This window comes from Scardinius erythrophthalmus, assembly GCF_964197995.2.
Source record: "Scardinius erythrophthalmus genome assembly, chromosome: 11".
Lineage (NCBI taxonomy): Eukaryota > Metazoa > Chordata > Actinopteri > Cypriniformes > Leuciscidae > Scardinius > Scardinius erythrophthalmus.
The window spans coordinates 2782211-2921795 of record NC_138231.1 but is presented as its reverse complement, the minus strand read 5'-3'; the positions used below and the strand labels follow the sequence as shown (position 1 = coordinate 2921795).

The 139585-nt window shown below is 40.1% G+C and overlaps 4 protein-coding genes across 6 annotated transcripts; 1 reads left to right on the top strand and 3 right to left on the bottom strand.

The window, feature by feature from the left end:
* The first annotated feature begins 3158 nt into the window (after nt 1-3158).
* LOC308699064 (GDP-L-fucose synthase-like) lies at nt 3159-13265 on the top strand. Of its 2 annotated transcripts, none has more exons than XM_081379640.1 (10): nt 3159-3311; nt 4195-4331; nt 6049-6163; nt 6264-6392; nt 7068-7141; nt 7399-7532; nt 7945-8076; nt 10619-10698; nt 10880-10979; nt 11074-13265. In XM_081379640.1, exons 1-10 carry the CDS (start codon nt 3309-3311, stop codon nt 11127-11129), a joined length of 960 nt encoding a protein of 319 aa, XP_081235766.1. In that variant the 5' UTR covers nt 3159-3308; the 3' UTR covers nt 11130-13265. The 2 variants fall into 2 exon arrangements, with proteins under 2 accessions (XP_081235766.1, XP_081235765.1); XM_081379639.1 differs by lacking the exon at nt 3159-3311 and adding an exon at nt 3392-3667.
* Nucleotides 13266-18325: 5060 nt separating this feature from the next.
* LOC308698333 (GDP-L-fucose synthase-like) lies at nt 18326-47430 on the bottom strand. Of its 2 annotated transcripts, none has more exons than XM_081378321.1 (10): nt 47399-47430; nt 38017-38153; nt 35392-35506; nt 35150-35278; nt 25315-25388; nt 24935-25068; nt 24391-24522; nt 23112-23191; nt 22812-22911; nt 18326-22717 (listed from the first exon to the last, which is right to left on the bottom strand). In XM_081378321.1, the coding sequence occupies exons 2-10, from the start codon at nt 38151-38153 to the stop codon at nt 22662-22664; spliced, it is 957 nt and encodes a 318-aa protein (XP_081234447.1). In that variant the 5' UTR covers nt 47399-47430; the 3' UTR covers nt 18326-22661. The 2 variants fall into 2 exon arrangements, with proteins under 2 accessions (XP_081234447.1, XP_081234446.1); XM_081378320.1 differs by lacking the exon at nt 47399-47430 and adding an exon at nt 38581-38712.
* A 3291-nt stretch (nt 47431-50721) lies between these two features.
* Nucleotides 50722-61209, bottom strand: LOC308698061 (GDP-L-fucose synthase-like). Its single transcript, XM_081377901.1, has 9 exons — nt 61048-61209; nt 57377-57491; nt 57159-57287; nt 53498-53571; nt 52187-52320; nt 51971-52102; nt 51773-51852; nt 51527-51626; nt 50722-51414 (listed from the first exon to the last, which is right to left on the bottom strand). The coding sequence occupies exons 2-9, from the start codon at nt 57422-57424 to the stop codon at nt 51359-51361; spliced, it is 753 nt and encodes a 250-aa protein (XP_081234027.1). The 5' UTR covers nt 57425-57491; nt 61048-61209; the 3' UTR covers nt 50722-51358.
* A 7524-nt stretch (nt 61210-68733) lies between these two features.
* LOC308699074 (GDP-L-fucose synthase-like) lies at nt 68734-82777 on the bottom strand. Its single transcript, XM_081379663.1, has 8 exons — nt 82666-82777; nt 82448-82576; nt 80838-80911; nt 69718-69851; nt 69502-69633; nt 69309-69388; nt 69063-69162; nt 68734-68950 (listed from the first exon to the last, which is right to left on the bottom strand). Exons 1-8 carry the CDS (start codon nt 82711-82713, stop codon nt 68895-68897), a joined length of 753 nt encoding a protein of 250 aa, XP_081235789.1. The 5' UTR covers nt 82714-82777; the 3' UTR covers nt 68734-68894.
* Nucleotides 82778-139585: the final 56808 nt, after the last annotated feature.

Genomic DNA, 139585 nt, shown 5'->3' with positions numbered 1-139585 from the left:
TCCCCGATGATTTCTGAATGTTTCTGAATAGATAAACCATCCGTCTTCACATGATAGTGACTGTCCTGCTTTGGTTTCTAGCGTGCATGTGTGTACCGAAAGTGTCCGTTTCTGTTTTTTAACTCGACTGACGTGTAGAACAGTCCGTCTGATTTTATATGATTAATTTATTTGTTATTTATTTGAATAAGGGGTTTGTAAGTATTGTACTGCCTTTTGAAATAGAAAACATCTGTCTTCACTGATCACATGCATTGGTGTGTGTGTGTGTGTGCGTGCGTGCGTGTGTGAGTGAGTTCATTAATCACATTCAGCACTAATTGTTTTATACACTATTGTGTACGTCTCACTGAAATGGTACAACACAAGTGCCCCTCATAGCGAACTACCTGCGATAAAGGTGAAGTGTGTGATTTATCAGCGAAAAATACATGATTTACACACTTTCTGAAGAAACTGCGAGCGCAGAACTCGCACACACTGAATCAGAAAGTGTTTAACATCCAGAATATTACATCCTTCGCCTTTACATTCTCACATATACAAACAAGTATCCAAACACCCTCATTTACACACACACACACACACACACACACTGATTTGGTTTGGTGCTTGTAATCATCTATATCACACTGCCAAACACACAATATTGATATTGATGTCCATTTCTGCCTCCAGGAGGCTATTGGTGAGAAACAAGTGAGACTACAGAGAGACAGACGGTAATGGAGGGAGAGATAAACAGGAGTGAATCTCATGAAGGAATGTCTGCGTCATATTTCACCACAAAATCAAAAAAACAAAATTGTGAGAAATTATGTCACAATATATACTGTATACAGTCGAACCAAAATGTATTCAGACACCTTCAACATTCCTCACATCATCACAGTTTATTCGCTATAATGTAGAAAATGGTAATAAAATATGAGCAGAACTCAGCTGATATTTGACTGGTTTTGTCCAATTAGATAATTAGATAATACCAGTTTAGCTCAACCAATCACCAAGCAATGCTTCATTGTGTTCAGTCTGTGTGTAAAAAGAGCATTAGCAATTAAAGAAAACACACTTCAGCAAAACATGATCAGCTCAAAGTGTCCGAATCATTTTTGCTCCCAAATGTTCAGTAGTAGTCTCTGTATGAAGAATGTTTGGGTATAATGTGTCACAGTTTACTTTATTTTGCTATTCTCACTTACTTAAATGAACTATAGTGTCCTGATCACACTAGTAAAAAAATATAAAAAATTAGATCTGGTGTCTGAATAATTTTTGGTTTGACTGTATATATATATATATATATATATATATATATATATATATATATATATATATATATATATATATATATATATATATATATATGTATATGCATACATATAAAATACTGGCCCTAAAAATAAACTTAATTTTCTTTATGCAAAATATTATTTCAAATAGTTTTGAGGTGAAATATGAGCAGGACGTGCTTTTGACAGACAAAGATGTCGGTATGTTTGGCTTCTCCACATTTCTGCACACACTGATCTGTCATGGTCACATGTTCACGTCCTCATCTGTACAGAACAATGTGTAAAAAATACAAATAAAAAGCTAAAACGAAAGAAAAGAAGATAACGAAATAGTAATTACTACTTCAGTATTTGACAGCAGGAGCATTTAATGTTCACGTTTAGGTTTGGATCTCAAAACTCATTCCGTTAGCAAAACTTAGATTTAAAATAATAATAATTATAAAAAGCAGATATGGTATGAAATTTGATTATACGTCTGAAATGAAATGTTGAAGGGAAGAAAATGCGGACCAGTGTGACCTGAGAGCAGCACACACACAAACACACAGGATTATGGGAGATGAATGCAGAGATGTTTCTCGTCACAGGTTTACTGTATTTATGAGTCGTGTTAATAAACCCCTCTCCCTCCTTTTGCTCTGAGGTCAAAGGTTACTCTGGACGTTACGGTTGAGCTGAACGTTGTTTATTAAACAGTTCAAAGCATTCATTGACTTGTGTGATCATTTCTGTGATGCTGTTTATACGCACACACTCACACTCTCTCAAACAAACACACACACACACACACACACACACACACACACTCTGTCTCTTTCACACACATTTTTACACACACACACTCACACTTACACAGACACACACACTCTCTCTCACACACACACTCACTCACATTCACACACACTCTTACACATACACTCTCATACAAAGACACATTCACACACACACTCTTACACAGACACACACACTCTCTCACACACTCACATTCACACACACACACACACACACACACATACACACTCTCATACAAAGACACATTCACACACACTCTTACACAGACACACACTCACATTCACACACACAGACACACTCACTCACACTTACAGACTCACACACTCTTACACAGACACATACTCTCACTCACACACACTTTCTCTCTCTCACACACACACAAACTCGAAAATAGAAAGCTTTTGCAACATTTATTGCAAAAATAATTTATTTGATCAATTTATTTAATCCTTGCGGAATAAAATTATTAATTTATTTAATCCCCCCCCCCCCCCCCAAAAAAAAAAAAATATATACTGACCCCAAAACTTAAAACTATATATATATATATATATACACACATATACATACATGCATATCGCATGCATTTGCTCTTGTCATGAAGAAGTCCATTCGTGTATTCTTATTTTAACTATATTCAAAATAACATTAACATATACAGTAACGTTACAGATGAGTGTGTAACAACTGTGAATATTGGTTGCAGGAAAGTAAATACGTAATACTTTGAATGTAATACTTTTACCTCCATTAATAATGTGTATCCTTGGAAATTGAAAAAAAAAGACATAATACGAATAGAAACAACATTAAATAAAGCATTACTGTTGATAAACAATAAAAATACACATAAATTCGGATAGAGGGTATACAAATACTAGGCTACAGTACAAAGTAATTATACATGTATTACAATGTACAAATTATATAATAATTTAAGATATTATAGACGTTACGGCTTGAAAGCCTTTGCCATGTTTCAAAATAAAGCAGCATTTCGTTCCTGAATTACAGTGAGATTGACAGCCACAAAACTCTAGAGTTTCAATGACGTCAAGGCTATGATGTGATTGGTTTGTAAGGCACACGTGATCCACGCGGACCTTTATGGTCCTCACATAAGATCTCTGTAGATAAATCAAGACTGCTCACTCGGATTACTATGAATGTGAAAAACTGCAACGCGGAATAAGTCGGAATAAAAGAGCAAATCGCCAAATGGTAAGTCATCCCGTCTTTGCAGTCGCAGTTAGAAGCTCCGCATCCTGTGAATCACGGTTAGAGCTGCGCATGCGCTCTGTGTATCGAACAAACCGGAAACGCTTTACCGGCTGAGCGACAGGAATGAGCACAGTGGATATTCTGGTTATTCCACATTCCAGAAAATATGAATTGATTTTGCAATTTGCATAAGCAAAATATCTGCCCGGGGGCGATGAAAATATGAAAAGCGAGTGAACTGATTTTCCTCGAAAAGGACTTTGACTACAGTGACGCCAGAGAGTTGGCCAATCATTAGTTATTAACAGAACTAACACACGACCAAACAGTTATTCATTCATTCATTCGATGTCACGGTATGCTCGTTTTAGACACTTTACAGCTGTTTAATCACAGAAAATGATCTTTCAATATTATCTGAGAGTGTATTAAGTAGCTTCATTGAGTGTTAAAGTGTGTACTGTGATTATGTTCATGCATTATCATTATAAAGCATGTTAGTCTGTGTTTTGTGGTCATGTGTTATTGACACCTCATCAGTAATAAAGGGCGTATAAGAGGTTAAAGGTTAAAATGATCCGATCATTTACTCTCCCTCGAGCCATCCTAGATGCATGTAACCTCCTTCTTTCAGTCTTACACAATCAGAGTTGTATTAAATATCCTGGCTTTTCCTAACACTTTCTTTAAAAAAGGGAGTAGAGTAACAAAGAAGTACCGCTCTATTACCATTAAACATTCCATGGAGAACTTGGTAATTTTTGGACTCTTCCATGATAGTATATTTCGTGAATATGTGCTTATTATAAGAACTTTTGAAGTATAGATAGATAGATAATTACAGTTTTTATCTATCATTAAACCTCGCCTCTCTCTCTTTCAGATGGACGGGCCGATGCGTGTGTTGGTGACGGGTGGCAGTGGACTGGTGGGACGAGCGATAGAGCGAGTGGTGAAAGAGGGTGAAGGGAGAGAAGGAGAAGAGTGGATATTCCTCTCATCCAAAGATGCCAATCTCATGTAAGAGACCCTGAACAAACACTCATGAGACGTCACACCAGTTAGACAACACAATCATTACAATATCATATCAGTAGGTGTATTATAACATACTTTTTAGAAGTAACTCAAATATTTAGTTGTAAATAAAAATACAAAAGTAGCCTAATCTGATTACGTAACTTGCATTACTTGGTATAAAAGGAGCATCCACCACAGACTGTCAAACAATTCAAAAATCACATTTCTCAATGCAAGATTGCAAAGGTCTTTCTCCAATTACCATATATAATATTGCGAAAAGATTCAGGGAATCCAGAGAAATCTCAGTACATGCAGGAAACCTCTGTTGAAATGTATGTGACCTTTGACCCCTCAGATGGCACTGAGACTGCATGAGAAACCGTCATGCTGCTGTGTTAAATATAGACACATTGGCTCGGAATACTTTGGAAAACCTTTGTCACTGAAAACATTCATTAATGAATGCAACTGGAATCTCTAGTTACGCAAGGAGAAAGATATACCTCTGTTGAACGCAGAGATGCAAGATTTAAACATCTGAAAGGCATTTTCTAAACGTCTATTTGACATCTGACAGGAAACGTCCTAGAGACGTATATTGCAGATGAGCAAACACTCAAAAAAATATGTCTTCCAGATGTAAACGCACATCAAATAGACGTCTCAGGTGCGTTAACTTTGTCCGAGTCAGTGTACCATCTCTTAAATCACGACACACTAATAAAACAGCAAGGTTTTTAACTCTGTGCTTCTAGAAAATGAAGAACAAAGAATGTACATCATGTGTGTTTTGCTTTTTTATGTTTTTAATTAATTTATTCAACTTTATCGTTACATATTAATCGTGTTTATCGTTACATTGCCTCTGGAAATCCGCCTTGCACCTTCCATTAACATTTTCAAATCAAAATTAAAAACGTATTTCTATTCCCTGGCATTTTAATATTATCATATTCCTGTTTCACTGTTTGTTTGGTTTTATGTTTTGTTTACTGTTTTATTATATTTATTTATTTACTATGTTCAGCACTTTGGATAGCTCTGCTATATTGAAATGTGCTTTATAAATAAAATGTACTTACTTACTGTTATGTCACAATGCGATCAGATTTTGTGCAGGCAAGTAGGCTAGCTTGCTAACTTGCTAACTCGTAAACATCGGGGCTTAAAGAAAATCCCGAGCTTCCCACGCAAACTCTGAATCAACATCCACCAGTGCTACAGTTTTCTATGTCATAATCATTTGTTAATAAACAAGTATTCGTTACTAGCTCATTGTTTCAGCCTTAAATTATTACGTTGTTTAAATGAATACATTTTTCGCTAACTGTGATTTTGTATATGTACATTTCTGAAATACAGTTTCCACTGATAACAGATCACTGTAAATTGTAATGTGGGCTCACGATGTGTATTGTGAAAAGCGCTATAAAAATAAATGTGAATTGAATCATATTAACGACATTGTTCATGTGTGTTCAACTCGCAAATACGATCTTTCCGACATGACCTAAACTCACATAATGGAGCTATACGCGAAGCTTGAGTTAGCCAAGCCCATGCTTATTTGCATATTGCAGTGTTCATGAATTTGAACATTTGCCACTAATGGTAAATCGCAATGATATTTATACTGCCAATATCTACATTTATTATTGCTGCTTATTGTCCATTTCGTGTCTTATGATAACTGTATTTACATGTGCCGTTTCAGGAGCGCTGAAGAGACGAGATCAGTTTTCCAGAAGCATCGTCCGACACACGTCATTCATTTGGCCGCCATGGTGGGCGGGCTCTTCAGAAACATGAGACAGAACCTGGACTTCTGGGTAATTATAACATTGGACATAATAAAAGCTTGCAAATATCACTGTTGAATAAGTGAACTGTACATTGACTGTCTTTGCTTCTTTTTCTTTTTTTTTTTAGAGGAATAATGTATTTATCAATGACAACGTGCTGCAGACGGCTCATGAGTTCGGGGTGGTGAAGGTCGTTTCTTGCCTGTCCACGTGTATATTCCCAGATAAAACCACCTACCCGATAGATGAGACCATGGTACACACACACACACACACACACACACACACACACACACACACACACACACACACACACACACACACACACACACACACACACACACACACACACACACACACACACACACACTCATTCTTGTACATCTATCTTTATGAGGACATTCATTGACACAATGCAATCTCTAGCCGCTTACCCTAACCTTACCCATCACAACTAAGTGCCTAACCCGAACCCTGACCCTAAACTGACCCTTGACCTCATTATAACCTTATCCCTAAAACCAAGTCTTGACCCTCAAACACTTTAAAGGCTCTCAGAGACTGAGGACCGGCCAACATGTCCTCACTGTACTCTCTCTGTCCTCACTCCAATGGGCTAAAACTCAAACTGCTCCTCACAAAGATAGTTGTACACACACACACACACACACACACACACACACGCATTTTAATTGGCAGATGTTGGGATGGTTTGTATTTAGCATTCTTTTAAAGGCTTATAACATGATACATTTTCCTTCTATGATTCATTGTCGTATGATCCAGTGGGTCAAGTTTATTTTCCACAAGATCATCCACTCCAATTGTGTTATGATTTGAGGGAGATGATGATTAGACACGTTTTGTTTGGTATTATCCTATATTTATTGTCATCTATACAGACGTGTTTCTCTCTCTCGCTCTGTTTCAGATCCACAACGGTCCGCCACATGAGTCTAATTTCGGTTACGCCTACGCCAAACGCATGATTGATGTCCACAACAGGTCAGTGTCAAAGTTCATTGGTCATGAGCTTTATTTAAATCATCATAAATTAAATGCAGCACAATAAACACCATGTATAATAAATATTTAGCTATTTAAATTATTTTTATGACAATAATGACAATTTGTGAGGAATGTGTGTGATTGTCATGAAAATAATGTTAAAATATATTTATTATTATGAGATTTGGGGGTGAAGTGTTTGTTTATAGCTTTCATAGATGTAAGAAATAACTCATTGTGTGTTTGTCCATTAGGGCGTGTTTTCAGCAGTACGGTTTACGATACACAGCTGTCATCCCTACCAATGTTTTTGGACCACATGACAACTTCAACATTGAGGATGGTCACGTGCTTCCAGGATTGATCCACAAGACATACCTGGCAAAGAGTGAGACGCGTTTAACTTTCCACAATAATCCAGAGCATAGAAAAATGAAGTCAAAATATCCCAGAAATGGCTTTTGACATTGAGTCTGAGCTGTAGTGATCCTGAGATAAAGCACAGCTGTCAATCATGACTCACACCCGTTTTTATAGCATTAAATAACTAACTAAAACCAAACTTACTGGAAAAACAAACACTTGAGCATACGCAAGTGTGATGAGTAGTACCCAAATTTACCGAAGTCATCTTTAAGGTATAATTTATTTATTTACTTATTTGGCTCGCGTCCCATTTATACTGACGCAAAATGTTTTGGCTTCACTTTTCTGTGTGAGACACACTTGATCTAGAGCCTCATTCAAGCAGAGTTCTGTTCACATGTTAAACGTGTTTCGTGTGTGTGTGTGTTTTGTAGAGGAAGGTAAACCTCTGCAGGTCTGGGGTTCAGGTCGTCCTCTACGGCAGTTCATCTACTCTCTGGATCTGGCTCGTCTGTTTGTGTGGGTTTTGAGGGATTATGACGAGGTGGAGCCCATCATTCTGTCAGGTACGGTACTCGACTCGTGTTTGACACAGTGTTCCCGCAGTTCCTTACAAATTCAGTTTGGTCAAATTTAAGATTAAATAACATCTCTGGTGCTCTTCAGTCACATTATGATTTTCTGTTTTAAAATGTTAAAAATCACAGCTTCATCGGAATGGTATGAAACTTGGTGACTTATGGCATTTGGAATGTGAACACACACAAAAACTTGATTCGAGTAGGCTAAGTGGGCGTAAAATAAAAAGTCACATGTGTGGTCTTCGGTCAAAAATGACCGACCATAGGAAATGAATGGGAAATCGACAAAAACACAAAAATTCTGAGAATTTGCGACAGATATCCGTCATCCCTACCAAAGTTTTCAGAGAATTTTTGTGTGTACAATCTACAAATTGGCCCGATGCAGAAAAAAAGTGCTCAGCAATGAATGAGGTGAAACTCTAAAACATCAAGGGCCCTATTTTAACGATCTGAAACGCAAGTATCAAACGCGAAACGCAAGTAACTTTGTGGGCGGGTCTCGGGCGCTGTTGCTATTATAGCGGCGGGATAAATGACTCTTGCACCCGGCGCAGATCTAAAATGTGTTGGTCTGAAGTCGCTTCATTACTCATAGGTGTGGTTTGGGCGTAACGTGAAATAAACCAATCAGAGCGTCATCTCACATTCCCTTTAAGAGCAGGCGTGCTTGTTCCATGGCGGATTGCTATTATAACGGCGGATTTGCCAGGAGCGGTTCACAGCCGAGGAGACCGACGTTCTCGTCAGGGCCGTAAAACACAGAGAAGTGACATTGGGGATGGAGAAACACACCCAGATTAGCTTCGGTTAAACAGGCGTATGATCATTTGGGTAAATGTGTAAGCTAGATTTATGCCTATTTTTTCACATCTTCATGGACACAACAATGATTTCCCTCGTGTGGTAATATTTTTCCTTGTAATAATGTAGCCTATGATTTGCAAAAATGGAACTGCTGCGTCTGTGTATATGTGAGAAGCAAAGTGTGTGCGCTTAGACGAGGTTTCTCCTGGTCAGTGGCGGAATTGTTTTCTGAAACTGCAAAATAGCACCAGGGAACGTTTGCGCCGGAACACGCCTCCTCTTTTCGCTGAACCGCCCCCGGGAGCGCAAGTTCACTCCCTAATTTACAGACGTGCGTCTGTGGAGGGAAAAGTCCGCTGTGTGTCGGGTGCAAAATAGGAATGACACATGCGTCGTGTACAAAGTCAATTGCGCTGGGTGCGAGATAGGGGCCTTAGAGTGCAAAACAGACACTCCCACTCACCACTTACTAACAATAGCCTTAAAAAATCTATTTTCACCATGTTTTTTGGAGTAATAGGACCTATACCTCCGGATAGGAATGATATATCAACAAATCCCTCTGTAAAAGCCTTCAGAATATAGTTAAGGATAAGGTTGGTGCTTGTAGGTGCTACTGATGTGGATATATCTGACTCTGAGTATGAGAAAAAACTCATTTTGAGAAAACGGCCTTTAAAGTTTTATATTGTATAATTTCATACATTTCTATTGAAACCCCCAACCTACAAACAAAATATATATTCAGTTCACTAATATCAGTAGTGTATAAAATGTAAAATTTCTTGAAATATCGTGATATTGAACTTTGTATATCCGCCATTGTCACCGCATGTTAATGAACTCTCACACGCAAAGAAAATGACAGCGCAGGCTACGCAGAACACGCTAATCAAACAGCCGTTGCATTTTAACATGCAGCATTGGACAATCTATCAGAGTAACAAATCAACAATTTTTGTTTTGTTTTATTGTAAGCACTCAACAATCTGGGGGTGGGTGGACATGTAAATGACTGAACTCGTATCGAACCGTGACCCAAACACCGAGGTACTCACCGAACCCTGACTTCAGTGTACCGTTACACCCCTGGTGTCTATTGATTAAAACATATCTTTAGGACCTTTTAAACTTGCTGTTAACTTGTTTGCAATTTGAATGTGTACACCAGCCTGTTTAACCTTCACGTTGTGTTCGTGGTCATTTTGATCCGGAGAAGATTTTCTTTTCCCCGAAAATACTAGTTAATGTTATCGCATTGCATTGAAACTTTACAATTTTCGGCCATTTTTGACCGGGAACACCACAAGTATAAGCTTGTGCCATTTTGTACAAATAAAAGTTTTTCAAAACAAAATTCCTTGTGAAACATTACAGTAGACTAGTGTGATCAACAGTTTTTTCCATTTAATATTTCCAAAATTATTCATAAATAATGCTTTTTTTACTCAAAAAATGAGGTGCCTACTCTCAGATAAATGAAGCCAACAATTAATCAGATGCAAATAGAAATATAAAACCAGTCCTGATTGAAAGAGAACAAGTTGACAAAAAGATTGAATCTAATATTGGGTGATAATATAGCATAACAAGTGATTTATAAGCTATTTTTTGTAGGCCGGTCATTTTTGACCGGGAACATCACAAGTGTTTATAAGGTTTCGAACACAACATAAGGGTTAATTAAGTCAATTTGTTTATCTTTGTCTTTCTTTCCTAGTTGGAGAGGAGGATGAGTTGTCCATAAAGGACGCTGTGGACGCTGTGGTTGAAGCAATGGGGTTCAAAGGTGACGTGATTGTATCCTTTCACACACAATTACTGTGAAAATCTTCAGTTTTTACAATCTCTGTTCTGTGGAGCACAAAAGACTTTACAGATTGATGTTGAGCTTCAAAATGCATCATAAAAGAAGTCCTTGAATGACAGTTTTTTATTTTGGTGTGAACAAATCCTTTAACCCTTAACTAACCGCTCTCAGTATGACACTAGTAAAGCAGACGGTCAATTCAAGAAAACCGCCAGTAACGCCAAACTACGCAAATACCTGCCAGACTTCAAGTTCACACCGTTCAAAGCAGGTGATCAATCTTCACTTCTCGCTTCAGCAATTACTAAATGTTCTTCTATAGTAGTCAAAAGAACAGTCATTAAAAGTGCTTTTATTTTTTCCAGCTATGAAGGAGACGTGTGACTGGTTTATGGCCAATTATGACATCGCCCGTAAATGAAGATCTTCACATCTCATTGGATGAAGTTCTGGATTTCATAGTAGCTTTCATTGGCCAAGGAGGGCATCTGACTGAAGTGTAAAACAACCAATCACAGTTAGTTTTGTTCAGCATCACGTTTAGGGACGTGAAAAATTAAAGTCGATGTTCCTACAATTACAGACTAGCTTGTAAAACTCTTAGGTATATTTTAAAGAGTCTATGCTGGAAACTTCTCATACTTTTGAAAACCCAGCATTTAGTTGATCATAAGCGCTTATTGTTACAGTTGTAAACACTTCGGCTTTCTGAACTGGTTCGTTAAGAAACATGACGCACATCTGGTGTCTGGTAGAATCCAAAGCAATCAGATGATGGCAGTGTTTCCAGTTTTGTGTGACATGTGCATCAGACATTCAGCCAACGGTCTGTCTGAAACTAGGACTAGCTGTAGGGAGTTAAATGCTGGAAACCAATGACTGATCAAACACCTTGAACAACCCTTAATCATTTTAACACTGCTTTTGTAGCTCTCTTTTCATGTTTATTTAAAGTTTTTCTTAAAGACATAAATTTTACAGCTCTGCAATTACTAAAACTGCAAAATACTGTTTTCAAATGCATTTATTAAATGCATGGACTACTTCCCTTCCCCTATGGAAGCTTTTTCTGCCACAGAATAAAAAAAAAGGTAATTGTGACTTTTTTTCTCTCACAATGTGTGATACAAAGTCACAATTGAGTGATACAAAGTCACAATTGAGTGATACAAAGTCACAATTGAGTGATGCAAAGTCACAATTGAGTGATACAGTCACAATTGAGTGATACAAAGTCACAATTGAGTGATACAAAGTCACAATTGAGTGATACAAAGTCACAATTGAGTGATACAGTCACAATTGAGTGATACAAAGTCACAATTGAGTGATACAAAGTCACAATTGAGTGATACAGTCACAATTGAGTGATACAAAGTCACAATTGAGTGATACAAAGTCACAATTGAGTGATACAAAGTCACAATTGAGTGATACAAAGTCACAATTGAGTGATGCGGTCACAATTGAGTGATGCAAAGTCACAATTGAGTGATACAAAGTCACAATTGAGTGATGCGGTCACAATTGAGTGATGCAAAGTCACAATTGAGTGATACAAAGTCACAATTGAGTGATGCGGTCACAATTGAGTGATACAGTCACAATTGAGTGATGCAAAGTCACAATTGAGTGATGCAAAGTCACAATTGAGTGATGCGGTCACAATTGAGTGATACAGTCACAATTGAGTGATGCAAAGTCACAATTGAGTGATGCAAAGTCACAATTGAGTGATACAAAGTCACAATTGAGTGATGCGGTCACAATTGAGTGATACAAAGTCACAATTGAGTGATGCAAAGTCACAATTGAGTGATGCAAAGTCACAATTGAGTGATGCAAAGTCACAATTGAGTGATGCAAAGTCACAATTGAGTGATGCAAAGTCACAATTGAGTGATACAAAGTCACAATTGAGTGATACAAAGTCACAATTGAGTGATACAAAGTCACAATTGAGTGATGCAAAGTCACAATTGTGTGATACAAAGTCACAATTGAGTGATGCAAAGTCACAATTGAGTGATACAAAGTCACAATTGAGTGATGTAAAAGTCACATTTGAGTGATATAAACACTCAATTGCGCAATATAAACTCACAATTGCGTGTTAAAAAGTCACAATTCTGACTTTTTTTTCCTCCAAGTTATTTTCCATCTATTTATATTTTAATAAATAAACTTATTTTAATTAAAGGAGATTACTCGGGAATCTTTCACATCTTGGCAAATGATCGGCCAAACTTGGAAAATGACAACCGAAGTACAGAGAGTTGTTCATTTAATAATGATAATAATAATATGATAAAATAGTCACAATATGATTTTGGGCTTTAATCGTGCATCCCTACATTCATTAATAACAATCATGGAGCTCTTTGGATTAATCTTTTTCATCTTTTGTCTCTGGATGATCCTGGTTTTATGCTGAACATTTTCCTCTGTTCTTACTGGTCTATCAGGGTATGTTCTATGTTTATTTTCTAATGTACTGTAATAATGCCAAATAATGATGTGTAATGTGCTTTTCTATATAAAGGATTTTTTGATTGTTTTAAGGGTTCCCAGTCATGGTGAGGCCGTATTAACATTAAGTGACATCCGGTCTTCATTGGCATGTGCCGCAGAAACACTGACACGACACTAACACTGTGCCACTGAACGTTTGTGATACCAGTGCTGTTGTATGTTGTTTATTACAGAAAGTCACAAACTGCCCATTCTAGGAAAGACGAAATAAATCTATCACGGGTCACTACGAATAATGCATTAACCATTATGGCAATAACGTCACACATGTTGCTGTAAACCTTTATATTTGCATGATTCTGCAAATCTGAATCATTATATATCATTTGTGGATTTTTAAACATTTCTAGCTTTAAGATGTGCAGACAAATCCACACATAAGTGGACTCCACCCCACTGTCTTCTTAAGCCAATCAGATAACAGCCATTTGCGCTGACCAATCAATCACAATTTGCTTTACAATCAGGGTGGTCTTGCCCTGAAATAACTTTGCTCATTCATCTGCATTGGCTCAGATAGGAAGTATAAGGCCCATAAAATTGGTTCAGTAAAAGATGTTTAAAATGTGGCTTTCGTTGTGTATCAAGCCACAGTATTAGATTTTATGCGCCTTTGAAAATGCCAGAGAAACAGCGCTTTACATCTCTGTTATGGAAGCGTCACGTTATTCAGGATAGAGCAGAAAAGCATCATTAAGTAGCTGTGTGCTGACAAAACATCAGATTGATTGTGCTCCCAACAATATATTTGCATTGTTTGAAGGGTAGGGTTAGGAGAGGGGTAGGTATGGACGTTGAAAAAAAGCCTCAAACCACATGAATATGATGCTGGTAGCACAATCTGATAGGGAGCACAAATCATTATACAAAACACTTGATACAAACCCAAATAAGCAGCCTCTTAGAGAGTGAATCACCCTGGTTTTCTACAACATGAATATGATGTGCACTCGTCACCATGTGCTCTCATCTCCACATACTGAGCCGAAGACAACAAAAAAAATGGCAAAAATAATCACAGCTAAGTACAATAACATGATTATACAAATAAATTGGGGTGACAATATAGACATGAAAGCAATAATTACAATAAAGATTAAATAAGATTTTTAGAAGTCAAAATAAATCTCTCCCATTCAAATACAATGCAAAAGGGAAGAGGAGACAGAACAGAAAATCATGTTGGCTCATGACATCAACAATTAAAGGAGAAAGCACTCATTTCCATCAGTCATCATAGGCCTACTATGATATTAGACTACATAGCCTATAATAATAATAAAAAAAAGAATTTCAAACCTGAACCAAAAATATTTTTATTTTCAAAGATCAACAGTCTGTCATTAGTCTTTAGTCTGACACAAAAAAACTACAATAAAATCATGAACTGAAATGTCATTGTGAAAAAAAACCCAAAAAACAATGACTGTTGTAACAGTGTGTAAATCAGACCCTTCAGGTTATAGTCTAATGCTAATAAACTTTATGCCAAAATTATTATAACAACTAAGTTGTCGGTCATTAATTAAGAGCACTAAATAATTGTGTAGATGATTTGCTTTGTGTAACCCGACATCAGATATTAGGCCGAAGTATTTTTTTTGCACACAGTCCCGCGATGATAATGAAATTAGCTTATCAATGCATATCTGCGGTATCTTTGTAGAACTTCAAAAAAAGAAACAAAAAAGATGCTGCACATAATGAGCAGCACGACTCAACCTCCACGGACAGTTTATGTTTTATCAGACAATAACTACTCAAAATTTTCCTTAAGTATAATTTTCGGGACAATTAGGGCCGGATTCGGGACAACAGCTTAGATTTCGGGACGTCTGGTCACCCTAGACGTGTCTCAATTTACAGATGTCTACCCTAGTGAAAAAAAACCTATACCAAAATGTATTTAAAATGCATTTATTTCATACTAAGTGTATACAAATCCATTACCATATTTACGAGATGGTCCTCAATGCAGTACAAAAGATCCGGGGGGAGGAGTCGGATCCAGATCCAACTCCTCCCACCTTACATACCTAAACCTACCCAACTCCACCCCCTGATCCCTAGACCCACCCCTAAACCTACCAATCTCCACCCCTTAGAGATCCGACTCCTCCCCTCGGATCTTTTGTACTGCATTGAGGTGCTACTGATATTTACTGACAAATCGCTTGAGACTTAGCCTACTGATATAAATATTATAATTAAACTTTTTTTTGGAGCACTTCATTATTGCACAATGCACATTTATTAATATTAAGCCTAAAATGTGTTTAAATATCACTATTAGTATGATCTCTGTATAGTATCAGCCTTTAAAATGCAAGATATTTAAAGTGTCCCTAATGTATACTTGCAATAGCTCAATCAAATATACTTATATCTTCAGTTGAACTTCATCACTATTTCTGGACAACTAAAGTACACTTAGTACAAAATTAGTTCCAATTTAGCAGACTTAGTATACCAAACGTGCAATTGCATGGTTTTTATTATAAGTACATAAATGTGTAAATGTATTTGTAGTAATACTTAGCATAAAATAAATGTATTTCAAATACATTTTAGTATATTTATTTTTCACTAGGGTACACAGGAACACACGAGCGGGATCTTTTTTTTTTTTTTATACATTTATTTAAACTTCAAACCATACAAAACACAAAGACATACCAAATAACAAACGATCATTTCACATTACACCTTCTTACAAAAAAATCTGAGAAGGAATTAATCCTCCCTAACTAAAACGCAGTAAGCAACAGATATCTAAACAAAAAGGTTTGACCCTATCAGCTATAATGTATGTAAATTAATAAGCACATAAAACAAGAACTCAACCAAGGAAATATAACTAAAAAATAAATAAGCAAACTTAAGAACAATTCAAATTCCCTAACATAGGGGTTTATATCAACTGACATTCTGATATAAGTGAAAAGAAGTTAATAGCAGACTGGACTGTAGGCTATACATTTTCTTTAAGGATTTACAAAATAAAGAAAAGTCATTTTTTAATGCATTCACATTTGGAAGAGATTTTGTGAAACGACATTTGTGGATATAGAATTTAACAAACAGTAATATTATTTATCAAATATTCAACTTTTTTATTCTTCATTAAAAGTCCATATTTGATCCCATTCCAGGAAAAAAAAATCCATTTGAATAGACTTTAAAATCAGCCAGTTATGTATTTCCATCCACAAATTATGTACAATCTACAGGAGCGGGATCTGCTACCAAGCCTGGGCAACAACAACTCTGCTAATGCTAACTCTGAGGGTAAGGCACTGTCTATGGGGTAAGGCCACTTGTTTTACAAGCACGCCCTCTAATGGTCACACTCCCAAATAACATTATTCTGAGTTCAGGCTGCTACTCCACATGTGAAGTCTCTCAGACACCGTCCATAAACTCTGGTGTAATTCCACTGGTCTACTGTACAGCATTTGAAGGTACAGAACTAGCTTAGCTGGTTCGAGTGATGGCAACACATCAACATCTTGCAAGGGAGTGTTCAACAACACAGATGTTTCAACAGGGGGTATGTCTGTTCCTCATCTGGAGTGAGTTTCCCTTACAGTCACATAACTCGTGCTCAACTACAATAGTATGATACATTGTTGAAGAAATCAACTAGCGAGTCAAGTCATGACTATTTCCAGAAACCATATTGTCGCAAATTGGTTGTTGAAACACGTTGGTTAATGTCACGCAGGTGGTGGAGTAATAACTACTGTTAATGAATCTGGTTGAGATCGATTTAATGCTAGATGTTTTGCTATAAATGTATGGACATGCATCTGAGGACTATTTCTCATTTTTCTCAGTTATTTAGCTTTATTTCCAGATTAATTCATAAGCTCGTTCTTACACGAGCTCGTTCACACATTCGCACTCTCCAACAACTGCGCTTTAAATCTATGAACAAACTAAAAGACATAAATTACATTTGTATTATAAATAAAATATATAGATTGCACTAAAAGTCAGCTTGCATATTTTGCGCAAGATAGGATTTATTCAGTCCACATGTTCTGCAAACAAGAAACTCTGCTTCCAATTACAGGTCGAGAGCTTTATAACTGCGATGCTGTTTGTGAATGTAGACATCTGTTTTCTGTCTAATTATCCCCATATTAATAATTATAATCCTCATACTTAGGAGTGTTGTCACATTAGCTGTGTTGTCGATCAACTTAACCACTTAATTCAATTTTAAAGGGGTACTATACCTATTTTTTACAGTCTATGTATTGGATTTTCTCGGCGACGTCATCACTGCTTGCGCACGCATCCAGGAGGCAAAAAGACCCGCGGTTTTCGTACTGGAGTAAAGGGTTTAGGCTAGTAGCATAGTGGTGGTGTTGTCGCCAAGTCAAAATGCCATGGAGTTGTTGCGTAATTTATTTACATGCAGGCCTATCTGTTGTGTTTTATCTGCTCATTTAAATTATACATGTTGCAAGTAATTCCAAATCTAGGCAAATGGAAGAGTGGGACAGAAGGAGGAAGTTGTATATATTCTTTCTATTCATAATTTGACGAGCTGCACATGACCACATAGCACGTAGTTGTATGCATCAAGGGATTTGTACGCTCTAATCATTTCTCTTGTATACACACTTAGTGTCTGAATAAGATAAATTATATATATCAGGCCATACAATTGCCGGCCACTTCTTGTCATCCACAATCCAAAGATCGTCATGTATTGCGTAGGGATCCGGCCAGATCTCACCATTGCTGAGAGTAAGTTTTTTAATATAATTGCCACGGTCGGAGGTACTAAGGCTTCCCACATAATCCAACGTCAAATCTTTGATTTACAGTAAAGTAACGTTATATGTGTGCAATCATGAAATGTTTCAGGTCGTGAAGTAACGTAAACAAGGTTAACTTATATAAAAGCAAATTCGGGCTCTATAGATGCTGCACTGCTAACATTGGCTATTACATTACTAACGTAGTCTAACATGATAATTCATACATGCATCACAGTATGTCTGGATTTCGATTCGTCAACAGTTGGACGTTTTACATAATGTTATATTAATATGAAACACAAACAAACAGATCCAACTCTGAAATTTCAGTTTATTATTGAGTCAACAAGAAATTACAAACAATGCGAAATCCACGTTAATTACAATGTTCTTTTACAAAACTCGGCATAACAGATAGCGTTTTTTTGCCTCCTGGATGCGTGCGCATCCGGTATTGTTTGTATACAAGAAACCCATGTATGCTTATTCACTTTTTCAACTTTAGTTAGTCTGTAATGCTGCTGTTTGAGCATAAAAAAAGATCTGCAAGGTTACAAAACTCAAAGTCTTCTCCAAAGGGAGATATTTTATTTAACTGAATCACCTATTTAACAACTATAACAAATGGCTCGTTTGGACTACAACACATTTTTTTCCAGGCTTTATGAAGTCATAATGTTACTTCAATTAAATAATCTCCGCCCACGGTATACGCAAAAAATGTGTGCGGCCTGGAGAGTTGCCAACCGTTCTGTACAACTGACAACAGCGGGAAATGTAAAAATGACTACCTCCGAGCGGCCGGTGTGGTGAAGTATCCGGTCACTCTATATTAAATAGGCACTATCTGTATAAACAAACAACATATTTGAGATTAAAACAACTACATTCTCGACTGAAAACCTCTTAAAACTACATTTCGTGACCAAGCGTGCCGCACAAGCCCTGAAAAGTGAAGCCAAAACGTCTCGATCGCCCCCCGGTGACTGGTCCTAGTATAGGTCATAAGCCCCGCCTCCCCATGTTATTCAACGGGACGCGAGACCAACTAAACAATTAAATTACACTTGAAATATCTTTTTTCCAAAGGTGGTTTCTTTCATTTGCTGTCGTTTTTATCACGCTGATGTAAGTTCTAGTATCTGTTTCAAAAATAAGTTGGTTTTTAGTTAGTTACGTGATGCGGGGGTGTAACGTCATGATTGACAGCTGTGATTGACAGATTCTCCGAGCGAAGACATTTTTTTCGGGATCTTCGGAGGACTGAGGAGATTGTATTTACTTTATTTTAACAAGCCTCTTGTCGTACTGCAATCAATTTTTTAAAAAGTGTGCAGAATGCACTTTCCCTGCGAGGGTGAGGGCGGAGCGTTGATTTCGCGGCTTTACTTCCTGCTCACTACTGCGCAGGTCTGGTCCCGAAATCGCTACTGCGCAGACTCAAGTTCCAATATGTCAGCGCCATATCGGGACTCTGGCGGCTTCAGTTCTCATCAATGGAAGAGAGCGAAGGGGCGTCGTCCATCTTTTTTTACAGTCTATGTTCGTGACACAATAACAGTAGTATTTTTTAAATTTTGCAGTCTTTCTCCTGCTATTGACGCAACTTGAGATTTTAAATATTAGCTATAGAATATACACAATTTACATATACAATATACAATTTAATTTAATCTTACCCTGCATATAGCCACGGGATTTAGCATTCTACATAAAGCTACCACATAATAACACTAAAACAGCTCACGTTAGCTACAAGTTATCGCAAGAACAGATTTAGATCAGGCATACTACTGGCATACTAATGGAGTCCTATGCCCGGACGGACCCATCACTATAGAGTGACCGGATACTTCACCACACCGGCGAAAAAGAAAAGAGCACAAAATATACATACTTGTATTGCTATTGCTTGAATGCAGTATTTGAGTTCAATATTTTATATTTTCTTTATTAGCTGTTTTTTTATGTATTGTTTTGCACTGGAAAGAAAGTTAACTATAATGGAAGTATAATTATATAAAGATTTGCACTACACTTCCTTAAAATGTTGTCTAATTAAATTAAAAATATTATTTTTTGCACTGGAAAGAACATTCTAGAAGTCTAATTCTATTGAATAAGTTCGCACTTACGTTTATATCCCAGCCACCACACTAGCCATTATTATTAATGGAAGGAGACGTATGTGTGTTTTCCAAGCATTAATGGTAAGGAACGACCCTTATTATACTTGTGAGCGGCACATATGAGGTGTTTCTGGGTGTTTCTCCCTCATTTCTGCTTCGAGGTCTTGATTGTGGCATTTATTTGAGGTTTAGAATCCATTATTCCTGTAATTATTTTGTCTTTTATGAATTTAATAAAGAACTCGGTCTCGTATTCTGTCCAAACACCGCGTCATCTACGTCAGGTGACCTGCAAATGCGCAAAACTGTTTCCATTGCAGTTTTGCGCAATATTTCTTTCTCGAATTGCCTGAAAAACAGCCTCATGCGAGCGTATAAACTTTTTTGCGATAAATGGGAGTTTTTGAGAAAATTAGGGTAGAGTAGGGGAAAACGCCCCCCTGGGGTAAAACGCCCCCCACCTGTTTTTCCCAAAATAACCACTAAAAGTAGTCAATATACATTTTTACTGTTGCTATGCACTACGTTGAAAACGGGGATATACAAATCTCTATGGAGAAGCTGACACCAGCGACATATTTGAAGAGAAGAGGATTACAGGGTAAATGCTATAATTTTCAGATATTAGTAAACAAGTGTTTAAGAGAATATTGTTCTTCATGATATCACAGTGATGTATGATAGATGAATAGTGAAGTCTGTAGTTTGAGATCATATGTTATTTATAAGAAATATAATTATATTATTATTATTATTTTTTTTTTAAGTCATAGCTTGTGGGGTAAAACGCCCCCTACGCTGAGGGGTAAAACGCCCCCTCTGGGGTCATAGTTTCTCTCTATCATAATTACTATAATAAAATATTTCTGTCAATCAAATCCTTTGTTTTACACTTAATGCAGTATAACTAGGTGGTAAAATCAAAATATTTGAACAAAACATGAAAAAATTACCTCAAGTGAGCATTTACTAGCTAGCTTGTTAGCAAAGTTAGCTCACTGATGGAAGGTAGTTAAATTTGGCTATTTTGGACATTGCTGAAATAAATATGAATATATATACATATTTTTACATTACTTGCCTTTTACTTTTAGAGATTAAAAACTATTGTCTGTTATTTTGCTGTTGATCTATGAAGCAAACTGGTTTGTAAGAAAGGGGGCATTTTACTCCACCGCTGGGGCAAAACGCCCCCTTTGTACAGAAATATTTTCAGTCAAAATGCTAATTAATTAAGAAGGCTGAGCAATTTTAATATTTGGTGAATAACTCCTGCCATAGTCACTCAAAACCGGGATGGCAATTCAAGTCACATTTATGTTTTGTTTCACTGTAATGCCACATTTTCCTTAAGGGGGGGCGTTTTCCCCCACTCTACCCTACGTGTGTCCATTAAGCGTATTTTCAATTCGCAATTTCAATTTGAAAGGTATTGGAAACGCGGCTAGGTGTTATTGCTGTCAAAGAGACCACCCCGTTTCCAAAACTCATTTGTTTGGCCTTCCGGAGGCTGATGAACTTAAGAAAGGTTCAAATTTATTTGAAACGCTGTTCGTGAACATTATAACCCCAACGTTTATCTGTGCGCTGCACATTCTATGGAGAACAGCTTCCAGAAACTAAAAGAGTACAAAGCAGCTACGCACAAAAGCTTCTCCTGAAACGGTGTCGTTCTCACTTTGTCAGGACAATCTGTTGTTTGTGGATCATAAATTGTATTGTAAAATTGGAACTGTTAATAGAAAACGCAACTACAAATAATACGTTTTATGTTGTTGCTATTATGTAAACAAAGGGCAAAGCCGTTTGCCTCCGCTCGCTTGCTAGCCAACATTAGTGTTGATGTAGTTTTTACTGTAGCTTTTGTAAGGCAAGGCAAGGCAAATTTATTTGTATAGCGCATTTCATACACAGCAGCAATACAATGCGCTTCACACAAAAATGTAAAATAATTTGTAAGCTATCGAGTTTGTAAGACTGTTCACCGATCTTTAGAAAAATTAACCATTGTTTTGGGATCAATTACTGTTTATATAACCATCGTTTTCCTACAAGTATCATGATTAAACAGTGTATTACCATGTTTATAAAATGTAGAACTTCATTCGTCCCAAAGGAAAGCATATTTACACTGTCTGAGTCGTTCCCTATCCCCTATATAGTGCACCATGTGCCGCCGCTTCAGCGTCTATTTATAATGTAGGGGGCGGAGCTTCAGATTCTAGAACATTTGATTGGACAGGAAATCTGATGAAGCGCTGACGTGCAGAGTGATGTCATCAAAATCATTGATCCTTATTGGCAGTAGTGAAAGACTAAGTTTCAAATGTTTATATCTTCTTAATATGAATTTTGTCATTGTTTTGGAGTTCACTAGCTTATAGACATTAGTAAGGCTAACATATTCATACTAAAATCCATTTCATGATTTCATGGGGACTTCAATAAATGCATTTGAAAATGCCACTTTCCAGCACTGAAAAGTTCAAACTCCCCACAGCCAATGAGATGTGAAGATCTTCATTTACGGGCGATGTCATAATTGGCCATAAACCAGTCACACGTCTCCTTCATAGCTGGAAAAAATAAAAGCACTTTTAATGACTGTTCTTTTGACTACTATAGAAGAATATTTAGTAATTGCTGAAGCGAGAAGTGAAGATTGATCACCTGCTTTGAACGGTGTGAACTTGAAGTCTGGCAGATATTTGCGTAGTTTGGCGTTACTGGCGGTTTTCTTGAATTGACCGTCTGCTTTACTAGTGTCATACTGAGAGCGGTTAGTTAAGGTTTGTGTATAAAAGGTAGTTCACGTCATTCAAGGACTACTTTTATGATGCTTTTTGAAGCTCAACAGTTAAGAAAAATCTGCAAATTACCTTATTTTGTGTTCCACAGAACAAAGATTAAGGTTCTGTAAAAATAATTCTTCATGAGCATTGAGAAGAGTAATTGTGTGTGAAAGGATACGATCACGTCACCTTTGAAACCCATTGCTTCAACAACAGCGTTCGCAGAGTCCTTTATGGACAACTCATCCTCCTCTCCAACTAAAGAAACAGAGAAAGATAAACAAATGAGATAACTCAGATTCATTTAGATTCAGATTTATTTCCTTCATGTGACATTCTGTGTTAATTCCCTTCATGTTTAGGCTAATCAGTTCACATTTACTCGCCTTTTTGAAGTATTATTATTATGCCATATCACGATTACTGTTTTCCATCCCCAAAATGAAGACATTTAAAAATTATAATTAATAGTTTTGTTACACTATTATAGATCTTGTTTAAGATTTTTTTTAAATCTTAAAAGGATAGTTCACCAAAAAATGTAAATTCTTCCATTAATTACTCACCCTCATGTCGTTCCAAACCTGTAAGACTTCAGTTCATCTTCAGAACATAAATGAAGATCTTTTTGATGAAATCTGAGAGATTTCCGTCCCTTCCATTGACAGCTACGCAACTACCACTTTGACGCTTCAAAAAGGTAAAGAGATCGTGAAATTAATCCGTGTGAATTGAGTGGTTTAGTCCAAATTTTCTGAGAGACATGATCGCATTATATGATGAACAGATTGAATTGAATCTTTTATTCACATATAAACATTAATCAGCGAACATAAACAGAAGCTCAACCAAACCTGCTTAATGAACAAACCTTTTGCTGAAGCTCAAACGTGCTGCGTAACACGAGACTGAACCTCATTGGTTCCTGAGAAGCTCAAAAGTGATGCGTAACACGAGAATGAACTTTATTGGTTCTTGCTGAAGCTCAAACATGATGCGTAACACGAGAATGAACCTCATTGGTTCTTGCTGAAGCTCAAACATGATGCGTAACACGAGAATGAACCTCACATCTCGCACATCAAGCGAAAACGAACATGCTTGAGCTTTCGTTTACCATAACTGATGAGTGAGTTGATGGATGTTTATATGAGGATAAAAGCCTAAATTCAATGTTCATAATATAAAGCGATCGTGTCTCTTCAGAAAATTTTCAACCACTCATATGGATTATTTTTATGATCTCTTTATGAACCTTTTGCAGCGTCAAAGTGGTAGTTGCGTTGCTGTCAATGGAGGGACAGAAATCTCTCTGATTTCATCAAAAATATCTTCATTTATGTTCCGAAGATGAACGAAAGTCTTACGGGTTTGGAACGACATAAGGGCAGGTAATTAATGGAAGAATATTCATTCTTGAGTGAACTAACTCACTAAATTTGACACCGGTCGAGTACCTGACAGAATGATGGGCTCCACCTCGTCATAATCCCTCAAAACCCACACAAACAGACGAGCCAGATCCAGAGAGTAGATGAACTGCCGTAGAGGACGACCTGAACCCCAGACCTGCAGAGGTTTACCTTCCTCTACAAAACACACAAACACACGAAACACGTTTAACATGTGAACAGAACTCTGCTTGAATGAGGCTCTAGATCAAGTGTGTCACACACAGAAAAGTGAAGCCAAAACATTTTGCGTCAGTATAAATGGGACGCGAGCCAAATAAGTAAATAAATAAATTATACCTTAAAGATGACTTCTGTAATTTTGGGTACTACTCATCACACTTGCGTATGCTCAAGTGTTTGTTTTTCCAGTAAGTTTGGTTTTAGTTAATTATTTGATGCTATAAAAACGGGTGTGAGTCATGATTGACAGCTGTGCTTTATCTCAGGATCACTACAGCTCAGACTCAATGTCAAAAGCCATTTCTGGGATATTTTGACTTCATTTTTCTATGCTCTGGATTTTTGCGGAAAGTTAAACGCGTCTCACTCTTTGCCAGGTATGTCTTGTGGATCAATCCTGGAAGCACGTGACCGTCCTCAATGTTGAAGTTGTCATGTGGTCCAAAAACATTGGTAGGGATGACGGCTGTGTATCTCCGACCGTACTTCTCAAAGCACGACCTAATGGTAAAACACACAATGATTTGTTTCTTTCAACAACTATTTCGACCCCAAATCAAATAATGATGCATTTATTTTGACATTATTTTCATGACAATCACACACATTCATCACAAATTCTCATCACTGTCATAAAAATAATAATTCATTATATACATCGAAAAGACTTTTTTTCAAAATGTGACAGACATGCTTTCATGTGATACACCCAAGAAAATCTCATAACCAATGAACTTTGACACTGACCGGTTGTGGACATCAATCATGCGTTTGGCGTAGGCATAACCAAAATTAGACTCATGTGGCGGACCGTTGTGGACCTGAAACAGAGCGAGAGAGAAACAATAAATATGGGACAGTACCAAACAAAAAGTGTCTAATCATCATCTCCTCTTGTAGATAAACTTGGAGCCCCTCCCAAGCTCTACAGCGCCCCACAGTTTTCCAATGTAAATCTGTGGTGACAAATGGAACTGCAGTGCGCTTTAATTGAGAGCCTTTGGGGAATGTGGGGCAGTCTGAAGCTCCAGACCAAGACTATATCAATCCGCAGAGGTGGGTAGAGTACCCAAAAACTGTACTCAAGTAAAAGTACAAGTACTTATAGAAATATTTACTCAAAGTAAAAGTAAAAGTAATAATCTTAATAGTTACTTGAGTAAGAGTAAAAAAGTATCCAATGAAAAAACTACTCAAGTAGTGAGTAACTAGTTACTTCGGATCATATAGGCCTATATATATATATATAAGTTATTTTATATAGCGCCTTTCTCAAACCCAAGGTCGCTTTACATAGTAGGAAGGCAAGGAAACACAACAACAACAACCAAAACAACATATATATATATATACATATATATATACACACACATATATATATATATATATATATATATATATATATATATATATATATATATATATATATATATATATATATATATATGAAGACTTCATGATGCAAAAGCCTCTGAGTGCCATCTGAAATTTTCTTCTAAAACAATCATTTGTATCAAGCTCGTATATTTAAGGTTAGTAATTTCACTTTAATGACAATTAATAGGTAGGCTACTTTTCATTGCCATTTAAGTGTGAACATAAACATACAAGCTTGATAAAAATGCTCTTTTAGAAGAAAATTTCAGATGGTACTTAGAGGCTTTTGCCTCTGAAGTCGTAGGCTATATATAAAATGATATATTTAGATTTTGTTTATTTAAATGACTATTATTATCAGCTATCTTTGCAACAAAAACAGAAGAGAGACATAAGCATTATTTCTGCCATCTGTATAGCTCGAAAATCATTGCCTGTCCTCTGGTTTGTAGAATATTAACTTATACAACTACATTTGGATTATTATAAAATTTCGAAATAAAATGAATCTGCAGTGTTGCATTCAAATTTATTTACAGAGAAGAGTTAAAAACTCTTCACATGTGCTCGCGCTCATGACTGCTACTCAGGGGCGGAGTGGCAATCGGGAGAGTCGGGACTTTTCCCGGTGGGCCGGTAGTGTTTTGAGGCCGCGGAGGGCCGGTCTGATAATAGTTATACATTGCGAGTTATTTTAGCAACACCGTCTGGCGGCCTGATGTGCGGCCGCTTCTCGCTGGTCAAACTGTGCAGACTCTCTGCTCAACACAGTATATAAAAGTGCTCAACCCGTTCGGCAGGTCCAACCATGTCTATAGGATTTTCAAAAACATAGGGGGATCAGTGAGCGGCCCCTCCCAAAATCGGGTCGGCCTTTGATGTAAAAAGCCGCCGAACACCTCTTTTTCCTCGTCACGTCTTGGAAGTCTAACGTCCGTGAGAGTGAGTTAAATGATGGAAAGGCAAAAAAGAAAACTGAAAGGTGGCGCTGAGCATGGGCGGCTCTAGGGAGGGGCTAGCAGGTGCTTCAGCACCCCCAAGAAAGACCAAAGCACCCCCAAAAATAATTTCTGGAAGCAATTAGGCTATATTCAGGCTGTAGGCTATTCTATGGAAGCCCTGAACCGCATTTTGAAGCAAAAAGAAAACTTATCTTGTTATTTCGAGATATTAAGACGTTATTTCAACATAATATCTCGTTATTTCGACATAATAAGTCGTTATTTCGACATAATAAGGGGGCATTCTAATCTGCATTAAGCTAGCCTACATTAAGCGTTCTTAGGCCTAATGGTTTTCTATGGGAGGAAATTGCTGTAATTAAACGTTGCGTTCATATTCTGGGCTCATCTGATTTTTAGTACATAGCATTTTTATGATTTTAGTATCATAATGATTAATAAATGCACGCACAATTATCCGTGAACTTGATTTGAACAAACGCCTTTCAACTTGTGCAAAATTCAGAATTAAATGAATGTGCAGCAATTTGCACAAATAGAGAGTCTGTAGGCCTACTGGTGTAGCCATTAAATAAGCACATTTAGTTTCATATTTGTTAAAATATTATAATGTTATTTCTTTTCCATTTATGTTTATTTATGAAAAGTGAACAGCACAAGTAAGATATGATGCGCTATATATCGAGAGACTTGGAGTGGGTGGGTCAGACAGACATGATTTTGACCATTTCATTCAGTTTTGTTTTGTAGAAAACCTTTCATTAAAGTGAATTTCGTTTTGTATAAATTGTATCTTAATTTTAATCTTTTTTTATCAACCAAATGCCTGGATTTAATAATAAGCAAATATAACAAACAGACAATATAGCCTAATCATGGAGGCGCCCGCGCGGTCAATTGCATTGCACGTTAACTGAGCGCATCTCATCCGAACTAAGTTAACGAAACTCAGTGTATGCCTCACACAGACATGAGAAACACATCAAATACACAAAGCTTGAAATAACTTTAAACGAAATAATTCAAAACGAAAAGAAAAAGGCTACTCTCTGATTACGTAATCATGCATTTCTCTCTATATAGGCGCGTTCACTATATATGGCGATCGTCAACTTAAATCTTTGCAGCCGACACCCGACACTGTCAGAAAACACTAATTTATTACTAAAAATCAATGCACTCATTACCGGATTTACAAATGCACATCTTGCTTGTTGCACGCACATAAATGTCGAAATAACGAAATATTATGTTGAAATAACCTTATTAGTAGGCTAATAATAGCCTACATCTTTTAGAATATTTGATTGAATGCTGAATGTTGCGCTTGTTCAATTTAATAAAATTAAAACTTTAATTGTGATCATTAAAATTATTGAATATTAAATATTTAGTGGCCAAGCACAAGCGTTAAAAAATCTGGCTCTGAGAAGGTCAGACTCAAAAGGAAAAAAATTATGGAGGAAGAGGCAGTGAAATGCTCCAAAATAACAGACATGTTCCGGGCATCAACAAGCAAAGATACTACAGGTGAAATAAACTGAAGCACATGTTGTCAAAGCTAGGCACAGATGGGAATTAGCACCAGCTATGCAGCCAGCCAGCCAAAAGCTTGTGTAATTTGAAAGTAGCTGTGGTAAATATGAGACAAATAAAAAGTTTACTATTGAGTGACTATCTACTAGTGGCAGATTTCCTAGTTTTAAAACGAGTAACCTCCCTTGGCTGCTGCTGCTATGTTAAGTGTATACAGGTTAACACTAGCAGAAGCTAACGAGCAAGGTGTCGTGTCACCGTGAAAATGCCATGGACCCTTTTCAACAGGGTGATGATGACACGTTTTAACGGTCATCATCCGCATAAATCCTGGAAAGTTTTTTTTTATATTTTCAATTTAAAAAAATATGTATTTACATTTATAACACTATTTTATATTATATTACCTTTAATAAAATTACAAAAAACGAGTTAATGCTGCTGTGAGGGTTTCTAATGCTGCGTCTGTGGGAGTGATGACAAAGTGATGTATATTTCTCTCTTCTGAGTTCTTCTGACTGCCGTTATCCATCTCTCGCAATTTTTTTACTCTTTTAGAAAGTTGTGAAAAAACTATAGAGGAACAAAAAAAAATCTATTTAATATTCTCTCATTCACTGCTATATTTTTTATCAAAGGTTTTTTTTTTTTTTTTTTTTTTTTTTTTTTTACCACCGAGGGCCGGTGGTCTACGAAATTTCCCGGTAGATTTTTTGGTCCCACTCCGCCCCTGCTGCTACTGAACATCTGAACACACACAAAAAAAAAAAAAAAAAAAAAAAAGTACATCGACGGTTCTTCTTCTGACTGTTCTCCAAAATATAATCAAATGTATATTTCTGCAAGCATGTTTAAACTGGTTAACTGTCAACGGCAGGCAAAGGCATTCGTTTTCAAGTCGAGTTCGCACGCCACTGCGCAACAATACACACAAACTACCGCGGGATGGCGGGTGTTCATTAACTGTGAACAATGGTAGCTTTATTTAATGTAAATTAATTTATACGTCCAAAAAACGGGTAATGTCATACTTTCTAGTATCGTGGCGTAGTAATCTGTTTGGTTGTAAAATGTAGGCTTACCTGAGTGAAATGAAATCGAATAGCCTATAGACCTTATGTAGCTCCGCCCCTTTTCAGCGCTGCGCTCATTGTCTTTTGACTTCCGGTCTGTATTTTCACAGCGTTTTGCGTGTTTATTAATGAACGGCTCGTTTTAAAATCTTCCCGGTCGATTTACATTTGTTAAGTCATCTGCTTTAAACATTACAGTCCTCATGATAACTTTCGTTAACTTTACATTAAGTAAATCCACTTAAAAAGCTAATTACTCCTGGACAGAAATGCCATATAAATATACAGAGCGACCGCAAAACGGAAGTTAAAAGACAATTTTCCAAAGATGGCGGCGCCCTTGTTTCTCTGGTGCATAAGGTCTATATCGTCCTGTGGAATCATTCATTCACAGACAGCTTACGAAGATGTTCAACTAATAAAGATCTTCATCGCTGGCAAAAAGTTGATGCATTTGAAGATTTGCTCTCACTTGACTGTAGCTAGTAGCTACTGTAGGTCCACTGCCACTTCATCTAACGCTCTTGATGTGCTTAAATCTTTCTGTTACGACTCCGAGTCGAGTGTGAATTGAAAGGGCTTCAGATGATTCAGTGCGTGCAGGAACTGAACAGATCATTCAAACTGATTCGCGAACCGATTTAGACAGATCTGCCAACTTGTTTGATGAAGTCTTTGAACAGAATCGACTCAAAAGAGTCATTCATTTGTGAATTGTGAAATGGATTTGAGCGATGCTCAAGTCCATTCATTTCTGGACTTGAGCATCGCTCAAGTCCAGAAAAACGATACAGCGCGCCTGGAATAAACTACGCATTTAACAACACATATTGCATTAAAATAAAGTAACGAGAGGAACGTCGCCCAATGTAACGAAGTAAAAGTACAGTTTTTTCATTAGAAATGTACTCGAGTAAAAGTAATAAGTACCCACATTCAAATCTACTCTTAAAAGTACAATTTTTCTAAAAAAGTACTCAAGTAAATGTACTTCGTTACTACCCACCTCTGTCAATCCGCTTCAGTTATGTCAATATTCTGCATCAGGTCAGTAACTAGTTGGCATGTCTGTTCTTCGAATCAAATTACTGAAAGTTTAAACGTGCTGATGTTAATAGCCTTTATATAGTTCTGTTGTGTTTGCTTTATGTTTGTTCTGAGAATAGAAATACAAAGTTCTGTAATGAAACTCTAGATAGTGCAGGCTAATATGTCCTTAACTCAAACTCTTGCAATCACATCATTATCTAAATGGCACAGCTGATTGGTTCCTGCTGTATCAGTAGCCAATGAGCTCGCTGTTCAAACTTCAAATACTTGGTTAGTGTTTGGCTCAGCAGTGCAGCGCTCTTTCAGAAACCCTACACCTTCCCCAGCTCCACCTGTATAGATCAGCAACGGGTAATTCATGTAATGAATTTGTGTAATGTTTCATCACCGGACTCGCGCTCAGATTCATATGGTAAAATCGACGTCATTGTTACTGTCTTTACAGCTCAATCACTGAGCTAAAGGAAGCCTCTGGACAGAGCTGACGTTCAGTTATGGTAATGAGCGTGTAGCTTCCTACAGGCACTGTACGCGGTAGACCAATCACAACAGACGGGGCCGTTTGGCCAATCAGAGCAGGGCAGCTTTCGGAAAGGATAGATTTAGAGAGACTGATTCATCCGAGTCATTTGAGAATCATTGAAAAATGTGGTGATGTGCAATGTATATTATGAGAAAATGAAACCGTGTTTTGACTTTTGATGCATGTAAACCTGTTGTAGGAGACCTCAAAAACAACATTAGGAGCCTTTAAAAAAGCATAATATGGGCACTTAAAGCAATACTAAGATAGCATTCTATGAGTGTGTCATGTGCAGGGCCGGAGTGGGGCCACTTTTCAGCCCTGGAGTTCAGGCCCAAGACCGGCCCACTTTTTCCATGGTGGAATTCCAAATTAGCACTTTTTCCAATTTGGATAAATGAAGCAACAGTTCAGCTGAATGAATGAATGAATGAATGAATGAATGAATGAGGCATTTATATAGCGCTTTCATATGTACTACTGTACACCCAAAGCGCTTTACAATCATATCAGGGGTCTCTCCTCAACCACCACCAGTGTGCAGCATCCACTTGGATGATATTACTATTGCTATTACTATTGTGTAGTTTGTATTAATACTATAGTTCAAGAAATAATGTAAAGGTTAAATAATAATTCACTTAGACATTATAAGAAGCAATTGCGACTTTATATCACACAATTCTGACTATATCTTGCAATTCTAAATTTCTGACTTTAAAAAGAAGCAATTGCAACTTTATTTCACGCAGTTCTGACTTTATATCTTGCAATTTCTGACTATAAAAAGCAATTGCGACTTTAATTCACACAATTCTGACTTTATAACACGCAATTGCGACTTTATATCTCACAATTTTGACCATCTCGCAATGCTGACTTTATAACACGCAATTGCAACTTTATTTCAGGCAATTCTGACTTTATATCTCGCAATTCTGACTTTATAACACGCAAGCGACTTAATATCACGCAATTCTGACCATCTCGCAAAGCTAACTTTATAACACGCAATTGCAACTTTATTTCAGGCAATTCTGACTTTATATCTCGCAATTCTGACTTTATAACACGCAATTGAGACTTTATTTCACGCAATTCTGATGTATTCCGAGATGTAAACTCGCAATTGTGAGATAAAAAGTCGCAATTATCTTTTAAAATGTTTTATTCTGTGGCGGAAACAAGCTTCCATACCTCCTGGCCTCTTCCTCCCATCCATCCTCCCTGACGCGTACCGTTACGGTAGGGCCGGCCCAGCTATCGGTAGGCGCCGGCGATGCCAGCCTACCTAAAAACGTTTTGGAAAAGACTGGCTGTGGACCCAACCAACTCTGTAGTAGGGGAGGGGAGAACTCCCTCACATGGTACAACCCATGCAGAGACTGCGCGCTGCAGTATCAGAAGGCGGAACGTGTAATGTTACTAACGTGACATTGAAATGTGAAGAAAAAAAAAATAAAATCCTCGACCGGCCCAAAAGTGAAGCGGCCCACCGGGAATTCTCCCGATTCTCCCGATTACCCAATCCGGGCCTGGTCATGTGTACTTAAAGGGGTCATGAACTGGATTGTTTTATTATTTTATAATGTTGCCTGGGGTGCCCTTATAATGTTAGTATGATTTTTATATCAAAAATTGTCATAATTTATAAATAAAAGCCATTTTTCCAAGCCTGATTTCAGCCTCAGGTTTGAACGCTCCGTTTTAAGGGGCGTGTCTGCTGTGAGACTGCAGTGCAAACGCCGACTGCTGTGATTGGCTGACATGCTTGCATATGAAATAGCTAGTATTACATGAACTCTCTCGAAAACTTTTACTACGTTTTTACTATTACAGCTATCGAGATTAACAAATCGTGAAAAGAATCGTTTAAAGCATTATATGTAAATCTATTCCATCACATGAAAGGTTGCAGCATGATGAGCACTGAGCGGATGACAGACAGTCTGTTGATCGCGTGAATAAAGATCTTATCATTGCAATGCAATTTTTGCACTCTCACAAATGCTTACACCAAATCACAATGCAAACACGATGTGAATACACAGTAAGAGCTTCGTTGTGTAGTGTAACAGTGTCATTATTTCATCACGAGTTTGGTAAGTGTCCAGATAAGCCCTCGCGGCTCGCGCTGTGCTGTTTGATTGACAGCTTGGGCGAATGGAAATGGATCGTTCTTTGATCGCTTTCTGTATATAATTTAATAACAGTTTAAAAAAGATTATTTTCATAATACTACGAGAAATTATGTGAAGTTGATCGTTTAGTCACTGATGCATTAATAGTATTGAACGATTTTAAGAGAAAGATATCTGAACTTGAATAATTACACATCAGAAATCACTGATCGCAGATCAGGCATTAGAATACACATGGTTTACTTACATGTTGCTGGCAGATCCGTCGGGAAATTGTGATTGACTGATTTAATAAAGTTTAACCATGCTGGAGTCCGAAGGAAGCTTATGCAGACTGTCTTCTTCCACAAACAGGCACGCACAATATTTAGTAAACAGCATGTTTATTGCTTGGAAGTAGCTCGATCCGGTTTAGCAATCATCATGTCATCCTATGTTATTTAGCATGTTTGGGTGAATCGGTGGGCGGGGCTAAACAGGCCGTGTTGAAGTAGGCGTTGATCTTCTTTTGTGGAGGCGGTGTTTTATCCTCTTTGACGTCATAGATCCCCACTTTGAAAAAGGAGTCGTTTGCTGAGCCTGATGTCTATAAAAGCTTTTATTGGACTAACAAGGTAGTTTTCAGTTCTGAAACTTACAGGATATTATTATAGTATGATGATCTCTTATATGTCAAAAGCTCAAGGAAAATTTGATTTCTCAGTTCATCACCCCTTTAAGACCTGACAATCCACATTAGAGCGCCACCCGCAGGCTGAATAACACAAAGACTTCTGCCAAAAGTGTGTCTTATAAAGCTTACAAAATGTTTATCATAAACTGCCGCAAAGACCCAGAATCTGCCCTACCTAAATTTACGCTACTGAACTTGACCCACTGGATTCTAACGATTCAGCAGAGGAAGTCTGAGTTAGTTTTCATATGACAATGAATCATAGAAGGAAAATTGATCATGTTATAAGCCCTAAAAAGAAATGCTAAATATAAACCATCCCAACATCTGCCAATTTAAGTTGCATTCTGAAAAAAAAGGTGCAAATCTGTCTTGGTACCCTTTTGAAAGGTATACCTTTGTACCTAAAGAGTGCATATTAGTACCTCAAAGGTACATATTGGTACAAAACAATTACATATTGGTAAATGGTACATATTATAACCTTTTTTAAAGGGAACTATTATGGCCCTTTTCACAAGATGTAATATAAATCTCTGGTGTCCCCAGAATGTGTCTGTAAAATTTCAGCTCAAAATACTGATAATATATTATTATAGCTTGTCCAAATTGTCCCTCTTTGGGTGAGAGCAAAAACACGCCGTTTTCGTGTGTGTCTCTTTAAATGCAAATTACATCCCAAACAACTTTTTAGCTAAACCTGCTTTTTATTGACCCTTGCTTACAAAGCAGTCTGGTGTCAAATGATTAGTGCAGACATGAACGATTTTAGGTAACTTGAGGGGCACATTCCCATCATAAACAAATTTAATCCACTGCGTCTTCAGTGGCTCAGTTGCCGGGAGTAAATGCTCACTCTTACATCCAACAACAACACACCTGGCTTTCTTAATAGGAAACTGAGACATTTTTCGTATCACTATAGCTGCTCCAGCGGGTAGAAAATGGCGGATTGTGTACAGCCCACTGTGGGCGGGTCTATGCTAATAGGGCAGTCGTGGGTGGGGCCTAGGAGTTTTGTGACATCACAAAAGGTAGAAACTGCAAACGCATTGTTTTGAGACACTGCTTATGATTTATGGGGATTAAAGGAGTGGGTGGATTTTTACCATTATAGGGTGGTTGTGTACACACTGCTGAATTTTGAAAACACTCAAGTAAATTTTGCTTAATAGGTCCCCCTTAAAGGGTGGCAGTGACCACTTTTGTAACGTTTATTCAAAGAGAGTGTGTGTGAGAGAGTTTACCATGGTCTCATCTATTGGGTAGGTGGTTTTATCTGGGAATATACACGTGGACAGGCAAGAAACAACCTTCACCACCCCAAACTCATGAGCCGTCTGCAGCACGTTGTCATTGACAAATACATTATTCCTCTGAAAACAAGAAACAAATACAGTCAATGTACAGTTCACTTATTCAACAGTGATATTTACAAGCTTTTATTACATATTTCCAATGTTATTTAATTATAATTATTAATAATTACCCAGAAGTCCAGGTTCTGTCTCATATTTTTGTAGAGCCCGCCCACCATGGCGGCCAAATGAATGACGTGTGTCGGACGATGCTTCTGGAAGACTGATCTCGTCTCTTCAGGGCTCCTGAAACAGCACATGTACTGTAAATACATTACAAATATACAATAAGCAATCAAATAAAAACTTTCTAAAATCCAGAGAAACATAAATTAATTTATACACTGGCAGTATGGCAATTTTTCTATTTCGTGAATGCCACAATATATAAATAACCATGGACGTGACTAACTCAAGTTTCATGCGTAGGGATGTGTGATATGACGATATGAATTGTGTATAGATAAAGATTATGCTAGATTGTTAAAAGGGGGGTGAAATGCTATTTCATGCATACTGAGTTTTTTACACTGTTGAAGAGTTGGATTCCCATGCTAAACATGGACAAAGTTTCAAAAATTAAATTGTATGTTTGAAGGAGTATTTCTGTGCCAAAAATTGTCCTTCCGGTTTGTCACAAGTTTCGGAAAGTTTTTTTCGAGTATGGGTATGTGTGACGTCAGATGTAACGGAATTTCCTTATATGGGTCCTAAGGGCACTTCTCCGGTAAGATCGCTGGCGCGCGCGCACTCGTAGACCAGAGAAAGAGAGCGAAAGCAGTTCGCCATCAAAGCGCCCTGCCCGGCTTTTGGGAAGCCAATGTCACCAAAGAAGTGTGTTTTTGGTTGCCAGGGCAAGACAACCCTGAACAGATTCCCAAAGAACCCGGCGTTAAGGCACCAGTGGATGGAGTTTGTTTTTCCTGAGCATAAACGGAGGTGTAGACTGTTTGTTCCCTGCATTTCGACGATGATTGTTTTATAAACAAAGCCCAGATCGACGGATTTGCAGATCGTCTAATGCTTAAGGATCGAGCAGTCACAATGATAAAGGTTCGGTGAGTAAAACTGCTTCTTTTGTCTCTGTGTGTTGTTACTAGCTCGGCGCGTTAGCACAGCTTTAGCTTCGCCCACACGGCCCGCCTCCAGCCGCTCGTTTTTTTCCGGAAAGACTCGGTACATCCTATCTTCTTGTTATAAATATAATAAAACTAAAGACTTTTTGGAGATATGAAGGATGCAATACTACTCTATAGGTACTCAAGATTAACAGGAGATTGAGTGAAAATGAGCATTTCACCCCCCCTTTAATATAGCTATCCACGCAGTGCAAAACTGCTTAAAGTTTTTACACAAAAAGAGTAATTAAGAATGTAAAAGACAAACGAGAAAGTAAAGCATGGGTGTTAAAGAGTTCTGGGTGTGCTCTGATACCAATCTTTCATTTGAAAGTCACATTTCTAGCACCTGTAAAACAGCATTTTTCCATCTTAAAAATAAATCTAAATTATGACATAAACTCTCAAATACAATTGCAGAAAAGTTATTTCATAAGCTCAAGGCTAGAATATTGGATTACTGGGTGGTTGCCCTGCACGCTTAATAAACAAACTACAGCTGGTCCAAAACGCAGCAGCTCGAGTTCTTACCAGAACCAGGAAGTATGACCATATTAGCCCAGTTCTGTCAAAACTGCATTGGCTCCCTATTAAACATCTTACACATTTTAAAATCTTGCTGATTACTTACAAAGCACTAAATGGTTTAGCTCCCTAGTACTAGAGCGAGCTCTTAACACATTATAGTCCTTCACGTCTATTGCGATCTCAAAATTCTGGCCAGTTGATAATAATACCTAGAATATCAAAATCAACTGTGTGCGGTAGATCCTTTTTCTATTTAGCACCTAAACTCTGGAACAGTCTTCCTAACTTCGTTCGGGAAGCAGACACACTCTGTCAGTTTAAAACTAGACTAAACACATCTTTTTAACCTGGCTTACACATAACACATTAACTGATTTGAGTAATAGAAATTGATAAATGATTGTTAGACTGCATAAATCAGGTCAACCGGAACTAGGAACACTTACTACAACACCCGATGTACTTGTTACATCGTAAGAAGAATGGCATCCACGCTAATATTAGTCTCCCTGTTTATCCTGAGGTTACCTTAGTCATCCATATCCAGGCCGTATCCAGACCAGATGGTGGACCTGTGCCTAGATATGACAACAACGCAGCCCTGAATGTCAGCAGAGACCGTGTCAACTAGACAATCCCTTTTGAAGATCTCGTTGACACGACAGCCATCGACACAGATCCTGAACAAAGACCGCAAGAACCAAGTCCTCTGTACAGACCTATGACCAACTTCGTCTCCATACTGGCGTGATGAATCTGATCTTCAAGCAAATGGATCTGGATTAAATATTTGAATGCTCCCGGTCCACAATCTGACTTCTGACCTGTAATCAGTGGTCTAGTCTACTCACAAGGAAAGGCCAAAGATTTCCATCCAAGGATTTCCGGTGGGGGGGGGGGGGGTATACTCATACAGTATATACAGTATACTCACTACAAAAAACTAGACTACACCACTGCCTGTAATGCTGCCTGAATCATAATCATACTCTGTTCGTTCGTTGGTCAGAGGAAATCTGGCCCCCCAACTGAGAAAGTATGTCATAATATATGATATGATTGTGTTGTCTAACTGGTGTGACATCTGAGTGTTTGTTCAGGATCTCTTACATGAGATTGGCATCTTTGGATGAGAGGAATATCCACTCTTCTCCTTCTCTCCCTTCACCCTCTTTCACCACTCGCTCTATCGCTCGTCCCACCAGTCCACTGCCACCCGTCACCAACACACGCATCGGCCCGTCCATCTGAAAGAGAGAGAGAGAGAGAGAGAGAGAGAGAAGGATTGAAGAACACTTCAGGGGTTAACTAATGTGTAAAAACAGGAACTACTGTAAATAATCAAGTATCTAGTATCAAGTATTTGAAGAAAAATTCCAGCAGGACCACAACAAATCTCATGCAGTATCTATGTTACACATCTATGTAGTCTTTTAAGTGTGTTCAGAGATAATGACCAAGACAAAGACACAAGTGCGGATAGATGGATAGTTCCCGAGGCGAGAGGACGCTGGCACTGTCTGTTGCCGCTTCTCCCTTAAGAAAACGTCTTTGTGTATTATTTTTTGCACTCTAGAACCTACTTTCTACAAAGTCACTATCTGCTATCTACCAGGTAGTTTTTTCAAATTTTTCTGAATGGATTATATGGATGTTTGGATTTTTGTATCATACCTGTTGTTGCTGGCAATCTTCTTCATACAATGCCGGCCTGTTCCTGAGCCGTTGCATCAGAGTTTTTACTACTGTTTACTGGCCCTGTGGTCTTGATATCACTCATCGACACCAGCATCAAGATCGTCTTAACGGACAACACTTCACTGCCAAGTTAGCCCTCGTTGGACAAGGTAACATCTCCCCGGCTTAGCGAGCAGCCACTTAGCGAGCAGTTTAACACACAGTCTCTCACAAATAAATCTTGTCTTATACACAGCCACATATTGGACAGGAATATTGATATCATGTGTCTTACTGAGACCTGGCATCAGCCAGAGGGATGTTTTGCATTAAATGAAGCATGTCCTCCTGGTTATCAATACTTGGAGAAAGCCCGCCACTCCGGTCTCGGTGGTGACCTAGCAGTACTACACCGCAGTGACTTAAAACTCACCCCGCTGTCTCTGCCCGAACTCTCCACTTTTGAATGCCTTGCTTTCAGATGTAAACCACCTTTCACTATGACTATTCTTCTCATTTACCAGCCTCCTAAGCAAAATCCAGCTTTTATCTCAGAGAAAAAGGAATTTCTCACTTCACTCTGTACCACATCTGCAAACATTGTTATACTTGGAGATTTGAACATTCACGTTGACACCCCCTTCTGTCATCCAGCAGTTGATTTTTTACAGCTATTGGACGTTCTAAATCTCAAACAGCATGTTGACGTCCCAACACACAACAGAGGACATACATTTGACCTGGTCATTACTGACTCTGCCCCCATTGAAAATCTGCTGGTATATGATCTCGGAGTGTCCGATCACAAAGTCATCTCAATGGAGGTGAACTTTTCTCATTACATCAAACCAAAACGTCAAATCCATTTCAGAAACATAAAAAATATCAACCCAGACACTTTGGCTTTGGACCTCCTGCAAATCCCATCAGCAAATTTCACATCAGTAAATAAATCCGTGGATTTTTATAACGGCACCCTGAGCAGTATTTTGGACCTCCACGCACCTGTAAAAACACGAATAGTCACTTTCTCACGTACATCTCCCTGGTTCACTCCAGAACTACGGAAAATGAAAACAGCAGGGCGTGTACTTGAGCGGCGTGTTTCAAAAACTGGACTTACTGTTCACAAAATAGCCTATCAAGAACATCAAAAGGCCTACTCAATGTCAAAAATTGAGGGAAAAATCTAGTAAAAAGTAAAAATCAGGGAAACTCCAAGCAGCTTTTCTCTACCATAAATCATCTCACCAAGCCACAAACTATTTCACACAATGACACATCAGAAGAGAAATGCAACAGCCTCATCACTTTCTTCAGGAAAAAAGTTGAGACCATCCACTCTCTCCTCTCCAGCACCCCTGCTCTGTCCGTCCCCACTGCCGACCCACAGCCTGGGACTTTCCAGCCTCTCTGTTGTTTTTCTGAAGTTGAGGACATCATCGGCAGGATGAAAGCTTCCACCTGTACGCTGGATCCTTTTCCTACAGCCCTGGTGAAAACACACATCAGCTCTCTTAGTCCTTAATAACCAAAGTCATTAACCATTCTCTACGCACTGGTCATGTTGTCACTGCTGTTATCAAACCCCTTATAAAAAAAAACACTTCAGACCCTGAAGTTCTTGCAAACTACAGGCCTATTTCCAACCTTCCATTCCTGTCCAAAGTTTTAAAAAAAAGTTGTTGCTGCCCATCTTCAGGATCATCTAAATTCAAATTTCCTTTCTGAAAAATTTCAGTCTGGTTTCCGTTCCGCCCACAGTTCCGAAACAGCCCTGATCAGGGTCACAAATGACCTGACACCGGCACACCATCGCTCCTCATCCTACTGGATCTATCTGCAGCTTTTGACACGGTTGATCACAATATCCTCCTTCAGCGCCTCCATCATACTATCCGACTCTCTGACACTGCTTTGAGCTGGTTCCAGTCCTACCTGTCTGGAAGAACAGAGTATATTTCCTTGGGAGGTGTAAAGTCTCAGACGCATACAGTCACTTGCGGTGTCCCTCAAGGGTCGGTTCTCGGCCCGATTCTGTTCACCATCTATACTCTTCCCCTTGGCCATATCATCGACAGGCATGGAATATCATTTCATTGCTATGCCGATGACACTCAGCTATATATAAAAGCCAACCTCAACCCATCTACAGCCACTCTGTCATCACTGAGCTCCTGCCTTGAGGAGATTGAGGCATGAATGAAGGCAAACGTCCTACTGCTAAATAGCTCCAAAACAGAAGCTATTTTAGTTGGTACACCACACCAGGTCCAGTCATCACCCATAACCCACATCACTTTCTCTGGTCAAAACATTCCACTATCATCGACAGTCACCAACCTGGGCGTAAGATTTGATGCTCAACTCACATTTGACGCCCACATAAAACATCAGTGTAAGACCTCCTTCTATCACCTCAGGAACATTGCTAAACTCCGTCCCACACTTGGTCTGTCAGATGCTGAAAAACTTGTCCATGCTTTTGTATCCTCCAGGCTGGACTACTGCAACGCTCTCCTCTTTGGGATTCCTGGCAAAAGCCTTCAAAAACTACAATACATTCAGAACAGTGCTGCAAGGATCCTAATGAGGATAAGAAAATATGACCATATCACTCCCATCCTTCACTCACTCCACTGGCTTCCTGTCTCATACAGGATTAACTATAAAATCACCCTACTTACCCATCAATGCATCCACGGCAACGCCTACTTAAAGGGTTACTTCAGGATTTAGCATTAAGCTTTGTATTAGTAGAAAACCTGTAATATTTTCGAATTACCATGCTTTCCCCCCTCATATCCCCCTGAGAGGAGAGATTTATGTATTTTTTGTTTGGAAAAAATCCTCCGATGACGCAAAAATCGTCATTTTGCGTCATCGGAGGATTTTCTGTCCAGAGGCTAAAGACTACAGCCAGTAGATGGCGTTGTTCCGCATGTTTTCAGCCCGCCCATAGAGGGTGGGATCTCACTCACAGAATGTACACAGTATCAGCCGTCTTTCTTTGGAAGCTAAGCTAGCAGGCTCTTGTTCTGTGAAGAAAGCTGAATAATAGGAGAAAGCTGAGTAAGTAGGGGTTACCATCTTCCTTTTCCCGGACTTGTCCGGCGGGCGAGACTGTTAAAAATGTCCGGGATTCGGCTTTTGCGTTCTGCGGTCGCCATTCATTGTTTACATGCACACCTCTCGTTTCAATCTAACTGAATTAATTCCGATCGGTGAATCTGACTGTAGTGTTTACATGAACGCTAAACAAGTGATCGGTTGATGTGCGTTTTAACATTGCTAAGAAAATTCCCGCTCCTCCGTGAGAGATGCGAGACCCGGCGCGTCTCAGTAATGAAGCCACCGGCCTCGCGCCGTTCTCCCGCGGCCGTCAGCCTCGTCCTGCTCGCCCCAGTAAACATGATGAATGGCGACTGTAGAACGCAAAAGCCGAATCCCGGACATTTTGGGTCTCTAAATCCCTGGCAAACTCATCACTTACTTAGGCTAGCCTTGTTGTTTTCAACTGTGCTCTCTAACCGGTAGGCGTGGCCTCCTAAGGCAGCGAAGCAAGTGCATTCTGGGAGTTGTTGTCTTTCATCCACATAAGCCAAAAATACATTTTCTGGCTTTTCTCAGTCTAGAAAGCTCCAAATTAAAAAATTTCTCCACATTTCTTCTACTTAAATGACCTTTTTTAAATACACATTCATCTTCCCAGAGGTGAAGTATCCCTTTAAAGGAACTACTCACAACACAAAACTCTTCATGCAACCTCTGTTCTGGAAACAAAGCCCTTCTTCACCCACCGATCAAGACTTCTGCTCAGCCGCACCGCATCTTTGGAATTCCCTTCCAGAAAACCTAAGGGCTCCTCAAGCCATAGACTCTTTTAAGAAAGGACTAAAAACCTATATTTTTAAGCAAGCATTTTTTACTTTTTGCGAACTTTTTTTTTCTTCCCGGTTTTTAACTTTGTTTATACTCTGTAGCACTTTGGGATTGTTTTTAACTGTGCTTTACAAATAAAATATATTATTATTATTATTACAAGTGATGGTTGACCAATAGTGGGGAACCAAAGTAGAAAAAGAGCAGAAACAACCACATCTGTAGTTGTAGTAATTCTCTTTCAGCAGTGCAGTGACACACCTTTTATTATATGAGTGCACTATTTGGATTCAGTGTCTTTTAGCTGTTTTTTCACAGCTAACTGGTATTCCAGTCTCAAACTGAAGTTTCAGTTTCCAGCTCATTTCACCGTCGGCCATCTTTGAAACGCCTCTCGGGCACGCAAGTGCAGCTCCTAATGTTTTTCATGTTACGAGTTTGACAGTATATTGTATGATTCTTTGGCTAGCAGTTGTGGAAAAAAACATAACGAGAAAGACTACATGTCGCCTATGTGACGTCACCCCATAACACATTTTCCCTTCACTTGTCAAATCACGGTGCTAATGCTGCGATAATCTGTGGAGACAGATTGAGATGCCTGTGTGTTTTGTACCCAAATGTCACCATTCAAACCAAATGGGCTGTTCTTTCTTCAGATTCCCGTCTGATGTAAAAACTAGTTGTAGTCCACAAAGTGCTCTCACACAAAGTCTAACCGTATCAAACTTCTACCCGCTAAATTATAGCATTCTTCACACGAAAAATTATATTAAAAATTCACAGACAACATATGTTCACATTCATGGCAAAATTCAAACGAGACCAGAAAATAATTATTTTCTCACATTCACTTGCATTGACGATTTTTCAACCTAGAGGTCCAGCGGGGTTAGCGGAAGGGCGGGACTTACCAGCTCTATTGAGCATTGCACTTTTCTCTATTCAAAACAATTTGAGTGACGCATCTTGTGTTATTCTATAGTCTTTGCTAACGTTCTGGCAAGGTTCTCTCAAAGTAATGAGCAAACGTTCTTTCAGTAACATTAATAGAACGTCAGCAAGTTCCTAAATGTGCATGAAACAACAAAACAAGCACTTATGCTTTCATTATCAAGTTATTAACTGTATTATTGAACAAGCTCTTCTCAATACATTTGTTATTGTACAAACTGCTTATGATTATGCTTTTTTGGCATTTTAGAGTTTTCAAATCTTGTAAGTTATGTCCAATGAAGATTAAGAAAAATGTATGCATCACAAGATAAAACTAAATTGTAGTAAACTACTACTGATGTATATTATTTTGTCTGTTATTTACATTTTATTTATTTTTTTGTTATTCACATCATCAGATGACATTTATTAATAATATATTCATAACTTCACATCATTAATGTGTTAAATGTATAAAACTCGGTAGTCTTGGACAGCCACCTTGACCCAGAAAGACTATTTTCACTACAGCTGAGCAGTAAAAAGCACATATCTTGCCTTTAGCCCTTTAACCCTTCCATGGGACTAATCTGATACATTACATTTCCTAATCCATCCCATAAAAGCACAACAGTATTTTATCTTAGTAAAAGATCGTATTTTTGTCTCCACAGCTCACAACGAACTACTACACTGCTGAAACCGGTAAAGCAAGTTTATCCACTGACACTCTGGCACAGGCGGTTGGAAAATAAGTTGGAAGTATCTAATCACACCAGATTTCAGGCTTTGTTAAACAAAGCTCAAAATACTGAACGACCTCGAACACACAACCATAAGGCCGGCGACACACTGGCTGGTGGCGTGAACATGTCGTTTCTGTTGCGTGTCACCTGTGTGGTGTTTTCCATGCCTTTGCACACCAGAAACGTGTCTGACACGGCGCTGCTTATGGCAAGCTGTTTTAACTTTTATTCATTTCCAGGATATGAATTGTTGATATCTGTAATTATATTTTTGATATCAACAATTAAATTTTTGGATATCAAAAATGTAATTGTTGATATCAACAGTTGAATTCTTGATATCAAAAATGTAATTGTTGATATCAGTAATTATATTTTCACTAGTGAAATGTCACCATAGGCTGCCATTCAAAATCAATTGTTGATATCAAGAATTGATTTCTTACTAGTAGAAATATCATTTTTGATATCAATAATTCAATTGTCACTAGTTGAAATATCTATTCTTGATATCAACAATTAATTTTTTTACTAGTACAATTTTTAATTTTTGATATCTGAAAATGGCTTTCTGATATCAATATTATTTCAGATATCTAAAATGGCTTTCTTACTAGTGACAATCACATTCATGATATCAGAAATTAACATTGTCACTAGTGCAAATGGAATTATTGATATCAAGAATGAACATTGTTACTAGTAGCAATTCAATTGTTGATAGGCCAATCAAGAATAGACATTTCAACTAGTGACAACTGAATTCTTGATATCAAAAATAAAGTTTTTTACTAGTAAGAATTGTATTTCTGATATGTGAAACTGGAATTTCAAATCAATTCTTGATATCAACAATGGATTTTGAATGGCAGCCTATGGTGACATTTCACTAGTGAAAATACAATTACAGATATCAAGAATTATAGTTTTTACTAGTTGAAATTCAATTGTTGATATCAAGAATTTCATTTGAACTAGTGAAAATTATGGCAAGCCGTTTTAGCTTAAATTGTACCAAGCGTTACTCGTCGTAATTGCATTTTTACTAGTAAGAATTCAATTAGAGAGCTCTACAATTCAATTATTACTAGTAAGAATTACAATTACAGAGCTCTCTAATTCAATTATTACTAGTAAGAATTACAATTACAGAGCTCTCTAATTCAATTATTACTAGTAAGAATTACAATTACAGAGCTCTCTAATTCAGTTCTTACTAGTAACAATTCCAATTAGAACTCTACAAATGAATTTTTACTAGTCATATGTCTCCATTGACTTCCATTCATTTTTAATTACAGAGCTCTACAATTGAATTGTTACTAGTAAGAATTACAATTAGAGAGCTCTACAATTGAATTGTTACTAGTAAGAATTACAATTAGAGAGCTCTCTAATTCAAATATTACTTGTAACAATTACAATTAGAGAGCTCTCTAATTAAATTCTTACTAGTAAGAATGCAATTAGAGAGCTCTCTAATTGAATTTTTACTAGTAAAAATACAAATTAAAGATATGTATAATTGCAGAGCTCTGTAATTGAATTAAAGAGCTCTGCAATTGCATTCTTACTAGTAACAACTGAATTAGAGAGCTCTCTAATTGTAATTGTTACAAGTAATATTTGAATTAGAGAGCTCTCTAATTGTAATTCTTACTAGTAACAATTCAATTGTAGAGCTCTCTAATTGCAATTGTTACTAGTAATAATAGGATTAGAGAGCTCTCTATTTAAATTGTTACTAGTAAAAATTGAATTAAAGAGCTCTGCAATTGCATTCTTACTAGTAACAATTCAATTGTAGAGCTCTCTAATTGTAATTCTTACTAGTCACAATTCAATTTTACAGCTCCGTAATTAAAAATGAATGGAAGTCAATGGAGACATATGACTAAAAATTCATTTGTAGAGCTCTCTAATTGGAATTGTTACTAGTAATAATTGAATTAGAAAGCTCTGTAATTGTAATTCTTACTAGTAATAATTGAATTAGAGAGCTCTGTAATTGTAATTCTTACTAATAATTGAATTAGAGAGCTCTCTAATTGTAATTGCTACTAGTAAGAATTGAATTGTAGAGCTCTCTAATTGAATTCTTACTAGTAAAAATGCAATTATGATGAGTAACGCTGGGTACAATTTAAGCTAAAACGGCTTGCCATAGAAAATGTAATCGTGGATATCAAGAATTAGCATTGTTACTGGAAATGTAATTTCTGATATCAATAACTATCATTTGAACTAGTGAAAATTGAATTGTTGATATCAAGGATTCATATCCTGGAAATGAATAAAAGTTAATACGGCTTGCCATACGCTGCTGCTGCTGCTGCTGCTAGGTAACATCCGATAAGCCTCATTGGTGATTTAGGCCGGCGACACACTGCCTGCGTGGCGTGACCGTGTCAGCAACACATATGATAATGTGATGAGCCTCATTTGTGATATTCGACATGTGGGGAGAGAGTTGTGGACGGCCAATACTTCATGTTAAATATATAGCAGCAAAGACAACGTCGGCAGTATACGGCAAAATAGGCTACAGAACATTTCGTTCTGTATTGACAGACAGGTGCAATATTTAAAAATCGTTCATTATTATTATTTTTTTTATTACATTTATATCTGTATTTTGACTTTCGAACATCAAAATGTAATTTATTAATATGTATTCGTGTCAAAATGACATATAAACATCTTTTCCTATTCTATTTTGCCTGGAAACGCTTCCGTGAATAATAGGCGTTGGTTCTGTTTCTAGCATGCACGCGTTTCCGTGTCGACTCGCAGGCAGTGTGCAAGCTCGAACCTGTTAACGTGGGAGCCGAAATAAAAACGGACACGTCACTCAGCCAGTGTGTAGCCGGCCTAACGATGAATCAATGACACGCTGTGAAACTCCACAAACAGAAACTGATCACAGTCTAAACTAATTCAAAATTGAACATACACGTGATGCATTCCTTGTAAAGTTAACCCATTACTGCTTGAGGTATTATCAGTATGACCAAAAAACACAATCAGTAAACAAATACAGATCTTAAATGCCTTATAATACTTTTTATCAATACATAAAATTATAATATAGACTTAATGTTTAACACTCAATGAATGTGAAAAACTTCTTTTGAGCTTGAAAAAATAAATCATTTTCTACAGCTTAAACAACTGCTAATCGAACAAACCCTCACATCTGATGAATCGTGTATTAGATTGTGTATTAATTCTGTTAATAACTAATAAATTACCTGCTCTCTGGCTGTCGCTCTGTTAGTTCTGAAGAAATGGTATAAAAACGTATCGAGCTTATTAGTTTGTGTATACACACACCTACCAGGGGCGGAGCCATGTCATAGTGAACATTCAGGGCTTAGCCCAAATGTAGTTTGTCCATGGACTGACTTAAAAGGAACCCCCACCCCGTAAGACAACGTACGTTTTTAAGGTTAAATGCATCAATCTGATGCACTTTGAGCCTCAAAAATAAGAGTTTCAACCCATGTACAGTGTGCAAACTGAACATTAAAGAGGGCTCAAACATCTTTTTACTTGTGATATAGAGTCTCTGTCTACACTGGTGTTTTAGGATGCCAAAGAATTATATTAATACCCAAGTAATATCCAAACAGCCGATTGTAAAACAAATGTACTGTAAAATAAATGAAAATGAATCATTCATAAGTATATTTTACTTTAAACTACTGTATATGGAAATCACAGTTCTTTTGTGGACAAATTCATGACCGACCTCAAGTTTCTGTCCCTGGACAAACACTTCTGCTTTTATATTGTAATTTGCCCTTTTAGTAAAAAAAACAAACATACAAACTGTTTTATGACATTAAGATATAAACATTATTTAGTAAGCCTCTGTCTGATCCATCATAGAAGCCAATTTCTTTTTAACACCCACCAGGCGACAAATGCGAGAGAAAACATTCACTCTGGCGAATTGAGATATACCTATAGTCTTTGGGTAAACTCTAGACTACAAAATGGTAATTAAAAGCTTTTCAATCCACACAGCACCACCCTGAAAAGATTTAACACGCACTAACACTGTAGAAGTCACTTTTAGATGTTTTCTCTCCCAATGCGTTTAAGTTTTTTCATTACAAATACCATATTTAGGTATATTCTTAATAATGTTTTTGTTATTATAGAAACCATAAAACCATGTTAATGAGGAGCATGTTTTTGCCTGTGCCCTGATCTTACAGTTAAACTCTGGATTCTGTCCAAGAACCCTTAATGCGGTCAAGTGAGGTCTATGCAAAATGAAAGAAGTCTTCTGATATGCAAAAAAAAAACAAGCTGTGGCTGCATGACAGGGGTTAGGGATGAAAAGCAGTGGTTGTTGTTCATGTACAGGAAACTCAAGGCACTGCAGAATCAGTGTCTCTTACCACAGTAAATGTTGTGCTATCAGTTAACATTACCTTTAGCCTGACGTCGTCATACTCAGATTCCAGTCAGAATGTGAGTCTCTGCTCCATTGGGCTGTGATTATGAGGCGTGTTTCAACCGAACCAGGAAGGAAAATGCCTCTGCACTCAATTGGATAGACCTACAACCAATCAGAGCAACGGAGTAAGTGACGTATGTTCTTCATTCATGTTTCCGATCGACAAATGCCTTGATCGCGGTTCTCTGTTCCTCTTTTAAAATCAATGCGCTGTCGATATCTTCTATAACAGACGCGATGGCGGAATCTGCACAACAAAGTTCGGGAGGAGCTCATTCAAATAATCAATCCAATCAACTTGTCATCAAACAATTACCATGTCTGCCCAATCAGCATGAGAGGAAGCATATATTTATTCACTCTGTCAACTCACCCAACATTCCTTGAGTTTCCAGCATCCCTCCACTCACTCTCGGCTTGTTCTTCCACAGCCAGGAATACAGGGGGAGTACTCTGGGTTCAGGCTGAATACCGATCCTGGAGCCTCTCCTCGGACAGCACGCCAAATATGCATTTATTCTATCTGACTTATTTGAAAGTGTGAAATCTCAATTCTCCAGTGGCAGCCATCTTTGTTGTAAACGAATTCAACCCAAGCGCTCTTTGGTGGCGTGGATGATTACGTTACTGTTGATCATCTGTCCATCATCGTATAAAGCCTGCCCTGACAATTTGATTGGTCCGAGCTCCACAATGGATCAAGTCCCATAGACAGTAAAAGAAATGGACACAGCGACCCCATTGGATTCAGAAGTGAAGTCAATTAGAAGCCTGATGGCTGAGCGACTGCGCAGACTCACACTGAGCTTGATGACATAGATGTGACGTGAGCAACCCGTCTGTCTTCTAGTAGCGGTGCCAAGAGAAATCTGAATTATTCCCTTCCGAATCTTGCAGAGACGGAGAGCGTGAGGAGGAGCTGTCCATGAGCTGGAGCAGGAGACACTTTTGCTAGGTATTCTGATTAATTATTTTGTCATTTTGCCTCCACGTCCCCCCGATCGCCCGCGAGCTTCTCCTCCTGTCCATACGGTAATCTCTCTACTGTGCGACAGAGAGTCGCATGGTTATGACGCAATCGTTAGCCTATTTTTACAAAAACTGCTTCTACGGGGCCATAACGTAAGATACAAGGTAATGGAGCTTTTTATACATTTTCGTGTTTCTTTAGAAATAAACCATGGAGTCTTTAAACGCCTCAGATGTAAAGTTATTCGCTGTCAAAGTGACGCCAAAATGAATGGGAGTCAATGGAATGCTAACAGCAGGTGATGGTCCGCTAATCAATGGCGGCGCCCGGGGAAGCTTCGGTTTCCGGCTGATGGATTACCCCCTTGTCAAGTCCAGACCGAACTTCCCGACCTAAAAGTGTTGTGGGCGGGGCTAAGTTCGGCTGGCATCCAGGCCACACATTACCTTATTTTGTCATTGCAAACTGTCATGACCTGTCTTATATCAGCCAGGAGGCAGAAAGAGGAAGGAGTTTAATGTGATCATTCAAGCGCAAGAAGACGCGAAAGAGAACTGAACACATCCAAAGCGCGCACAAAATGCAGCCTCTCAGATAGTGGGCAAATAATGAATTTAGTTCTCTTTCGCGTTGTCTTGTATTTGAAATGACAAATATACTCAAAATCACGTCAAGCTATCCTCGTAAACACAGTATAGGTTTGGTTACAGTATATGGGCTGGATTTACCTCATAATGTATAGTCTTAAAGTGACAGCAGCCTAATAATCCTGCTGCAATCTGTGTCATTAATGTTAACCAAAGAACAAAAGAAAAGGAAAATTACTCACTTTACCAAACTGGAATCAAAACTGGGAATAGGTAAGAATTATAATTGCTAAAATTCTAATGAGACCAACCCTATTCGCTTAATGACGATAAATTAATAACAAAAACAAAGAAAATGAAAAGACACAAAAGTGTGGTCGCTAAAATTTTTTTATTATTTTTTAAATGTATTTTAGAGTCTCCTGCTTTATATTTGTAAATCTAACTTCGCTTCATGACTTGGATTTGGATGAAAGTATCTTGAACTTTTCCACAAGAAAAATGTATAATGCTGCTGGGAATGAAATGAAAACTGCTGATTTTCTAGACATGTATGAATTTGGGAACCTTAAAATATTCAAAAAATTCTGTATATAAAAAAAGACATTAAACAACATAATTTAAAATTTGAGTATTATAGAAATTCACAGTACAGATCATTAGACACAACAAACCCAGAACATACATAAAATATACAACAACGGCTCTACTGTTAATTTCAACATTATATAATGTACAGTAGGCCTACCCAGAGAGAGGGTTTCGTGTATAGTTCACCAAGTTTCCGGAAGGCCACAGAGCCCTGCAGTGTTTAGCTTCAACCCTAATTAAACACGCCTGATCCAGCTAATCAAGTTCTTCAGGATTACTAGAAACGTCCAGGCAGGTGTTTTAAGAAAAAAAGATATGTACCTGAAATGTTTCCAAATACAGTATTTTAAGTGTGTGTGTGACTGACAGACAGATTAATAAAAATGCCAAAAGAAACTGAAGAAAATGTAGAGCAGCAAACACAGCCCACAAAAAAAATCTAAACAAAACACTTTGAATAAATATGAAAAGCGCCCTGGAAGTGTTTACTGATTTCATTTTTGTGAAAATGAATGGTTGTTTGAAAGGTGTTTGATAAATCATTGGTTTCCAGCATTAAGATGCCCCCCCCACCACCAATGAGATGTGAAGATCTTCATTTACGGATGATGTCATAATTGGCCGCTAACCAATCGCACGTCTCCTTGACGGCTGTAAAAGAAAAGCACTTATAAAGGTTCTTGTTCTTGTTTTGGTCTCTACTTTTGACTACTATTGAAATAACATTTAGTAATTGCTGAAGCGAGAAGTGAAGATTGATCACCTGCTTTGAACGGTGTGAACTTGAAGTCTGGCAGGTATTTGCGTAGTTTGGCGTTACTGGCGGTTTTCTTGATCTGGCCGTCTGATTTACTAGTGTCATACTGAGAGCGGTTAGTTAAGGGTTAAAGGGTTTAAAGCTCAACAGCTCAAGAACAAAATATCTTATTTTGAGTTCCACAGAACAAAGATAGCAGTTCTGTCAGCTGTAAAAAATAACTGCAGACAATGTTTATATGTGAAAGGATACAATCACTTCACCTTTAAACCCAAACCCTTCAACCACAGCGTCCACAGCGTCCTTTATGGTCAACTCATCCTCCTCTCCGACTAGAGAGAAGAAACAAAGGCAAAGGAAATCAAGAGAGACATGATCTTGATATCGGATCAGCCATTGAGCTCTGATGAAGCAATCTAACATGTGTGATGTCAAACACGGGTCGAGTACCTGACGCAATGATGGGCTCCACCTCGTCATACTCCCTCAAAACCCACACAAACAGACGAGCCAGATCCACAGAATAGATGAACTGACGCAGGGCGCGACCTGAACCCCAGACCTGCAGAGGTTTACCTTCCTCTACAAAACACACACACGCAAGTTTACCAACATGTGGGACACTCTGAATGTGACTGTGACTTGAGAAAGTTAAACATGTCTCACTCTTTGCCAGGTACGTCTTGTGTACCAACCCCGGCATCACGTGGCAGTCCTCAATGTTGAAGTTGTCATGTGGTCCAAATATGTTGGTAGGGATAACAGCTGTGTATCGCAGACCGTACTGCTGAAAACACGCCCTAATGGACACGGAAACACACACACACACACTTAAAATACTGTATTTGGAAACATTTCATGTTAGCACATGTCAGACTCCAGTCCTGGAGGGCCACTGTCCTGCAGAGTTTAAAACACCAGCACCAAAACTCCTGCCTGGAAGATTCTAGTAATCCTGAAGAACTTGATTAGCTAGATCAGGCTTGTACATTATATAATGTTAAAAATAACAATAGAGCCAAAACTATTAAAATCAACTGCTATATATTTTCAGATATAATAACCAACACTCAAATAACAACTTTGTTGTATACAATCGTTTAAATTGCGAATAAGCAATATTTTGTTATATAAACCTTCTAATGATACAGTTATTGTTAAACCCCTGTTGCAAATCAGGTTTATTGGCAAGATTTACAGACTTTCAGCTGTTTGCAATGAACAAATCAAACAAGTACTTGAAATAGCTCAACACAACAAATGTTTCAAGTGGTTTCCCCAAATTCAACTGAAAATGCAACTTGTAATGACTTCTGCAGTCTCAAAAGTATTCATTATTCAGTCAGTGTATGTACACTGCCCAGCCAAAAAACAAAACAAAAAAAAGTCGCTGTTTGGACTTAGAGAGTCTATGAGAACAGCAAGGTCTTGCTTTTACTGAAATCAAAGTCAATGACCCGTGAGTCATGAATACGATTTATTTATTTGTTTCATAAATCAAAATTTCATAATAGACATGTGATCTGAGATACACCCATTCAAGAACCAATCTGTCTACTTAAAACACATTTTTAGTGAAAAGGATGAGGATGAAAGAGGAAGGGAGGAGATGGCTGGATGACAGGATTTTGTTTGAATAAGAAATTAATGTATGTAATCCAAATTTTATGATGTACTGTTTGTAGGTGAAGAATGAGACATGGACATGAGATGACTGCAACAGCAGGATCATGCTTTTATGATATCGAAGTCATTGACAAACCTCCGGGGGAAACTTTTGTGGTCATGATGTGACCTCATCATGACCTCATCATGACCTCATCGCCACTCTCACTGTAAACAAACAGCCTAAGACCCGATGGGTTTAAAAGTAGGCTTTTTTTCTTTTCATAAATCAAAATTTCATAATAGACATGTGATCTGAGATACACCCATTCAAGAACCAATTAAGTTTGACACTAAGAGATCAAATCTCACCTGTTGTGGACATCAATCATGCGTTTGGCGTAGGCATAACCGTAATTAGACTCATGTGGGGCACCGTTGTGCATCTGACAGAGACAGAAAGAGAGAAATACGTCTGTAGAAGTTACTGAAACACAATTAATGCAAACAGACTCATGAAACCAATCAGACACTGGCTTAAATCACTCACATTCATGCTTTTTTAATCAGTATTTCTCACCATGATGGGACGGGACAAACACCCAACAGGTATTTCTGACATATACATTTTGGCGCAAATATTATATAAATAAATTCAATTAATGCTTTCGAGTTTCTGACATCAAAAACCCAAAGGTCGTTTTTACAGTTTAGTCTTTATTTACTGTGGAGGAAATTTGAGTTGAATTAATGAATATCACAATATCAAGAAGAACATCTTGTGATGTTTTTTCAAAGGAGAACGTACCCAACATCTGCTTATTAAAGTGTTGTCATGGTTGGGTGACTAATGAAAACGCAGGAGGAAGGAGTAAACGACAAAAGCAGTTTTTAAAGGTGCAGTATGTGATATTAACAGCTAGCGGTTGAACTGGATACTGCAGGCCACATTTACTCACTCGAGGACATGCAACAGGAGCATGCGCAATCCACAATGGAAGGCGGGGAGACTCACGTAGTTGATTTATCCATGTTTTAATATGCTCCCATTTTTAGATGGATGCCAAGGCTTTTTAGGTTGGGTAGAATCTGCAATCTCTGACCCAGTTCATTTGCTGGCTTTCATGGCTGCAATACGCTGTGTTTTCTGCTAACTGGCAATCCAGGTTGTCAAAATACTATTGAGTAAAATAACTGGCTGTAGAAGTGTTTTTCAGAGCAATGAGTGTGTGAACTTAGCATGTAAATCTCTGCAAACATAATATGGTATTTGTATGCTTTAGTACAGTCAAAAAATAACATGCAGCACCTTCTGAATCACAACATAACACTCAAAGTAAAATAGTGCTGAACTTAATTACAAAAATAAACATTATTGACTGATGCATGAAAATGTATTGAAATTTTAAATGAAATGTATAAATATGAATATATGTATAAATATAATATATATATATATATATATATATACAGTGAGGAAAATAAGTATTTGAACACCCTGCTATTTTGCAAGTTCTCCCACTTGAAATTGTCATCGTAGGTGCATGTCCACTGTGAGAGACATAATCTAAAAAAAGCAGCTTGGTGAAAAAAGGTCCACTGCTGGAGCAATCATTAGAAAATGGAAGAAGCTAAACATGACTGTCAATCTCCCTCGGACTGGGGCTCCATGCAAGATCTCACCTCGTGGGGTCTCAATGATCCCAAGAAAGTGAGAAATCAGCCCAGAACTACACGGGAGGAGCTGGTCAATGACCTGAAGAGAGCTGGGACCACCGTTTCCAAGGTTACTGTTGGTAATACACTAAGACGTCATGGTTTGAAAATCATGCATGGCACGGAAGGTTCCCCTGCTTAAACCAGCACATGTCAAGGCCCGTCTTAAGTTGGCCAATGACCATATGGATGATCCAGAGGAGTCATGGGAGAAAGTCATGTGGTCAGATGAGACCAAAATAGAACTTTTTGGTCATAATTCCACTAAACGTGTTTGGAGGAAGAAGAATGATGAGTACCATCCCAAGAACACCATCCCTACTGTGAAGCATGGGGGTGGTAGCATCATGCTTTGGGGGTGTTTTTCTGCACATGGGACAGGGCGACTGCACTGTATTAAGGAGAGGATGACCGGGGCCGTGTATTGCGAGATTTTGGGGAACAACCTCCTTCCCTCAGTTAGAGCATTGAATATGGGTCGAGGCTGGGTCTTCCAACATGACAATGACCCGAAGCACACAGCCAGGATAACCAAGGAGTGGCTCTGTAAGAAGCATATCAAGGTTCTGGCGTGGCCTAGCCAGTCTCCAGACCTAAACCCAATAGAGAATCTTTGGAGGGAGCTCAAACTCCGTGTTTCTCAGCGACAGCCCAGAAACCTGACTGATCTAGAGAAGATCTGTGTGGAGGAGTGGGCCAAAATCCCTCCTGCAGTGTGTGCAAACCTGGTGAAAAACTACAGGAAACATTTGACCTCTGTAATTGCAAACAAAGGCTACTGTACCAAATATTAACATTGATTTTCTCAGGTGTTCAAATACTTATTTGCAGCTGTATCATAAAAAATAAATAGTTAAAAAATCATACATTGTGATTTCTGGATTTTTTAGATTATGTCTCTCACAGTGGACATGCACCTACGATGACAATTTCAAACCCCTCAATGATTTCTAAGTGGGAGAACTTGCAAAATAGCAGGGTGTTCAAATACTTATTTTCCTCACTGTATGTATATATACTGTATATATGACAGCAGCCATATCACCCTGTAGCCCAAGACTGGTTGCCCACTGAAGCTAAGCAGGGCTGAGCCTGGTTAGTACCTGGATGGGAGACCTCCTGAGAAAAACCAGGTTGCTGCTGGAAGAGGTGTTAGTGAGGCCAGCAGGGGGTGCTCACCCTCTGGTCTGTGTGGGTCCTAACGCCCCAGTGTAGTGACGGGGACACTATACTGTCAAAGAGCACCGTCCTTCGGATGAGACGTAAAACCGAGGTCCTGACTCTCTGTGGTCATTAAAAATCCCATGGCATTTCTCGTAAAGAGTAGGGGTGTTACCCCGGTGTCCTGGCCACATTCCACACATTGGCCCTTACCAATCATGGCCTCCTAATAATCCCCTTGCATTGAATTGGCTCTATCACTCTCTCTCCTCTCTCCACCTATAGCTGGTGTGTGGTGAGCGCACTGGCGCCGTTGTTCTGTGGCTGCCGTCGCATCATCCAAGTGGATGCTGCACACTGGTGGCGGTTGAGGAGAGACCCCTGATATGATTGTAAAGCACTTTGGGTGTACAGTAGTACATATGAAAGCGCTATATAAATGCCTCATTCTATTCTTCTATTCTATATATATATATATATATATATATATATATATATATATATATATATTTATTAATTAAAACATTACAGGACAAATGTGTGTGTGTGTTTATTAATATACCCTAGAAACATGTCATGTAAATTTAATAAGTAACACTTCACAATAAGCTACCATTTAAACTAACTTTCTTGAACTAACAATATGAAATATTTTTACATTGTTTATTGTTATTTGTAAAAAAAAATAAAAAAATTAATTCATGTTAGTTACTTTAGTGCATTAATCAAACATAAGTTTTGTAAATGTATTTGTAGTAAATTATTGAAATTAACACGGCCTAACAATAAACAATACTTCTACAGCATTTATTAATCAAAGTAAATGGCACTGACAACCTGTCCATCATCTTTAAATATCAACACTATAAGACCAGGCCTGGTTCCAGAATCAAATCACTGAGGGTGATTCTAGTAAAGCGCAGGTGTAACATGTAAACAGCGCTTTAAATAGTTGCCACTTTACATGGCTTGCTAGCTTTGACGTTAACCTAGATGGATGTATGATTTTATATCGGCGCATATAAAGTGTTTGTGCGGAGTGTGGAAGGAACAACACACTGGTTCAACCCCTAGTTACAAGTGTGTGTGTGTGTGTGTGTGTGTGTGTGTGTGTGTGTGTGTGTGTGTGTGTGTGTGTGTGTGTGTGTGAATTTACCATGGTCTCATCTATCGGGTAGGGGGTTTTATCTGGAAAAACACACGTAGACAGACAAGAAACAACCTTCACCACCCCGAACTCCTGAGACATGTACAGCACATTGTCATTGATGTGCACATTATCTCTCTGAAAACAACAAAACAATACAGTCAGTGTACAGTTCAATTATCCAACAGTGATATTTCCAACCGTATACTACTTAATGTTATAATTACCCAGAAGTCCAGGTTCTGTCTCATGTTTCTGTAAAGCCCGCCCACCATGGCGGCCAAATGAATGACGTGTGTCGGACGATGCTTCTGGAAAACTGATCTCGTCTCTTCAGCGCTCCTGAAATGGCACATGTAAATACAGTTATCGTGCAATTGACACAAATGAAAACTCTTACATTTGAGCATTTAAAACATCAACAGGACAAGCCAGTTTCCACCATATCTTTATGTACACAATATTAATCTTTTACATTGTAATCTTTTTATTTGTAATAATTGGCTAGTTTGTGTGCTGCTGTGCTGTGTGTGTGTAATAAGCAGACTATAGGCGCACATTACTAACACGCTCTTTAAATAACAAAACAAATACTGCTCCACTTTAGACCAGGTTTTTGTTGGTCAATGGCTCAGTCTATTAGCCTGGGAAAACCCAGACTACTTCTCTTCAGGAGCCCATTCAAACCAAGCGGCAACATTCTGATCTGAAAAATGAAGCCTACCCGGAAGTGCGAAAAACTGCAATACATCTAAAATCCGCTAGGGCGAGGTCCCAAAAGGGAGCAAATGTCCATAGCCCCCATGTTAAAATGTCCGTTTTCACAGCATAAATTCATGTTTTTACAAGTTGGTCCCATGGACTTTTATTGTATTTTTCGATAGGTTCCGAGTGCCTGACAACTGTGAGGGGGGTGAATTTTTTTCTAACTCGTTAGTTTAGATCGTATTTAGTTAAAAAATATATGACAATAAGGGCGTGGTTAACTTTGATTGACAGCTTGATTGACAGCTGACAAGGCAGCGCCACGGAGAATGACAACATAAGAAGCGCCATTTTTTAATACAGTTGACATATAATACTACTGTTTCTGTATCATGAAATGTAGTTTTAAGAGTTTTTCAGGCGAGAATGTAGTTGTTTAAAGCTCAAATCTGTGGTTTATTTAAAGATTTATGAAAATTTTATCCAGTTGATCCAGCGATGACCGGGCGCTCGGCGCGATGTACCCCGCCTGGAGCAGTCTTTCATCGGCTTGACGTTCTAAGGTTTGCCGCCAATGCCGCGGACTCTGGCGTCTCTGTAGTGGTTAAACAGGAGATATAATTCATCTTGTGTATATCTAATGGGCGATTTTTGGTCTTGTGAATCTATATTTTTTTTCCCTGGGCAATCGTTTTGGCTGAGGGGAAGTTTCATAACTTTATAAGCTATTTAACTTCACGATGTATGGTTAAACTCGCGCTGACTTTGTATGTTTGAATGAATTGTTTGCTTTATTTGTATAGCTTCTTATACTATATTTACTTAGGCTATACTTTTATAATGGCTAACATTGATAAAACTGAAATTTAACAAAAAGAGACTGGGTTGAGTTTTGTCATTTTAATACAACGAAGATGATATGTTGTTTACTGCAAAATCTGTTGTTTAGTACAAATGCATATTGCCTGGACCATAAAATGTTTAATATTTTTATATTATATTTAAAATAAAAAGAGGCAGGTTTGTGTTTTATATATATATATATATATATATATATATATATATATATATATATATATATATATATATATATATATATATAATTTTTTTTTTTTTTTTTTTTTCATAAATAGGCAAACGTTATGAGCAATTGAATGTAATCAATATGCGTTGCCTGAACCACATTTGTGTGGCTATAATGTTTAAGATTTCTTTAAATGAAAACGAAAAGAGTTAGTATGGTGTTTTATAACATATTTCGTTGCCTGAAATATACACAAAGATGACCGGAGTAGCATGCGAGCTGAGTGAAGGTGGGCGGGGTGACGCGCGCTGCGTTAGAAGGTGGGCGGGGTTAGGATTTCCCAAGATTTTCCAAGATGGCGCCGCCCATACCCCCCATAAACGGCTTCAAACCCGTTCTTCAGAAAGTTTATGGGTGACGTCACAGACGCTTTGTCCATATTTTTTACAGTAGGCGTTTCTCAATGTCAAGGAAGGATCCTCGGAAGCCAGAATTTCGAGGATGCTACGTCATCGACATCCGTCGAAGGACTGTTCCAATGTCAAGGATCCTCGGAATTTCCACCAAGGACTCAGTCCTTCGTTCGAAAAATATCCCATACACAGGAAAGGATGCATATGTGTAGCCTTCGCGCTCTTCGCGCTCTCAAATCACCCACAATCCTATGCGCGCAGCTTTGCTATCTTGTTCAAAAAATTAAAAATGTTGGACGTTAACGGACTAACGCTGAGTCGGAGCGTTAACGGGTCATATGCTTTCAAATGTAAATATATTTATGTTACCAAACATTTGTTTTAAAAAAATAATTACATGTTATGGGTCAAATTGACCTGCACTGTTTAAACACACTTGACAGTCAAATAATCAATATGATTAAAAAGGAGTTTATTGATTTAAAAACGATTATATTGCCTGAGTGAACAGAACTGCGTCCATAGCAACGCTCTGTTTTTCATTTTCACTGACGTTATGACGCACTGACGTGCACTTGCTAGCCTGTTCCAAAGCCGTTGAAAAACCATAGACAGTAGAATGCTAAAGAGGAGCCTCGCCTAGCCTCTGAAGGAAGTGACTTGGAAGGACCAGTCCTGCCAAGGAAGCAGTGTTGCCAACTATTTTCAAAGGAAATTAGCTAACGCCTCCCCTAAAAGTAGCTAAATGTCGCTAGATGACGTAATACGTCAATTAGCATATTTATGACGTCATCGCGGCGTACTTGCGTTCTGCCTGCCTAATGTTTTTTCTCATTAAAATCATGCTCACATACTGTATTTTAATATAATATAATATAATATAATATAATATAATATAATATAGGCTATAGCCGAATGTCCAATAAAGCTGTTCTCATTTCCTTTTTTTTTTTTTTTTGTCAGACAATAGAACGAGTAGCTATTGAATGACTGTTTTTTTTATATGTGTAAAATTATCTGAATTGAGAGAGTTCGGGAACTGGGTGAACTAAAGCACTGTGATAGTGAGTAATACAAGTAATAAGCACAAGAAAAGAAAGGAAAATAAAATGGTCAAACTAAATTCTTTAACTATAAAACAAAAGATAAGTGATAAGTCCGTCCGTGGAAACAACACTGCTCATTCACGTCTGTTAGCTGCCGTTCTGCAGCTGCTGCCCTCAGCCATTCACAGAACAGGGAAGACGCAGAGAGAGGTGTGTGACGGCAAGGAGAAAGCAAATCTTGCGCTCGCAGGACTCATGCTGGCAACATTTGGAGGTTACTGAGGTTTGTTCAAAAAGTAGCTAGATTAGTCATTAGTCGCTAGTCGCTTTTTTGAAAAATTGTCGCTGACGGGGTCTGAAAAGTCGCTAAAAATAGCGACAAAGGCGCTAAGTTGGCAACACTGCAAGGAAGTATCCTTGACATTGAGAAACAGCTAGTCTATGATTCAAACTCATTACTGTGCCGCTGAAATCGCGGCACCAATCAGAAACGTTTGGGGAGGGATTTACATGATGACGACAGCGCAGCGACGCTGAAGGAGTTCTCACGCAGTGAAAAATACATTGCGGAGCAGAGAGGAGACTGACAACACGCTGACAGACAGGACAGAGCAGGCTACTTTTCGGTTACGTTTGATATTAAACATATTAAACAAAGTCTCAGCTTACAAATTTGGTAATTTTTTTAAAGAAATTTAAACAATAAATACCGTTTTGTTGCTCTTTAATGTGCCGTGACAGATCGCTGTGTAGAGCATCAGTTAAAGCTGTTCTTGTGAACCGATAATCTCTTCCTTCTAGTTAATTTATAGCCTCAAATAAACATGAACAAACTTAAGGAATGTTGTTTTAACCACGGAAAGGCGTCATTACACTCCGTTTTTCAAGTTCAAATCCTCCTATGTTAATCTACTCTCCTGACTGCTTTGTCGGACAAAATGGCGGATGGCGAAATATGATTGGTCAGATCACCTGTCAATCAAGCTGAGCTACGTCGGTTGGTGACGCCCCTTTGGAAATGATTCGTCTACATAGCTTCCCCAGACCCTTCACTCAGTTTCAACTGAGAAGGGTCTGGTTTTAACCAGGCTACCAGTCTATTTCAGTTGCCTCAAAATAGCTGAGCACACACCTCGTTCTCAGACCAGCGGCCCATGGGCGCATAAATAGGCGCAAATGCATTTGCTGAGGACATGAACAGCTCGCAGTACGTCACGTCTAGAACATCATGGCTTGCAATTGCTGAATGCAATAATTGGAGGAAAATGTTTTGGTCCTGAGACTTCCAAAGAAGATATATGTTTTTTTTTTTAAATATATAGACCACTTCTTATAAAAAAAACGTGTATAATAAAAAACTTTGCCTATCCTACCTTTAAATGGTTGCATGAGAAGTACAAAGAATTTTAATACTTTCGCTTCTTTGCTTTCCCTAATCCCTTACTCTGTTACATATGCACAGCATGTTTAGTTTTAAAAGACTTTCTCTACACTCTGATCTTCACAAACTTCATATGTTAGATACACTACTTTGAATTTTATTATAATCTATTGATCTATAAGATTTATATTTATTTTTTGCTATTACAATTTAATATTGACTTGATTCATTTGTTGTCTATATAAGTTGACATTTTATTTAATACAATTTGTTATTCCTTATTCAAAATTTGATCTCTGACATAATCATTGCTCATCTGCCTGGATCTCACTGCATCATGTTGTGATGTCTGATGAGGGTTTTCTTACACAAGATTGGCATCTTTGGATGAGAGGAATATCCACTCTTCTCCTTCTCTCGCTTCACCCTCTTTCACCACTCGCTCTATCGCTCGTCCCACCAGTCCACTGCCACCCGTCACCAACACACGCATCGGCCCGTCCATCTGAAAGAGAGAGAGAGAGAGAGAGAGAGAGAGAGAGAGAGAAGGATTGAAGAACACTTCAGGGGTTAACTAATGTGTAAAAACAGGAACTACTGTAAATAATAAAATATCTAGTATCAAGTATTTGAAGAAAAATTCCAGTAAGACCACAACAAATCTCTTGCAGTCTATGTTAACACATCTATGTAGTCTTCTAAGTGTGTTCAGAGATAATGACCAAGACAAAGACTACAAGTGATGGTTGACCAATAGTGGGGAACTAAATGAATTCCTTAGTGCAGTGACACATCTTTTATTATACGAGTGCTCTATTTGGATTCAGTGTCTTTTAGCTGTTTTTTCCCAGCTAACTGGTATTCCAGTCTCAAACTGAAGTTTCAGTTTCCAGCTCATTTCACTCGGCGGCCATCTTTGAAACGCCTCTCGGGCACGCAAATGCAGCTCCTATCTCTTTGAATCGGAAAACATCAAATTCTCCAAAACTGTTCGCCATGCTTAGGATAAAATTTCATAGTTGAAATCACCAATAAAATCTTACAACAACTGTCTTCAAATTTTGTTTCTAAACGCTCGAATCATGACAGAAAACCACATTTTTCAGGCTGAATTAAGCTAATGCGCATGCACAGTTGAAGTGCGAGTCAGACTATTTCTATAGGAACCAGAGCTTCTAACGGCAGCTACAGTGACTTTACCAATCGGCGATTGGCTCTAACTTAGAAGGCGGGACCATATTGAGCGTTGCACTTTTCCCCATTCAAAACAATTTGAGTGACGTGTCCGTCTGGTGTTATTCTATAGTCTTTGCTAACGTTCTGGCAAGGTTCTCTCAAAGTAATGAGCAAACGTTCTTTCAGTAACATTAATTATTACTGGGGGGATATTAATACCCAAGTAAAATACATAAATAGCCAAAGCTATAACATTCATGATGTAACATGTGGCACTGCCAATAAAGCACCTAAAAGCTGTCACAAAGAACCGGCAAAAGTAATTATTATGAATATATAAAATATAGCGAGGAGACATTTTAATTGTTTATTAATAAACAAGTGTTTTCTGTGCCAGTATCGGCTGCAAAGATGAAGTTAAAGATGCTGACTCGCGATCTTCGTAGTAGTGAACGCGCCAGAGAGAAATGCACATTTCATATGGACTAGTTTTGTTTCGTTTTGAATTGTTCTGTTTAAAAGTAGAGATTTCAAGCTTTCTGTAGACAATAGATATATTTCTCAGGTCTGTGAGGCAAGTATGCTGAGTTTCGGTTCATTTATTAGACAAGCTCCAGTTCATGCGCTGGCGCCTCCATGTCGTGATTATCTATTTCTGCTATATTTATTATATCTATATTAATAATTTCTTATTTATTAAATCCAGGTAATTGGTTGATGAAACATTGATTAAAATGAACATACAATTAATACAAAACGAAATTCACTTTAAAGAAAGGCTTTGTGCTTTCTGTTTGAGGTCTCTGTGAAAGTTTTAAAGCAGTCTTTTAGTGCCGCTTTCAGAGCGCTCACGTCTGTAACCGAGAACTGACACTTCCGTAACATTGTTTTTTCCTCATAAATGTGAACACGAAAGGAGAGCCAACCCTTCTTCATTCGGTGGGTAGAATTACTTTTTGTTTGCAGTGCACAGTGTAATTCACAGAATGAATCAAATATATTTTGCCACCTAAAAGTAAAAAAAAAATTGTCACGTCCGTAACGCATGTGTATTTCCCTCATATTAAACATAAAGTGCATGTGTAGACTTATATTTTTCTAATGTCTGGACTCCTTTTTTAAGGAAGTATGGATATATAAACAGAAGTTTCAATATATTGGTATTAAATGCATTTTCTGAGAATTTATATTTCAAGTGTTTTCTACTGCAAATGCCACGTCCATAATGCTGAAATTGCCCAATTTCAAATAATTTATCCTCAACTAGTTTTGTGGTGTAGGTCTACGTATTTTATAATGTTAACTTCATTATAAAATCAGATCTGATCAGATCGCATTAGATCTGGACGGGAAGGATAACTCTGGGAGTTGAAAGGGGTGTGTCGCGATTTTCACACCGCGACACAGGTTCGTGGATATGAGTATAGCGTGTCGTGGAAAAAACAATGACTAACAAAACAGCATCAGGCACAAGAAACATTCAAAGTCAATTTGTATTAAAGAGAAGTTTTATTCTTTTTAAGAGGTTTGTTCACAAAAAAATACCACGACAGCTATATACCTCGTGATAGTAACAAGACCTTCTCACACAGAAAACAGATGGCCTTCTTATACTTTCCTTCTTCAAAGTCCTCCTCTTCTGTAATTTTCCACCCCCCCCCCCCCCCTGTAAACCAGGTCTAACTGGAAAAAGAGATACAGTGGTCACTGGTCTTTCTAACCCACCCCACTAGCCCCACCCGGTCGTTTCTTGTTCTCCCACCTGTGAGGCCGAAACCAGATAACCCCTCTGCCTTTTGTAAAACATTGCCCCCCCCCCCCCCCCCCCCCATTAAAAGAAAACCCACGCAATGTTTAAGGAAATAAATAGGGAAAAAGTACAACTATTAATTTTTCCATAACAAGCGATTTTGGTTTTATATCGCGTATCATTACAGCCCTAGATACATTACATTTCCTAATACACCCCATAAAAGCACAACAGTATTTTTGTAAGTGGTTTATATTATCTCAGTAAAAGCACCTATACACTGCTGAAACCGGTAAAGCAAGTTTATCCCTGACACTCTGGCACAGGCGGTTGTAAAATAAGTGACCAAATTTGACCAAAAAACACAATAATATACAGTAAAAAAATACACATCTTAAATGCCTTATAATACTTTTCATCAATGAAAGTCAATACATAAAATTATAATACAGACTTAATGTTTAACACTCAATGAATGTGAAGAACTTCTTTTGAGCTTAAAAAATAAATCATTTTCTACAGCTTAAACAACTGCTAATCGAACAAACCCTCACATCTGATGAATCGTGTATTAGATTATGTATTAATTCTCTTAATAAATAATAAATTACCTGCTCTCTGGCTGTCGCTCTGTGAGTTCTGAAGAAATGGTAAAAAACGTATATCCAGCTTATTGGTTTAAGTACTTAAGTACACATACTGACCTCCCTGGGGCCCCAAGCAAAACTCTGTTTAGGGTCCCTCCTACCTGACCCATGTAAACCATTTGCATTTGCCACACAATCACACCTGACACACCCCAGTGCTCCCACTACAATCCTCCCTCCTTTAACTAGTACTAATGAAAATGTAATTCCTGATATCAGAAATAGACATTGTTACTAGAAAAAGTACATTCTTAATATCAAGAATTCACATCTTAAATTGTATAAATTTAATTATTGATATCAAAAATGCATCCTGTGAATGAATAAAGCTAAATGCATGTCACTGTGTTTTAAATGATAAAAGCAATAATTGATTGTTATTATTTACTGAGGGCGGTGCATCCATACTGACCAGTATGTCCAGCCAATCAACATTTTAAATGCAATGTCAATACATTGCTTTCCATCTTGCTTTATTGCAGAGTTGTAACTAAACTGACTTGGAGATAATCGTTGTCTTGTTTTAAAAGTATCCTATAATGTGTGCCTACAATGAGGAGTGCCATCACACCCATATTGTACTGGTCAGTGTTCCCCACAGATGTTTTGCTGGAAAGGGCTTGTTTCATTTCGTGCACGTGCATTTTAGCGCAGTTGAACGCATGTTAACGAAATTCCACACAGTCACACAACAGAAAGAATGTGTTGAGTCTCGCATGCATTCAGTGTTGGGAAGGTTACTCTGGAAATGTTATTGCTCACTGTTATTAGTTACCCATTATAAATGTGGTTTGGATTATTTTATTTGGATAACTTTATCAATGCAAAGCAATTTCGTTTTAAGTTGATTAGTAACTAATTGAATTAAACATTTTACCTCAGTAATACAACTAAATACAAGTACATTAATTTTGCAATTTAATAACAGAAATTTCATTTTACGTAACTATTTACTCCTCAACCGTGCATACATTTTGTTCTAAAATAGATATTGATCAAATTCTTGAAATAAATTACCCCCTCAATGTTGTTTAATTAGTTTTGTTTTTAACATTCATTTTATCACTGGGGGAAAACATATCTTTTTAATGTAATCTGTACAAGTAGTTCAAACTAATATCATTTATAATGCAATCATATCTGACATATACTGTAAAGCTTCATTGTTAAACGCTTCAATTGCAATTCTGCTTCCTTTAATTCAAATTCGAATTGTAATTCTAGATCCTGTTTTTGACATCAATTCAAATTCAGTTCAAATTCAAGAATTGAATTGGAATTAAGGAGTCATTCTCAATTCAATTCTGAATTGTGCACAAGCCTGCAATGCACATCAACTTAACTTTACTGTTCTTTGCTGACATCAAACTTGGAAAGGAGAGAACACATGTCTGCCTGATTGCTGTTCCCACAATTCACTCTATTCGTGACTAGAAGGATAGTTTGGTTTAATTTTCTCATTGATGTTGTAAACTTTGATTGACGCTTTGAGGCAGGGCCTTGAGTAATTTGCGGGGCGTAGTGTGTGTATAGGGCTGATCGGCTCTGGGGCCACATGTAGTTTGTCCATGGACTGACTTAAAAGGAACCCCCACCCCACCCCACCCTGTAAGAAAATGTTGTACATTTTTAAGGTTAAATGCATCAATCTGGTGCACTTTGAGCCTCAAGATAAAGAGTTCCAACCCATGTACAGTGTGCAAACTGAACAAAGAAAAAGCATTGACTTGCACCTGGACATTAAAGAGGGCTCAAACATCTTTTTAGTTGTGATATAGAGTCTCAGTCTACTGTAAGACGTGATTTCCCTGCTATTAGAGACAAAAGACCTTAAAGAAAGAGCACAGGACATTGTCTTGCCAAGGGATGGGTACCGAAACCCGGTATTAAACGGGCCCCGGGGCTGAATTTTGAAAGACCACTGTATCAATAAGCTCGGACTTTATCGGTTCTGATGTCTGATTGGAAAAAATAAGAAAATACATGTTATTATTAGAGAGAGAGAGAGAGAGTGTGTGCCATCTCACGCGGTGCCACAGCGCGCACAGCACGACAGTCCTGCTTAATGAGTGACAACCGAGGACAGAACTAAACATTCAAACGTAGCCTGGTTACACTTTATATCTGTGATATTAGTCTGATTTTATTTTAGATTTCGGCTTCCAAAGATTATAAAAAGAATATACTGAGGTAAAAAACTAACTATAGCTGCATTCTGTCTAGCAACTTCCTTCCCTTTGCAGCAGTAGGCCTACGCTGTCATTTCTCCCTAAAACTCAAACTTGACGACAGAATCAGCACAATCGATGATTGTTGTAAAATGCAGTCTAGCTACAGTTGCTAAATTGTGGGACGCGTTTAATAATAAAAAGGGCTATTAAAAGCACAAAAATCTGCGCAAGAGATGCTGTTCCCAAAGCGGCGCGTGCTCCGAAACAGACCGGAACGAGACAAATTCTAAAAAATATGTCAAAATGACTGGCTTGGAGACTCACTTAAACACAGTTTATGTCTTAAATGGGTGTAGTTATGGAAATAGTTAGGAGAAAATATGGTGCATCAGTAGCCTATTAGATCTGCACTTGATCTTAAAGGGGAAGCAGTCTAATAAACATGTTGACGATTACGCCATTACTGCGAATCAAACAACAAAAGGCAAAAAGAAAATCACTCACAGCTCTTGAATGAACAGCTTCAGCTTTAAGAAGTATTAATCTATCTAGAAACTATGCATTGTTATTTTACATTAGATTTCTTTTTAGACCATACCTGAACAGTAATGTTGGTAGACCTTCCTGAAATTAAAGCACTGTGTAAGCCTATATAATGTGTATCTTTGTTTATTGTTTATATATTGTTTATCTTTGTAAAAATATATATTTATATATAGAACCGATAAGAATACTGTTACCCTCTCCCACCTCCTCCCTTCCTTTCCCCCTGATTCATGTCACTAAAAGTTCACTAAGAAGATCTACATACTACATATTATGTATCTTTTGAATCTATTGTTGTTTCCCTTTTATGTTTGTATCATTTTAAATGTATCAGTGCGATTGGTAAAATGACTCACTTTACCTTATTGGAATCGAAACTGGGAATCGGTAAGAATTAGAATTGCTAAAATAAATTAGCTAAATTATGATAAATTAATAACAAAAACAAAGAAAATGAAAAGATACAAAAGTGTGGTTGCTAAAATTTTAAATTATTTTTTAAATGTGTTTTAGTGTGTCCTGCTTTTTCTTCATTTATATGTGTAAATCTAACTTCGCTTCATGACTTGGATTTGGATAAAAGTATCTTGAAATTTTCCACAAGGAAAATGTATAATGCTGCTGGGAATGAAATGAAAATGGCTGATTTTCTAGACGTGTATGAATTTGGGAACCTTAAAATATTCAAAAAATTCTGTATATAAAAAAAGACATTAAACAACATAATTTAAAATATGAATGTATTATAGCAATTCACAGTACAGATCATTAGACAACAAACCCAGAACATACCCTGATTGACAAATTAGTAAAAAAATGTTTTGATAAATCGTTGGTTTCCAGCATTAAGATGCCCCCCCCCACCACCAATGAGATGTGAAGATCTTCATTTACGGATGATGTCATAATTGGCCGCTAACCAATCGCACGTCTCCTTGACGGCTGTAAAAGAAAAGCACTTATAAAGGTTCTTGTTCTTGTTTTGGTCTCTGCTTTTTACTACTATTGAAATAACATTTAGTAATTGCTGAAGCGAGAAGTGAAGATTGATCACCTGCTTTGAACGGTGTGAACTTGAAGTCTGGCAGGTATTTGCGTAGTTTGGCGTTACTGGCGGTTTTCTTGATCTGGCCGTCTGATTTACTAGTGTCATACTGAGAGCGGTTAGTTAAGGGTTAAAGGGTTTAAAGCTCAACAGCTCAAGAACAAAATATCTTATTTTGAGTTCCACAGAACAAAGATAGCAGTTCTGTCAGCTGTAAAAAATAACTGCAGACAATGTTTATATGTGAAAGGATACAATCACTTCACCTTTAAATCCAAACCCTTCAACCACAGCGTCCACAGCGTCCTTTATGGTCAACTCATCCTCCTCTCCGACTAGAGAGAAGAAACAAAGGCAAATCAAGAGAGACATGATCTTGATATCGGATCAGCCATTGAGCTCTGATGAAGCAATCTAACATGTGTGATGTCAAACACGGGTCGAGTACCTGACGCAATGATGGGCTCCACCTCGTCATACTCCCTCAAAACCCACACAAACAGACGAGCCAGATCCACAGAATAGATGAACTGACGCAGGGCGCGACCTGAACCCCAGACCTGCAGAGGTTTACCTTCCTCTACAAAACACACACACGCAAGTTTACCAACATGTGGGACACTCTGAATGTGACTGTGGCTTGAGAAAGTTAAACATGTCTCACTCTTTGCCAGGTACGTCTTGTGTACCAACCCCGGCATCACGTGGCAGTCCTCAATGTTGAAGTTGTCATGTGGTCCAAATATGTTGGTAGGGATAACAGCTGTGTATCGCAGACCGTACTGCTGAAAACACGCCCTAATGGACAAACACACACACACACACACACACACACACTTAAAATACTGTATTTGGAAACATTTCAGGTACATATCCATTTTTCTTAGGGAAAAAAAATTATGAATTATGAATTAATTATCATTAGCACATGTCAAACTCCAGTCCTGGAGGGCCACTGTCCTGCAGAGTTTAAAACACCAGCACCAAAACTCCTGCCTGGAAGATTCTAGTAATCCTGAAGAACTTGATTAGCTGGATAGGCGTGTTTAATTAGGTTGAAGCTAAACACTGCACGGCTGTGAGGCCTTCCAGAAACTTAGTAAACTATACACGAAACCCTCTCTCTGGGTAGGCCTACTGTACATTATATAATGTTAAAATTAACAATAGAGCCAAAACTATTCAAACCAACTGCTATATATTTTCAATAAGGAATAATTGACGACAGGCCGAAAATAATGCACACCCGAGGTGGTAATGCGGTCACGACGCGAAGCGGAGTTTTCTTTTTTTTCTTATATTAAAAGCTTATTTTTCTAATAATTCAACGGCCTGAAGTCAATTATTCCGCTTATACTACAGTTACCACACCTCGAAAAATTGTTCAGGTTATGTATTTCAAGACGTTTGTAAAGTTTTGTCATTAAAACTCTCTTGTATGTAGGACTAATTTCTTACCCAATGCCTCCGTTGCTAATTCCAAAACGTCACTTTAGAGTTAGTAACGGAGGTTTGAGCCACTGATAGCAGACTAATGCTGGGACACACGACTAGCTGACACATTCTCTGACTGAGTTCATCGCAGCAGATTTTAAACACCGACTTTGAACACAGACTGAACGCGTTGAACACGCGTTTGGGCATGATCAGTCATACATCAAATTGCTACATTCATAACCGGCCTTAAAGTGTGTCCTCGGCTCGGCTTTATGCAGTTATTAGAGAGAGATGTTGCAATAATGAGACAAAAGCATGTGCGTCAATATTATTATTCACTTATTAATTCAATTCGTTTTAATTAATTCGTTCATTCTTTTTTTTCTATTATTGACAGATGACAGACTAGCCAAATAAATAAAAAAAATAAAAAAAACCTTTTAACAAGTAAGGCCTATCAATAATTATTTATTTGTTATATTATCTGCAATAATAATCCGTGCTGCAGGACTATCCATTTATTTAGCCTATATTCAGTTTAATTTTCTATTGATTATAGATAGGAATGTACTTTATTTATTAAATTTAAACTGCATGTTTCCATTGATTGTGAAGCTAGACATTGAAAATTGCAGATCAAGCGCATGGGGCTAAATGCTTTTTCTTGTTATGAATTGTATCCTATTTTCCGTTATTACCGTTAACTACGCGAAGTGATATGGAACTGTAATGCGGTCAAGACCTGCCTGGAACTACTTTAGCTGTGCGTTTCCCTGAAAATAATGCACACCTTAGAACGTTCGTCAACCAATCAGATTCAAGCATTCAACGGCCCTGTAGTATAAAATATAATAACCAGAGAATGTCTAATATGGCGAGAAGTTTCACTCTCAGTAAACTTCCGGCTTCTGAACTGGTTGCAGTTCCTCTCTGATTCCACATGAGGGCGCTCACAGGACGAGTGCAGAATGAATGGAGGTCTATGGCGCTATACCAATAAAAATCCACTTTTCTCAGGATATAATTTTTTGTCTAGTAATTTGAATGTTGTATTCGAAAGGAGATGCAAATAAATTACACACTGCTGGGTGTTAGATTTTTTTGAGTCACTTATTTGCTTTAAAAAGTCTTTTAAAGTGTCAATGACGTCATTCACATGTACGACCAGAAATACTGCTTCACGGCAATCCTTCAGTCACTTTGGTGCGTTCGTGCTGTGCACTTTCTTTTCACTCGAGGCATCGACAACACAGCTGACACAGGCAAACACACGTGCTAGAAGAGTTTTTGTTTTGTTTGTTTCTGGTCCCGCTGCGGATGACACGATGCCATCAAGCGGTATCTCTGGTCGTAATCAGTCCTTAACTGACCAATCAGCGTTCATTAGCAGAATGCTAGCGTGTTATGGGCAACAACAACTCAACCTGTAAGAAATCAAAAGGACATAAGTACTCGTTCATTCAACTTTCGACCTAAAACCCATGTTGAACTTGCAAAATCTACAATCAGATCTGAGATTTCTCAACGGCAATCGGGTGAAAGAGACAAATTTAGCCGTCTAGCCCCATTGACTCCCATTCATTTTGCACTCATGGCGATCGCCCCCAGTGGAACTCTGGTGGAACTACAACCAAAATTCGGTACAATAGAGCTTAATAGGGAGTGGGCAGGCTCTCCGTAGACGGGCTCTGTAATAACTCACACTCACATAACAACTTTGTTGTATACAATCGTTTAAATTGCGCATAAGCAATATTTTGTTATATAAACCTTCTAATGATACAGTTATTGTTAAACCCCTGTTGCAAATCAGGTTTATTGGCAAGATTTACAGACTTTCAGCTGTTTGCAATGAACAAATCAAACAAGTACTTGAAATAGCTCAACACAACAAATGTTTCAAGTGGTTTCCCCAAATTCAACTGAAAATGCAACTTGTAATGACTTCTGCAGTCTCAAAAGTATTCATTATTCAGTCAGTGTATATACACTGCCCGGCCAAAAAAAAGAAGTCGCTGTTTGGATTTAAAAAGGCAAATTCTTAAGAGTCTAAACAATACATGTAGGAAGACACATCATGGCCATATTTCAGGATGACAGTGTCAAGATTCATCAGGCTCAAATTGTGAAAGAATGGTTGGGATTGTTGGCATAAGTGGAATTGCATTGGCATGATTTAAGTCATACTTATCTGACCGTTATCAGTTTAGCAGTAAATGAAGAGATGTCTTACGGATCACTAGTTCAGTAAGGCTCAGTACTAGGACCTTTTATTTTCACCCTGTACATGCTAGGCTACCCTTGGGAGATATCATTAGGAAGCATGGCGTGAGATTTCACTGTTTAACTGAGCTGGCCAATGACATCACTGTTTTCTCTAGAGCTGCTGCATAGATAAATGAACTAGTCAAGTTATGTCAAGTCACCTTCATTTATACAGCGCTTTTAACAATATGAATTGTTTTACAGCAGCTTTACAATGATAATAGGAAATTACAGTAACAGAGATTGTTTTGGCTTTACAGCAGCTCTAGGATAAAGTTATTGTCCTGCTAAAGTTATGTTTTGATTGATTGATTCACTTCCGCTGCGAAGATCATTAGTTATTAACATGGCTGCTAACCAAGCGGCAACATTCTGATCTGAAAAAATGAAGCCTACCCGGAAGTTCGAAAAGCTGCAATACATCGAAAATCCGCTAGAGGCAGGTCCCAAAAGGGAGCAAATGTCCATAGCCCCCATGTTAAAATGTCCGTTTTCACAGCATAAATTCATGATTTTACAGGTTGGTCCCATGGACTTTTATTGTATTTTTTGATAGCTTCTGAGTGCCTGACAACTGTGAGGGGGGTGATTTTTTTTCTTACTCGTTAGTTTAGATCATATTTAGTTATAAAATATATGACAATAAGGGCGTGGTTAACTTTGATTGACAGCTTGATTGACAGTTGACAAGGCAGCGCCACGGAGAATGACAACATAAGAAGCGCCATTTTTTAATACAGTTGACATATAATACTACTGTTTCTGTATCATAAAATGTAGTTTTAAGAGTTTTTCAGGCGAGAATGTAGTTGTTTAAAGCTCAAATCTGTGGTTTATTTAAAGATTTATGAAAATTGTATCCAGTTGATCCAGCGATGACCGGGCGCTCGGCGCGATGTACCCCGCCTGGAGCAGTCTTTCATCGGCTTGACGTTCTGAGGTTTGCCGCCAATGCCGCGGACTCTGGCGTCTCTGTAGTGGTTAAACATGAGATATAATTCGTCTTGTGTATATCTAACGGGTGATTTTTGGTCTTGTGAATCTATATTTTTTTTCCCTGGGCAATCGTTTTGGCTGAGGGGAAGTTTCATAACTTTATAAGCTATTTAACTGTACCGATGTATGGTTAGACTCGCGCTGATTTTGTATGTTTGGGTGAATTGTTTGCTTTATTTGTATAGCTTCTTATACCTTTTACTTATACTTTTATAATGGCTAACATTGATAAAACTGAAATTTAACAAAAAGAGACTGGGTTGAGTTTTTGTCATTTTAAATTTTAATACAACGAAGATGATCTGTAATGTTGTTTACTGCAAAATCTGTTGTTTAGTACAAATGCACATATTGCCTGGGCCATAAAATGTTTAATATTTTTATATTATATTTAAAATGAAAAGAGGCAGGTTTGTGTTTTATATATATTTTTTTCATAAATAGGCAAACGTTATGTGCAGTGAATATAATCAGTATGCGTTGCCTGAACCACATTTGTGTGGCTATAATGTTTAAGATTTCTTTAAATGAAAACGAAAAGAGTTAGTATGGTGTTTTATAACATATTTCGTTGCCTAAAATATACAGAGATAACCGGAGTAGCAGAGCGAGCTGAGTGACGCGCGCTGCGTCCTTTACCCATATATGGATTGGCCAGAAGGTGGGCGGGGTTAGGATTTCCCAAGATGGCGGCGCCCATTCCCCCCATAAACGGCTTCAACCCGTTCTTCAGAAAGTCTATGGGTAACGTCACAGACGCTTTGTCCATATTTTTTACAGTCTATGCTGCTAACACGACACCGTTCTAACAGAAAACCCTCACCGTGCTCCGGCCGTCCATCCGCACAACAACAGTGCCTGGCGGCTCGAGAACGCACTCCCGGAAATAGGTTCCAGGATGCAAACGATTATCAGTTATCTCTGTGCAAACCTCAAAAACACGCACATGCGCATCTCGTGTTCAGTCTATAGGGATGCGCGTATATATGTGCGCTGGCGTGTAGACCTTCTTTACAAATCAACCCTCATCAAATTACTTTTCTGGCCTTAAAAATGTATAAGAATTATTTATCGCGTCCGCGTAGCCACGAGAACCGGAATCATCCTGACAACGTTTTATCTGTACAGACTCTCTTCCCTTTTCCTGTTGCGGCTGACCTCTAGGCGGTCGTAACAATCATAAGTGATTACAATAATTATCATAACTCTCTCTCTCTATATATATATATATATGAAAACATATTCATCAGTTTCACAACACACGTGTGCTCCAAATACTCGCAACACAACCAAGGACAGAAACGCGCTGCAAATAGCATAGACCACAACGGAAATGTATGCGGAAAATATGCGTTATATATCTGTGTGTGAGGCTACGTCTACATTAATCCGGATACATTTGAAAACGGCGTTTTCGTTTATAAACGCTCTCCGTCCACACTAGCGTTTTCAAGCGTTTTCGGACGTTTCAGTGTGGATGAGAAACTTTTGAAACACGCCTGAAAACGCTAAATTCACCTTTACTGCGCATGTGTAAAACCCCACAAACGCTCACTGATATGATTCAGATGGAAAAATAAATAATAAAATTATCGCGCAATTCTTCTGACAGGATAATTTTATTTAGTAAAATATCTCACCATTCACTGATGCGTCCAGGTCGCACGCAGACACCATATGTTTGGTCTAAAACGCGACTGTTCTCGTGTATTACCGCAGGACAGCAAATGTGAGTACATTCTGTCATCTTTGCAGGACTGTGATATGAAGAGTGTGCAATGTAGAATATTTTTAGCAACAGTGTGAAAGTGAATAGCACATAACAGGCACAATACTGGTATAAACGTGAATACCTATTGGTACAATATGCGTCACATGACTAAAATTACGTCATCGTTTTTAAATCTCTCCGGTTTCACAGTCCACACTACAACGCAAAAACGGCGTTTTCAAATGTATACGCTTTGGAGTGCGTTTTCAAAAAGCTTCGTTTTCATTAATAAAAACGCCGTCTCAGTGTGGACGGAAGGCCAAAACGGAGAGAAAAAGATGCGTTTTCAAACGAAAACGTATTAGTGTGGACATGGCCTGAGTGTCTCAACTTTAAAACGTTGGACCCTAATTACCCAACATTCTTAAGAAACTTTATGAACATTTAAACATAAACATGAAAAAAAATGTAGTGTAACTGATGTATAGATTAATACATTTCCCTCATGTTCTTTTTCTCTATCTTATTTATTTTAGTTTTCAGCTCATTGTTCTTTTCTCATTTGTATTCTGATGACATTGAACATATATTGTTAATACATTTTGTATCTTGTATACAAGTTGTATGTCATAAAAATGTAATCTCTGTATATTTTGCAACTGCTGAGGTATAAGACTGTGAAAATACGTAATTACAAAGACTACAAACCCAGAAGGCGCACATGCGACGTATAAAAAGATAAGTTATCTCTCGCCATTGACTTCCATACATATTTTTTTCCGAAGTAAGGTGGTCCCATGAGCCTGAAGTGGAGGGGCGGGACTTAGGCTCTCTATTGGCACTCTCTGCTTATTTCCGGTTTCTGGACTGGCTGCAGTAACACGTCTCTGTCCATGCGGGGGCGCTCACAGGCGAGTGCAGAATGAATGGAGGTCTATGGCGAAAAACCCTCAAAATCCACTTTTCTCAGGATTAAATTTTTTGTCTAGTAATTTGAATGTTGTATTCGAAAGGAGATGCAAAGAAATTACACATTGCTGGGTGTTAGATTTTTTAGAGTCACTTATTTGGTTTAAAAAGTCTTTTAAAATGTCAATGACGTCAGAATGCTGATGTCATTAGCAGAATGCTAGCGTGTTATGGGCAACAACAACTCAACCTGTAAGAAATCGAAAAGAAATAAGTACTCGTTCATTCAACTTTCGACCTATAACCCATGTTGAACTTGCAAAACCTACAATAAAATCTGAGATTTCTCAACGGTAATTGGGTGAAAGAGACACATTTAGCCGTCTAGCCCCATAGACTCCCATTCAGTCTGCACTCGCCCGCGATCACCTCCAGTGGAATTCTAATGGAACTGCAACCAACCATCTATACAATGGGGCTAATAGGAAGTGCCAAGGCTCTCCGTAGACGGGCTCTGGCTGTAAGCAGCATAGATATATATTAAGGCTAGATGTCTTAAGGCGGAGTCACATCACCAGCGGCCATCTTAGGACAGGGCTCTGTGAATTAAGGTGAGTGAGCAGCACGCACACAAATCCTCTTATCTCGCTGAAATCTGGACGGATTTACAAACGGTTTGGTTTCTTACAAACCCCCCCCCCCCCCCCACCCCCACACACCACACACCACACACACACACACACACACACACAGAGAAATGAACTGGTAAGACTGAAACAGCAAATTTTGCCCCAAACTATATAAAAATGATATAATCATAATAACTCCAAAACTATAGCAAGGAGAGTCAAAAGGTAGGTATCGTTTGAAAGAACTCTTTTTAAATTTTTTGAAAATATAAATTACATTACATTTGGACATTGTCCCGCCAAGAAACGGTGGATAAAAGACAATATATATATATAATTTTTATTATGATTTTGCATATCTTTCATATTTGTCATGGAATAACTAAGGAAGGAAATAAGGTAGGAGGAAAATTCTTTTTTAGTGAAGTCCCCCTACATGTTAGCTGAGAAATTTTAGAAAAAATTTTAGAAAAAAGAGAAATTCTATGTATCAGCAAATAACTCAGCAATACTTAAGAGTTTTTCAAAGTGGATACATTCACTGTAAAGTTCAGACTCTAAGCTTTCAAATGACATCAACTTTGTGTTTATCAAGGCAAGATTTTTGAAAAATATGGTAATAAATATTTTCGCAGCTAGGTGGCGCCTGCTGGCGGTACACTTGGTTTTAGAGGGATTACTCAGCACTCGTTAGGAATTAATACATTTAATTAGATGCTTTAAAAAGCTGAGATTCTAAGCTTTAAAATGATATATAATTTGTGTTGTTCCATTCAGTGGTTGATTAGTAATAAATTGTTTTCTTTCCGAATGGGAATAAATCAAATAAATAAATAAAAAAGCTATAGGCCGCCTATGGGCGGTTATAGGACATGACACAAATTAATAAATTTTGAAGCCACTAGGTGGCGCTCTTCTCACTTGAAATATTTTTTTTTTTAGGCCTGCACTCTAATTTGATGTGAAATGTTGCATTTATTGAAAAATAAAATAAAATAAAAATATATATATATATTAATTCTAATGGAAAAAATAGCTCATAAAAATTACATAATTAATGCAAAGTATCATAAAAAATTCTAAAAATTCTATATAATAATCAGAAAACATTATAGAACAAAACAATATTTGAATGGTTATCCTAGGACAAAGTTAAGTACAATTTTAAGGCTTCGCCCGTTTTCGGGCGGGAGGAAGCTAAGTGTGACCCAATTATGAAGAAGCCCAGAGGGTTAAACATTTTGAACATAATTATTCATATGTATGCAGTATAATAGCTACATCTCTGACGTTTATAACAAACCAAACCGTTTGAAAATCGGTAGAAAATTGAGCAAGTTATGGTTATTTAAAAGTACATGCACCATGTTATGAGTGAGCGAGCACTGTCGTAAGATGGCCGCCGTGTGCGGATGTCGAGCTCCATTGGCCAGCAGCGCGGACGAGACATCTAGCCTTTATATGATATCTATGGTAAGCAGGTCCCAGCCAGGTTCGTGTTACGTACTGGCTCAAGGAAGACGAAGGCAGATAAATATAAACGTTTTTGTTTAATCAAAAACTCACTGGATACAAGATACTCAGGATACAGGCGAGACATCAAGCCACATAACACAAACAATACCGGACACTGAATTGAAAACAAGCAGGGACTAAATACACAGGGGTGATGAACATAAATGACAGGCAGCTGTGAGGAAGGTGATCAGTGTCCATGGAAACAGATGGGTGGCGGGAAACAGAACAAGGAAACAGGAAACAGAAGAATACAAACTAAAAGTCCATGACAATAAAGCCAAAACCGTGACAGTTCGTCAATTATTTGGTTCCCCTGGAAACATTTCCGTTGTGGTCTGTGTTATTTGCTGCGTGTTTCTGTACTTGGTTGTGTTGCGAGTATTTGGAGCACACGTGTGTTGTGAAACTGATGAAGATATTTTCTTAATTTGTGGGTGGGTTTTTTTCTATTTGCATGTGGGTTTTTTTTTTTATATTTGCATTTTTTTTTTCTATGTGCATGTGCTTTTTTTCTATTTGCATGTGTTTTTTTTCTATTTGCATTTTTTTATTTGCATGTGCTTTTATATTATATAAGCAATGATATATATATATATATATAAAAAAATCGTATTTGAACAATGGCTGAATTAAAACAGTGACTTACTGCCACCTACTGGCTGTTTTAGTTTCATGGTAAAATGTTAAATCTCATTAAATGATTTATGCACTTGTAATTGCAGTGTAAATGCATTCATGCCTCCTCTGCATTAAACATTCTGTGTAAATATACCTAATGCCACTTCAGAGTCAGCTTCTGTATGTCCCACATCTACAGTGCAAAGACTTGTTGACTGGTAACAGCCCTATAGTGCATTATCATTCCTCTAACAGAATTTATTGATTAAATTTAAAGTCTACCTGTAGGCAATAATTTTAGCCCTTAAAACTCTCATTTGATCACCAAAATTATATATTTAAACGTTTTTTTCCTAGAAAAAATATCTTCATGCTTTAAAATAACTTGAATGTAACTCTACACTCTTGCCTAATATAGTATGTGCGTTTCTACGAATATTCAAATGAGCCCCGCCTCCACTCATTCACATCAGCTCAGATCCACTCGTTGACGATCACGTTGATCTGATTGGTTACAAGGTACTTTGTGACGTCAGATATCACTCCTTAATGGAACAGTTTGTTTCTGTCGCTGTCAATGTTGTTTTTGGAAGTTACCTTAAAAAATGCAGTTGCCTCAAATCTGAGGGGGCTCTACAGGTGCTGTCTACAATGTATGCTGGAGATGTTTATTTCACTTGCATGAGCACTTGACTTGTTTTGTTTGATTGAATAGGCCTAATTCCAGTTGATGATTTGGCCTATAAGACGTCTGATTATTCAGTATCTAAGTGCAGCATCTTTGAAATATGCGCTATATTTTTTAACATTTGAACTTTAGTGACGATGCAAGACTTGAAATTGAATATTGTGCTTTTGGTTTCTGTAGGTGAAGGTCAGGTAAACTTGTCCCACAGGTGACATCTTGTGGCCAGAATATGTAATTAAGTGAGATTTTTTTTAGTTTCCAGTGACTGAATTACATTACATGCTGCTCCAGTGTCTAATTTAAATTCATTGTCTGTCTTGTTTGCATATCAGTGGTTCCAACAAAGAAATCACCTTGTTCATCACTTTGCAAAGTGGTTTATTTTTTTTTTTTTGGTCAATTCATTTTATTCACTTCTCACTCTGTGAACTGAAATGTGTTGTACACTTTATTGGCTTCTTCAGAATCTGCTAAATGCAGCAAATAACGGCGCGCTTGTTCCTTTGGATTAAAAAGCATTTGGTTAACAGAAAAGACATTATTTTCCAACATCCTACATTTTTTATGGCCTTTGTACTGTATTGATCTGTCTACTTAAAACACATTTTTAGTGAAAAGGATGAGGATGAAAGAGGAAGGGAGGAGATGGCTGGATGACAGGATTTTGTTTGAATAAGAAATTAATGTATGTAATCCAAATTTTATGATGTACTGTTTGTAGGTGAAGAATGAGACATGGACATGAGATGACTGCAACAGCAGGATCATGCTTTTATGATATCGAAGTCATTGGCAAACCTCCGGGGGAAACTTTTGTGGTCATGATGTGACCTCATCATGACCTCATCATGACCTCATCGCCACTCTCACTGTAAACAAACAGCCTAAGACCCGATGGGTTTAAAAGTAGGCTTTTTTTCTTTTCATAAATCAAAATTTCATAATAGACATGTGATCTGAGATACACCCATTCAAGAACCAATTAAGTTTGACACTAAGAGATCAAATCTCACCTGTTGTGGACATCAATCATGCGTTTGGCGTAGGCATAACCGTAATTAGACTCATGTGGGGCACCGTTGTGCATCTGACAGAGACAGAAAGAGAGAAATACGTCTGTAGAAGTTACTGAAACACAATTAATGCAAACAGACTCATGAAACCAATCAGACACTGGCTTAAATCACTCACATTCATGCTTTTTTAATCAGTATTTCTCACCATGATGGGACGGGACAAACACCCAACAGGTATTTCTGACATATACATTTTGGCGCAAATATTATATAAATAAATTCAATTAATGCTTTCGAGTTTCTGACATCAAAAACCCAAAGGTCGTTTTTACAGTTTAGTCTTTATTTACTGTGGAGGAAATTTGAGTTGAATTAATGAATATCACAATATCAAGAAGAACATCTTGTGATGTTTTTTCAAAGGAGAACGTACCCAACATCTGCTTATTAAAGTGTTGTCATGGTTGGGTGACTAATGAAAACGCAGGAGGAAGGAGTAAACGACAAAAGCAGTTTTTAAAGGTGCAGTATGTGATATTAACAGCTAGCGGTTGAACTGGATACTGCAGGCCACATTTACTCACTCGAGGACATGCAACAGGAGCATGCGCAATCCACAATGGAAGGCGGGGAGACTCACGTAGTTGATTTATCCATGTTTTAATATGCTCCCATTTTTAGATGGATGCCAAGGCTTTTTAGGTTGGGTAGAATCTGCAATCTCTGACCCAGTTCATTTGCTGGCTTTCATGGCTGCAATACGCTGTGTTTTCTGCTAACTGGCAATCCAGGTTGTCAAAATACTATTGAGTAAAATAACTGGCTGTAGAAGTGTTTTTCAGAGCAATGAGTGTGTGAACTTAGCATGTAAATCTCTGCAAACATAATATGGTATTTTTATGCTTTAGTACAGTCAAAAAATAACATGCAGCACCTTCTGAATCACAACATAACACTCAAAGTAAAATAGTGCTGAACTTAATTACAAAAATAAACATTATTGACTGATGCATGAAAATGTATTGAACTTTTAAATGAAATGTATAAATATGAATATATATATATATATATATATATATATATATATATATACACACACACACACACACACATTTGTCCTGTAATGTCTTAATTAAAAAAAATATTATAATAATAATAATAATATATATATATATATTATATATATATATTAATTAAAACATTACAGGACAAATGTGTGTGTGTGTGTGTGTGTGTGTGTGTGTGTGTGTGTGTGTGTGTGTGTTATTAATATACCCTAGAAACATGTCATGTAAATTTAATAAGAAACACTTCACAATAAGCTACCATTTAAACTAACTTTCATGACTTAACAATATGAAATATTTTTACAGCGTTTATTGGTATTTGTAAAAAAAAAAAAAAAAATCATTGACGTTAGTTACTTTAGTGCATTAATCAAACTTAAGTTTTGTAAATATATTTAAATGTAAATTTTGTATATCGGCGCATATAAAGTGTTTGTGCGGAGTGTGGAAGGAACAACCCGTGTGTGTGTGTGTGTGTGTGTGTGTGTGTGTGTGTGTGTGTGTGTGTGTGTGTGTGTGTGTGTGTGTGTGTGAATTTACCATGGTCTCATCTATCGGGTAGGGGGTTTTATCTGGAAAAACACACGTAGACAGACAAGAAACAACCTTCACCACCCCGAACTCCTGAGACATGTACAGCACATTGTCATTGATGTGCACATTATCTCTCTGAAAACAACAAAACAATACAGTCAGTGTACAGTTCAATTATCCAACAGTGATATTTCCAACCGTATACTACTTAATGTTATAATTACCCAGAAGTCCAGGTTCTGTCTCATGTTTCTGTAAAGCCCGCCCACCATGGCGGCCAAATGAATGACGTGTGTCGGACGATGCTTCTGGAAAACTGATCTCGTCTCTTCAGCGCTCCTGAAACGGCACATGTAAATACAGTTATCGTGCAATTGACACAAATGAAAACTCTTATATTTGAGCTCATTCTTTGTATGGATTCCATTCATCAACTAATATGACGCTTGTAAACACTTAGAAAGAACTAAATTAAATAGAACAATTAAATAGAAGCTGATTAGGTTAAGTGATTAGGGAATATTGCACAGTTTTCTATAACTTGAGCTTAGAATATAAAGTACATGTTATACAGTATGACTGTGATGATTTGATATTGTATTGATTATTGGTGTATGCAAAATATTTCTTATTTGAATCTATTAAATTTTATTATGTTTATGAATGTCTTTTATTCATTTTTCCTTATTAATCTTTTCCTTAAGAATTCTGTTACATGATTTTTCCTGTACATGTTATTGATATCTCTGGGTGTATTTTCCTTCAGAATTGTTTGATGTGCCTTGGTATCAAAGATCATCTGTTCTCATCTCTACAGACATGACATAATGCAAGATCTGCTATATTCTCTTAAAAGTGTTAAAACCATAAAGTCTCCAAAAGGGTCTGGCGGCAGACTTGAACTTTCACTCTTGACGTCACTAGCAATCGCCACCTGCATTCTCTGCTGACCAATTAAGAATTACTTCCAACCGAATTAAGCAATCATTGCCATTTGTATACATATATATTTGTTGTCAATATAGAATTATACATTATGTTTAAACTTTAAATCGCTGATATGCAATTTCTGTCAGGACCACAATCATCAAATACGATTGACAATTAGCATACAGTTTGGACTGGTGGTATGGTTCTGTTCTGGGCAAGAACTCCCTGCGTATCCATGCAGTCTAGCATCAATAAACCCCCTTAGGGTAAACTGAACACAACCAATGAGAATGTATTGCAGAGATCATTAAGTCAAGATTTTAAAGTACAACATAATTTGAGAATTTATTCTGATTCAAGGGGAATCAGAATGCAATACTGACTGGAGACAGGTGGAGCTGGGGAGGGAGGAGGGTAATCGCTCCGGAGAAATGCTATTCACCTTATTCCGCCCCGCCCACTTTTACTTCTGTCCAGTATTTCCGTTGTAAACCAACTTCCGGTTTAGCGGACCCTCATTCAATTTCGAGGAGAACTGCAGAGAAGTCTCACTGATAAAATGTCACATAAGATAAGCTAATTTGTGCCAAATGTGCTATGTACGTGTGTACCAACAGCACAGCAATGCACTGTTTCTCGGGGTGATTTTTAAACGACTTTTAGGTGTTTATATGACCCGTCTGGCTATCTGATCGCAGCCCGGCCAATGTGTAGTGTTTAGCCTACATTAGCCACAAACATCTAATGTTGTAATGGTCTCACTACAGGACACATACACATGCTATACCTTGTTTGAAAGCTATGGTCCTCTAGAATTCAGTCGCTGGATTTATTTTACAGCCATTACTTGTGTTAGAGATCAAACCATAAGAAATTGCAGCTAGCAGTTAGCTAAGCTAACGTTACCCTCTTGTTCATCTAGTTGAGGCTCTATTTTCTTTCTACATCAGTTCGTGGCTATTTTTTTCTCATCTGTTGGCTATACACTGCAAATGTATCTGGTGATTAAGCAAACAAACTGTGGTGTAATAATGTTTCAAACTTTACATGTAGTAACGTTAGTGTTTGTGCCCATCTTCATAACTAAGTAATAGCTATTAGAAAGACACAGCTATTAAATAATTTGATTGTGGCATTGTTTCAAAAGCTTCAAGTGAAATGTACTTTAGTACGTTGCAGCAGTTGTTAATAACCATAGGCCAACGCATTTGGCTATATAATATTATAGTCTATCTACTTATATCAAGACAGATAACAGATTGGACCAGGGCAAACAAAGCGCCAATTAGCTAAACCAGGAAGTGAGATTACGCGGATGGCGCCACCCAGTGCTACTTCCGGAATAAGGTGAATAGCTGTTGATAATACCGAAGGAGCTTATATATGTTTACAGTGATAGGCGTGGTATTCCTATAGGCAGACGTGTATCAGCTGAGAGTCACTGATGCGAGCTAGACTAACGTGACCTGCCAGAACTGACGCTACGCTTGATAATTAAAAGTTATACTAAAAGTTATATTTACACACTGCTGCTCTTTTTGTTCAGACGCTATTTATTATGGTTGTGGAATCTAGTAAACCATGACAGTTACTATCTTAAATATATATTTTTACGTTTGTGACGTAATACAGTTACATTGTTCTGTTCTCCTTTTCCTCCTTTAGGATTGATCCTGGACTTAATGCAAAGCCAGAGAAGAGACCTGGGGCATGTTCAAGTTCAAAACGGTGCGCAACGTTTTGCTACGGTTTCCGGGTTGAACGTCATGTTTGAACATCAAGAAACTTTGCTGCCGTACCATGGGTCCAGCAGGCGTAATGATATGACGCAGCGCCTGAAAATAGTCCCCAGCTCGGTAGAGTACGGTTTCGGTACGGCTGCACAGTTTCTTGATTATTACGCGGGAATGAGAGTATAGTTCCTAGCCATATCAGCCTAGAAAATCGCAACTTTTCATTTTCCGTCGCTCTTAGTACACGATGTAACTACAGAAGAGTCAAGTTTTAAATAGGAAAAATATCGAAACTCTTTGGTCATTTTTTTGAGATAGATGCTAATGGTCTTGTCTGATTCAATGATCTATGCTAAGCTATGCTAAAAGTGCTACCGCCACACCCGGAGATCGGCTGAAAGGATTCGAAAACGGTAAAACTGTTTAACTCTGGGGGAGTTGTAAAATAAAAAAAAGTGGAGTATCCCTTTAAAATAGCATTTGAATAACATGCGCAACACGCCACTGACTTTAGACGAGGTTTTTCCTGGTCTGTGGCGGAATTGTTTTCTGAAACTGCAAAATAGCACCAGGGAACGTTTGCGCCGGAACACGCCTCATCTTTTCCCTGAACCGCCCCCGGGAGCGCAAGTTCATTCCCTATTTACAGTTCATTCCCTAATTTACCGACGTGCGTCTGTGGAGGGAAAAGTCTGCTGTGCGTGGGTGAAAAATAGGAACGATACTTGCGTCGGTGTACAAATTCAATTGCGCTGGGTGCAAGATAGGGCCCTTTGAGTGCTCTGATGGCGCACCTTACCAGCTGTTAACAGCTTTTTTGTTTGCTCAAAAACCAAAACAAAAAAGACAGAGAAAAGAGAAGAGCAAAAAAACTGCTCACGCTGCTGTGCTGTGACACCCGGACCGGGAAGGAGAGGTCCAGAAAGGCTCATTTGAAGTCCCACTCTCTGTGCAGAAGCATCGAAGTGCTTGGCTCCGCTGAAGTGCAATCACACCAGCTGCTTGTTATATACCCGCGCTGCGAGGCTGCACAGCTGATGCAAATGATTGCACGCCAATGTACATTGGCTTGTTTTAGTTTCACTCGAAGTAGATTGGCCTCTCTAGCGAGATTCCTATTCGTCGGTCACGACGTACGTCATAGTAACCGACTGACAGGGAACCGATAACAGAATGAGCATCACCGAACATTCATCCAACATTGGACAACACCAGACAAAGAACATAAGAAACACTTGGGTTAGGTATAAATTCACTCAAGGGGAGATTGGCAAACAAGACACACCTGGGAGCAATCATGAACTAATCAATAAGAAAAATTACAAAGCACTACAAAACTTGGCACAGAACAGGAAATAACATAAAAGTCCATACAAGACAGGAATCATGACAAATAGCCTACAAAGAATTTTAATATTTTCCCTTCTTTACTTTCCCTAGTCCCTTACTGTCAGGCCCGGAGTGGGTAATCGGGAGAATCGGGAGAATTCCCGGTGGGCCGCTTCACTTGTGGGCCGGTCGAGGAAAAGTTTTTTTTTTTTTCACATTTCAATGTCACGTTAGTTACATAGGCTACACACGTTTCGCATTCTGACACCGCAGCGCGCAGCCTCTGCATGGGTTGTACCATGTGAGGGAGTTCTCCCCTCCCCTCCTATAGAGTTGGTTGGGTCCATAGTCCGTCTTTTCCAAAACGTTTTCTCAGGTAGGCTACCGCGGCACCGCCGGCGCCTACCGATAGCTGGGCCGGCCCTGCAGTAACGGAACACGTCAGGGAGGATGGATGGGAGAAAGAGGCCAGGAGGTATGGAAGCTTTGTTTCCGCCACAGAATATAAATTCAGAATTGTGTGAAATAAAGTCGCAATTGCTTCTTATAAAGTCAGAATTGCAAGATATAAAGTCAGAACTGCGTGAAATAAAGTCGCAATTGCTTATAAAGTCAGAATTGTGTGATATAAAGTCAGAATTGTGTGATATAAAGTCGCCATTGTGTGTTATAAAGTCAGAATTGCGAGATATAAAGTCTGAATTGTGTGAAATAAAGTCGCAATTGCTTCTTATAAAGTCAGAATTGCTATATATAACGTCAGAACTGCGTGAAATATAGTTGCAGTTGCTTATAAAGTCAGAACTGCGTGAAATATAGTTGCAGTTGCTTATAAAGTCAGAACTGCAAGATATAGAGTCAGAATTGTGATATGAAGTCGCGTTATAAAGTCAGAATTGTGTGAAATAAAGTCGCAATTGCTTATAAAGTCTAAGTGAATTATTATTTAACCTTTACATTATTTGTTATTAATACAAACTACACAATAGTAAGAGCTGAACTTGCTTCATTTATCCAGAAAAAGTGCTAATTTGGAATTCCACCATGGAAAAAGTGGGCCGGTCTTGGGCCTGAAACTCCCGGGCTGAAAAGTGGCCCCACTCCGGCCCTGCTTACTGTTACATATGCACAGCATGTTTAGTTATAAAAGACTTTCTAAAAAGGCTTCTTCTCTTTTTCCTGTCCTTGCATTCTGCAGATATCTTACTTTTTCTACACTGATCTTCACAAACTTCTTATGTTAGATACACCACTTGAATGTTGTTATAATCTATTGATCTATAAGATTTATTTTAATATCTTGCTATTACAATTTAATATTGACTTGATTCATTTGTCTTTTTGACATTTTATTTAATAAAATTTGTTATTCCTTATTCAAAATTTGATCTCTGACATAATCATTGCTCATCTGCCTGGATCTCACTGCATCATGTTGTGATGTCTGATGAGGGTTTTCTTACACAAGATTGGCATCTTTGGATGAGAGGAATATCCACTCTTCTCCTTCTCTCGCTTCACCCTCTTTCACCACTCGCTCTATCGCTCGTCCCACCAGTCCACTGCCACCCGTCACCAACACACGCATCGGCCCGTCCATCTGAAAGAGAGAGAAATTAAGTTTGATGAACACTTCAGGGGTTAACAAATGTGTAAATACATCAGATATCCATTGATGTACTATAGTAGCACAGTCTTTTTATACGGGTTTATATGATCTCAGTACTAACACATCTTTTTTCTCTTCCTCTTCAGCTCACAATGAACTACATGCAGAGAAAACCTGTCTGAGCACATGTAAACATGCCAATCTATTGGCAGAGGGCAGGGCATGATGTCACACTAAAATGATACCTGTGCACATTCTTGTCAAATACATTTATACAGTCAATTTCAAAGCTCTTTCCCGTTTTAGATGTGCTTTGAAATGCACAGAAAAAGTTAAAAAAGATAAAACATTGTGAATACCAATTTATCCACATCAAAGGACCTAATTCCTAAGGAAATATAATAGCAATTGTACTTTTGAAACAGTTTAACTTCTCATCTATTACTGTGGTCCTTATATGAGGTTACATTCTTAACTTCTTTACCAGCAAAAACTAATTTAGGTGAGATGTCAATATCAGGTATGTTATCATATCTTTGTCACATATATGGCTGTATTGATCACACAAAGGAGTAGACAGTCCTTTAATAATAATTCCAAGAAGATAGACGTAAGAAAACAAAAGTATAGTTATAGTACAGTATAAAATTATTTCACAAGACTTAGCACCACTGTATAAACAACATATTTAATAATATGCCTGCCTGATATTGACTTCTGCACCTATTATTTTATAGAATAAATAATAAAGGTGAAAGAATACAACCAGGAGAACCCACTGAGGGATAAAGCTCCTGGGAATTTTCTCCATTTTTTCATAGGGTACAACGGGACTAAAGGCGCACCAGGGTGCCTTTGAATTTATTTTCCTCTAAACCACTAGATGGCACAAAAACTTGCCGGAGCACTTTCCCAAAGCATCCGCTTTTCAAGATGCACATGGAAATTTGGCTGATCCATGACGTGATTCGCAGGAAGCAGCACAAATTTGATTCTGTGCTAATTTGATCTAATATTTTATGTTTTTTAAAATGTAGGAGATTTAAGTAGCAAATTAGAATCGCTTAAATTATTGACTGTATTTTGAGACAAATGTCAAGGTAAAGTAACAGTTTATCAATAACGGAAGAATTTGTAAAAGTATGGTATTTGGGGTAAAAGGTGCCCCTGATGTTGGGGCGTAGGGCTGAACGATTTTGGCAAATAATCTAATCTAATGTTTTTTTTTGTTTGTTTTTTTTTTTTTATACCAATATTGTGATTGCGATTTAATATGCGATTACTTTTTCAGTTCTTTATCTTCTGTATTATTCAACAAAGACAAACAATAAATCATTGTATAGTAGGGATGGGAATCTTTAGGCACCTCATGATCTACACTGTAAATGCAAACATGGTATTTAATTAAAAATAGTAAACTGACCTTAATCATTTTTTTTCAACCTGCTATTAACACTCGCTTTTAGTAAGTTACTTGTACTTTGAGGTTGAAAAATCTTACCAGCTCAGTCTACTTGAGCTGGATTCATTTAGAAAAAGTAAGTTTATGACCTGTGGGCATGCGCAGATCAGTCCTCTCCGCCAGACGGCGATATATGGCCACGCCAAGACTCGCCCTTGAATAGCTTCTATTGGCTGAAGGTGAAAACCGTCATTTTAAGCCACCATTGTGGTGAATAGTGTTTGTTTTAGTTGGGTTCTTGACCCTTATATCATTAATTTAACATTTTGTTTGGCTGCTGTATCTGAGTTATAACAGCCAGATGAACAAATAGAAAAGGTGATCTGATGGTGATGGTTGTGTTTTAACATAATTGTTGTTTCACAATCATTTGACCTGATTCACCACCTGATTGACCTGATGGTCAGCCAAATTTCTGAGTTAGGTTTACTTTATTAATTATAGCAGCACTGTCCTGGTACAGCATAATATTTTTAGCCATTTCAATGAAATCCAAATAATCAAATAATTAATAAAAAAACCCTTTTTTTTTATGTAAGCACACACAGACATCAAGAATTAGCATATGAATCTCAACAATGGTGACAAACAGATCACCCCTGATCATAAGCTCATTATTTATTCATGCAGCAATGCATGATGGGAGCCATGAATGAGTTTTGATTGGTTGCACCCAGAATGAAAAATGAGTGAGCAGAACTAAAAGTGTTAAGTTGTAGGTATTTAGTAATTCTAAGTGGGGTTAAATTTATATCAAGCAATCCACACAAAATGAAAAAACTAAGTTAACACTAATCATGGCTATTAAGTTACATGAATATAAAACAAAAACGTGCTAGTGGTACTACTTGATTTAATACTGCACACTTAAAATAAACAAGCTTTTCTAACTCACTAATCTTAAGATTACTTTGCTTAATTTTTTTGAGGCAACGAGTTTGCATACTTTTTTTAAGTAAGGTCAACTAATTACATTTTACTTTTTTCTAAATTAATCTTATTAATAACACTTAAAATCTTTATTTAATTACATGTGTATAAAAACATGTGTATTAAATGTGTATATACATGTGTATTAAAAGAAAACATATTAGGCCTACATGTTAAGAATTTTAAATAGGCTATTTAAACTAAAATGGCTTCAAAATATAAAAGTTAGTAAATAACAAAGAGGAACAAAAAAACAAACATGTTACAAGCAATAAACAAAGAGTGCTTTCAGTATTTAAAAGTAGACTTGTCTGAACGGATTCCATTCAAGAGCTGTGAGTGATTTTTTTCACACTAATGCACAGATCTCTTTTGAAATATAAGATGTGGTTTGTCCTGTTGGTTTGAGATATACCTGACCGTGTTTACATTAATTTCGCGTCATGAAAGCATTTTGAGATGCAGTAAGTAACAGCAGGCGCGAGCGCTCTTCACAAACCGCGAGTGACTGAGTATTTTAAATTGAAAGCAGCCTTCTCAGTGATTTTCATTCCAAAAGACATAGCCTACATTATGCCTTAGTAGAGCATTTGTGAGGAAAATTCCGGCGGGCGAGATCGCGGACTGCAAGAGTAACATCAAGCGGCATAACCTGTGCGATAAAGCACGCGAATGTCCTTGTAATTCGCTTAAACCTTTCCAAACTTTATGAAAGATTATTTTTCGAAATAAAAATAGTGTCGTGTGTGTGTGTGTGTGTGTGTGTGTGTGTGTGTGTGAGAGAGAGAGAGAGAGAGAGAGAGAGAGAGAGAGAGAGAGAGAGAGAGAGAGAGAGAATAGAAGCAAGAATCCGGTTGTTTCTAAAGCACACGCAGCGTCATCACGCATCTGTGTTTAAAAACTAAGCTCAAACTCGATTCTGAAATTCTCTGAATCGATCCAGAATCGTCGGAGAGAGAATCTATAACATAATATATCATTATATATTAATTATATATAATAACATAATATCACATAAATTAAACAGTGTCCTTGCCTGTATGCCAGGCCTATATGCATAGCGTGCCAATTTGATGCTTCATCTGCAGACTGCTTTTCTCTCGCGTGTCACGTGACCAGGTGTAATCGCAGCTTTTGCGGTTAAAAAATCGCGTTTCATCATATTGCGATATTATCGCAAATGCAATTAATCGTTCAAGCCCTAGGCGAAAGGCACAGTAATTAACATGATTAATAAATAGCCAGCTGACTTTTCCATTGTTTAAAATATTGGATTAAAAATAATTATTAATGTAGGCTATTATTATACATTTAGGATTTTTCATCCAATTAATCGATTACCAAATAATCTTTAGTTGCAGCCCTGTTGTAGCCTATTAAATGCAGATGAAAAATCAATCAATAAATAAAATAAAATACTAAAATAATAATCTAACCAATATCTGCTTGTTCCTTTTATATGTGCACTATTTGGATTTAGTGTCTTTTAGCCGTGAGTTCCCAAATGTGCATAAAATCATTTAAAAACAGCAACTTTAAATGCTGAATTTTTATTATCAAGTTGTTATTAATTACATTGAAGGAGCTCTTCTCTATTCATTTGACAAACTGCTTATGATTATGTCTTTATTTGGCGCATCTATAAATGTTTTTGTTCTGCAGTGTTTTTTAACTCTTAAATAATTTTACTTACAATATGTTTTGCATTTTACTAAATACATTTTTAAAAACTAAATAAATAACATTTCGACGCTTTTATGCGTCAAATATGCATGTAAAATGGAGCACTTGTATTTGTTGTAGATTAAGAAAAGGTTGTAGTACATTTTTGACATTGATTAATAATAAATTCACATCTAAAACAATTATATTTTTAAGTTACTTTCAACAGAGTGAGCACAAGAAATTACAAAGTTATATTACAATGTTGTCATGGTTCTGTTAGTGTCACCTCCTGAGTTAGTGGTTTGTTGTCTTGGGTAACCATTATGTTCGGCGGTGCACTAACAATCTCGCCTCATTATTATGTACATTACTTCTGTTGTGTTTGTGTTTCTTTGTTCGGTCTCGACCGTGTATACGTGTGGTTGCTTAGTTTATGCCACGGTCTGTGTGCCGCCTTTTGCAATTTATACGCCAAAATGATGGTCTAGGTATAGGATCAGTCGTGTGGGGTGCACCAAAGGCATGTGTCTTATCCATTGCGCCACACCACCCCCTTAAAGAAGAAGATACATCTTAAATTAGTTAAAAAGGACGAATCAAGTTAATTAAAAGCAAGTAGTTGTTACTTGGACACAGTCCAAAATGACACCCTTCTTTCTTAAATTGTAGGCTAGGGCTGAGGAACACGGTCCAGCTGCTGTCCTCTCCCGCTCATGTTTCTAACCCACAATAAGAATTTCAGTTTTGTCTTTGTTACATTTAAAAAAAATTGTGTTCATCTTCTTTACAGTGCTGGACAGACAATCAGACATACAAAAAGTATCTCATATTTCTGATTGATTGCATTACGCTCTCTGGCTCGTTGGCTGTCGCCCTGTGAGTAATAAGGAAATGATTTAAAAAAAAAAAATCCAGCTCACTGGTTTGTTACAAACACACACCTACACTTAAGGACGGTGTTCTGAAATATTCATTGACTGATATTTTCGCTTACACTGGGCGGAGCTTACATGAATATTCTCATGAATATTTTGATAAAACATGAATAGTTTTATTTTAAAAACACCAGTTAAGCAAATTGAATCAAATGTTCCCAACTCAAATTTTAACAAATACCTTACAAGCTTGTTTATAAACACTTTCAACCGATTTAAGAATAAACAAGACTTGTGATATGTTTGCTAAAAGTGTTGGATGTGGCACAGCCCTACCTAGAACATTTTAATATGGTCACGCCATCTGTGCGCTTCTCCAGCTCGCAGATATGGCGTGACCACAGTCAAAAATTTCCACCAGCCGTTACTGACCTAAACTTGTTTACTGACATTGTTCAAAATATCTTCGTGTGAGGTTAGCAGATCAAAGAAACTCATACAGGTTTGGAATATTTTGTTCATACATATTTGGGTGAACTGTCTTTAAGTTCAAACCCCTTTAAGGTTTGAAACAGGGTGTAGGGTGACTATGTCCCGAAAAATTCGGGACATTCCCGAAATAAGCTGCCCCGGCCCTAATTGTCCCGAAAATTGTACTAAAGCAAAATCTTATATTGTCTGATAAAACATTAAAAACTGTCAGTGCAGGTTGAGTCGTCCTGCAGCCAGCCCCCGCCCGCCGGCTGCTCATTGGCTGCAGCATCTTTTCTGTTTCTTTTTTAGAAGTTCTACAAAGATACCGTATGCGCGAATATGCATTGATAAGCGAGAGCAAGTTGCCGCAGCCACGAGGACAGTGAATGTGCAGCCAGTCGTAAAGAGTGAGTGAGTGATTGAGGAAACATGACGTTCAACCCGGAAACCGTAGCAAAACGTTGCGCACCGTTTTGAACTTGAACGTGCCCCTGATGTCGGGTTACACAAACAAATATTTTAATTGTTTTCTTATTTAATGACCGACAATTTAGTTGTAGCCTAATAATAATTTTGGCATAGGCCTAAGGCTTATAGTCTGAAAGGTATGGAAGCTTGTTTCCGCCACAGAATAAAACATTTTAAGAGATAATTGCGACTTTTTATCTCACAATTGCGAGTTTACATCTCGCAATTCGGACTTTATTTCTCAGAATTTCGAGATATAAAGTCAGAATTGCGTGAAGTAAAGTCGCAATTGCGTGTTATAAAGTGAGAATTGCGAGATATAAAGTCAGAATTGCGTGAAATAAAGTCACAATTGCGTCTTATAAAGTCAGAATTCTGACTTTCTTTCTCGCAATTGCGACTTTATATCACGCAATTCTGACTTCATAATACGCAATTGGGAGCTATAAAGTCAGAATTGCATGGTATAAAGTCGCAATTGCGTGTTATAAAGTCAGAATTGTGAGATATAAACTATTCTGAGGTAAAAAAAAAAAAGTCCGTCTTTTTTTTCCCTTTAGAATTGGACTTTATATCTCACAATTGTGAGTGAGTTTATATCTCACAATTCTGAGAAAATATGTCAGAATTGCGAGATATGAACTCGCAATTGCGTGTTATAAAGTCAGAATTGCGTCCCTTGGTCTAGGCTAAGCTTGGCCACCCCTTTGGCCACCCCTCTCACAACTGCTGTTTCTGTCTCCTTTTTTATTGACAAAAATTGCGTTTTTTAAAACGCTGAACCGTCTCTTTAAGACCACAAAAAACATAAGACTTTTCAGACACACACTCCAACTTCACCTCGGCGCCAGGGCAAGCCAAACAAGTGGGGAAATGTGCAAGTGCCGAATGAGCTTCAGCAGAACATCAGACAGTGATATGCACATAGTAAATACAGAGTCAATCTTTCTCAACTGGTGGGTTGCAAGGCTGTTTTGAGTCAAATAGTGTGCAGTCAACAACAAACGTAATTCTCTTTTTTTCTGATGCTATTTTTATTTTAGAAGATGTGTGTGAAAGCTTGTGACACTTCTGTCAGATGCTGAGAAAAGGGCGTTGTCCTTAGTCAGTTGGCTATTTTTGGTAAGATGAGATGTTGTCAGGCCAAATGTCAGCAAAACTAACTAATTTTTCTGTCATACGGCTGAAAGCCGTTGTATTGTCCCAGCCAACATTTGTATGTGGGGCCCATATGGGTATTAAATGGGCTGGAAAAATGGGCCTTATTTAGGATTGTCCGCGGGTTTCTTTATAGCACCACGCCAACTGCCCACATGGATATTATGCATGATTGCACTTGCCACTAGGTGGGCCCCAACTGGGCAACATGCACAAGACCTGTTTCGGTCCCAGCTTTAAGTGTTATGTGGGTACTACATGGGGGGGACTACATGGGCTTTAAATATGGGTTATAAGTGGGATTGTGCATGGGTTCCATGTTGGACCCTTGTCAATTGCCCATGTAGATTATATGTAGGATTTCACTGGGTGTTAGGTAGGGCCCAAGTACCCAGCCAACATTTGTATGTGGGGCCCATATGGGTATGAAATGTAGGGTTGTCCGCGGGTTCCATAATGGCCCCATGTTAATTGCCCAGATGGATTTCATGTAGGATTGCACTTGGCAGTAGGTGGGACCCAAGTGGGCAAAATGCACAAGATCCATCTCTGTCCCAGCTACGTTCTTGCGGTACGCACATCAAGCGCAAATGCGGCGTGCTGTAGCCGTAGTTCTGTCATCAATTAACTCATGTAAGAATCAAAAAGGCGATTAAAGCTGTCAAAACTGCATGCATGTATTTGTTATATATGCGTCACATGTGTCTGGATTAAAATATTCTGCTATGTGAGATCACAATATAAGGCACAAACTGATATGTAATGTTTTAAAGGAGAACTCCGGTCAATTTTAACATTGAGCTCATTTTTTTGTACATTTGGAGTGTTGTCAATACAGAGAACAACGACAAAAATCGGTGTTGCCTACACCGTGTTATCCTCTTTTTAAAATTTGCACCCTGTTGACTTCAATGGGGCAAGTATTAAACCTGCTTTTAGCCTCTTAACATTGTTTTCGGTTGAAGTCCAAAGTAGTCGATTGCCAAGTTCACGCGCATAGGTTTAGTTACCTATGATCACGCGAGTGAACTCGGCAATCGATTACTTTGGACTTCAACCGAAAACAGGATGTAAACACAGGTGTGCGCTGGCTTAAATAACATCATTTTTATACATATCTTTCACATCTACTGCAGTCAGATTCACTTGTGTTCACTCAGAAGGAATCACTCACATTTTCTGGGCACTTGTAATGACACATCAAGGATGTTAAGAGGCTAAAAGCAGGTTTAGTACTTGCCCCATTGAAGTCAACAGGGTGCAAATTTTAAAAATAGAATAACTCGGTGTAGGCAACACCGATTTTTGTCGTTGTTCTCTGTATTGACAACACTCCAAATGTACAAAAAAATGAGCTCAATGTTAAAATTGACCGGAGTTCTCCTTTAATGAAGCCGAGAACAGAATTGCTGAGGCCGAGTCGTCGGTTGATACAGCGAACTCGCGGCTTCAGTCTCTCGCGCGCCAAGTTTCGTCACTCGCCGAACACCTGGATGATATAGAAAATCGATGGCGGAGGAAAAACGTACGCATCATTGGCCTTCCTGAAAATGTTGAAGGAACTAATCCGACCGCATTTCTTCAGACTTGGATCCCAAAGTTCCTCGGCATTGAGACAAAGTCGGGGATGCTTAAACTGGAGAGAGCTCATCGCATCTCTATGCCAGGGGTAGGCCTCGTCCGCTTATTGTTCGCTTCCACAACTTTCAAGATAAGCAGCGGGTTGTGGATGCCAGCAGACGGGCGGCACAAAAGTGAGATCTAATGTACAACAGCTATAAAATATCGTTCTATCAGGATTTTTCCGCTGATGTTCAACGCAAGCGAAAGGAGTTCTATGCGGCGCGGCAAAAGCTACAGCAAATGGGAGCTCAGTATGTCATGCTTTACCCAGCCAAACTCCGAGTTACCATTGGTAAAGTTACTAAAGTTTGTGAGTCCCCTGAGGAAGTTCTGGCCTTTATTGACTCGACAAAGTGAACATTTTGTCTTGAATGGAGGTGGACTGTACCTGATGGCTTTGGCTTATATAATTTTATGGATCGTTTTGTTTCCCGCCTGCCTTAGTGGTATGTCGAAAAATATCCTAATTTTAGTTCTGCTTGATTTCGTACTCTCTAATCTGTCAATGAGTGAGACAGGTTGCGTTAAAGTTCTGTCACGATCCACACACCAAGGAAAGGGAGAGAAACAGGTGGATCCAAATACAGCGTTTTTATTTGTAGGGCAATCCAATTCGTCGTCATCCATGCAGGTGTCAAAATCCATATAAGCAGTCCAATATAACAAAATAAACAAACAAGGAACAAGAACATAAACCGGAAACACAGGGAACGGAAGTGGTGTGATATATTACAAGGACTCCGTGACACATACTAAAACAGACAGGGTATATATACACAGGGAACACAAGCTAAACAAGATAACAAGGGGGCGTGGTAAACTGAAACACCTGTGAAGACTAATCAACATAACAAGGAACAACTAAACATGACAAGACACATGGCAGGATCACATGACAAGCATGGAATAATATGACAGACACTAACAAGGAACAAGACACAAAACCCACACCGTGACATAACCTCCCCTCTACGGAGCGGCTACCAGACGCTACAAGACGTGACAGACCAAACAAAAATCCAGGCGGGAGGTGGAGTGGTGGAGGATCAGGGGGAGGGAAGGGGGGCCAGGTCCATGGAGGGAAACGGGGACAGGGAGTGACAGTTCATCTGGCGGCCAGGGCGGAGCAGACAGTCCACCGGGCGGCCAGGGCGGAGCAGACAGTCCACCGGGCGGCCAGGGCGGAGCAGACAGTCCACCGGGCGGCCAGGGCGGAGCAGACAGTCCATCGGGCGGCCAGGGCGGAGACTTTGCCTCGGGCGGCCAGGGCGGAGACTCTCCCTCGGGCGGCCAGGGCGGAGACTGTCCCTCGGGCGGCCAGAGCGGAGACTGTCCCTCGGGCGGCCACGGCGGTGAAGACCCCTCGGGCGGCCAGGGCGGAGACTCTCCCTCGGGCGGCCAGGGCGGAGACTGTCCCTCGGGCGGCCAGGGCGGAGACTGTCCCTCGGGCGGCCAGGGCGGAGACTGTCCCTCGGGCGGCCAGGGCGGAGACTGTCCCTCGGGCGGCCAGGGCGGAGACTGTCCCTCGGGCGGCCAGGGCGGAGACTGTCCCTCGGGCGGCCAGGGCGGAGACTGTCCCTCGGGCGGCCAGGGCGGAGACTGTCCCTCGGGCGGCCAGGGCGGAGACTCTCCCTCGGGCGGCCAGGGCGGAGACTCTCCCTCGGGCGGCCAGGGCGGAGACTGTCCCTCGGGCGGCCACGGCGGTGAAGACCCCTCGGGCGGCCAGGTTGGTGAAGACCCCTCGGTCGGCCACGGCGCAGGAACTGGAACAGACACCAATGGCTCAGGAACTGGAACTGGCACCAACGGCTCAGGCACTGGAACTGGCACTGGAACTGGTACCACCCGCTCAGGCACTGGAACTGGCACCACCGGCTCAGGCACTGGAACTACTGGAACTGGCACCACCGGCTCAGGCACTGGAACTACTGGAACTGGCACCACCGGCTCAGGCACTGGAACTGGCACCACCGGCTCAGGCACTGGAACTGGCACCACCGGCTCAGGCACTGGAACTGGCACCACCGGCTCAGGTTCAGACACAGACACAAACACAGACACAGACACAGGCTCAGGAACAGACACAGACACAGACACAGACACAGACACAGACACAGGCTCAGGAACAGACACAGGCTCAGGCTCAGGAACAGACACAGGCTCAGGAACAGACACAGGCTCAGGAACAGACACAGGAACAATCACTGGCTCCGGCTCAGGAACAGGCTCCGGCTCAGGAACAGACACCAGCTCAGGAACAGACACCGGCACAGGAACAGACACTGGCTCCGGCTCAGGAACAGACACTGGCTCCGGCTCAGGAACAGACACTGGCTCCGGCTCAGGAACAGACACTGGCTCCGGCTCAGGAACAGACACTGGCTCCGGCTCAGGAACAGACACTGGCTCCGGCTCAGGAACAGACACTGGCTCCGGCTCAGGAACAGACACTGGCTCCGGCTCAGGAACAGACACTGGCTCCGGCTCAGGAACAGACACTGGCTCCGGCTCAGGAACAGACACTGGCTCCGGCTCAGGAACAGACACTGGCTCCGGCTCAGGAACAGACACTGGCTCCGGCTCAGGAACAGACACTGGCTCCGGCTCAGGAACAGACACTGGCTCCGGCTCAGGAACAGACACTGGCTCCGGCTCAGGAACAGACACTGGCTCCGGCTCAGGAACAGACACTGGCTCCGGCTCAGGAACAGACACTGGCTCCGGCTCAGGAACAGACACTGGCTCCGGCTCAGGAACAGACACTGGCTCCGGCTCAGGAACAGACACTGGCTCCGGCTCAGGAACAGACACTGGCTCCGGCTCAGGAACAGACACCACTGGCTCCGGCTCAGGAACAGACACCACTGGCTCCGGCTCAGGAACAGACACCACTGGCTCCGGCTCAGGAACAGGAACAGACACCACTGGCTCCGGCTCAGGAACAGGAACAGACACCACCGGCTCAGGAACAGAAACAGACACCACCGGCTCAGGAACAGGAACAGACACCACCGGCTCAGGAACAGGAACCGACCCCACCGGCTCAGGAACAGGAACAGACACCACCGGCTCAGGAACAGGAACAGACACCACCGGCTCAGGAACAGGAACAGACACCACCGGCTCAGGAACAGACACAGGCTCGACAGCGGCCATCTTGTCAGGGGACACAGGCTCGGCAAACGTGACCTGAACACTCTCGGCGGCGGCCCTCTTGTCCGAAGACACAGGCTCAGCAGGCGTGACGTGAACAGGCTCGGTGGTGGCCATCTTGTCCGAAGACACAGGCTCGGCAGGTGTGACGTGAACAGGCTCGGCGACGGCCATCTTGTCCGAAGACACAGGCTCGGCAGGCGTGACGTGAACAGGCTCGGCGGCGGCCATCTTGTCCGAAGACACAGGCCCGGCAGATGTGACGTGAACAGTCTCTGGCTGGGCAGACGTGACATGAACAGTCTCTGGCTGGGCAGACGTGACGGATCGCTGGGGTGGTGCAGGCAGTGCGAGCAGCTCGGGCGGGGCCAGTAGAGCATGACGTCTGGGTGGTGCGGGCAGAGCAAGACGCCTGGGCGGTACGTCAGGGACGGTAGTCACCTCCGGGATGGTCTCCGTGTTAGGAGCCACCGGACTCGGGATCACTGGAACAGGGACCACCGGAAATGGGATCACCGGAACAGTTACGGAGAGAGCCTTTCTCCTCCTCCTGTGTTTTGGTGCCACTTGACTCTGGACCACCGGAACTGGGACCACCGGTACTGGGACCTCCGGCACTGGGACCACCGGCACTGGGACCACCGAATTCGGAACCACCGGAACTGGGACCACCGGAATCGGGACCACCGGAATCGGGACCACCGGAACAGTCACGGAGGAGGTCTTCCTTCTCCTCCTCTGTTTCCGATGGCAATGTGCAGGTTCTGAGCTGGGCGGAATCAGTGGCGAAGGGTGCTTAGGGGAATTCAGCGCCATGGCCTCTTCAGTCTGGCGGGCCCATAAAGCCAGGCCCTGAAAAATGTTCATGCTGCTGGATCCATTGTGTGACGGAGTCCTTCTGTCACGATCCACACACCAAGGAAAGGGAGAGAAACAGGTGGATCCAAATACAGCGTTTTTATTTGTAGGGCAATCCAATTCGTCGTCATCCATGCAGGTGTCAAAATCCATATAAGCAGTCCAATATAACAAAATAAACAAACAAGGAACAAGAACATAAACCGGAAACACAGGGAACGGAAGTGGTGTGATATATTACAAGGACTCCGTGACACATACTAAAACAGACAGGGTATATATACACAGGGAACACAAGCTAAACAAGATAACAAGGGGGCGTGGTAAACTGAAACACCTGTGAAGACTAATCAACATAACAAGGAACAACTAAACATGACAAGACACATGGCAGGATCACATGACAAGCATGGAATAATATGACAGACACTAACAAGGAACAAGACACAAAACCCACACCGTGACAAGTGCATGGTTTCTTTAGTTGTTCAGTGTTTATCAAGTAGCCATATCTCTTTGAGGTTTGCAAGAGCCTTTTGCGATGAACAGCGCTTTGTTGGTGTGCATCGTTCCCCTTGTTATAGGGGAAATACCCCTTGTAAAAGTATTGTTCACTGTTTTTTTTTTTTCTGTTTTTTTTTTACGATATTTGTTATAATGTTCACTGTTGAAACTTGGGCAGGCTCTTTTTCATTTGAGTACTTAATCTGTTACTATATATTGCTCTATACTTAATGCTATAATTAATGCTGGGTAGTAAATTAAGAATATGCACTTGGAATGTTAGGGGTTTGCATGGAATGCTAAAATTAAGGAGGGTTATGTCTGTCCTTATTAAGGAAAGGGTAGATATTGCTTTACTACAGGAAACACATCTGGATGATGAGGCACATTTAAAGTTAAAACACAACTGGATTGGCCACATCTTTTTTCATCATTCACAACTAGTAGTAGAGGGGTTGCTATACTTATTAATAAGAACATCCCTTTTAATGCTGTAAAGAGTGACAAAGACCGGTTTGGTAGATATGTTTATCTTAATGGGGTTCTTTATAGGGAAGAGGTATCGCTGCTAAATGTGTATTTTCCTCCAAATTTTTCCCCTGAATTTCTCATCTCAACCCTTGCAAAATTCTCTGTATCTGAAACACTTATAATAGGAGGGGATTTTAACTGCTTGATGAACCCTTTGATGGACAAATGGCCTGTTAGAAATCCCTTTCATACTAAGCAGTCAAAGGCATTAGTAGCTATTTGTAAAGAACTAGACTATTTGGATGTTTGGCGAACTTTAAACCCCACACAAAGGGACTTTATCTTCTATTCTGCCCCGCACAAATGCCATACAAGAATTGACTATTTTCTAATTAATAAGCTGTTTTTGCAATCGGTCGCTTGCTGTGAGCTGGGTAACATCTTGGTATCAGATCATGCCGCTGTATATTTAGATTTATTAGTTCAGGGAGTCCCACAACGAACAAGAAGGTGGCGTTTTAACACTAGCTTACTCAAGGATTCGGCTTTTCTCTCTTTTTTCTGTGCAGAACTTAAAATGTTTCTTTCAATTAACTCTACTGATTCAGTGAGCCCATCTTTAGTATGGGAAACTTGCAAAGCCTATATTAGAGGGCTGATTATTTCATACTCGTCTAGCAAGCGACACAGACAATTGGAAAAACAGAAACTTCTTGAAACTGAACTTGATAATGCTAAAAAGGAATTTAATGCAACTTCAGATTCTAAAATACTTGGAAAAATATCTAACATTAGGACCTCTTTGGATGTGTTGTTAACACAAAAAGCTAATACAAATTTTTTATTTTCGAAGCAAAAATTGTATGAGCATGGTAACAAACCAAGTAAATATCTTGCTCAGCTGACCAAGGTTAGGGCAAAACAACAATTAATTACCTCTGTGTTGGACACATCTGGCAAACGACATTTTGATAATTCTTCAATTAATGATGTCATAAGGGTGGTCTAGATGTTCCCAATTTCAGATTGTATCAGCTGGCGTGTCAGCTTCGTTTTGTGGCGGATTGGTTGAAGAATGATCCAGGTTCTATTTGGCTTGATCTTGAAGCCTCACAATCTCTGTGCCCTCTTCAGAATCTTTTGTTTGTTGTCAACCCTAAAAAGCTAAAAGTTCTATATGATAGCCCAATCGTACGGAACACTCTTAAAGCTTGGGCGCAGTCGCGCAAGTTAGAGGGTAGGTTTAATTTGACATCAGCTCTTACACCAATTCAAAATAATCCAGATTTTCCTCCTGGTACTCTGGGTTTAACCTCTGGAATTCTTTAGGTATTGTGAGGCTGAAAGATATATTTGAGGGTTCATCACTTCTGTCTTTTGAACAGTTGTCTGCTAAATTTAATCTGCCAAAACATCATTTCTTTAGGTACTTGCAGCTAAGGGACTTCATTGGTAAAAAGACCACTTTGTATACTGATAATTTTAGGACAGAAATTGAGAAAATACTACTAGAAGACACGAGACAAAAAAAGATATCTCATATTTATGTTACACTGAGTTTGACTCTCCCAGGGGACACAGATAATCTTAGACAGATGTGGGAAAATGATTTTGTAGTAAATATCTCCAGAGAGGATTGGGATTTAGTCTGGGATCATGCTAAAAGAATATCAGTGTGTAACAGAGCATGTGCTATTCAATTCAAAATAATACATCGGCTACATATTACCCCTTATATCAGGAATAAAATGGACCCAAAACTTTCCCCCAACTGCTCAAAATGTAAAATATCAGTTGGTAATTATATTCACTGTATTTGGTCTTGTCACAAAATTCAGTTGTTTTGGAAGAAAATCGCAGACCACATTGGCAACATTCTGGGAATGACAATTGATGCTGATCCTTGTTCATTTATTCTAGGTCTGCCAGCTGGTATTGTTTTGAATAAATATCATAAAAGACTTTTTAGTATTTTAACTTTTGCTGCAAGAAAGAACATTTTGATGTTCTGGATAAGTGAGAAGACTCCTTCAATTAAAAAATGGCATAGCCTTGTGAAAGAGCTCATCCCAATGGAATTTTTAACATGTATACTACATTCTTCTACAGTCGTTTTCAAACGAATAGCCTACGGACACCCTATTTGGCTATGTTTCTCTTACTTTGGACAATTGCTTATATTTTTCTTGAAAACTGTTGTAATGGCTCACGACAAGAAGCCTATTCCTGTAAGTGTTGATGTATCTTCCCTTGTAACCTATTTATTTTATTAATAATTGATTTGAGAATTGTGCATTTAAGGTCTGCCTGAACTGTTATTCCTTTTTTTTTTTTTTTTTTTTTGGTATGCTTTGTTTGGACTGTTGGAAAAAATTCAATAAAAATATTCCAAAAAATGATAATTCACGAGTTCACACTTACATATAATTTGAAGGGGTAAAGTTTAATGCGTATTTGGCGTGCTGTCCGGAGGGAGGGCTCCGAGCTCGGAGTTCGGCCCGAACCCAGAGTACTCCCCCCGTATGTAAGTGCTTAGGACTAGAAGCGTGGAGAAGGGGTGGTGGAGGGATGCTGCAAAAACTGTCAATGGAATGAGGTGAGACTGCTGAGTATATATACACACCTCTTACCATTGATTGCTGAGTGCTCTCCACCTGTGTTAATTATCTGAACGTGCTCCTCCCGAACCTTGTTAATAAAACATCATTTCACGAGTTCACACTTACATATAATTTGAAGGGGTAAAGTTTAATGCGTATTTGGCGTGCTGTCCGGAGGGAGGGCTCCGAGCTCGGCCCGAACCCAGAGTACTCCCCCCAAAGGCTAAAGAGCAGAGGACAGCCGCCGGACTAAAGACCCCCCAAATGAGTGCCGAGTTTGGCGGGCTGGCATCTCAAGAAGGGGCCTGGATGCTTGACCGGGGAGGCCCGTAATGGTGGCCCACTGCCTGGACTGACGTCCCCTGTTGGTCTGCGAATGGGGAGCGGTTGTAGTTTACAGTGACCGATCGGAAGGATTTGCGCTTTTCCGCTAAGCCCAAATGCTCGCTAGCTAGACAGAGAGGAAACAGAAAGGAGGAAAAATTAGAGCTTGCCCAAGAGATTCTCTCACACTACATCGCTGGATGAAAGAGAAAACGTAAGTGCTCTACCGGGAAGATTCTCACTCCGTCCGCTGTGAGACCAATGCTCGCTTGACAGAAAGAGGAAACAGGAAAATTAGTGCTTGCCCAGGAGATTTTCTTACATTGCATCCGCTGTGAGACCAAATGCTCGCTGGATGAAAGAGAAAACGTAAGTGCTCTACTGGGAAAGTTCTCACTCCGTCCGCTGTGAGACCAATGCTCGCTGGACGGAAAGGAAACAGGAAAAGGAAACAGGAAAATGAGTGCTTGCCCAGGAGATTTTCTCACACTGCATCGCTGGATGAAAGAGAAAACATAAGTGCTCTACTGGGAAAGTTCTCACTCCGTCCACTGGGAGACCAATGCTCGCTGGACGGAAAGAGGAGACCGGAAAATGAGTGCTTGCCCAGGAGATTTTCTCACACTGCATCGCTTGATGATAGAGAAAACGTAAGTGCTCTACTGGGAAAGTTTTCACTCCGTCCGCTGTGAGACCAATGCTCGCTGGACGGAAAGGAAACAGGAAAAGGAAGCAGGAAAATGAGTGCTTGCCCAGGAGTTTCTCACACTGCATCGCTGGATGAAAGAGAAAACATAAGTGCTCTACTGGGAAAGAGCTCACTCCGTCCACTGGGAGACCAATGCTCGCTGGACGGAAAGAGGAAACAGGAAAATGAGTGCTTGCCCGGGAGATTCTCACACTGCATCCGCTGTGAGACCAAATGCTCGCTGGATGAAGGAGAAAACGTAAGTGCTCTACCGGGAAAGTTCTCACTCCGTCCACTGAGAGACCAATGCTCGCTGGACAGAAAGAGGAGACAGGAAAGAAGAGAAAGAGGGGATAGAGTGCTCTTTAATAGAGAAGTACTACAGAAGAGACATCACTGCTGCGGCAGAAGAAAAAATTAGCTGGAGAAACAGAGCTCCTGTGGGAGGAAAGGAGACATCACTGCTGTGGCAGTGGAGAAGATTAGCCAGAGTAAAAGAGCTCCAGTAGGAGCAGAGGAGACACTGCTGTGGCAGTGGAGACATTAGCCAGAGTAAAAGAGCTCCAGTGGGAGCAGAGGAGACATCACTGCTGTGGCAGTGGAGACATTAGCCAGAGTAAAAGAGCTCCAGTGGGAGCAGAGGAGACATCACTGCTGTGGCAGTGGAAAAGATTAGCCAGAGTAAAAGATCTCCAGTGGGAGCATAGGAGACATCACTGCTGTGGCAGTGGAGACATTAGCCAGAGTAAAAGAGCTCCAGCGGGAGCAGAGGAGACATCACTGCTGTGGCAGTGGAGACATTAGCCAGAGTAAAAGAGCTCCAGTGGGAGCATAGGAGACATCACTGCTGTGGCAGTGGAGACATTAGTCAGAGTAAAAGAGCTCCAGCGGGAGCAGAGGAGACATCACTGCTGTGACAGTGGAGACATTAGCCAGAGTAAAAGAGCTCCAGTGGGAGCAGAGGAGACATCACTGCTGTGGCAGTGGAGACATTAGCCAGAGTAAAAGAGCTCCAGTGGGAGCAGAGGAGACATCACTGCTGTGGCAGTGGAAAAGATTAGCCAGAGTAAAAGATCTCCAGTGGGAGCATAGGAGACATCACTGCTGTGGCAGTGGAGACATTAGTCAGAGTAAAAGAGCTCCAGCGGGAGCAGAGGAGACATCACTGCTGTGACAGTGGAGACATTAGCCAGAGTAAAAGATCTCCAGTGGGAGCATAGGAGACATCACTGCTGTGGCAGTGGAGACATTAGTCAGAGTAAAAGAGCTCCAGCGGGAGCAGAGGAGACATCACTGCTGTGGCAGTGGAGACATTAGCCAGAGTAAAAGAGCTCCAGCGGGAGCAGAGGAGACATCACTGCTGTGGCAGTGGAGACATTAGCCAGAGTAAAAGAGCTCCAGCGGGAGCAGAGGAGACATCACTGCTGTGGCAGTGGAGACATTAGCCAGAGTAAAAGAGCTCCAGTAGGAGCAGAGGAGACATCACTGCTGTGGCAGTGGAGACATTAGCCAGAGTAAAAGAGCTCCAGCGGGAGCAGAGGAGACATCACTGCTGTGGCAGTGGAGACATTAGCCAAAGTAAAAGAGCTCCAGTAGGAGCAGAGGAGACATCACTGCTGTGGCAGTGGAGACATTAGCCAGAGTAAAAGAGCTCCAGCGGGAGCAGAGGAGACATCACTGCTGTGGCAGTGGAGACATTAGCCAGAGTAAAAGAGCTCCAGCGGGAGCAGAGGAGACATCACTGCTGTGGCAGTGGAGACATTAGCCAGAGTAAAAGAGCTCCAGTGGGAGCATAGGAGACATCACTGCTGTGGCAGTGGAGACATTAGTCAGAGTAAAAGAGCTCCAGTGGGAGCAGAGGAGACATCACTGCTGTGGCAGTGGAGACATTAGCCAGAGTAAAAGAGCTCCAGTGGGAGCAGAGGAGACATCACTGCTGTGGCAGTGGAGACATTAGCCAGAGTAAAAGAGCTCCAGTGGGAGCATAGGAGACATCACTGCTGTGGCAGTGGAGACATTAGCCAGAGTAAAAGAGCTCCAGCGGGAGCAGAGGAGACATCACTGCTGTGGCAGTGGAGACATTAGCCAGAGTAAAAGAGCTCCAGTAGGAGCAGAGGAGACATCACTGCTGTGGCAGTGGAGACATTAGCCAAAGTAAAAGAGCTCCAGTAGGAGCAGAGGAGACATCACTGCTGTGGCAGTGGAGACATTAGCCAGAGTAAAAGAGCTCCAGCGGGAGCAGAGGAGACATCACTGCTGTGGCAGTGGAGACATTAGCCAGAGTAAAAGAGCTCCAGTGGGAGCAGAGGAGACATCACTGCTGTGGCAGTGGAGACATTAGCCAGAGTAAAAGAGCTCCAGCGGGAGCAGAGGAGACATCACTGCTGTGGCAGTGGAGACATTAGCCAGAGTAAAAGAGCTCCAGTGGGAGCAGAGGAGACATCACTGCTGTGGCAGTGGAGACATTAGCCAGAGTAAAAGAGCTCCAGTGGGAGCAGAGGAGACATCACTGCTGTGGCAGTGGAGACATTAGCCAGAGTAAAAGAGCTCCAGTCGGAGCAGAGGAGACATCACTGCTGTGGCAGTGGAGACATTAGCCAGAGTAAAAGAGCTCCAGCGGGAGCAGAGGAGACATCACTGCTGTGGCAGTGGGGACATTAGTCAGAGTAAAAGAGCTCCAGCGGGAGCAGAGGAGACATCACTGCTGTGGCAGTGGGGACATTAGTCAGAGTAAAAGAGCTCCAGTAGGAGCAGAGGAGACATCACTGCTGTGGCAGTGGAGACATTAGCCAGAGTAAAAGAGCTCCAGCGGGAGCAGAGGAGACATCACTGCTGTGGCAGTGGAGACATTAGCCAGAGTAAAAGAGCTCCAGTCGGAGCAGAGGAGACATCACTGCTGTGGCAGTGGAGACATTAGCCAGAGTAAAAGAGCTCCAGCGGGAGCAGAGGAGACATCACTGCTGTGGCAGTGGAGACATTAGCCAGAGTAAAAGAGCTCCAGTAGGAGCAGAGGAGACATCACTGCTGTGGCAGTGGGGACATTAGTCAGAGTAAAAGAGCTCCAGCGGGAGCAGAGGAGACATCACTGCTGTGGCAGTGGAGACATTAGCCAGAGTAAAAGAGCTCCAGCGGGAGCAGAGGAGACATCACTGCTGTGGCAGTGGAGACATTAGCCAGAGTAAAAGAGCTCCAGTAGGAGCAGAGGAGACATCACTGCTGTGGCAGTGGAGACATTAGCCAGAGTAAAAGAGCTCCAGCGAGAGCAGAGGACACGTCACTGCTGTGGCAGTGGAGAAGATTAGCCAGAGTAAAAGAGCTCCAGTAGGAGCAGAGGAGACATCACTGCTGTGGCAGTGGAGACATTAGCCAGAGTAAACGAGCTCCAGTGGGAGCAGAGGAGACATCACTGCTGTGGCAGTGGAGACATTAGCCAGAGTAAAAGAGCTCCAGCGGGAGCAGAGGAGACATCACTGCTGTGGCAGTGGGGACATTAGTCAGAGTAAAAGAGCTCCAGCGGGAGCAGAGGAGACATCACTGCTGTGGCAGTGGAGACATTAGCCAGAGTAAAAGAGCTCCAGCGGGAGCAGAGGAGACATCACTGCTGTGGCAGTGGGGACATTAGTCAGAGTAAAAGAGCTCCAGCGGGAGCAGAGGAGACATCACTGCTGTGGCAGTGGAGACATTAGCCAGAGTAAAAGAGCTCCAGCGGGAGCAGAGGAGACATCACTGCTGTGACAGTGGAGACATTAGCCAGAGTAAAAGAGCTCCAGTGGGAGCATAGGAGACATCACTGCTGTGGCAGTGGAGACATTAGCCAGAGTAAAAGAGCTCCAGTAGGAGCAGAGGAGACATCACTGCTGTGGCAGTGGAGACATTAGCCAGAGTAAAAGAGCTCCAGCGGGAGCAGAGGAGACATCACTGCTGTGGCAGTGGGGACATTAGTCAGAGTAAAAGAGCTCCAGCGGGAGCAGAGGAGACATCACTGCTGTGGCAGTGGAGACATTAGCCAGAGTAAAAGAGCTCCAGCGGGAGCAGAGGAGACATCACTGCTGTGACAGTGGAGACATTAGCCAGAGTAAAAGAGCTCCAGTCGGAGCAGAGGAGACATCACTGCTGTGGCAGTGGAGAAGATTAGCCAGAGTAAAAGAGCTCCAGTAGGAGCAGAGGAGACATCACTGCTGTGGCAGTGGAGAAGATTAGCCAGAGTAAAAGAGCTCCAGTGGGAGCAGAGGAGACATCACTGCTGTGGCAGTGGAGACATTAGCCAGAGTAAAAGAGCTCCAGTGGGAGCAGAGGAGACATCACTGCTGTGGCAGTGGAGAAGATTAGCCAGAGTAAAAGAGCTCCAGTGGGAGCAGAGGAGACATCACTGCTGTGGCAGTGGAGACATTAGCCAGAGTAAAAGAGCTCCAGTAGGAGCAGAGGAGACGTCACTGCTGTGGCAGTGGAGAAGATTAGCCAGAGTAAAAGAGCTCCAGTAGGAGCAGAGGAGACATCACTGCTGTGGCAGTGGAGAAGATTAGCCAGAGTAAAAGAGCTCCAGTGGGAGCATAGGAGACATCACTGCTGTGGCAGTGGAGACATTAGCCAGAGTAAAAGAGCTCCAGTGGGAGCAGAGGAGACATCACTGCTGTGGCAGTGGAGAAGATTAGCCAGAGTAAAAGAGCTCCAGTGGGAGCATAGGAGACATCACTGCTGTGGCAGTGGAGACATTAGCCAGAGTAAAAGAGCTCCAGTGGGAGCATAGGAGACATCACTGCTGTGGCAGTGGAGACATTAGCCAGAGTAAAAGAGCTCCAGTGGGAGCAGAGGAGACATCACTGCTGTGGCAGTGGAGACATTAGCCAGAGTAAAAGAGCTCCAGTGGGAGCAGAGGAGACATCACTGCTGTGGCAGTGGAGAAGATTAGCCAGAGTAAAAGAGCTCCAGTAGGAGCAGAGGACACGTCACTGCTGTGGCAGTGGAGACATTAGCCAGAGTAAAAGAGCTCCAGTGGGAGCAGAGGAGACATCACTGCTGTGGCAGTGGAGAAGATTAGCCAGAGTAAAAGAGCTCCAGTGGGAGCAGAGGAGACATCACTGCTGTGGCAGTGGAGACATTAGCCAGAGTAAAAGAGCTCCAGTGGGAGCAGAGGAGACATCACTGCTGTGACAGTGGGGACATTAGCCAGAGTAAAAGAGCTCCAGTGGGAGCATAGGAGACATCACTGCTGTGGCAGTGGAGACATTAGCCAGAGTAAAAGAGCTCCAGTGGGAGCAGAGGAGACATCACTGCTGTGGCAGTGGAGACATTAGTCAGAGTAAAAGAGCTCCAGTGGGAGCAGAGGAGACATCACTGCTGTGGCAGTGGAGACATTAGCCAGAGTAAAAGAGCTCCAGTCGGAGCAGAGGAGACATCACTGCTGTGGCAGTGGAGAAGATTAGCCAGAGTAAAAGAGCTCCAGTAGGAGCAGAGGAGACATCACTGCTGTGGCAGTGGAGAAGATTAGCCAGAGTAAAAGAGCTCCAGTGGGAGCAGAGGAGACATCACTGCTGTGGCAGTGGAGACATTAGCCAGAGTAAAAGAGCTCCAGTGGGAGCAGAGGAGACATCACTGCTGTGGCAGTGGAGAAGATTAGCCAGAGTAAAAGAGCTCCAGTGGGAGCAGAGGAGACATCACTGCTGTGGCAGTGGAGACATTAGCCAGAGTAAAAGAGCTCCAGTAGGAGCAGAGGAGACGTCACTGCTGTGGCAGTGGAGAAGATTAGCCAGAGTAAAAGAGCTCCAGTAGGAGCAGAGGAGACATCACTGCTGTGGCAGTGGAGAAGATTAGCCAGAGTAAAAGAGCTCCAGTGGGAGCATAGGAGACATCACTGCTGTGGCAGTGGAGACATTAGCCAGAGTAAAAGAGCTCCAGTGGGAGCAGAGGAGACATCACTGCTGTGGCAGTGGAGAAGATTAGCCAGAGTAAAAGAGCTCCAGTGGGAGCATAGGAGACATCACTGCTGTGGCAGTGGAGACATTAGCCAGAGTAAAAGAGCTCCAGTGGGAGCATAGGAGACATCACTGCTGTGGCAGTGGAGACATTAGCCAGAGTAAAAGAGCTCCAGTGGGAGCAGAGGAGACATCACTGCTGTGGCAGTGGAGACATTAGCCAGAGTAAAAGAGCTCCAGTGGGAGCAGAGGAGACATCACTGCTGTGGCAGTGGAGAAGATTAGCCAGAGTAAAAGAGCTCCAGTAGGAGCAGAGGACACGTCACTGCTGTGGCAGTGGAGACATTAGCCAGAGTAAAAGAGCTCCAGTGGGAGCAGAGGAGACATCACTGCTGTGGCAGTGGAGAAGATTAGCCAGAGTAAAAGAGCTCCAGTGGGAGCAGAGGAGACATCACTGCTGTGGCAGTGGAGACATTAGCCAGAGTAAAAGAGCTCCAGTGGGAGCAGAGGAGACATCACTGCTGTGACAGTGGGGACATTAGCCAGAGTAAAAGAGCTCCAGTGGGAGCATAGGAGACATCACTGCTGTGGCAGTGGAGACATTAGCCAGAGTAAAAGAGCTCCAGTGGGAGCAGAGGAGACATCACTGCTGTGGCAGTGGAGACATTAGTCAGAGTAAAAGAGCTCCAGTGGGAGCAGAGGAGACATCACTGCTGTGGCAGTGGGGACATTAGTCAGAGTAAAAGAGCTCCAGTGGGAGCAGAGGAGACATCACTGCTGTGGCAGTGGAGACATTAGCCAGAGTAAAAGAGCTCCAGTGGGAGCAGAGGAGACATCACTGCTGTGGCAGTGGAGAAGATTAGCCAGAGTAAAAGAGCTCCAGTGGGAGCAGAGGACACGTCACTGCTGTGGCAGTGGAGAAGATTAGCCAGAGTAAAAGAGCTCCAGTGGGAGCAGAGGAGACATCACTGCTGTGGCAGTGGAGACATTAGCCAGAGTAAAAGAGCTCCAGTGGGAGCAGAGGAGACATCACTGCTGTGACAGTGGGGACATTAGCCAGAGTAAAAGAGCTCCAGTGGGAGCATAGGAGACATCACTGCTGTGGCAGTGGAGACATTAGTCAGAGTAAAAGAGCTCCAGTGGGAGCAGAGGAGACATCACTGCTGTGACAGTGGGGACATTAGCCAGAGTAAAAGAGCTCCAGTGGGAGCAGAGGAGACATCACTGCTGTGACAGTGGGGACATTAGCCAGAGTAAAAGAGCTCCAGTGGGAGCAGAGGAGACATCACTGCTGTGGCAGTGGAGACATTAGTCAGAGTAAAAGAGCTCCAGTGGGAGCAGAGGAGACATCACTGCTGTGGCAGTGGAGACATTAGTCAGAGTAAAAGAGCTCCAGTGGGAGCAGAGGAGACATCACTGCTGTGGCAGTGGAGACATTAGCCAGAGTAAAAGAGCTCCAGTGGGAGCAGAGGAGACATCACTGCTGTGACAGTGGGGACATTAGCCAGAGTAAAAGAGCTCCAGTGGGAGCATAGGAGACATCACTGCTGTGGCAGTGGAGACATTAGCCAGAGTAAAAGAGCTCCAGTAGGAGCATAGGAGACATCACTGCTGTGGCAGTGGAGACATTAGCCAGAGTAAAAGAGCTCCAGTGGGAGCATAGGAGACATCACTGCTGTGGCAGTGGAGACATTAGCCAGAGTAAAAGAGCTCCAGTGGGAGCAGAGGAGACATCACTGCTGTGGCAGTGGAGACATTAGCCAGAGTAAAAGAGCTCCAGTGGGAGCAGAGACATCACTGCTGTGGCAGTGGAGACATTAGCCAGAGTAAAAGAGCTCCAGTGGGAGCAGAGGAGACATCACTGCTGTGGCAGTGGAGACATTAGCCAGAGTAAAAGAGCTCCAGTGGGAGCAGAGGAGACATCACTGCTGTGGCAGTGGAGAAGATTAGCCAGAGTAAAAGAGCTCCAGTGGGAGCATAGGAGACATCACTGCTGTGGCAGTGGAGACATTAGTCAGAGTAAAAGAGCTCCAGTGGGAGCAGAGGAGACATCACTGCTGTGGCAGTGGAGACATTAGCCAGAGTAAAAGAGCTCCAGTAGGAGCAGAGGAGACATCACTGCTGTGGCAGTGGAGACATTAGTCAGAGTAAAAGAGCTCCAGTGGGAGCAGAGGAGACATCACTGCTGTGGCAGTGGAGACATTAGCCAGAGTAAAAGAGCTCCAGTGGGAGCAGAGGAGACATCACTGCTGTGGCAGTGGAGAAGATTAGCCAGAGTAAAAGAGCTCCAGTGGGAGCATAGGAGACATCACTGCTGTGGCAGTGGAGACATTAGCCAGAGTAAAAGAGCTCCAGTGGGAGCAGAGGAGACATCACTGCTGTGGCAGTGGAGACATTAGCCAGAGTAAAAGAGCTCCAGTAGGAGCAGAGGACACGTCACTGCTGTGGCAGTGGAGAAGATTAGCCAGAGTAAAAGAGCTCCAGTGGGAGCAGAGGAGACATCACTGCTGTGGCAGTGGAGACATTAGTCAGAGTAAAAGAGCTCCAGTGGAAGCAGAGGAGACATTACTGCTGTGACAGTGGAGACATTAGCCAGAGTAAAAGAGCTCCAGTGGGAGCAGAGGAGACATCACTGCTGTGGCAGTGGAGACATTAGCCAGAGTAAAAGAGCTCCAGCGGGAGCAGAGGAGACATCACTGCTGTGGCAGTGGAGACATTAGCCAGAGTAAAAGAGCTCCAGCGGGAGCAGAGGAGACATCACTGCTGTGGCAGTGGAGACATTAGTCAGAGTAAAAGAGCTCCAGTGGGAGCAGAGGAGACATCACTGCTGTGACAGTGGAGACATTAGCCAGAGTAAAAGAGCTCCAGTGGGAGCAGAGGAGACATCACTGCTGTGGCAGTGGAGACATTAGCCAGAGTAAAAGAGCTCCAGTGGGAGCAGAGGACACGTCACTGCTGTGGCAGTGGAGAAGATTAGCCAGAGTAAAAGAGCTCCAGTGGGAGCAGAGGAGACATCACTGCTGTGGCAGTGGAGACATTAGTCAGAGTAAAAGAGCTCCAGTAGGAGCAGAGGACACGTCACTGCTGTGGCAGTGGAGAAGATTAGCCAGAGTAAAAGAGCTCCAGTGGGAGCAGAGGAGACATCACTGCTGTGGCAGTGGAGACATTAGCCAGAGTAAAAGAGCTCCAGTGGGAGCAGAGGAGACATCACTGCTGTGGCAGTGGAGACATTAGCCAGAGTAAAAGAGCTCCAGTGGGAGCAGAGGAGACATCACTGCTGTGGCAGTGGAGACATCACTGCTGTGGCAGTGGAGACATTAGTCAGAGTAAAAGAGCTCCAGTAGGAGCAGAGGACACGTCACTGCTGTGGCAGTGGAGAAGATTAGCCAGAGTAAAAGAGCTCCAGTGGGAGCAGAGGAGACATCACTGCTGTGGCAGTGGAGACATTAGCCAGAGTAAAAGAGCTCCAGTGGGAGCAGAGGAGACATCACTGCTGTGGCAGTGGAGACATTAGCCAGAGTAAAAGAGCTCCAGTGGGAGCAGAGGAGACATCACTGCTGTGACAGTGGAGACATTAGTCAGAGTAAAAGAGCTCCAGTGGGAGCAGAGGAGACATCACTGCTGTGGCAGTGGAGACATTAGCCAGAGTAAAAGAGCTCCAGTGGGAGCAGAGGAGACATCACTGCTGTGACAGTGGAGACATTAGCCAGAGTAAAAGAGCTCCAGTGAGAGCAGAGGAGACATCACTGCTTTGACAGTGGAGAAGATTAGCCAGAGTAAAAGAGCTCCAGTAGGAGCAGAGGAGACATCACTGCTGTGGCAGTGGAGACATTAGCCAGAGTAAAAGAGCTCCAGCGGGAGCAGAGGAGACATCACTGCTGTGGCAGTGGAGAAGATTAGCCAGAGTAAAAGAGCTCCAGTGGGAGCAGAGGAGACATCACTGCTGTGGCAGTGAAGAAGATTAGCCAGAGTAAAAGAGCTCCAGTGGGAGCAGAGGAGACATCACTGCTGTGGCAGTGGAGAAGATTAGCCAGAGTAAAAGAGCTCCAGTGGGAGCAGAGGAGACATCACTGCTGTGGCAGTGGAGAAGATTAGCCAGAGTAAAAGAGCTCCAGTAGGAGCAGAGGAGACATCACTGCTGTGGCAGTGGAGACATTAGCCAGAGTAAAAGAGCTCCAGCGGGAGCAGAGGAGACATCACTGCTGTGGCAGTGGAGACATTAGCCAGAGTAAAAGAGCTCCAGTGGGAGCATAGGAGACATCACTGCTGTGGCAGTGGAGACATTAGCCAGAGTAAAAGAGCTCCAGCGGGAGCAGAGGAGACATCACTGCTGTGGCAGTGGAGACATTAGCCAGAGTAAAAGAGCTCCAGCGGGAGCAGAGGAGACATCACTGCTGTGGCAGTGGAGACATTAGCCAGAGTAAAAGAGCTCCAGTGGGAGCAGAGGAGACATCACTGCTGGGGCAGTGGAGACATTAGCCAGAGTAAAAGAGCTCCAGTAGGAGCAGAGGACACGTCACTGCTGTGGCAGTGGAGAAGATTAGCCAGAGTAAAAGAGCTCCAGTAGGAGCAGAGGACACGTCACTGCTGTGGCAGTGGAGAAGATTAGCCAGAGTAAAAGAGCTCCAGTGGGAGCATAGGAGACATCACTGCTGTGGCAGTGGAGACATTAGCCAGAGTAAAAGAGCTCCAGCGGGAGCAGAGGAGACATCACTGCTGTGGCAGTGGAGAAGATTAGCCAGAGTAAAAGAGCTCCAGTGGGAGCAGAGGAGACATCACTGCTGTGACAGTGGGGACATTAGTCAGAGTAAAAGAGCTCCAGCGGGAGCATAGGAGACATTACTGTTGCAATATTAGAGAAAACTTTGCCAGAGAAATTGAGCTCCTCCAGGACCAGAGGAGACATCACTGCTGCAGCAGTGGAGACATTAGCCAGAGTAAAAGAGCTCCAGTGGGAGCATAGGAGACATCACTGCTGTGGCAGTGGAGAAGATTAGCCAGAGTAAAAGAGCTCCAGTGGGAGCAGAGGAGACATCACTGCTGTGGCAGTGGAGACATTAGCCAGAGTAAAAGAGCTCCAGTGGGAGCATAGGAGACATCACTGCTGTGGCAGTGGAGAAGATTAGCCAGAGTAAAAGAGCTCCAGTGGGAGCAGAGGAGACATCACTGCTGTGACAGTGGGGACATTAGTCAGAGTAAAAGAGCTCCAGCGGGAGCATAGGAGACATTACTGTTGCAATATTAGAGAAAACTTTGCCAGAGAAATTGAGCTCCTCCAGGACCAGAGGAGACATCACTGCTGCAGCAGTGGATAAACTTACCTGGAGAAACTGAGCTCCTGCGGTGTGTGGCTGAACAAAGGTAGGAGGAGAGTGGGGCTTAGCAGGCCTATGCTCGTCTTCTTGTGCTTAGATCAAAGACGCGAGAAAAAAGGAGGCGAGATGAAATCCTTGAAGGATTATGCACATTGAAGTTTAAGTGACCGAGCAAAGATAACAGTTTGCGTGTAGAACAATTTTGATTGTCTGAAGTTTATTTAGTTGAGTACAAAAGAGACGGTTTATGGTAAAAGACGAAGCTTGCATAAATGTATGCATCTTGTATTTATTTAACTGTGTTTCAATTAAGGATTACTAAACACTTGTCATGAAACACATGCTTGTATGGGTTTTTTTTTTTATATATATATATATATATATATTTACGAGATTTTGCAGATAAATTGCAGGACAGTGTTAACGATAGGTTCTTAATGATTCTGTGATCAATCTGCACGTAACGTGTGACCTACTGATCATGTATGACAGTAAATCATTTGTACAGAAACAATTTAAAACGTGCATTCCCCCGATCAAAAATTTGTATACATATGGCCTGACTGGCTCGTGACTCAAACTACTGAAGCAAGCCAAGCTCAACCAAAACAGACACGAGAAAGGCCGAGCTGAGCACTCACTGAGTTGACCCATGCTGCGTTCCAGTCCACTTTTAGACACGCACTTGCGAACTTCCCTAAGCACTTCCCCTCGGGGGAATCCCTGCCGCCATTTTGAAGTGCGTTCCACTTCGTGAAGTGGACGAGGGAAGTTTATATGGACAGACCCTCGTTCCCTCGATTTTGACCGAGGGAGCGAGTCTGCTTCAAATGTACACTTCAGGCACCTATATGTCCCACAATGCAACACGATTGTGACGTCACCGCATATCTCGTCTAATCACCACCACACAAACAACTCTATGATATATTAATTATATTTTTTTTTAAATTTAAAACAACCCAAACACACCTATAAACATTTGGATGCTGCATTAAACAAATTCTTAAAGGGAAAAAAATGTAAATAATAAATCAACTCCACAGCTGATTCCAAGTGATCAGGGCTTAGGACGTTCCAGTTCAGCCCATTGCAGTTTCCGCCAGTAGTGGGCACTCGCAATGACGTACATCCGAGTGAACGAGACGAAGGGAAGTTAGCAAGTGAAGGGCATGACAATTTTGGACTGGAACGCAGCCCCGGTGTAGCAGTCGATTCTGTTCCCTACCGGAATTCCTGTTCCCCCTGAACGAGCCGTGTCTGCTGACAGCGCATGCGCAAAAGCCTTAATAAACCTTAAATCAAAGCATTAATAAACATTACATTATAATCTGTAATAACGTTTTAAATTTGAAAAGAAATAATCTGGATTGAATTGACAGATGGGGTAAAACTCGCTTCTAATAAAAATAAAAACAATAAAAAAAAAATGCTTAAATTTCGGGAAAAAATACAATCCTTTTTTAACCTTTTGGCTTCCCGTCCATCCATTTGTGCTTCTTGCTCGTATTCAGTTCTGATGGTACGCATGGTAACTCGACAACTATGCATGATTTGTAGTATGATTGCGTAAAGGGAACAGGAATTCCGATAGGGAACAGAATCGACTGCTACACCGGTACTGAATCCGCGGCGCGGGCCTGCTGTGCGGTCTAACGAAAGAGGAAGACCCTTCCCCTCGCGTGAAGAGGGCGGCATTGCCTTACTAACTATTTCTCAATGGCAGGAATTATTGCATGGACCGGTGCAGAGAAATACGCGGAAGGAGATCGCGGATGTTTCGCCCGCGGTTATGATTCCGTTTGTTAAGCCTGACGCCCGCGATATTGGTCAGAGGATTGCGGCAGAGGTTCTCCAAAGACGAGAGGTTATTCATCGGACGGGAATCGCTCGATTCGGACCTGTTAGGACGATACTGTCGGACTACATGCTGCAAAAACTGTCAATGGAATGAGGTGAGACCAGAGCCGGCCCGTCCATTAGGCGACATAGGCGGTCGCCTAGGGCCCCGCCTTGCCAGAGGGGGCACCTGTACCTAACAATAACTATACTTTATAAATCGTTAATTAAGCATAATATTTAAAATTCACTTAGGTGCGTGCATCTCGACTTCCGCAGTCAGAAAAGCCCGTCGCATTGCATGGACCTGACTAATCATGATACAGTTCACAGAGACGGTGAGTATCTAATAAATTACCCAGACCTACAACATACATAAAAAGGATAGCTCTGTATAGTTCAGACATGACAAATTTCCGAAAAAGATAATAAATACATAACAATAGAACGAATAAAATACGAAAACATAAGAAATATACACAGTAGCTCGTCACATGCTAATTTGCATAATACCGCCCGAGATATAGTGGGAGACCTCCGTAATTATGACAGTATTCACACACACGGATTCCACCACACTTCTCTCCAAAATGCTCACGTTTTAGAAACAAGAGACTTTTTTTTTTTTTTGTGGTGCTCTTATCCTTTAGTAATGCTTAATTTCTTAGGCCTATATGAGGCATTTTGCATGACAGAAAATGTGCTGTCAAAAATAAAATACCAAATATTATAATCTCTATGGTAATATCGACTTCACATATTTGGATTGCCTTGTCTGTCATAACGTCACGAAGTCTCGTCAGAGTCGTAGTCATACAGCAATGCTATTTTTAGTTAATTGAAATAATAATATGTTAAACTGTGAGGCATCCAAACGCCATCTTTCTGGAGCTGAAAAAAGGAAGAGGAGAATGGTTGAGGAATAAAGACAAGCTCAAAGTAAAGGTGTGTTCTTCTGACTTCTATAAATAGTGCGTTATTTATTGCTGTATTATTAGTTTTACTAATAAATGTAACAATGCCCATGATCGCCGACAGACAGACAGACATGGAAAAATTGGGCCACATTCAGCGTGTTAAGAATTATCTACCCATGCATTTTGTATAGATTTTAATCCTCTGATGAAGTTATCGTAGTTTTTTTAAATTAAGGTGGACCATCTCAGACCTCAAAATGGCCGTTTTACCCCTTTTGATAGGCTATTTATGCAATTAATTTATATTAACTGTCTCTTTTTCTGCAATTTCTCAACTGAGAATAATGGTAATTAATAATCACTATTATAATTTTGAGCAAAATAATTGTGATTATCAGTTCCATTATTATCATGCAGCACCCCATCCATTCTCCCTTACCGCTAAAAACAGGTTTCTCACTCTTTACAAATTAATATTTAAACATTTCTAAATAATACAAAACATTTTTATTATTGTGATCATCAGTAAAAAGTTAAAATGTAGTAGCCTACTGCATTTCTAGTCATTATGCATAATTACTACTGCATTTACAAAAATACCTTTAATTTATGCTTTATTTTATATGCTTTATTTTTTTATGTGTGCTTTCTGTCTTTTATGTACTAGGCTAGGGCTATGCTAAAAATCTCTTAGTTTCTTAGTGTTTTTTCATATGTACGTTGAATGTTACACTTTTATAAACTTATATATTGAGCAATCTATAGCCTAATTTTATTTATATATATATATATATATGTATATATATATATATATATATATATATATATATATATATATATATATATATATATATATTATAATTTATGTACAATTCACACATTTTACTTCATTTATTTGAGTTTCATGTAAATATTTTTTTCATTTTTGAATGCTACACTTAATACACATTTACAAACTTAAATATTGAAATTGTCATATCATGTGCTTTCTCTTCCTTCATAAAATTGTTATGAGAGTTTTTTACTCCAGTGGGGCCAATTTTCATGATCTTGCCTAGGGCCCCACAACCCCACGGGCCGGCACTGGGTGAGACTGCTGAGTATATATACACACCTCTTACCATTGATTGCTGAGTGCTCTCCACCTGTGTTAATTATCTGAACGTGCTCCTCCCGAACCTTGTTAATAAAACATCATTAATAAACATGATTTATATAGCCTATGTTCAAGATACATATTTTGTGCTTGTTAAACAAACATGATTTTTATGTTTTTCCATTCATATAGGCTATGTTGGGGTTTCAATAAATAAAACTAACCTGATTAAGTTTTAGAATACTATAAGCTGACTTTAATCAATAAATGTATTTTTTACATCCTCTAGTTTTAAGTACATTAACAACATTACTGTACAGTTTAAAAGCAGTAAGACAAGCAAACACATTTCTTGAATCAAATCGCTGTATTCTTTTTTTAAAGTTACAATCATTTTTTTACACAGTAAGTGCTATTAGAAGTAAGCTTTCTGTGTGGATTTTTGAAGTTAAAAATAGCTTAGATTCCATGCACAAATGTCAATGAACAATGACAGCATATTTGTACTCATATCACATTACTCATCCCTTCAAGTAAAAGGCAAGGCACAGTCAAACATGTTGTGGAAAAGGTGAACAGTAATGACCATTCAGATACAGTAAACTGCAACAAAACAAACAAAGACACCGTCAAACAGGTGTAGAGGAAAAGGTGAACAGTATGAGTATCAAGTAGTCCAAAGCATACCTTGACATTTTTGTTTTCAATTTTAAAAGCATAAGAAAAGTCAAATTGATGTATTTCTTTTAACAGTACAACTAATTTTTCAGAGTATGTGCTACAGAAGTAAGTAGTTCTTTGCGTGTTAAAGATAGCTTAAAATTCATGAACAAATGTCAAAGAACAATGACAGCATATCTCTTTACTCTTATATCACTTTACTCATATCTCTTATATCACTTTACTCTTATATCACTTTACTCTTATATCACTTTACTCATATCTCTTATATCACTTTACTCTTATATCACTTTACTCTTATATCACTTTACTCATATCTCTTATATCACTTTACTCTTATATCACTTTACTCTTATATCTCTTATATCACTTATATCTCTTATCACTTTACTCTTATATCTCTTATATCACTTATATCTCTTATATCACTTTACTCTTATATCACTTTACTCTTATATCACTTTACTCTTATATCTCTTATATCATTTTACTCTTATATCACTTATATCTCTTATATCACTTTACTCTTATATCACTTTACTCTTATATCTCTTATATCAAACAAAAGGAATCGCCGGTGCAACACAGATGTCTACTGATTAAAATATTTATTTAAGGTGCATAACAATAAATGACTAACGTTTCGATGTGGTTACATCTTCATCAGAGTTAGGGACTCTGATGAAGATGTAACCACATCGAAACGTTAGTCATTTATTGTTATGCACCTTAAATAAATATTTTAATCAGTAGACATCTGTGTTGCACCGGCGATTCCTTTTGTTTGAATTGTTTTGTCCTGCCCTGGTTGCACCGGATTGTTTGTGGATTACAAAGCGCAGAGAACTCTCTTTTCAATCTCTTATATCACTTTACTCTTATATCACTTATATCTCTTATATCACTTTACTCTTATATCACTTTACTCTTATATATCACTTTACTCTTATATCTCTTATGTCTTTACTCTTATATCTCTTTACTCTTATATCACTTTACTCATAAGAGTGTCCTTTTAACCAATAGGTTTAACCAAAAAACTATGCACATGTTAAAACAACCATAAAAAATAAAAAAAACAGTGGCCAACCTACTCATATCAAACAGATTAAACTTCTTAACAAAGCAAGTTCTTTGTGAGTGTGTGAAATGAAAAGGAAATGGTCCTTATTGCAAGAGTTGGGAAACTACCTTGTCGTACCATGGAAACAGCTCTCTCATAGAGTCTGTTTCTGAGAACTTGTGCCTTCTTGGATAGAGTGGAGCCTTCCAGCTCCATGGCTATCTTCTGCAGTACCTCAAATATACTTTTCATTTCAGGTGGGTAGTTGAGATTTAAGGCATACATAAGACCAAAAAGCATTGCTGTAGCTAATGCAAAGTTGTCTAAGCCTTGCAAGATGTTCTGGCCTTCCAGGACAATCCCGATGTCGTCTGATCTGTCACGGAATTTTAGAATGTAGATTCCCATGGTCTCCTCTGTGGATTTTTGGATGAAAGCTTCGTCACCATCCTGCAGAATGCACAGACAAAATGAGATTCGACAGAACACCGGGCACTGCTCTGGGAATATTAAAACAAATGCAATTTCAATCATTTAATAATGTAGATATCATGAAAAATGTGAACTTGTATATAATGAGAACCAGACAAGACCAAGAAAGACAGATGACTGATTACAGATTACTGTTAGACCTCAGTTCTAGGATTGTGGATGGTAGTCCTACAAGTTTAGATCCAAGATATCCAATTGTGCAGTGGTCAGCAACATTACGGCAGGCAGATGGATAATCACAGAATGGTTTGTTGTATCTGTGTTTTCTGAAACTTTATTAGTATTTTTTTGCACCTAACTTAATAAAACATGCTATGTAGTAGAGGTCCTGGGTAAGATTTGTATGCACTTCATTTAGCAGAGAATTTCTCAACTGTTATAGACTAATATGACCCCATTGAACAACGTGGGATGTGTGCCAAAATCTCTACCCGGGACGAAAGTCCTGAAAATGACCATAACCTTTGACACTATTATCACACTACAGGTGAATGGGACTTTTTCTTCCCTTTATAGATATCCTCATGCATTTCTACCAGTTTAGTCTTCATATTAAGACAAATACTTTTTGTATTACACTTTATCTTAAAAATAAAATAAAATATGCAAATTAGGCAATATCTCATTAAATCTGCGTACATATAAACCCTTGAAGCTACAGATTTTCTGAGGTGATCACAATGTTCACAATGACCATGATTATAAGGTCATAGAAGAGTGTAAGCATTCTGATTTGATATAAAGAAAATGGCTAAAAAACAGTCAACCTATTAAGCAACATACAGGAATTGCCAGTTACAGTTCACAGTTGAGGAGCTACTCCAGCATGAGATCACCAACTCTGCATTCTTCTTGGTTGACAAAGACAGTTAGTTGAGGAAGAGTGCCAAATCACAACTTGGGACTGAGCTGCTGAAGTTGTGTCATGGCATTGATGAGATCATTGGTTGATCCATCCATCAAGACATTCCACGACTTAGCTATTGCTTTGACATTTATGGTCACCAAAGCTGGAGGTAACTGTGATGAGATCCATATAGTTTTCGACACTTACAGAGAGGACAGCATCAAACATGGAGAGAGGGAGAGAAGAGGAAAATCAAAAAACATGGTTTTCCTTGATGTGATATCACCAAACCAAAATGTTCCAGTGATATTAGAGAACTTTTGGTCATCTTCCATTAGCAAAACTGCTTTTCAGGCATTCTATGTTGAGTGGCTGACCACCAATTACAAAGGCACCAAACCACAATACCTTGGTATATCACCACAGGCATGGATTGTGTCAGCTGCGAGTGCTACTCCATTCCCTCGGCTCAACTGCACACACGAGGAAGCTGATGACAGGATGATGTCCCATGTGCAGGACATTTTAAAGGAACACTCCACCGTTTTTTGAAATAGGGCTTATTCACCTTCTTTCCCACATTTAGATAGGTGGGCAAATGCATTTTTGTCTCAGTGCATGCGTTGGTTTAGTTTGACAGGGTCGGCGCTAGCTTAGCTTAGCACAATGAATGGAATCCTTTGTTGCCAGCTAGCATGGCCTGAGTAAAAGTGATATAAAAAAAAAAACACCTAATTACTTCTTGTGGCCTGCGTATTCACACCGAGTACAAATAGCGATGTAGATTAACACTAGACGATTTCCTAGGCAGATATTGACTTGGGACTATATTAGGGGGAAGCACAGGTGAAGCACTGCTGCTTAGGCGAAGCACTGCTACTTGGGCGCAGAGATATCACGCAACACATGAAATGTGAATATGTGGTATAATATGTGAATGTGAATACAGGTATAATATGGGTCGATCTATACATTCCGTTCACTTTATCAAACCGGGAAAAAAAAATAGTGTAAAAGTTACTGCAGGATGGATCAACGCCGTGAAATCCTCGGTAGCTGTAACACAACGCTCATCTTGATCTGGCGCACTGAGCCTGGTCATCGATGGCAGACACTTGTCCCACTCTCCACAGCACAGACACTATTTCAATCGGGATAGATTGGCATATTCCCCCACATTCACACCACCAGTTCATGTTGGCTCTCATCCTCACGTCCTCAGGCTGTTGAGCGATCGCAACCTCCTCCTCCTGTCATTCTATTTCCAAAGCACGCAGCTCATCTTCTGAAAACTCAGGTATGGTTCTGGCTTTGGCTCTTGAGTGTCTGAGAAGTCACCCTCTTCGTCTCTCACAAAATTAGCCATGTTCATTGCCATTCATGTACTGTAGGAAAAATAGCCACACGCTGGTATGTTGACGGAAGTCGTGGGATTTCATGTGTTGCGTGATATCTCTGCGCCCAAGTAGCAGTGCTTCGCCTAAGCAGCAGTGCTTCACCTGTGCTTCCCCCTAATATAGTCCCAAGTCAATATCTGCCTAGGAAATCGCCTAGTGTTAATCTGCATCGCTATTTGTACTCGGTGTGAATACGCAGGCCGCAAGAAGTAATTAGGTGGGTTTCTTTTTTTCTTTTTTTTTGATCACTTTTACTCAGGACATGCTAGCTGGCAACAAAGGATTCCATTCATCGTGCTAAGCTAAGCTAGCGCCGACCCTGTCAAACTAAACCAACGCATGCACTGAGACAAAAATGCATTTGCCCACCTATCTAAATGTGGGAAAGAAGGTGAATAAGCCCTATTTCAAAAAACGGTGGAGTGTTCCTTTAAGTCACCGTACCGGATCTACATCACTGACACTGTCATCAGGTGACACAGATGTCTTTGTGTGCCTATTATACCACATAACAGTCAATTGGAGAAATCTTAGCCTCCAAGAGCTCTGGCTCATCCGCAACTCAGGAGTGAAAAGATCAATATTACCACTTCATGATATCTGCATAGCGCTGGGCGACGAGCTCACACAGTGTCTCCCAGCACTACATGCGCTGACTGGGTGCGATACAGCCAGCAAAATATCAACCAAACTTGCAGCTCTGCACACTGTCCGCAAACCAGACAACTCTTCTCTGATTCTCAATTTCAACTGTCCACAGCTAACAGAGAGTGCAATACAAATGGTGGAAACATTCTTGGTCAAATGTTTCAAACCATCAACGGACATGGAGACATTTGACGACCTGCGCATTGCTGCGTTCGATAGTAATGCCCTTAAGATGGACTTTGAGAGGACCGCTTGCACCTCAACTAATGCAAGAAAACATATACAAAGAGCCTATTATCAACAGCAGCTTTGGGTCCAAGCACCATTTACAGACGCCACCTCGATCTTAAATGCAGATGCTTATGGTTTTGTAAGAAAGGGCAGTTTATTAGTCCCTGAGATTGTAATCTCAAAACCTGAAGGTTTGCCAGATCCCTGCTAGTGTGGCAAGTGTGCACACAAGAATGGGTGTCCCTGTCGGGTACCTGGTATCCGTACTGCAAATGCAAGGGAGGCAATAGCTGTAAAAATCCTGTCACTGAATGAGCTCTCATCATCATCCCCATACCTGGACTCTGTTGTGAAAGTTTTACCTTGCAACACAGGGAATAAAGCTGTTGTTTTGTATTTCTCACTTCCAAGTTAACGTTCCAATGATAATAGCAAGGTTGGATATAAAATGTCTGTATATTAATAAAATGCTTGTTTTCTTTCTTTTAAAAAAGTCCCTTGTTTGTATACAATTGTATTTATAATTTTCCATTCAATACAGCACAAAACAGGACATCCCCCCCCCACACAACATCCACACTGAACATCTACAGAAACACAATTAAAAATATCAAACCACAATTCTTACACTTACACTACATGGTCATTGTGAACATTGCGATCACCTCAGAAAATCTGTAGCTTCAAGAGTTTATACAGTGGGGAGAACAAGTATTTGATACAATGCCTATTTTGCAGGTTTTTCCACTTACAAAGCATGTAGAAGTCTGTAATTTTTATCATAGGTACTCTTCAACTGTGAGTGATGGAATCTAAAACAAAAATCCAGAGAATCACATTGTATGATTTTTAAATAATTAATTTGCATTTTATTGCATGACATAAGTATTTGATACATCAGAAAAGCAGAACTTAATATTTGGTACAGAAACCTTTGTTTGCAATTACAGAGATTATAAGTTTCCTGTAGTTCTTGACCAGGTTTGCACACACTGCAGCAGGGGTTCTGGCCGACTCCTCCATACAGACCTTCTCCAGATCCTTCAGGTTTCGGGGCTGTCGCTGGGCAATAAGGACTTTCAGCTCCCTCCAAAGATTTTCTATTGGGTTCAGGTCTGGAGATTGGCTAGGGCATTCCAGCACCTTGAGATGCTTCTTACGGAGCCACTCCTTAGTTCCCCTGGCTGTGTGTTTCGGGTCGTTGTCCTGCTGGAAGACCCAGCCACGACCCATCTTCAATGCTCTTACTGAGGGAAGGAGGTTGTTGGCGAAGATCTCGCGATACATGGACCCATCCATCCTCTCCTCAATACGGTGCAGTCGTCCTGTCCCCTTTGCAGAAAAGCATCCCCAAAGAATGATGTTTTCACCTCTATGCTTCACGGTTGGGATGGTGATCTTGGGGTTGTACTCATCCTTCTTCCTCCAAACACGGCGAGTGGAGTTTAGACCAAAAAGCTCTATTTTTGTCTCATCAGACCACATGACCTTCTCCCATTCCTCCTCTGGATCATCCAGATGGTCATTGGCAAACTTCAGGTGGGCCTGGACATGCGCTGTCTTGAGCAGGGGGACCTTGCGAGCGCTGCAGGATTTTAATCCATGACGGCGTAGTGTGTTACTAATGGTTTTCTTTGAGACTGTGGTCCCAGCTCTCTTCAGGTCATTGACCAGGTCCTGCCGTGTAGTTCTGGGCTGATCCCTCACCTTCCTCATGATCATTGATGCCCCACGAGGTGAGATCTTGCATGGTGCCCCAGACCGAGGGAGATTAACCGTCATCTTGAACTTCTTCCATTTTCTAATAATTGCGCCAACAGTTGTTGCCTTCTCACCAAGCTGCTTGCCCAGGCTCAGCGCGTCCTATTGTCCTGTAGCCCATCCTAGCCTTGTGCAGGTCTACACATTTTATCCCTGATGTCCTTACACAGCTCTCTGGTCTTGGCCATTGTGGAGAGGTTGGAGTCTGTTTGATTGAGTGTGTGGACAGGTGTCTTTTATACAGGTAACGAGTTCAAACAGGTGCAGTTAATACAGGTAATGAGTGGAGAAAAGGAATGCTTCTTAAAGAAAAACTAACAGGTCTGTGAGAGCCGGAATTCTTACTGGTTGGTAGGTGATCAAATACTTATGTCATGCAATAAAATGCAAATTAATTATTTAAAAATCATACAATGTGATTTTCTGGATTTTTGTTTTAGATTCCGTCTCTCACATTTGAAGTGTACCTATGATACAAATTACAGACCTCTACATGCTTTGTAAGTAGGAAAACCTGCAAAATCGGCAGTGAATCAAATACTTGTTCTCCCCACTGTATGTACACATTTAATAAGATATTGCTTAATTTGCATATTTTATTTTAATTTTAAGACAAAGTGTAATACAAAAAGTATTTGTCTTAATATGAAGACTAAACTGGTATGAGGATATCTATAAAGGGAAGAAAAAGTCCCATTCACCTGTAGTGTGATAATAGTGTCACAGGTTGTGGTCATTTTCAGGACTTTCGTCCCGGGTAGAGATTTTGGCACACATCCCACGTTGTTCAATGGGGTCATATTAGTCTATAACAGTTGGGATATTCTCCGCTAAATGAAGTGCATACAAATCTTACCCAGGACCTAGACTAATGTGGAATGATTACCTCAAAATATATGTCCATATGCAATAGGGGTGTTGTAATTAATTGTTTCTACGATGCATCGCGATGCAGACAAGGACGATTTGGTATCAGTTCAGTAATAGACTATAACCAATAATAATGTACCGACGTGCTTTGTCGCGGTAGCATACAATGGCAGTGGGAGTCGAGACGCGAGTGATTAAAGCTACACTGTGTAATAGTTTAAGCTGATTTTTAGCCAAAAACACTTTGTTCTTTCAAAATTATATGTTCTCATTAATGTGTAATCACTTCAAACAACTAATTAAGTATTCTCATAAGTGTATAAGCTGGCATTTAAAATACATACGAGTGAGTCGTTCGAATGGCGGAAGCCATTGAGCCTCCATCTTGAAAATACATTAGCCAAAGAGGGACATAGGCCTACCTGAAAATTCAAGCTTGAGTTTATAATGGTTTAGTAATGCCAATCTACTTGGAACTGCTACTGAGTAGAGTGCGGATCGGGCCGAATTTTTCTGTCCGAGCCCGGCCCGCATCCAACAGAGCAGTAACCGCACCCGCCCCGTGCCCGACAGGCATAAAGATATTTATGTCCGAGCCCGACCTGAGACCGACAGTTAAAATCCCATTTTTTTCTCGTACTAATAACACATGTACGTTTGTTTGTGTGGAAAGCCCGCTTTTATTAAGCAACTGTAGGAAGGCATTCGGAAATGTCAACAGGATGAGTGCATCAGCGCACACGGAGCAACAAGCGCACTTAACACAGGCGCGGATGCACGTGTTTCGTTGTCATGGCTACATAAACAAATTTCCGCACACAGGAAGACAGATGTTATGGTAATATTTTACATGTATTTTGTATTTTTACATGTATTACACGTAGGGTCCCGTCGGGCTTGGTTCGGGTATCCATCCTCTACTACTGAGCACCCTTTACACTGCCACATTCACTGGAGAGAGAGAGATGAAAAAAAATCACAGCCGCATTCAAATGATCTGAGGGCGCGGGCGGGTATAGAAATATACACTAGATGTTGCCTTGGCTACGGTTTCGTTCCAATGAACTGCAGTAGCGAAGGCGACATCTAGTGTATGTATACACTAGATGTCGCTTGGCTACGGTTTCGTTCCAATGAACTGCAGTAGCGAACGCGACATCTAGTGTATGTATACACTAGATGTCGCTTGGCTACGGTTTCGTTCCAATGAACTGCAGTAGCCAAGGCGACGTCTAATGTATATATCTATACCCGCCTGCGCCCCCAGATCATTTGGACGCGGCTGTGTTCAAGAGGTAACAACGATATAAATACTGTTCGTTTTCTCACACAAACCGCTCGTTTCGTGTCTTAGGCCATCAATGTGTACTTACGATGGGGAATTGTTTAATTTGGACGATGGGGAATTGTTTTAATTTGGACTCTGTGCTTGCTCTTTGAGACCGTGACCATAGACCTGCATGAAATGACTGACAGACAAGAACGGTTTGACCTAAAAATATCAAAATTGAAACTACTGCGGAAAAAAAGACACCTACATCTTGGATGCCCTTGAGGTAAGCTAAAACATACCAAAATTTAATTTCAAAGTGAACTATCCCTTTAACATTCGACCTCCCCCATACAACCTCACTTCCTCTCAGAAACAACCAAGAACATGGTTCAATGTGAATGTTTATCATTGACTGTTAAGTTTTTGGTGTCATTTGAAATGTCTCAAAGTGAGTGGTACAGATATCTCATGTCCAGATAGATAAAATAAAATGTAATAAGGTTTATAGAAGTTTAGAGAAAACTGGTTAAGCAATTTGAGGGTGGTCTCCCCCATCCCCCATGTCACCTGGTCAGGAGGATAAATGAAGGTGTGTTCCCTCTCTCTGGGCTCTTCTTTGCTGGACAGGAATGGAATAGGTGCTCTCTCTCTCTCTCTCTCTCTCTCTCTCTCTCTCTCTCTCTCTCTCTCTCTCTCTCTCTCTCTCTCTCTCTCTCTCTCTCTCAGGTACAAGCTGGGTAAGATTATTTGGTGTAACCGATGTATAACCATGTTCTAGATATTTGAATTGATTGTGGAATTGATCTCTGATATCTGAAATATTAAATTGTTACATGTGATTATTCTAACTGATTTTGACATTGTTCATTTAATGGTTAAAAGGAATAGTCAAACATTCGCTCACTTTTAGTGGGGCACAGATATTATCAAAACCTTTCATTTATGGAGTCAGATGAAATAAAGAGTAAATACATATTCAAATGTATTGCAAATTTAACCAACCAATACTTTGCATGAGTGAGGACAGAACACGTGATAACCTTCCCCGTGACCAATATATCGGGCCTTACATTAAGAGACATACACACCACTGTGAAAGCTAAAATCCCAAGAGACCGATGGGAACGCTTGTCAGCGTCGATAACAATAGCCCAATGGGAAGAACAGCTAAGAACAGTCTCCTTCATGATAATAGTGCTCATCCAATGCCCTTAAAACATGGTTTACCTTATAGCCAATTTTTGAGACTTCACCGTATTTGTTCTGGGAGAGAGGGTTTTGAGTCTAAAGCCCAGAGCTTGTACATGGACTTTAAATCACGCTGCTCTCCTAACCAAGTGGCTTGATACAGCACTTAAGAAGGTTTCTATCTTACAAAAACAGGAGGAGAGAAATTTGACTATGAATAAAAGAAACAAGAATTTTTCATGCATTTTTAAATCCACATATAGTCCACTGAGTAATGATATTAAAACCATTATCAAGAATCATTGGCACATTATTCAAAGTGATCCCCAGCTATTGAATGTAACGCGAACCGGCGTTGGACCAATATATATCGGGCCTTACACTGGTGTCCGGTCCTGTGAATCAAATAATAACAGGGAAAAGGCTTAATTCCAAGTCTACAGCGTCAGGGTGAACAATTAGGCCTCAGGGCATATAGTTAACATCCCTTATTTTGCCGTATTCTTGTGCTGCCGTAAACTCCATATCTGCACCTGTTTGAGTAAAAGATGTTTCCAAATTTTAGTTGAATGGTCGCAATACAGTGATCATAATGCAAAGTATTGTAATTAGCAAATGAATGTCATTGCAAGGTAGGGTTACAGTCAAAGGGGTCATTACATGAGAAACCAAATTTGCCTTGATCTTTTGGTATATAAGTGGTCTTTGTACCATTAAAACTTACTGCAAGTTTTATAGCTTAAGACGTCCTCCCCATTATAAACGAAGCATTTATTTAATCAAGCTCTAATTACAGCTCGTTGGGGATCCATGGTAAGAAGTGACGTCACGGTACGAAGTGACGTACCAGTCGTTTGCATAAGACCGCCTCCAGCGCAAGACAACTACGCCTCATTTCGCATCATCGCATCGTTGTCGCGCCCACAGGTGTTCAGTCGACGTGCAGCGAGTGTCTGTTTACAAGAAGATCGCGATGCCACGCCGATGTGCTGTTCCTGGCTGTGGACAAACAAAATGTTTGAATACGCTGCCGAACGATCCAGATGTCAGGGAAAAATGGATGCAGTTTATTTTTTTCGGACGTCCCAGTCACGGCAGTGTTAATTTAAGCATGTGTTCTCTACATTTCAAGGATGACTGTTTTGAGAAAAAAAAGCAGTATGATGCTGGCTTTGCCAGAAAACTTTTGCTTAAAGATCAGGCCATGCCGACTATTCTGGGCCCAACAACGACGCCACAAACTGTAAGTAATGTATTTCATCTTAAAACTACTTTTAGCCAATGACGTTAGCCAATCATAACAGTGGGCGTTAACACTGAACTCTTCAAGGGGAAACACCCCCAAAACAGACTGTTTTAATCAGAGGATGAGAAACAGGGTGGGAAAAGGTCATACATCACTAAAGTTTAAAGTTTTTTGTCCAAAAAACCATAGTAATACTATAATTGCACCTAATGCCGAGTTCAGACTGCATGATTTTAGCCCCGATTTTGGCTCACCGACAGGTTTTGAGAAATCGCCGACAAATGCCCGAAATCACAGGCAAATCGGTGCTCGTTCACGCGAGTGACAATCACGCAGTGTGAATGAGCAAAGACGCGATCTGAGAGAATCACCGACGAGTCGCCGACGCCCGTGAGATATTTGGCATGCTAAATATCTGGACCTGTCGGCGATTCAAAATCCTGCTGTGTGAAAGTGTTCTGACTGAAAACTACATCGGCGATGACCAACAGCCAATGAGAGCAAGATACAGAGCAGCGGGGAGTTCGGGGAGGAGTTATAGACCACAATATCAGTATTTTAATAGATATATTTACAATTATATCAAACAGAAACAAAGTACAAACATTTGCTTGACCAGCAGCAACAGCAGCACATTGCAACATTATTTATTTACCCCAAACTCTCTTTGCAGAACACACAGTCCTTGCTCCCCTTGTCTTCCCAGCCATTTCCTCACGCATAATGTTTTTCTTTTTCCCCTTTTCGCTGCAAATCCGTGCACAGGTAATTTGGATCGCAAGCTTCTTGCAGGCTATCATTTTTAATAACAATTTCAAACTCGCGCGAGAACTGCGGTCTTACGCACGCGGATTTTGCGTTATTTCCTTATCACTTCTCGCGTGTGTTTGGTTGCGAAACGTAGTTTGCGGACCAGACAGAAGTTGTCGGCGATTCTTCCTCATGAAAGTCATGCAGTGTGAAACCTCCTGTCGCCGATGCATCGTGCAGTGTGAACACACCAGCAACTGAATGTTACCCTGGATAGTCATGCAGTGTGAAAAGAACAGTGACCCGACTACTTTGAAAATCGTGCAGTCTGAACTCGGCATTAGGGAACATAATAAAACTAAAATGTCATGGCCCCTTTAACTTAGAAATGGACAATTATGTGTGTGTGCACCTCTTTTCATCTCAGCTGTCTGCCTCGTTCCTTTGAGGATGCGTTCAGCCAGAGACTATGCTGAGTCATCTCCCCTGACAAAGCACACCTCTCTGAAGCAAGGTTATTCTAGGCCTGCGCAGCTGATGCCACTCTGAATCTCCAGCCTGCTCTCTGGTTGCCACCTCAATCTTTCTTGCCATTTCAAATGTGGCATTCAAACTTTTCAGATGGAAGTGTTGTTCCTCGGTTAGCTCATGCGCCTAGTCTGTCGGGGCAAGCCGGTAGTCATCTATGGGAAGCTGTGTAAAAGGTGGAGCATCCACATGGATATTTATTACCTTAGTAGGTAGTATGGGCTGCTGATTAGAAAGCACGCTTCCCTTTTGGGCTAAACCAAACGATGTCTCCTCCAGTGTTTTCTCATCACTGATGGCCATTGTTGCTATGAGGGGCCTCTCTTCAAGCTCAAAGTCTTTGTAAGGGTCCTCAATACATAGCAGCCCAATATCACATGGGTTCCCATTCACACCCTTGTAGAGTGTACTTCTGTGAGACAAAGTGATACAGTTGAGTAAATATCCTACTGTGACAAGGTTACAATTATAAAAGTAAAATGAAAAAAAGTAACTGGTAACTGGGTCAATGACGTGGCGTGTCAACTCTGGTGTCCAAAGCATATTCATAATATTAAAAATATATACATTTTTAAAATACACTACATTAAATGACTCCCCTCCCCTTAATTACTCATGTGAGTATTCATTATAAATAATTGATCTTTAAAGGAACTATTGAGCTCAAAAGTCCCAAAATGTCAGGTTCAGACTCATGAATATTTTTATTCTGGTGTCACCATTGTTTTACTGTTTTACCTGTTCTCTAGGTTTCAGCTGTCCTAACTCTAATTTCATTATACAATTCAGTTTTATTATTCAGTGACACACCTAGTAAATTGTTAATTTACATACAGAAGGTTAAATTAAACCTTTGGAAATATTGTAAATTCTTTATTAATGTGTACGTACGACAATGTTATTAAAACTGTTAATGTTTTGGAAACAGATCTGTTATTAGGGCCCGAGCACCGATGGTGAGAGGACCCTATTGTTTCTGCTCCGTTTCTTCTTCTTCTTCTTTTTAGGGCCCGAGCACCGATGGTGAGAGGACCCTATTGTTTTTGCTCCGTTTATTATTAGGGCCCGAGCACCGATGGTGAGAGGACCCTATTGTTTTTGCTCCGTTTATTATTATTCTTCTTCTTCTCCAAAGTGAATCGCTTTTTAGAGGGCCTAAACATGCTCGAAAACTCATGAAACTTTGCACACGCTTCAGAAGTGGTGAAAATTTACGTGTGATATGGTTTTCAGAATTGGGGGGGGCAAATTCGGTAAATTATTGCCCCCACATTTTGCCCCGGCTCCTGGTTTCACGTACAGGTATGAAATTTGGTACATACATGTAATGACCCAATACCTACAGAAAAGTCTCTTGGAGCATAGCCCTAAACACAACAGGAAGTGAGCTATTTTGAACTTCCTCCTGGATTTTGGCCATTTTTCGTAATTTCCTGATGTTGTACTTTAACGAACTCCTCCTACAGATTTGATCTGATCCTCTTCAAATTTGGTGAGTGTAATCTTAAGGCCTTTGTGACGTTAAATTGCGAAGATCTAGAGTTTTCGTCGAAGGGTGTGCCCTCGGCGGCCTGACAAACATCTATCTATAAATTACAGGAACGTCTGTCTGTCTGTCTGTCTGTGTGTGTGTGTGTCTGTTCCTCGCATATCTCTCGAACCGTTAGTCCGATTAATTTCAAACTCGACAGGTGTCTTGCCACGGGCACGAGTAAGTGCAGTGCCAAGTTTGACATTGTTTGGATGAGAAATGCAAAAGATATCGTTAAATATATCATTTTTAGAAGGTTGTGGTTTAAAAATAAACATTCTGACATTAGAGAGTTGTATCGGTCAAAGAAGCCCCAAGAAGGTTGTGGTTTAAAAATAAACATTCTGACATAAACACTCAGTCAGCTACACTGTTTACTTCTGAATATTATAGTTTGGTTCCCGAACGTGATAAATCCATCTATCTATAAATTACAGAAACGTCCGTCTGTCTGTGTGTTATTCGCATATCTCTCAAATGTGAGATAACCACTAAATGTGTGAAAACCACTATTTTCTGTTTCAAACTTTCACATAGCATCTTTAGGTTATAACAACATTGAAAATCAAAATCTGGATTTGAATTTTTTTAAGATTTATTATAAAAACGGATTATTTTTTCCCAAAAATGCAATAAATTCATGACTTTTTTTTTTCAAAATGCTATTAATCCATTGAATCAATATAAAGTTATTTTTGATCATATTGCCATCGCAAGAAATATCTCCTGAACTTTTTTGACGGCGATCAGCTCACAAAAACTGATTTTGCACGGGCACTTTGCACTGCTCCCTGAATCGAGGTGCTTATTCATTTGTGGATGTAAACTGAATCTGTAAGTCAGCTATGCTGTTAGTGTTTACTTCTGAATATTATATTTCATTCTGGTGCGCTTAACGTTGTCGCTACTGTGTAATAGTAGCCTATGCTATTCACCAACTAAACATATCCTATTCAATGCGTTCACAGTCTCTTTCACGGGCATCATTTGTAGTTGCCTATTCACAAACTGTTTGCTCAAGCATAGCGTTTTCTCGGAGTTCACTGTGTGCTTTTTACCATGCACAAATAAAAATATCACTGAACTTTTGCTGTGTAATTGTAACAATGAGCACACACCAAACCAACAATATCTAAAAACACACACAAAAACTGATTTTGCACGGGCATTTTTTGCACTAGTTCACCCAATTTCGGCCTTTTGGTGATATATGCATGATCAGATAAGTTCAATATTAATGTTGCTTGCAGTTCTGATGTTGCTAGGCAACCACAGACAGCCTGCAGTAACTCAGGCATACAATTTTCAATCTGCCCCAAACTTCACATGTTTGATAAGAGTCCTGTCCTGAACACATGCCAATGCTCATTATGATTATAGCAATAGCGCCACCTGCTGGTAGCAGGAAGTGTGGCAAATACAAAACGTGCTCGAAAAATCATGAAACTTTGCACACGCTTCAGAAGTGGTGACAATTTACGTGTGATGTGGTTTTAAAAATTGGATGGGGCAAAATGGCTTACTTATTGCCCCTACATTTTACCCCGGCTCGACGTTTCACGTACAGGTATGAAATTTGGTACACACATGTAAGGACCCAATACCTACAAAAAAGTCTCTTGGAGCATAGCCCTAAACACAACAGGAAGTCAGTTATTTTGAACTTCCTGTCAGATTTTGGGCAGTTTTTGCCATTTCCTGATGTTGTACTTTAACAAACTCCTCCTACAGTTTTGATCTGATCCTCTTCAAATTTGGTGAGTGTAATCTTAAGGCCTTTCCTAAAGGTGCCGGGTGGCGGTGGCAGGGGTGCGAGGGCCCTTTTCATCGCTGCTTGCAGCTTTAATTTTTTCCTTTTTCTTCTTCTTCTACTTCTTCTTCTTCTCCAAAGTGAATCGCTTTTTTGAGGGACTAAACATGCTCGAAAACTCATGAAACTTTGCACACGCTCCAGAAGTGGTGAAAATTTACGTGTGATATGGGTTTCAGAATTGGGTGGGATATTTGAACTTCCTCTCAGATTTTGTGCAGTTTTTGCCATTTCCAGACGTTGTACTTTAACGAACTCCTCCTACAGTTTTGATCTGATCCTCTTCAAATTTGGTGAGTGTAATCTTAATGCCTTTGCGACGTTAAATTGCGAAGATCATGAGATTTCGTCGAATGGCGTGTCCTCGGCGGCCTGACAAATGTAGATGTGCACACCCAATTTAAGCCTTTGGGTGATATATGCATCATCAGATAAGTTCTATATTAAAATTCCTTGCAGTTCCGATGTTGCTAGGCAACCACAAACAGCCTGCAGTAACTCAGGCATACAATGTCCAATCTGCCCCTTGTTTGATAAGAGTCCTGTCCTGAACACATGGCCATGCTCATATTCGGTTATAGTAATAGCGGCACCTGCTGGTAGCAGGAAGTGTGGCAAATTACCTTAACATAGTCCTCCTATATTTACATACTGCCCACTGTGCTCTGTTTTCCTATAGGCACCGGCAGGTGGTGGCACAGGTGCGAGGGCCCTTTTAACCCTCTAAGACCGATGGGGGCGCCGGCACTCCCATTTGGGTGTGTCTGTTTAAGAGCCTATAGAAACTGAAACCAAATGGCTAGCTCAATAATTCCTTTTGCATACAAAACCAGAGATGTAACATGTTCAGATCAAGCCTCCAACATGCTCCTGTTGCGTTGTTTTCACCCTCTAATGAGTCTGTACAAATTGCGTAATATGTTTCCGTCTTTGTCTACGTCTTTGCACACATGTTCTGTAGATCTGCGATTGATAGTTACGTCTTCCGATGGCTCATTGACGTATCACGTTCTGTGCACTATGACCCCAGGGTGTGTCGCATGTTGTGACGTCACAAGCTGCGTCATTTGACCATGCGTTTGACTCCCGTTTGACTCCCATTTGCTGTATGTTTCTTTCTTTTCGTTATTGTCTTTTTATCATTGCTTCATTTTATCATTTCTTTCTCCTTTACACACTCACAAATACACTTTTACAAATGCAAGCACATTCACACACACACACACGCTCACGTAATGTCTAAACGAAAGTACACGGACGTGGAGGTTTTGGCAATACTAATTGTGTCCGATGACGATGAACTCTCCGTCTGCTCATCGGCTCCAGATTCTGTTTCAAGTGGGGACGAAGCCGACTTTCTTGAAGGAATAGATCCGTCCCAGGACATGTAAGTATATATTTATGAAATATACTTTGCTTTTGAGTTAGAGAATAAACAAAACAAACATAGAATGAACTTGAGCTTATGACGCACCATTTACTCATTTAGTCATTTCTATATTGCTATATTCTATATTACATTTCTATACAAAAACATCTAACTTACTTACCGGTCGGAGGGCTAACACCAGAGGCTACAGAAGTCGGAGCCAAAGGTCCTGTGGTAAGGGCTCTACATTAGAGACTGCCCCTAATCAATCTGGTGGGTGGAAAACAGAAAAGGACCCTGACCAGTTGCCTAGACCCCCCCATCATTTCCTGCCCAAAAGAAAGCCAGGTGTGCAGCCACCTCTGTCAACTTCTGTGGACAACCCAACACCCACTGAGCTTTTCAAAATGTACTTTGATAAGTCCACTATCAAAACACTGTGTTCCAACACTAATAAAAAAGCAGCAATAAATATTGCTGCAGGGAAAAAATTCAAGTGGACTGAAATCACTGAAGAAGAACTTTACAAATACATTGGCCTCACACTGTACATGGGCATTCTAAAGCTTAAAGCTCAGAGATTTCTGGCGTGTTGAATCCATCTTCCATGTTCCCTTCCCTCAAAAGGTTATGTCCAGAGACCGGTTCCTCAGCATCACGTGGAATATGCACTTGAGTGACCCTGCAGAAGATGCTGCCAATGACAAAAAAAAGGCACAGCTGAGTATGACTGTCTGCATAGAATACGGCCTCTATATGACAGTTTGCGCGTAGCCTGCAAAGCTGTCTACCACCCTGACAGAAACCTTTCCGTGGATGAGCGTATGGTAGCCACCAAAGCCAGAATCAGCCTGAAGCAGTACATCAAAAATAAGCCTACAAAGTGGGGAATAAAACTTTTTGTGTTTTGTGATTGTAGTGGCTACACAGTGGATTTCAACATTTACACAGGGAAGTCCAATGTTGCAAGTGGGAAGGGACTTTCATTTGATGCTGTGATGTCGCAGGTCAGAAAGGAGTTCTTGGGATCTGGATATCACATTTACTGTGACAATTTTTATACCAGCCCAGTACTCTTTCAGCAGCTTTATGACCTGGGGTTTGGAGCCTGTGGAACCATCAGGGACACAAGAATTGGTGTCCCAAACACCAAAGTGAATGCGCTGTCAAAGAAATCTCCACGGGGATCAATAAGGTGGATCAGACAGGGATCGCTCCTTTTCACAAAATGGATGGACACTCGAGAGGTGAGTGTGTGCACTACTCTGCACACTGCATACTTGGGAGACACAGTGAAAAGAGTGTGCAAATCCAGCAGTGAGTACAAGAAGTTGGATGTTCCAATTCCTCCGGCTGTGAAAGACTACAATCGCTTCATGGGGGGAGTTGACCCGTCAGATCAGTTGATTGGCTACTATTCCTCGTGGAAGAAAAGCAAGAAGTGGTACATGACTGTACTGCACCATTTCATTGACATTGCTGTCACTAACAGCTACTTGCTGCACAAGCTACTGTGTAGCAGCAAG

Excerpts from the sequence above, each read along its gene's own strand:
- LOC308698061 (XM_081377901.1), bottom strand. The coding sequence starts at position 57,424 with ATGGTGGGCGGGCTTTACAGAAACATGAGACAGAACCTGGACTTCTGG. Across the intron at positions 57,288-57,376 it reads GACAGAACCTGGACTTCTGG|AGAGATAATGTGCACATCAA; the intron begins GTAATTATAACA and ends TGTTGTTTTCAG. Across the intron at positions 51,627-51,772 it reads GGTTTAAAGGTGAAGTGATT|TATGACACTAGTAAATCAGA; the intron begins GTATCCTTTCAC and ends AACCGCTCTCAG.
- LOC308699074 (XM_081379663.1), bottom strand. The coding sequence starts at position 82,713 with ATGGTGGGCGGGCTTTACAGAAACATGAGACAGAACCTGGACTTCTGG. Across the intron at positions 69,852-80,837 it reads ATGATTGATGTCCACAACAG|GGCGTGTTTTCAGCAGTACG; the intron begins GTGAGATTTGAT and ends TTTGTCCATTAG. Across the intron at positions 69,634-69,717 it reads CAAGACGTACCTGGCAAAGA|AGGAAGGTAAACCTCTGCAG; the intron begins GTGAGACATGTT and ends TGTGTTTTGTAG.
- LOC308698333 (XM_081378320.1), bottom strand. The coding sequence starts at position 38,637 with ATGCAACGGCTCAGGAACAGGCCGGCATTGTATGAAGAAGATTGCCAG. Across the intron at positions 22,912-23,111 it reads GTTTCAAAGGTGACGTGATC|TATGACACTAGTAAAGCAGA; the intron begins GTATCCTTTCAC and ends AACCGCTCTCAG. Across the intron at positions 22,718-22,811 it reads GTTCACACCGTTCAAAGCAG|CTATGAAGGAGACGTGTGAC; the intron begins GTGATCAATCTT and ends TATTTTTTCCAG.
- LOC308699064 (XM_081379640.1), top strand. Across the intron at positions 6,393-7,067 it reads ACCCGATAGATGAGACCATG|ATCCACAACGGTCCGCCACA; the intron begins GTACACACACAC and ends GCTCTGTTTCAG. Across the intron at positions 8,077-10,618 it reads GGAGCCCATCATTCTGTCAG|TTGGAGAGGAGGATGAGTTG; the intron begins GTACGGTACTCG and ends TTTCTTTCCTAG.